This window comes from Poecilia mexicana, unplaced genomic scaffold, assembly GCF_051168715.1.
Source record: "Poecilia mexicana isolate PSO_F unplaced genomic scaffold, ASM5116871v1 scaffold_16, whole genome shotgun sequence".
NCBI lineage: Eukaryota > Metazoa > Chordata > Actinopteri > Cyprinodontiformes > Poeciliidae > Poecilia > Poecilia mexicana.
In genome coordinates this window covers 24206006-24350184 of record NW_028263385.1, presented here as the reverse complement: position 1 = coordinate 24350184, position 144179 = coordinate 24206006, and the positions used below count along the sequence as shown (strand labels likewise).

General features: G+C 40.7%; 5 protein-coding genes and 1 pseudogene across 9 annotated transcripts; 5 read left to right on the top strand and 1 right to left on the bottom strand.

The window, feature by feature from the left end:
* Positions 1–53840: 53840 nt before the first annotated feature.
* cmtm8b (CKLF-like MARVEL transmembrane domain containing 8b) lies at positions 53841–57528 on the top strand. 2 transcript variants are annotated; one of them, XM_014989207.2, is made up of 4 exons: positions 53841–54110; positions 55180–55353; positions 55477–55596; positions 56691–57528. In XM_014989207.2, the coding sequence occupies exons 1-4, from the start codon at positions 53979–53981 to the stop codon at positions 56838–56840; spliced, it is 576 nt and encodes a 191-aa protein (XP_014844693.2). In that variant the 5' UTR covers positions 53841–53978; the 3' UTR covers positions 56841–57528. The 2 variants fall into 2 exon arrangements, with proteins under 2 accessions (XP_014844693.2, XP_014844694.2); XM_014989208.2 differs by having other exon boundaries at positions 53950–54110; positions 56657–57528.
* Positions 57529–68292: 10764 nt separating this feature from the next.
* On the top strand, positions 68293–72410 carry LOC106919059 (TLD domain-containing protein 2-like). Its single transcript, XM_014989206.2, has 7 exons — positions 68293–68429; positions 69406–69583; positions 70267–70416; positions 70567–70719; positions 70837–70932; positions 71058–71131; positions 71284–72410. The coding sequence occupies exons 1-7, from the start codon at positions 68308–68310 to the stop codon at positions 71420–71422; spliced, it is 912 nt and encodes a 303-aa protein (XP_014844692.2). The 5' UTR covers positions 68293–68307; the 3' UTR covers positions 71423–72410.
* Positions 72411–82839: 10429 nt separating this feature from the next.
* On the top strand, positions 82840–84579 carry LOC106919052 (nuclear receptor coactivator 7-like; annotated as a pseudogene). Its single transcript, XR_015765700.1, has 4 exons — positions 82840–82993; positions 83066–83161; positions 83409–83483; positions 83592–84579. The product of XR_015765700.1 is annotated as a nuclear receptor coactivator 7-like (transcript).
* Positions 84580–87642: 3063 nt separating this feature from the next.
* Positions 87643–90908, top strand: hint3 (histidine triad nucleotide binding protein 3). 2 transcript variants are annotated; one of them, XM_088013721.1, is made up of 5 exons: positions 87643–87938; positions 88902–89019; positions 89093–89162; positions 89285–89411; positions 89888–90908. In XM_088013721.1, the coding sequence occupies exons 1-5, from the start codon at positions 87870–87872 to the stop codon at positions 89933–89935; spliced, it is 432 nt and encodes a 143-aa protein (XP_087869847.1). In that variant the 5' UTR covers positions 87643–87869; the 3' UTR covers positions 89936–90908. The 2 variants fall into 2 exon arrangements, with proteins under 2 accessions (XP_087869847.1, XP_014844691.2); XM_014989205.2 differs by having other exon boundaries at positions 87643–88010.
* A 948-nt stretch (positions 90909–91856) lies between these two features.
* LOC106919056 (actin-binding Rho-activating protein) lies at positions 91857–93451 on the bottom strand. Its single transcript, XM_014989204.2, has one exon. The coding sequence runs from the start codon at positions 93347–93349 to the stop codon at positions 92822–92824; it is 528 nt and encodes a 175-aa protein (XP_014844690.2). The 5' UTR covers positions 93350–93451; the 3' UTR covers positions 91857–92821.
* Positions 93452–94643: 1192 nt separating this feature from the next.
* trmt11 (tRNA methyltransferase 11) lies at positions 94644–107526 on the top strand. 2 transcript variants are annotated; one of them, XM_014989203.2, is made up of 13 exons: positions 94644–94786; positions 95384–95449; positions 95592–95665; positions 95748–95829; positions 95913–96005; positions 96103–96237; positions 96593–96749; positions 96833–96913; positions 96990–97154; positions 97808–97880; positions 98019–98153; positions 101520–101640; positions 105379–107526. In XM_014989203.2, exons 1-13 carry the CDS (start codon positions 94709–94711, stop codon positions 105517–105519), a joined length of 1401 nt encoding a protein of 466 aa, XP_014844689.2. In that variant the 5' UTR covers positions 94644–94708; the 3' UTR covers positions 105520–107526. The 2 variants fall into 2 exon arrangements, with proteins under 2 accessions (XP_014844689.2, XP_087869845.1); XM_088013719.1 differs by having other exon boundaries at positions 94716–94779.
* The last annotated feature ends 36653 nt before the right edge of the window (positions 107527–144179 follow it).

The window sequence follows — 144179 nt, the reverse complement described above, 5'->3', positions numbered from 1 at the left end:
CCAGCTCTGCTGCATTATTTTTAATTTATACACCAGCAGACAACACCCTCACATCCAAAACCTGAAAAATAATATAGGCACAGACAGACAGACAGACAGACAGATAGATAGATAGACAGATAGACAGATAGATAGATATTTCTTTTAGTGCTCTGTTGGACAGGAATTAACTTTGTGAATATTTTAGGCTTGGCGGACTGAAAGAGAGGAAAGAAACACAAAGAATGTGACTACAGGACCACTCAATAATCCTATCAGCCCAGTCCATGGTACGACTGTGTGAGTGAAGAGCAGAAGCCACAGTGGAATCAAACCCCAAAACGTCTCTTTGTTTATCACTTGCAACAAATTAGAATCGTTATTTCACAGTTCTCCTGGCTTCGTCTTCATCGTTTTTTGTATTCGCCGTAGACTTCGGCGAAGACTTTAATTTCTCATGTCGTCGGTGTTGTGGATTTGCTTGAGCGTTTTTTGGGGTCTGTCTTTTGTGAATCTCGATCAGCTGGGCTGAAAATGGGGGTGGTGGAGTGAGAATAAGGTTAGTCTGTCCCAAACGGTCGAAGGCGTGGCACTGAAAATAACAGAATGCTGCTGATGCACACAGGCAAACAGTTTGCTGAAAAAAACCCTCTACTTTAGACAAATACTCTCTTTTTTTACTGAGAGAAGCTGCAACAAAAACGGGATATGACCGGAGAAGAACTGAAACAAATTATTACTCTTCTTCTCTTTGTGTTGTCTGTGTGTTTATGAGACGTCGAGCACAGCTGAACAAAAGGTCGCCATATATCACGATTCAAATTTTACACCGTTACACTGCGTTTATGGCTGCCCAGTTCACGTGGAAACACAAAGATGGCTTTAATTTCCCTCTTCATGCCTATTGTAAAATTCAGTGGATCTTATAATCCACAGGATGTTCTGTACACACACACACACACACACACACACACACACACACACAAGGACAAACAATTAAATTTATCTGTGTAAATATTCGGTGAAACACACTTCAGATAAAAAAAAGAGAGAAAACTGAAACACCAAACAACTAATCATCGTGACACCGATCAATATTTGAACTAAGGTGCATCGAAATAAACCAAAAGAAAAAAAAATCCACAAAGCTGTATTTTTGTCTAAGACATCTTGCGCCCTCCGTCTTACAGCTGGCTATCCGACAAGCAGACAAAGAGACAGTACCGCAGTGTGAAAAGGTAGTGACGTAACTGGCTTCTCTGCAGCTGAGAATTAGCTTGGGGTATGTATCGGTTCGTTTTACGCTCTGAGGGTCAAAGTGAGCCTTCATGCCGCTGATAGTATTTTGAAAGTTAGCTGCTTCTCAGTTAGCCTATTGTATCTGCAATTATGCCTTGCCTTGTTTCCTGGTGCTCCAGCACATAGACACGCAATGGGGATGGGCTGGGTCTGGCTGTGGTAAACTGAATTATCAGCATCTCACTCTTTGCTCGTCTTTGCTTCTTCCTTTCTCGAACTGTACCTCACCCATCCCCCTCCGCTCCTGTCCTCTCCTCTCTTCGTCTTTCCTCGCCTCCAAGATTTTTCCACAGTGAAGGAGGTAAATAAAACTGCAGTGCTAGAATTTTAATAAGGGGCTTTTTTTTATTATTATTATTTTTCTGGTTTATGCCAGGATAGACAAGCGGCAAAAGGAAAAGTATGACAAAAAAAAAGACAACACACTCTTCCAACCTACTAATTGCAAAAATACTTTGAAATTCACATTTTGAGACAGAAGATGCCAAGGCTGACTTTAGCATGGCATTAATAACTCAGAGGGGGGAATCAAGCAGTGTTGTTTTTGCTAGCTATGTCAATACTAACCTTGAATTTCTATTGAGAGAAACCTTAAAAATGCCAACGTGGGGTTTTAAATCTCCTTAAAGCAGAGGCTCACCTGGTTGAGGTAGCTGCTAGCCGCTAGCCGCATGTGTCACAGAGGCCTAAAAAGGCTGAAGTCTGCTCCTTGTAAAATTCAGTCCCAGTCATCCTAGGGTGAAACAACAACAAAAAAACTGCAGAAAAAATGGCAAAAATAATAACCCATCTTTTGAGTTGAAAGAATAAAAAGTGGCAGAAAAGAGGGAAAGGGTGAGCAGATGTCATCAGAAAAGAGGAGAGAAGCTAGCTAATGAGGAGAGGAGAGGGATGCTAGTTCTTCACCGAGCAACTTTAAACTTTGAGGACAGACGCAACAGATGCAGCAGTGGTGTATTGTGGAGGGTATTAGGGCAAAGGGAGACCCCAAAAATCTCCCCCACTGTGCCCGCACATTTGTTTGTGTGTGTGTGTGAGACAGCAGGGAGCAGCTCAACGCAGGACGCTGCACGCAGCAAGGGGCCATTAGACATGGTGGGGTGACCCACATAAAAGATGCACACACACACACACAGGCATGAAACTTTCTTTTCTGCATTCAATGTGTCATGATAACCATAAAGCTGGGATTCTTTAGCATTTGGGTTTAGCACGGCCATTGTCATCTGGTTCTCACAGTGTGGGATTTGGTGAGCTGGTCGAAGAAGCCTTTTACAACCAGGCATGTTCTTCCTGGTCAGTTCTCTAAAGTAAAGGATTTGAAATTAAGTGTGGTTTGGGCATTTTTCCCCACACATTCATCTGTGTTGACGGTGCTGACACAGAGAGTAGTAGTACATTTCTGTACCTGTGACTTAGTGAGAAGCGGTGCAAGTTTTACATGACATTTGCTGCCTTATTCTCAGTATGAGAATACATCAAACCCCCATTTGGCCGCTCGCACTCAGTCGGGTTATGCTGTCCACTGTCGCCACATACTTGCTCAGTATGAGGGATTGCTGCGAACTCAATACAGTCGGCTGGGTTTCCTTACATTAACAAAAAAAAACATTTTTCCAATTGGCATAATAAATTGAACTCGACTTCAATGTTTTATAAAATGTATGATTTGATCATCCTTTATCACAATATCCAGATATATTATAAAGTCCTTCATAATGATGTGCGCACCAATTAAAGGTGTGTAAAAAAATCGACTGGTTGTTATGGAGACTTGGTGCTTTATTATTGCTGACTGTAAAGAAAGGCAAGCGCAGCTGTTTTCTTCTAACCAATTCCTAACTTAGTTGAATGTCATGTTTGTTTTTTTTTGTCTTAATCTTAGAAGTGGTTGAGTTTAAACGGCTTCTGTGTCGGGTCACAGAAGGAAAACTTGAAATCAGGGACGCGAATTAAAACTTCCTAAACACTCTGACCAATATAAATGAAAACATAAATTTAATTGAAGAAACGATCTTGAAGCGAAAGCTCGTTTAAAATATGCTGAAGAAGATTACTGGGAGAAAACAGTCTGGTTCGATGATGGTACAGCTGAAATCTTTGAGTATCGTTTATTTTATTTATTTCGAACATGACAAGTATAAAATCACACACATGAACAAGGAATGCAAAAGACATATTTTTTTGTACTACAATAATCTTAACACGTTCGAAAAGGACTAGGAAGAAGTAAGAAACGTATGAACTCCTACCTCATGAACTCACTACATTTTCAGGTGGGCCCTCATTATTAAATCAAATAAAAAAAATTTAAAAAACAAACATAGGTTAATTAATGTTCCAATTTATCTGGGTTTACATGTCTTGATATATACATCCAGAGCCGCACACACTCATATGCATTAGCCTCATTTGGAGGAAGAATGCTTGTCCACTTCAGCCCAAAACTGACATACAGAAAGTGAAGGTTGCAGGTGTGAACATCATGCTGTGGGCTGTCTTACATCATGTGATACTGGCAAACTTCATGCAACTGAAGGAAGGATGAATGGAGAAATGTACTGGAGCCTTCTCTCTGAGAACCTGAAGTTTAATTAGATAGAATGTGGCTCATTCTATCTAATTAAACTTCTAAATGGTTTTAAAAAAAGCTAGAGTGGTCCAGTCTGGATAACTCACTTGTTTCCAATTCAAAGACAATAGAAAGAACTGAAGATTCGAGTTCATAGGAAGTATCTTTAAAATCTTTAAGCTTTGTGCCGAAGAAAAGGTTACAATCGCAATTTTTCCATATGCGAGAATTTGAAGTTCTCATCATCACAACAGCCTTTTCTGCAAAGTATTTAACACATTTCTGTAAGTGTTTTCAATACTTGGTCAATGTTCCATTCCAGTTTTGTAATGGAACATTGATTGGTTGCCCAATTTGCCATGATTCGTTTTTATTTATGGATTACTAGAGTCGGTGCCGATTTTACGTCAATGACCCCGAAATATTTAGATGAAATATTTACATCGAGAAAAACATTTTAAATACTTTTTTACTTGCTTTTTTTTTTTTTTTTTTTAGCAGTTTCGATACTCAGAGCTGCTTCACTGTATTCTCTGACCAAACATAAAAATAACCAAAAAAACAAAAAAAAAAAAACAACAGACAGGCAGATCCTGCGTCGACATGTCTGCTAGACCAACAGGCCAAAAGGTCTGGTTGAACACAAAACTGCTGCTTCACTGTGACCCATTAACACAACTATGCTTTCTAATAGGTGCCCCAGCTCAACGTTGGCTGTTTATTTAATGGACCAAGCTACATCAGCTTTCTCAGTAACTCCATCACAATGTGGTGCTCATTAATAAGTCCTAAAATGTGCCTTTTTATTTTTTTTTCTCGTCCATAATTACAGTTTGGCCGCACCGCTCCACTTGCACATAGAGCTTCGCTGCAGACAGATTGTTGAGTTGGCCTGCAGTTCTGAAACTCTCCTTCTTTCATTATCCTTATCTCTCCATATCTCCTCCACTCCCTCCCCACACACACACACACACACACACACACACACACGCACGCGCACACACACGCTCACGCATACATTGCCAGAGGGATTTGCAGCAGCTAGAAAGAACAGGAGTGTATGCATGTGTGTGTGTAAATGTGTGTGAATGCGTGTGTGTGCGCAGGCACAGCAGGGAGTTGCCAATTACAGCAGTGATTAAAACCTAGCGGTGTGGAAAGAGGGAGCAAGAGAAAGAAGGAGAGGAGAGTAGGAAGGAAGAAAAGAAAAGAAAGGACGGATCTGGACGGACAGAGAGACGGTGAGGGATAATAATGGTGAAGAATACAAATGCATCTCGCAACATACAGCCTCTCTATTCCCCCCCCCCCCCCCCCCTCCACCACACCTTTTCTTATCAATGTCCTGAATTGGAGCTGCGACATTTATGGAGAGCGAAAACTCCTGCAAATAGGCTCCGGCAATTTGCCGTGCGGCGCTCAAGGAGAGGCTCCGTAAACAGGAGTGCATCAGTGTCAAAATGAGCAACATCGTTATTGAAGGTTGGAGAAAGTCGGGATAATAATAATCAGAGTGCAGCGATCTACTGAAGGCTGCCGCTTCTGAACAAGGCTTCGGTCCTGATTTACCTGCAGACTGTAATGTCATAATTAGTGTCAAGAGACACGAATGACGAATAAATAGATTTATGGGGGAGGGGGGAACTTTTTGCTGCAGACGGAAAGTAAGGTACGAGATACTTTGCAGGAAGTTAAACTTTAGCCTTCAACAGCAAAGATAGTACAATAGGAAAATTACATTAAATCTACTTAATAGAGAATATTTCACAATGAAAGTAAGAAAAGACAATGAATCATCAATTAATAGACTTTCTCAGCTCTGTGTGTAAACTGTCAGATTATATTTAGTTAGTGAGAAGCATCTAATTATTAACGTTGGGCTAACGAAGGCCAAAAAGGCAAGGGGCGGCCATGATTGTCTTCCTGTTGGTGGACCACATCGTGACATGGTTGATCTTAGAGGACCCTTCCCCTCTCCGGCTCAGTGCCCTTCATGTGTCCCTCTGTTAACAACAAAAGCTTCATATCACGTTATAGATGAGAGCAGGATGGCCACACAGTTTACAGCCCAACGTTCATAACGTCTGCACCTGCAAGGCACGAAGGGTGATTTACCAATTCACATAGAAAATTGAAATATTGTGTTTTTTTTCCTGTGTATTATTAACCATATGGGGACAGCTTTGTTTTTTTTTTAATTTGCTTTACTTTCACTCTATGCAGAACAGCAGCTTCTAGTTTGCGACGAACACAGACGATGCCATCGCAAGCAGGATGTTTGGTGAGTTTACCGTATAGCACTTAGCAGAAGAATTCATACGCCCATCGCATTACGACCACAAACTTCAACATTTTTGTGGGTATTTTTTAAATTGTGTTTTCTCTGTGAGAAATTTTATGAATTAACCCTGCATGAAAAACTTCTCCACAGCTTCATTCCTGGCGTATAACTGGTGTTCCTTCGCAGAGCAGATGTATTCGCCGATTGTTGTACTCTTTACCAAGTTATTGAGCTCAAAAGGAAGTGGGGGGGGGGTCAAGCCCAAATGCACGCCTCACTTTTTAATTTTTTTTTTTTTTAATAAATTTGTAAAGCGAATTATAAAACAATCTGTGATTTTGCTTCCACAAAAGGCTTTCGCTTTCATTTCAAACAGGACGTGGTCATTGCATGTTCTTAAGTCATGAAAACGTACAAAGGACGTTCATTAGGTCCAATTTCAACACGGCTCAACTCGTGTCAGCCGTAAAAGCGGGAAAGTTGGGCTCACAAACGAAGACGCTCGTCACGTGACTGTCTATTTCTACGACTCATGTATGGAAGAGCTGAAAACGTCTGCATACTTTTATTTATCTGCCTTCCTGTTTGTTCTTATTGAGCGAACACCAGGCTATTGAAACCGTAGCAGAATGACTGTAATATGTTTAAGAACCAACACACAAATCTGGTTTTTACTATATCAAAGACGTACCTGTTGAGAAGACATGCTCTTCATCGTTCAGCCGTTTTCAGCTCACTGTCTCTCATGTCGACCACAAACAGGAAAACTCCACTCAGCTCTGGACTCTGCAGGGATGACTCCCAAAACAAATGTTGGGTAAGCTAATCTCTGAGTTACAAGACTGGAGGCTTTTATTCAGTCTTTTAGTCATATCTTTAACAGAAGTGTCACTCATTAAAAAAAAAAACCTTTGCATTCTCAAATCTGCCAATTTAAGCTGTAAAAAGTAACATTTTTTGGGGGGGGGATTGATGAGGTTAAATGTACTTTTTTTTTCTTTTTTGGAAGAATGTACCTGTCAAACACTGAAACGCTGAAGAGAGAACAAAAACAAAAGACAGCAGAACATATTTTCAATGCAAACCTGATATTGCACCCCTCAAAGCTGAATTAAAATTCCTTGATTTATTTTATTCATCATATCGAAAGCCAGCCAGGCTCTTTCTAATGAAGCCAGCGGCTAGTTTGATGTTTGTGTATGGCTGCGTGTGTGTGTGTGTGTGTGTGTGTGTGTGTGTGTGTGTGTGTGTGCAGAGTGGCAGGTGAGTGAGCTATCTGCAGCGCTCACACTCTCACCCCCTGCTGTGTTTAATCAATACCATTCTGTATTCCAGCCTTCACACATGGTCATGCGCACACACACTCGCACGCACACGCATATACACACACACACACACTTTGCAATATCTTTCTGTGAGACATCTTGGGAATACTAAGCATGAGTAACTTCACACTTCTCCTCAGTGAATAAACACTGCACAAATACATACAGAGGGAATGTGTGTTTATATGTGCTTATTTTGTGGATGTCTGATTGTGTGTGTGTGTGTGTGTGTGTGTGTGTGTGTCCGTCCAAAGTGGGCGGAGAGAATTAATTCTAGTCTGTTGTGGCCACAAAACGTGAGCAATATCTAGATTACATGATACATATACTTATCCCACTAAGCGTGCGCATGTGTGCGCTAGTGAGGGTTTGGATGTTAGGGGAAAACTTCTCAAGAGCAGCGGCCGGATCGATTTCAGTTCATCTGGGATGGAAAGAACGAAGCGCAGGAAACAAAAGGCAACAGAGCGAGAAAAATGTTCTTGTAAAATTTTGATAAAAACAATGCACACTTCATTTTTATTTATTTACTCTTTTTTTCTTTTTTTTTTCTTTTTTTTAAACTTTTTTAAACTGGATCAGCTAAATACCCAAAGCTGCATTTTATCTGGATAAAAACACCAAAATGATCAGCACTCTCGATGAAAAAAAGTCTAAAACGTGTTAAAAAGCTTTTTCTTTTTTGCTACAGCAGAGGAACACAAATATTATCTTAACCAAAAAGTATCGTAACCCCATGCGATGAATTAACAGGAGTGATTTTTGTTTTTTTTGTGTATTTATGCAAGTTAGGTTTCTAGATTAATCAGATCACCTATAGGAACTTTGACTTAGTAATCCATGAAATCCTGTTTCACTTGGGGATAAATATGATGTAACACAGAGCCATTCTCAAAGCAACTCTTCAAAATGGGTAAAACATAGAAACATGAGTATCAAGCAAAACAGACACGCATTCATTTTTATAAGTAAGAAAATTGTCTTATCGTAACGTAACTTGTCCGTATCTACAGTGGCTGAAAAGTTTCAAACTACTGGAAATGCGAGAAGGCTGGTCCAGTTCTCTGTGGCTCTAACCCTGCATGTGTTTACCTGTAAACTATTCAGAAACATCTTCATCCCAATCCATCTGTCTATGTGCAAATAATAATACAGAGATGTGACAGTATTCCCTTTTTAACACAAAGGCAAATTGAATCAAAAGGCAGGTCGGTGTTTAGATATTTTCTGTTTTTCTCACTCGTGGCCAAATGTTGTTTCTCTACACGCCCACTCAGTTGTACCTCTGTAGCAGAGCCTTTCTCCAGAAATAGCTTGGAACGCTGCTGGGTTTTCCTCAACATTTCCACACCACTATGACCTAATCCCAACCTGAGCCGCTTCCTCATTCCCAAACACATCACGTTACCTCGTGGGAATCATCTCTTCAGTAGAAAATGAGTTTCCCACGTTGCGACTCTGTAAACCAACTCGAGCAACGCCTGCGTCGCTCGCGTTCCCCACTAAAAACCAAGCAGCCCCCCCTGCAGGGAGAGCAAACACATGATCGCCATGACGATATGAAATATGAATTATGCATAAAGACAGCCTCGCCTGGGCCGTGGCTACAAAGCCATGCGGGTTATATTCTCTCCTCTCAGATGACACGGGAAACGTCCCCTCAGTATTAATAATATAATAATCTATTCCACCGCGTCGCCGTCTGGCCCGATGCCGACTGGGCTTCGTAATTAGTTTGGTGTTGTCGTAACGCAACACAATAATGAACTATTGTGAGATGTGTTCAGAAAATATATAATTAATACGCATTTGCATACGGGGTGAAACTGTGCATTTATGTTAGCGTGACGTTTTAGCACAGGTGATCTGAAAAACCTACTGGCAGGAAATTATTTTAACCTTATAAACCAATTAAAAAGTATTAATACCCCTTAAGCTGATTTAAAAAAAATAAAAATCACATTACAGCCACAAACATTGGTGTAATTTATATTTAGAGAAACACAAAATATGCCTCAACTTTGAAGCGCTAAGAAAACATGCTGGTTTAAATTTTTTTTTTAATGTTCTCTAACGTGTCTCTGAGGCCTCAACTGAACAGCTGCATTTACGACTGACTTTAAATCTCACTAAATTCTGTTTAGACATTTTATTACACTGGATTCTATTTAGGGGTGTCAGATTAAAAGGGGGACTGAGTACATGTGCAGTACTCTCGGTTTTGAGATTTCCTTTTGTGGCGTCTCGAACTCTGGTGATTGTTTTTCTTCTAACACAAATTTATGTCACACAGTTTTGGTCTCTCTGTGATATAAAACCCAGTAAAATATACCAAAGTTTGCATCACAAAATGTAAAAATAGGTCAAGAGATACAAATGCTTTTGCTAGGATTTCTGACAAGAGGACAATTTTGCATTTATTTTATTTTTTTATTCCTCACTTTCCTCCAAGGTTACTCCGCAGCACAGCACGGATACAGGGAGAATTTATATCAGGCACGCCGGAGTGGGACGGGACGTCGACGCTGTTTATTGGACTCATTTGCGATTATATTTTTGGGATCTACTTTATTATCTCAGCATTCAAGGCTTTTTTTTATTTTTCGACAGCGTGACAGAACGGAACACTTCATTGTGTCTGAGCTCCAGGAAGAACCACCTATCTTAACAGCCTGGCTATTATTAGATATTTGTCTAGTACAAAATTACCACTGAGATTATTGAAGTAGCAGCAGATTCCATGTTGACAGGCAGACAAAAAAAAAAAAAAAGTGTCGATGGTGGCTATATTTACCAAGACAAAAAAAAAAAAAAAAAAAGCTGCTGCTGGAAGTGAGGAGAAGACAGGAACGGGGCCGAGAGCAGCCGGGAGGAGCGGCGAAGAACTGAATCCTCCAAGAACTTTGGCTTAAATGTGATTAAATTAATTGGACGTCACCTTGTGAGGCCGGACCGCGCAGTTAGCGCTGTTGATAGCAGAGTTTGATGCAACAACGCTTAATAATGGCGCATCAATCCGCTGGAATGAGATCAGAATCAGTCTTTGTTCCATTCATTGGCTCTGATCTGCAGCAGGCAGGTCTACTTAATAAAACAGTGTGTACTTTGATTAAATATTTTAGTTTATTAACTATCCAGTAAGGTTGGTAGACACTTGTCGTTGGCAGCATCAAGCATTGTTATAATGGGACATTTAGGTGATTTTGTTTTTCTCTCTGGTACTCTCTGATGGTCAAGGAAGAAAAATGACAATTACATAAGAAACCAAAGTTTTTAAACAACTAACTGCAGCTGATTTCTCTATTAATTACAGTTGATTGGCTTGTTTTTATGCTCACTGTTTTCTGCAAAGAGATAATCCAAAGTTTCAGAATATAAAAATGTCATTTTCCTTACCATCATTATTACCACAGTTATTATTTCGTGTCCTCTCCTCTCATTCTTGTTTCTGCTGTGTGTTCTCCCTCTTTCCTGTGGCCTTTTCTGAATGTGTCTCTCACACGTTCAGTCCTCAGACGATGTCTGGGTTACAGGTTCTCACTCAAAACTTGAGGAAAAACTTAACAGAGCTTTTCAAAAACATTAGAGCCAAATATGGCGACGGCTCAAATAGCATCTTGTAACATATCAAATTTGCTGTTTGAAAATATAAACTACATCCTACTAGTGGTGTTTATTTTTAAAAAAAAAAAAGTCCATAAAATCAAGTTTTTATTTTCATCCCTGATTAGAAACCTACATGTAATTCCCGAACTTTTCTTTTCTTTTTTGTGCCTCCCCTGGTTTAATGGTGCCCTTCGTTTGGCCTCCCAGCATCCCTGCTATTTAAACCTGCAGACTTTAATTTTATTTGTAAATTTACAATCTGTTTTTGATGGTAAAATACACATATATATTTTAAATTTAACATCACCAATCTTAATCACGAAGCAAAATGCACGTCTCACAATGAAACGTTGAGCACCTTCAGATGATCGCGCGGCGCTGTCACGCTGGATTTTAATGCGACGTCAAATTATTTTTTGACGCTCCAGCCATGTTGTCTTTGTGCATGAATCCACGGCACTACCACATGACGCCGTACGCCGCCGTTAGGAGCCCGTCTAATTATTTCCACGGCGCAGGCAGACTTTAGCTACGCACTAAGCAGACTTGACAGCCATGTGCACAGGTGTGGGTGTGCGCTCATGCGTGTTTGTCATCCGGGTATAGGTGCAGAGACGCTGACACCTCCTCGGCGAGAGAAGGACCGTCCCTCCTGCTGAATTATTTAAAGGTGGAATCATGAGAAGGGGGAGTGAAGGATTCAGGTTCCCTTCTGCAAATGACTCAAAACCTCGGCACGCAACTTTGCTAATTATACTCCTTCTCTTTCGCCTCTTGTCATGCGTTTTCCACATCGGCCCCCTCCCCACTACCCCCAATCGCATCCCCTTCTTCTTCTTCTTCTCCTCTCCCGCCACCCGCCTCCGCTTGCTCCTGCCAGAGTTAACAACTTGCCAGGAGAAATACGATTAACGCAGCAGAGAGCCACAGTTTGCTTAAGAGGCGACACACACGGGCGATATTTCCCCCGACTGCGCTTTGACAGACAGAAATTGGTGGGAGAGGAAAGGTGAAGCAGGGAGACGGGGTGTGCCTGGGAATAATAACAAGGCAGCGCTGCAGCCCACCTATAATTTAGTAGGTTTCTGCGCAGTTTGCAGCGACACCCCCTGCCTCAAACACACACACAGGTCAGGAGAACTGAGTCTTTGAGCATGAGACTCAATTTTTTTTTTTTTTTTTTTTACACCTCTCTCCTTCTCAACATGCACTGGAGACTTGCTTAGCATTATTGTCTCTATATACCCAAAGCAGCAAGTGGCACATCAACACCTGCTCTCATGTACAGGTGCATCTTAATACATCATTAAAAAAATTATTAAATTCAATAATTCAATTTAAATGGTGAAACCTGTATCTCAAACAGGGGGGGTGATATATTTCAAGCATTTTTTGTTTAATTATGATGATTATGGCTTAAAGTTGATGGAAAAAAATGAAAATTCATTCATCACTACGATTATATACGGTTCATTGAAATAAAAATAATCTTTTATTTAAAAAAAAAAAAATGTCAGCCATCGTTGGCTCTGGCGTCTCTTCTTCTGCGTAGTTTAGGTCGGGACAGTTTTCTGGCCAATTAAGCACAGTAAAATCACGGCCGTTAAAGCCGGACCTGGTACCGTTAGCAGTGTGGGCCGGTGCCAAGGCCTGCTGGAAAATCAACTCTGCATCTCCATAAAGCGTGAGGGAAGTATAAGGCTGACTTTAATCTGGATAAAAACACTACAACGCTGTGAATCCCCAGATTATCACTAACTGTGGAAACATCACACTGGACCTTCAACCACATCTCAAAATTTACTTTAATCTGAAAGGAGAACTTTATCCAGTCTTCTTTCTTACTTCTGCCGTGGTCTGTGGTTCATGGATGGCCTGATGTTTCTCCTGGTTAATCTCCCCAAACTCTTCAATTAGCTTTTCCAGCTCTCAATCCTGCTGCTTGTGCACACACGTTTTTCCTTCCACTCAACTTTTCTCTAATATGTTTCTATCAGCCCTCCCTATGAACAACAGGGCTGTTGGAGAATCGATTTTTGATGTTTGTGTTATTCAATCTGAATAATTAACAGAAATAAATGGTTGAAATGTTTCACTCTCCGTGTACCTGATGGAAATGAGCTTCACTTTTTGAATCGATGCACTGCAATAAAATGACTTATAGGTAATATGAAAAAAATGAAAATACACAAAAATAGACTCGCCTGTAATATTTACTTCCGTTGTGCAAAACTTTATGTAATGTTACATTTTATGAGCCGCGCTGTCGAAGATAAGGAGCCACAAGAAACATGGATGTGGCATGAAATCCAAAGAAAATCAAAACCCTTATGGGCTAAAGCACTGCATTATGTTATAAGAAATGCATTTATCCAGAAACATTCATATTGTTGTAAAAGAAGCACTAATTAATGTCACTAAAGGCTATTACAACGCACGCTTCGCCTCGTTTACTCCTAGTTTTGTTTTTGTTTGTTAGCAGTTCTCATTCACAATTAGAAATCCATTGATTTCAAAGGAAATACAATGCTTAAAAAAACTACATTAAAAAATGATTGTGTAAGATCTGAAATTGACGAAAAAGGTGAATATGTATTTAAAGCGATGGTGTTATATGTTTATTATGTGTATAAAACTGCTGTGAAATATGTTGCATCAGTTCATAAATGTGTCATGAACTAAAATGAGAACATGCTTGTCAAAATTTCTCAAATATTTAAGCCGTAAATATTTCTTACTAATATTGATCGTTTCAGTGGACGGGATTATATGAATGAATCTCACTGAAGCCAGGAAAATGCATAAAAAACAATAAAAATTGCAAGGTAAAATAAACAAAACGAATCCAAACAGAGACCAGATGAGATAATAACTCAAAAACAAACAGCAGCAGCTGTGTGGAAATACCCACAGTAAATGAATTCGATCTAGAAATATTAACTCTGTTCATTAACAAATAAATTCCAAAGTAAGCTACAAATTTGTGTTTTTCTGGTTGTGGATGCATGGAAGAAAAAAAAAAAAAAAAAAAGACCGGTAGCGATCGAGGCAGGGACGTGTTGAGGGGGGGGGGGGGGGGCGAGGGAATGCAGGAGAACAGGGAGGGGGAGGGAGAGACGGAGGGCGGCAGGACGGCGGGGCAGCGGAGTGGTTTTAGGCCGACTGAAGGCCAGCAGGTCACAGAGGTTCCCTTTAAATTTAGAACCAACCGCGAACGCTCGCTGCCTCCTCCAAAAGGCTGAATGACTGATTATAATGGCTGCCTGTTTCCATCTCGTCCCGTCAGCCTCTCTCCGTGCTGCTCTCTGAAGCGGCGCTGTGACCGGCAAGCTAACATGTGGGCAGGCCTACAATTTACAATTACAATTTAGGCATTTAGCGGCGGCCCCGTAACAAAGTGACTGACAAAGAGGCTCAGAAGAGGGAGAAAGAGAGAGAGAGAGAGAAAAAAAAAGAGGCCTGTGCTTCCTGTTATCCTCTGCATCGTGATAAAAACACAACTCCAAGAACTTCTGAAGACGACCAGGGGCCGAGTGGGGGGAAACGATTACTGCTCAGACCATAAACACTGTTGATTTATTCTCAGGTATGCCACATTTACCTAATAAAAAATAAATAAATTGTATAACTAAAAGAACTGAACCCCACACACAATTACAAATAGATACATTGTAGTTGCGTCTCCTGAGAGCCACTCAAACTTTTCTACACGTTACAATTAGGACGCTGTTTGACGTATATCACTCTAAAACAAGTTTCATCCATTCTACCTGCTCTAAACGCAGTCAGCTCTGCCAGTCAGACTTCAGCAGAGATGCACTGATCTACCTTTTCCTGGCTGATTTTTTTTATTTTTTAAGAATTTTAATATGTAAACACACACAAACTATCTTCTTTGATAGTGATATTAGTTTTAAAGCCAGCGGAAAATAAAAATAATTCCAAGAGTATTAATTCATTAAAGCATATCCGATAACCTTCATCGGATTTTGACTGAATTCAGAAAAGTGCATCCATTGGTTGATCTGTTCGTAGACAGAAAATTGAGGGAGTTCACTGTTTTTACGCATTTAAATGAATTTGGAAAACAAAATTCAGATTTTTCGGTATTTTAACTGCCGACCACCGACCAGATCGGACGATCAAGGAAAGATTGTCCGATTGGTAATAGTAGTTTATTTACATTTGTAAATTTCTGATTTTCCTTTAGCTCTTTTTTTTTTTACCTTTAGATGGAAAACCTTTTTAATTTAGACCTTAAAATGCAATTTTGTTTTCTTTTTTTTTCTTCTTTCAAAGAAAAAGCCCAACCAGGGACTGAGTGTGCAAATTACCCAGAGTCTACAGAAGAGCAACATGTAGGGCAACAGTTCCTTTGACTGTGTGCTCTCTCTGATCAAACCAACCCGAATGAGCGAGTTGGATCTGCACACTTCAGCAAAATGCAACATAATAGCAAAACAAAAAAAAAAACAACAAAAAAAACAATCAAACAGACTCATAATCTCATTTTCTGCTCAGGTTCAGCTCTGCTGCTGATGCCACTGTTGTGGCACACAGACTCTGCAACACAATGCTCTCAGCAGCAAACACGTTGGACACCGACAACAGCAACGACGCCACGAAATCTCCAACATGAACGCGCACACGCAAGTCAACACTAGTGTGAAATGTTGGAAATGACACTTTACAATTCGTTAAACTTGCTAATTTATTTTAGAAATGTGGTCAAATTCAGCAGCTCCTTCACAAAATGACAGAGAAACAATCGTAAAGTCCAAAGAACGTGAAGAGGAGCGTCTCCCGTTACTGCAATTAATGAAAGTTTTGTTAGTGATTATACAGTTAAGCTACCGTACTTTACATCACTTTGCTGTGACGTTACAGTGTACTTCATAACTACATTTGTAAAAAGAACTACGGTATTCATTTAGAGCAGCTTATGCTGTGTTAAATACTGCTTAGCAACAGTAACTAAGCAAGTTACTTGCAAGGTGCCTGCAAGTTACTTTTATTTTACCAACATGTACATTACAAGCATCAGCACCTGGATTTTACCTGTCCACCTCCGAGAGACACAGTGTCAAAATGTCCTACGTGAATCCTGCATTCATTGGCCAGAGGAGGTTTGGATCTCCTCCCTTTTTTTTTTTTTTTGTTATGGTATACAGCAGAGAAACCTGTTGTGTTTGTTTTCGTGTCAGTTCATCATTTCGAAATCTCGGATCTGAGGCGTGAGAGGTAAAAATAATAAAAAAAAAAAAAAAAAAGCAGGGACAGGGGAAAAAGTCACGACCCGAAGGCACGATTAAACGTTAATGCGCTGCATCACAATCCGGACCACCATCACAGAGATTCGCAAGTTTTACAGAGCAGCAATAAAACCGCAGCGTTGAATAATAGTGACTTGTTCTCAGCACATATCTAACAGGCTTTTGAAGTCCAACATTTGCTCAATGTAAGATCAGTGCGATCCACAGCGCGGAAAATTCCTACTGATATTTATGAAGTGTATCTGAAAAGAAACTCAAAGACGGTTTTGTTCTTTAAAACGAAGAAACAGCCAGTTCCCTGCACTTTTAATTTTAGTTCACTATATATATATATATATATATATATATATATATATATATATATATATTACAGACAGTGCATGTATTAAATAATAATGCAATAAGACAATTAGGGGTTGAAAGTGTGAAACTACTCCTAGATGAATAGCTTCGAGATGATGTCTAGTGCAAGCAGCCTCATGGTAAATGTCTTGTAAAGCACAGGCAGCATTTCAAAGATGAGGACAGTATGGAGGAGAAGAGAGAAGGGAAAAAAAAGAGAAAAAAAAAAACCTCAAAGCAAAGAAGGCAAATAAAATGAAGACAGAGCAGGTACTCACTCGGACAGATGCAGGAACAGCCCCCCAAAACACATCAGTGAAATGCACCGGTTCGCCTTTACCATCCTGTCAGGGTGCAAGCTATAGTTGCCTTGGCCCTGGCTGGGCGTTATTTGTGAGCCAAATCCTTAAAGAACAAGAAGCTTTCTCTGCGCCTAAAACCTGCCGACAGACAGGGGGCTTTGAAGGCCCCCAACTGAGCTCGGCACAGAGCTTTGAAGCCAACTGAAAACTGCGCTTTATGGGACTAAATGAAAGCGAGAGGAAAGGAGGAAAGTTGGAGAAAAAGCCGAGAAACACAGAGGACTGTTGCTGGTTTTTCTTCTTCTTCTTCTTGTTTTGTGATTGTGAATGTGTCTGCAGTTTGATACGCAGCAGCAGAGTTATCCAAACTTTGTCTTAACAATGAAAGCAATGTCAGTGTGTTTCAACATGTCAGCTTCTGTGAGTGTAAACACGACTGATGCGTAGAAATCCTCTCACCAAACTATTTTACTTATCGTCAAAAGAAACCAATATGTATTTGCTGCATGTGTTCGGCTTCTGGCACATGTTACTGTAACAGACGGTTTTGTTTTAAGCTTAAATTACAAACACAAACATTTGCAGTATTTTTATCTGTTTACAATAGTTTTTGTGATTTCAACGTCATGTCCATGTGAATAATATTTGTTTGCTTTAATGCTATATAAAACTGGATAAAAGGGACAAAACATTGCGTAAAAAGCTAATTGAAATTAGTTTTTTTTTATCCATTGAAAAATGTTTTGGTAAAACATATATTTTCTCTGCAGACTTTAAAAAAGGCCCCCTTCGTCTTTAACGTAATGTCTTGGACATTTGCTATAAATGTCTCTTTTTGTCTGCTTAGTTCCAACATTTATTTTATTTTATTTTATTTTTTTACACTTCTTGCTTTTATGCATGATTTGTTTTACAAACACATAAACACATTTTCCAAAAAATAAAATATAAGAGTTTGTCTTAAAAAAAAAAAAAAACTATATTTACATTCGTGTTTTCGAGTCAGTGCAGCAATGAATGTGTGCGAAACCATTCTGATCTTTGTTTCCCTTCACTTTTCATTTCAAAGGCTGCAATTTTTCAGTGCTTATGCACAACCCATTATCAGATTTATCCACATTAATCCCAAAGATAGTCATGGGTAGAAAAATAAAAGCTTTCTTAGATAAAAAAAAAGGCGCATATTTTCATGGTAATAAAAGTGTTTGTCACATAAACAGTTTCCAATGAGGTGCAATGCTTCTTTTTTTCTCTCTCTCTTCTCTTCTGTCACCTCGTTGTTTGAACTGCGGTTATGGAAAAAAAACAAAAAAAACAAATCTAATGGCGCGAGTTCTCCATGACACATCATTTCCACGCCGCTTTTCATGTTCCTCTGTCGAACTAATTATCGGAGGGGAAAACAAACAGCCCTTCTCTCCAGGCCCGGAGCCCGCGCATCCTACAGACGCCCGGGACGCTCTCTCTCTCTCTGTGGAGACGCATCTGCAGTCAGATCGCTCGCTCTGGACACACTGAGGCCCATTTATCACTTTTCTCCCCTCGCTCTTTCAACGGGCCCTTTAGAGACACACACACCATCTCGAGCGGGACAAAACAGCGGACGAGCCTCTGTGATGTCCTGACTCGCTCCACTCCTCTCCTCTCTTCCAAAGCTCCGGCTCCGGCTCGCTGGGACCCAAAACCAACACGCACACAATGGAGGCTTGTTGGAGTCGCCCTAATGTTTCTAATGTCATGTAAATGAGACGGGAAGAGGGCAGGGAAGAAGAAGAAGGAGCCGCGGGAGGAGGAGGCGGTGGGAGTGTTTGTGTGTCCGAGAAGGCCGCTAAGCTCCCATTACCAAAGGATTAGGCAAATGCTGCCGTTGTATCGACGCTGGTTCGACAGCGAACCGCCAACCCTAATCTCCTCCTCTCTTCTCTCTTCGACAACGCCTCGTCAACGCCTCCTCTCCTCCCTCCCTCGCTCCCTATATAGTCCCTTCCACCACCTCCTCGATCGTTTGTCGAAAAATATTCACAGAAACTTTCTGGATCCGACTCCTCAACTCCAGCTTGCTCCCTTTTTTATTTTTTTTTTCCTTTTTTTTTTCTTCCCAGTCTTGAATATCCACCCGAGCTCCAAACTAAAACAAACAAAAAAAAAAACACACACACAAATACCGCTAGACTTACTTGGTTTGCAGCCAGAATAAATTTGTCTGTTCATTGATTTCTCTGACATGAGATGTGTGTGTGTGTGTGTGTGTGTGTGAATGTGCAAGAGGTGATCAATATTGAAAGCCAGAGTGCTTCTCTGGGTTTGTTTTTTTTGCCTGTGATGTGTTTGCCTGGAGCCTCTCGGTGAAACGGTGACCTGCTGGCTCCTCAGTTCGCTGCTCCTCGGAGCGCGGGCAGGGGGACCAGGGGCCGGTCCCTGGGTGCTGCTCGCTGTGTCCCTGAGCGCACTGGTGGCTCCTGCAGAAGGCTTCACTTCTGTTTTATCCGCCTGCAGAGTGAGAAGGAAAGAGCATGTGTTGTCATCCATTTGTCAGGACGGGGGTCTGCATCCAAACTGTATCTGTACGAGAGCCTTACGACGAGCTGATAACTTTTGAGTCGGAGTTGCACAGATTTACTCCATCCTGGTATTTACCCAACATTAGAAACACAAAACAAGTGTCTAAGATGATGCCATTAATCTTATATTCTAAGATGAGAATTTTGTGGTTGGAACTACTTCTAAAGAATGTCTAAATACTCCTCAGATGTTTAGGCTAAAATCAGTACTTATTCGCTCTAAAAATGTTAACGTGATTTTAAATGTCTGTTAGATGTAAATGCAGACGTATCATAGCCCAGAATAACGAGCATGAAAACAAATGTGCGAGGAAAGCTGGGTTTAAACTCAGAACTAATGATTTTCTAACACAGAGCTACACAATAACACAGTTTTCTCAATATGCACAAGTCCAGAAGATTTTATGTTCGCCTGCAAAGGAATGTTGAAGAGTTATGGCTGGAAATCGTTATGTCTTGATGTCAAAATATTCATACTAAATACCAGCTAAGTATATTTTTGCCCAGAATATTGTAACGTTGTTATTCTGCTCGTAACAAAGCAGCGTTGGAAATCCACAAACCTCACATTAGATCGGAGGCATCAAATTTATTTTCTTTTCGGTCCATATCCAAATTACGAATGTCAACAGTTTAACAAAACGCTACACTATCAATGAATAGCTGTCTCTGCATTTGATGAGAACTTCTATAAATTAAATATTATCTAGCATCTTTTCACATTGATGTAATTTGGCAATACAGATAAAAATGCTTTGATTTGATCAATAAAATAATATTTAAGCTCACAAATGTAATCTTGAAAGTTTTACTTCTGTGTCCTTCTAGACTAGAGGGCCACATAAAAACTTATGGCGGGCCCGATTTGGCCCCCGGGCCTTGAGTTTGGCATATGTGCATTCAGTGAATAAAAAGTCAGTATTTCTGCTCTGGTTCCGCCAACCTGCAGCTTTACTGCTGCAGTTTTACAATGTTACTTAAGTCGGAGCGATGAGTTATGATCATTTACTTTTCACACCCTGACTGCCCGTCATAAATGGAAAATATGTCCGAACAGACAATGTAAAGAAGGGAGCAGCTGCCTTTAAGTCAGCTGAATGGCAGTGTGCAGCCACGAGAAGGAGAAATGCGACAGCATCTGTGCTCATGAAACTCAAATGACTAAAATATCTCCCGTCATCTAGTTGCCTTTCTTACACCACTTGCAGAAGCAGTGTGTTGCTTTAAATGTGCAAAATATGCACTCACACACAAAAAAAGAGCAACATATGTATCCTATGTAACATATGTGAATGCAAAAACAAAGACATGCTTAATCTCTGCAGGAGTTCACAGTAACTATTCAAAACAGCTCAGGCTGAAGAATGTTGTCGAGAAAGGATGCAGCTATTCTGAGACAAACCGGCTGTGTGATGTTTGTCTGTGCGTGTGTGTGTGCGCGCGCGCGAGCCTGCGCTCGTGCATGTCGGGCAGCACGGTGACACAGTTGCAGGCGGAACTTGGAATACTCAATTATCACATTAGCACATCCAGAGAGCAGCCCGAAGAGGCGTGCACGTCAGATGGATACAGAGAGTTCGCTCGTATCTGTGGCGCTGCCTGCAGGCCCCCCGCTGAGGAGCTCAAACACACCAGCTGAGGGGCGGCGGCGGCGGCGGCGGTGTTGTGGAAGGGAGGGCGGGAGGGAGAGGAGGGCGGCTGGTTGAAGAAAAACACGAGGCTTGTGAGTGACATTGAGACCAAGGTTAAACGCGAACCAGCAGCTCTGCTATAGGCTGCGTTGGGAACAGTAGAAGAAGAAAAGCGGCAGAAAATGCTGCAGCCTCGCCCGTCGCTTCTGGAGCCGCGGCAAGGTAACGACTCCAGATACTGAAGGAGCTACCCATCACTTTTTTTTTTCTTTTATCTACGAATATCATTAACAGTTTGTTTGCTGGTTTTCACTTCAATAAGCCACAAATAGAAGGAAATGACCTTTGCATCTGGAGTCAAAAACGGCAGAAACTTGGGTAACAAAGCAAGGCATACATAGTTTTAGAGGTCAGAAAAGTACCGACAGCGCCATAAATAAGCTACAAGTGAAACAATTGTCCAAGACGAGGAACATCAAAGAGGACAGAGAAACTGTCTGACTTTTTTGCATTTAAAGCAAAGTTCCCCAGTGGATTCATAGCAGTTTTAAAAGATTTGCAGTCACGCTGCTCTTATGGTGAGCAGTGAGATGCCAGAGAACGCACCACAGGTCGCAGAGAAGAGCAGACCAATGCTCCATCTCTCTTCCACCTGCTGCTGCACACCGCTGGACAGCTGGCTGAAAGAAGGTTCCAAAACTTTTCCCTCGCTGATAAAAAACAAAAAAGAGACAAATTTGGCTGCTTGGAAATACAGCAAAATGAGAAATATCATTAACGATCCAAACAGTTATGATGTGGGAACTAAAAGATTTGCATTAAACACTCTTACATGATAACATGATAATCAAATGTCAGCTTGTGAACATCATAAGAAACTTATTTGTTTTTGCTTAACTCTGAGTGTCAATGTCAAAGTAAAAATAATGAAATGTTATGGATCTGTTTGTACTGAGTTGATGTACTGTATTGCAAATACTGTTGTGTTTTTTTTATTTTAGTACACATTCACATCATTACGTACATATAAAAAAAAAATAATCGTACCAGATTTCCCCTCTGTGGGACAGTGAAAGCTTTTTCTGTTCAATTAGCATTAAACACACAATAAAGAACATATTACTTCAGCAGATGTAGAGAAATATTGATAGCCTCATTTTTACAATTCATTTTAAACACAGTGAAATCCACCTCACAAAGATCCATACTTGTTTAAATGAATTGTTGAGCAGGGTAAGGTTTATCAAAGTTAAAGACAACATGAAAACATTCACAGCTTTTTAAGGACATCGCATTGTTTGCAAATTCACCTCTACTAATCATAACTATCCAACTTTTTATAGAAAATGTAGAAAACATCTATTTTATTTAGATACCACCTGAAATATGCTCCGTAACACCAAGCTGTTTGTTGAAGACAAGTAAGCATCAAGAATTATCTCAGACGCTAATACATTTTTTTTTTCCAACCACTTTCATTTGCAAATATGTTTAACTGAGCACATGTTTGAAAGAATACACTTTTTAATTTATTCATCCACTGTAGACAAAAGACCAGACAGTTATCCTGGCTTTTTCTGTTGTAGTCAAACTTGTACAGAAACAAAACAAAAGCAAAAAAAAATCTAAATCAAAAGAAAAACCGCTCCGAAAGCACAAACACCTGGAATGTTCAGCAGCTAGCATAGCATTAAAACAGATTAATTCACATAAAGCATCTCATGTAAGTCATGAATAACAAATCTTTATCTTTTAGATGTATAACAGAGTTGGGATAAGACGAGATCAAAAGCTCTCACGCATCAAAGCGGTATTTCTCTGGGATTGTACCCTTCTCTTGTAATTACCCTCTGTGATAAAAAAAAACTAATATAACTAATTTATTACTTTAGCTGCATTTAATTCATTCAACCACTCCCACACATCTTACAGAAGGGATTATTTTTTTTATGTTTTATTTTTTGCCTAAGCGTTGTAGATTTTCAAAGTTTTCATACGCGGCGTTCTTTCCGACTCCGCGGTTAGACAAAGAAGCAGGGGGTCAAGGTTCACGTGGCAAATAGCTGCTCAGTGTCAGCGGATACCAATCAGGTGATACGGCCTGAGTGGCGAGGCTATTTAAAGTGTAACGGGTCGAATGTTGGACCGCAGAGATGTGGGGGGGAAAAAAACGTGTTGCACGTGTGCATGCGTTGATGTGTGTGTGGCATGTAGTGTGTGGGACTCCACTGGTATGCTGTCGCCAGCAGAGGAAGGGAGAGAGAATGTGTAAGTTTAGCTTTGTTTCTTAATGTTTACAGTAAGACCGCCTTGTTATGCCATGGAGATTCCTGGAAACATTTTCAGAGTATTGGGAGTTTTTTTTTTTCTACACAACAATGTTCCAAAATCAGGAACATGACCAGTGTCACAAAATAACGGCATCATCAGTGACAACAACAACTGTGCGGCTTTGAAAGATGGGTCAAAGGGGATTTCTGACAAACATTTGCATAAGGAGACACGACTGCAACATGCAGTCTGTTTCAGTGACAGGAGGCGAGACGCCTTGGACAGATCAGCAGTCCATTAAAGGCCAACACAGAGACATTGGAGGACGAACAATGAGACACAGCCCAATGCTCAGGAGCTCTTGTTTTATTTCTGCTTTTTGTTTGCAGATAATTTAATCAAAAAGGATAGTTGTATTAATCCTTGGGTAGCAAAATAGATAAATGCGTAAAAGTGTTATGGAATAAAAGAGCAGAACCCTGCCAACGATCCAGCAGAGTGAGGATTTGATGTGCGGAGAAGCAAACCCAGGCCAAGATAAACGCGCGAAAGCAACGTCTGCAACTCCAATGTGAGTTCATAAAGGGACGGTTTGCACCTAAAACATTTTTTTATTTTTGTAAAAGTTAGAAAGCTAGTTACCACCCACCTGATTTCTAGAGGTGGTTCCTAACTAACTTTGAAAGAGTCATTTGAATTCACTGTTCTTTTTACTTTTACTTGAGTAATAATACTATTCTCTAAAATACTAGAATTTGCACATATTTTTACCATTTGGTTTGTCTCATCAGATCATTTTCACAAATTAAATCAGATGTTATGATCAAACAGCTACCAGGACGAAAGCAGGACTACTTTTTGTCAAGTAGGGTTTTTTTTCTTTTTCTTGAGTAATTTTTTTAGGACAATGATTTTTATTTGAGTAAAAATGTATCTGATATGAGTGACAAAGCATATGAACTTTTTCACAGTATGAATTTTTTTTTACTTTTACAGCCTGTTGCTGGTTAATTTTTCAGAAATAGTGGTTAGAGATCAGCTAAATGATCATTTCTGGAGCTTGACGTGGTGATGAGAGAACGTTTAGTTTCACAATAAAATGTACATTTTTTTGTGTTTTTTTTTCCTCTTCTAAGGGTTTTTACTAAACAAGATTTTTCTAAATATTTATGATTACTTGAATATATGAAAGAAGATCAATTGGTATTTATTTTTGCTACACAACAGTGTGCATTTAACTGAGCAAAAAAAAAAAAAAAAAAAAAAAAATATATATATATATATATGTATATATATATATATATATATATATATATATATATATATATATATATATATATATATATGTATATATATATACAAAAAAAATCCACAGTTGGACTTTGTTGTTACGTGTAATAGTACTGCATCAAAAGTTTCACATCAATTATCAAACACTGGCAAAATACTGCTGGAGAGGAAATTTTCCCATCGCTACCTGCAGGATATATGAGAAATTATTTAGATTTTAATGAGGAGGAGAAAAATCTGCCAAGTCGAGTACATCATCACTGCTCCAGATATTTAATTTGGTATCTATATTTCAGCTTGCAAACCTGCATACAAATGTACGTATAAATATTCATCTTCAGACGAAGATGAAATTCTGCGCTTGGTGAGCGTGGAGCCCATTTCAAAGAGACGCGGGTCTCCGCACAACGAGATCAAGAGGTGGTCGAGGCTCAAGTCCTCACCTGGGAAGCCGAGTCAGGAAGTGAGTGAATGAATTAGCGGCGCTTTCGGTAGGCCTGTTTCTCTTCTGCCGTTTTGTTCTTAGTACTGTTTGCGTTAGGAATTGCTTTTAAGAACGCGAAGCAACTCTGATAGCCAGTATTTCTATGCAACTCTGATTTTATTTACTACTTTTTTACTTACAATATTTGTAGACATCTCTGCACATCTTCCTAGGTGCACTGCAGGAAGAGAATGAAACACAGTGCAATGATTTGCAAGTCACTGTAACGCGTTATTATTTCCCCCCCCCAGTGTTAAAGCCGGCACTTTTGTTTTTGTAACTTTTAAGCTGGCAGCACTTTATTAAAAAGTGGGACAGGAGTATGTTTACTGTTGAGTTGCATCATTTTTCCCTCTGATGGCTGAGGAGGCCACTTACTCATTGTTAGGTGTGAGTGTATGCGCTCTCGTTTGTCCTGTTGTGTTGGCGACCTGCCCAAGGTCTCCTCTGCCTCTCGCCCAATGGCTGCTGGACATGGATGGACGGATAGTGCCTCTGAAAAGTATTCATACCTCATTAATTTATTTTTCACAGTATGGACAGATACTTTCATCCATTTCATTGGGATTTTCTTTGACAGGCCGTCGTAAAGTGGCACATAAACTCAAAGATTACTAAAAACTATGTGCTGTCCTTACAATACAGAAAAGCCATACTAAATCCCATATTCTCAGCATCCCACTCACTGTGTAATTCTACAGTCAACTATACTTTTTGCCCTACAAAAGTAACACTGCACAGGAAACATGGTGGTAGCGGTAACATGCTGTGGGACTCAATATTGGGAAGCTGTCCAGTTAGGGTGGGGTAGAGGACGATCACCCTAGACATATGGTCAGGACTCCAATGGAAATGTCTGGATCAATGTATATTTGTGTATTAGGATGGCCTAGTTAAAGCCCAAACCTAAGTCCATGTGACATCCTTAAAATGCTGTCCATCAAATCTTGTGCCAAGACTCATGAGAGGTCAAAACTTCTGTCTCTAGCCAACAATCTTACTGATAATTGCCTAATTTGAGTTTAGCTGCTTCTTTTTAGTGTTCTTTGGTAGAACACAACCGTCACCGTTTAAATTGAAATACGTCTATGGTTGTATAGAAAAAGAGAATAAATATTTAAAGGAACAAAATAGGCCTTTCCAATGGTGTGGCTAGTTATATATTTAGGGCTTAATTGCTGATCTTTAAATACTAATTTGTGTGGATTATTTTTCCCAAACTTGTAGAAAATGATTCTGTTCATAATGTTATTCACTCTCATTATTATTAATGCTGTTTCAGAATGAAATCACTGAATCCAGCCAAAGTTTGTGGCTCATAATCACAAATTTGTATCTTAGAATTTTTAAGATGAATGAAACTAAAAAAAAAAAAAAAATTAAAAATCCCCATGAAGTGGTAAAACAGAAAATAATCATAACAGCTGAAGATACACCGAAGGAAAACATGGAAGTTGAATTCGGGTGTCCATTGTCATTCTAAACACACAGCTGTGTTTTGTTTGCGCTCATGGAAGTAAGCGGGGGGATTGACAGCCAAAGCTGATCTCAGCATTTTGTCGATTTGGAGCTGCGTCCGTGTTTAAAGAGCAGGCGATTTGTTTGTGAGTCTTTGTTGCTCTTTCCCATCACTCGCTTTCACTTTTTCCACGTAAAAAAGTGCATCCCAAAGACACTTTCCTTCTCTTTTAGGATTCTGTTTTCTGCTTTTCCTCCTGCTGAAGGGGATTTCCACACTGTACAGCAGTCCACCTGGACAAACATCAGCCTCAGCAGCGGAGGGGCTTGATAGTACGTAGCAAGTGGTGTGTGCAGGCTTTTCATCTGTACCGAGGTGACTAAACTGTAGTATTTATAGGACTTAGTGAGTAAAACCCGCCACAAAGGGGAGATCTGCCTTTTTGTAGTAGCTGATTCACAAACCTTTGGTTACGTCTGTGTAAGTCACCAAGGTGCAGTCAGGAAATTATAATCTGAATTTAAAACATGCTTCTGTAAATGTTATGTCTTTCAGATCAACAGAACAGCAGAATAAAGCTGTAGCATAGAAAAAAATGTCTGTTTAGATTATTTTAGTGATTCCTCTCTTTGGTTTTTAGTGAAGTTTTTTTCAACGGCGTGCATTTTACACCCATGTGAAACAGAAACAGGTACGGGTCATCCCTGCCACACCCTATCAGAAGGGTTTTCTTGCTGGTTTAAATCAGTAAGCTGATAATTTTGCATCCTTTAAAATGCAATTAGGTCACTTTGTTGACTAAAAGAAACAGAACTCAATCAGTCAAGACTGGATTAAACTTACTATTAATTTGTTCTTTGTGGACATATTCTGTTGTACATCTGATGAAATAAAAAGTAGCTTTTGCACCCCGTGAACATACTGATTAGTTCTATGCTTTTCATTTAAAGACAAGACAAATATGTGACTGTTTAGTATCAATATAAGCAATTTACATCTTTTTTGCATTAGCGATACACAATATTTTTTCCTGATAATTTACAAGAGAGAAAGTCATTCCCGTCTCATAACCACTGCCTGTTGAGAGTTACCGGGGTAAATTGTGGTCATCTGTGAAGCTCATCTGTCACTTGTTAACTTGTTTATCTCTTGGCCGTCATTCTCTCTGGCCTGAATCCATCTTACATTTAGTCTTCTCACCCAGCAGCTGATCCAACAAACTCTCCGATGATTGCTCCGGCCAACTGTGACTGAAGCAGGCACACCTGAGCGAGTGAGTGAGTGAGTGAGTGAGTGAGTGTCAGGTGTGGTTGTGTGAGCTTACTGCTAAACTGCCCTGCTTACTTCAGACTGAATGAGAGAGCGAAATGAAAATGTGTGTGTATGTGTGATCAAGCGCATAAAGTGTGGCAACCTTTCATTTTGGCACTGCGTGGGGAAACATCAGCGTGGGGTCAGGTGTGCTGCGTCCTGCCTCGCCAGCTAACCTGAATGAGAACGCGTGTGTGTGGGTGAGTGTGTGTGTGTGTGTGTGTGGGGAGGTCAGTTGTGGTAAAGGACCTGAGGATTTGGGGGATTATCTTGGATTTATTTGGGACGTTCGCTGCTTTTCTCAGGGCAGCTATGAATTATGACGAAATGGCAGCTGAGGGTTTGTCACTGTGGATGAGATTGACGTTATTAATCACAGTTTTTTTTTTTCTCTCTCGTTGCGAACGCTCGGGGCAGATGAATCATGTTTCCACTGAAGATCGACCACAATCCTGCTGCATAATGCAGAGTTTGTTCAACCACTCTGTGGCTGAACAAAAGTGTAGCCTGCAGAAACTCTTTGCAGGACCTGTAGATAAGAGTCTTTTTGTTCCTCTTTCTGTTTACCTGCCCAGTTTGCACGCAACCTGCAGCCTTGTTGCTTTATCTTCTTCTCTCCCTTTAATTTTTTCCTCCCTGTAACACATACACACACACACACAAACACACACTCAAATCTCTTCCTATCCCTTTTATGCTGAACTTGATCCAAAAGCAAACTACACTTTCAAGCAGCGGGGTTCTTTTCCCAAAACAGGACTTGACTTACAAACACAAAGTTTTCACAGCAACGCTCCACATCATTTATATGGAAAAGCTGGGCTGTTTGGAGCTAGCGTCATAATGTAGCCCCGCACAATGTGTGCATTTGGCAACCCGTCAATATTGATGTGGCGTTGTTCAGAGCTGTCGAGACGTGTGCTTACTAAATCCTGCATAATCCGATTTCTGTCTCGCTGTAATGTTAGCAGCACATCTGGACCGTCGCACCAGACGCAGCCAAAAGGCCTGTGTCTGATGCTGGAGAAATTTACATTTCGAATTATGTTGTTTTTATTTGAGCTCTGCTTTAATTTGAATCATAAAAGAGAAAAACACAACACAACTGGTTAGATTGGCTGTTTTGTTGGGGGGTTTTTTTGTCCTGAAAGCTGGTGACTTCAGCAGGTCTTCTAGGTGTCTTAACTCTAATCCACCACTAAACACAACTTCCTCTTGAATGCTTCTTCTAGTAGTTCAACCTCTAGCAGAGCATCTGTTATAATAATAATGGAGCATAACTGCTGACAACCCAATAACCTTTTGAATGCTTCATAGATAAGAAGCACTTAAAGTTGGCCTTCACGTTGGATTAGTGCATTTTTTGATTTACGCATTCAGAAAAATGAAGCACAAAGACATTGGGAAGTTTTTAAAAAATTAATGTATCTCAAGGTTCATTAAAAATAATCACATAGAAAAATTAAAAGCTGCAGAGACAATACTTCATCTTATTAGGAAGTAAAGCTTAAATGAGCAGCAAACAGGTCAATTTAATCCACTTAAAAAGTTTCTTCTGAATTAAAAAGAGTAAGCCTCATCTGTCAGCAAATAAATAAATACATGAATAAGTAAAATGTTATCATTGCTATTACAGGGAGAACCGTAAGTTTCCATACATAGGAGAATGTAAAATGTATATTTGTTTCATATTTCAGATATCCAAGAAGAAGCGTTAGACAGAAGAGCAAAGAATTTAAATTTTACTGATGCAGCCGTCAGTATAATTTCAATTCTTTGAATAAATAAATCGGGAAGCAGTCGCATGGTTGCACGAAACTTTAACAGAAAACATAGAACAAGCATCACACACACAACACTGGCAAAACTGGAAATGTTGCAGGTGAACCACAAAGTGGTCCAAGACGTGCACAGAGTCCCACAAAAATAAAAACGGTTGTCCGATATAAAATGTTTATTTTTTTCTACGTATGGAAACTTATGGCCGACCCTGCAGAATGATATAAATAAAACACATATAAATCGCCAAATAAATTAATGCACGGTGAACAGATCATGCTAAAATGTGCCTAAAATCAAAATGCAAAACCACCTTACATATATATATAGTGCAAATAGGACAAAATCAAACCTCTCACTTGGGATCTTATAAGGTAACTTAAAAAAAACAGCATCAGCTAGGCCAGTGAACTGATTAGGAGGACGACGTGATGCCTATGTTTGCCTTTTCCAGCTCTCTCTCCCACGGCAGACACAGGTGCAGACAGAGAGCTAGTGTTGGGGGGCTGGGAGGGGGGGCGCTGCGGTGGGAACGAGTGGCACAGGTGGCACGGAGCCCCAGCCGTGCCGAGGGCATCAGCTCGGCATGTGGCGCACAGCCAACCACGCACGGCATATGCCAAGGGGGCGAGTGGGGGAGAAAGAGGGAGGAAAGGGGTTTTTCTAACTACCACATGGGTCCGCAGGTCTCCTGTCTCGCACCATATGCTGTCAGCATGTCTGTCTACCTGCATGCCTGTCTGTATGCCTGCCTCTCTGCCAGCTGAACAAAGTGCTGTCTGTCAGTGGTCAAACTGTCAGGGCCAAGATGACGATTCGACAGAGGTTTCATCTACCTTACACCTAAAAGAAAAAATCCCGTGTATACTCAGACCTACATCTGTGCACTCGCACAAATGCCCACAAGTACAGTGCCAGCTTGTGTCATTATCATATTCATCAATTATGTAAACAGTTATGTGAACACGAGTGTAGCGCGCGCACACACACACACACACACACGCACTCACACACGCACACACACTCACACAGATTCTCCAAAACTACATGCATTTTAATGAAGTGCCGTGGGGCTAGACATGACCTCCGCATTGCCTCTGTACACGCATACACACCAACACACACAGGTGTTTGACATTGCATAGCTGAGGGCAGAAACCATGTCTGCATCAGGATGAAAAACGGGTAATATTTATGATAAAGACATATGAATTTGGGAGAATTATCTCAGAATAAATGCACTGAAGTCTTCAGGAGATCATGAAATTATGCAGAAATGCATAAAGCCATTCAACAAAAACAAGCAGAACGTATCCCATAATATGCAAATAAGTATTTGTTCATTAAATACTAATTATTCACCTATCTATATATCCTTCCCATGTTTAACATAGAGTATAGTCAGGATAGTACCAATTTATTCATGCCCCATGACAGTCTGACAGAAACACCTTGAGGGCTGAAAAGTTTGTCATTGGTGTGTTTCAGGCAGAGTGCAGTGTTAGTGAAATTTTGTTGTCAGATTTAGTCAAACTGGTTACTGTAACCCGGTTCAGCTGCAGGCCATCAAAGTTTAGAGCTCTAACTTAGGTAGACACTGAAGTTTCAGCACAACTGGATCGTTCAGGTAAGAGCTAACATTTGAAGTCTTGCATGTTGTCACGGTTATGTTTTACTTTCTAAAATGACTAACCTCAATACTAAAATAATTCCCAACATCAGTTTAAATGCTGTGGATTTTTTTTGTCTTTACATAACAAACAAAAGAAGAACATCCAAGAATACAATCAATCACTGTAGTGTAGAAACCAAACCAGTGTGAAGTGAGCAGTTTAGCAGCCTTGTAGTACAACAACTACAAGCCTGAAAGTGCAGCTTTCTTTTAGCACAACAGTGAACAACGTGCATACTTTGGATTCAGTTTGAGCAAGTAGGAAAATACATTCCCAAACATATGTGGTTAGCAACAGTCCTGCACAGTTTCTGTGTTTATGGTCATTTTACTTCATATTTTCTCCAAAGATCAACTGGAGTCTGTATTTGTAGATGTGTGTACCAAACCAAAGTAGGAAGATGGATAAACTACTATAGATGAAATGAATGAATGAAGATATTATTTTTTGACAACTTTACTGTCAGTCAGTCGTTGCTGCTGGATCTGTTGGTGTTTGACTTTTCCCCTTTTGATTTGTTAATTTTTGGATCCTTAGCTCAACCTGTTTCTTCTCTGTCTCAGCTGTGACTCCCTCACCTGCAGCCCATGCCACCATTCACCTCCTCCTCTGTGTGTTATTGTTCTCTGGTTTCATTGTGCCTCACCAGCTCTTCCTGTGAAACGACCCATTTTCCCTGGTTGCTTCTCTGCTATAATATCTGCAAGATTTCAGTATTTATTTATCAAAGTAATACGTCATAATCGTCCCAAACTCCAGCCTGCATTTTTTTTATTACTTTTTAAATTGTTGTCAGGTTTAGTATTAACCAATGAAATAATAAAATGAAAATAGAATAATGAATCAGTGTTATAGAAAGTCTGCAACCCAAACAGATGATCGGTTGAGTCTTTAGAACTAGCGATGCTTTTAATGATAATTTTACTGCCCAAGGTATCACCGACGTCCCTTTTTGTTCCCATTAGTAGTTCCTTTGCTGCTGAAGTCAGTCATTTCCATCTAAGCTCCTTTGGAAAGCTGCTGTTAAATAAATAAATAAATAAAACCTGATATTTGTTTCCTCTCCAGTTTTTTCCGGAAAAGGAAACAAATGATTAGCAGCGTCAGTCTGCATTTTCAGCTTGGCTTTGCCACCCCAATGTTCATTACCATTTTGACATTTACAATCAAAGACTTTCCTGAGACACAGAGTTGCTCAAATCCATCTCAAAATGCCAGAATATATAAGAACAATGGTCACGAATGTCTACGCGGTGACAGAGTAATGAGGAGACAAAGAGAGACGGGGCTTTCAGTGGCCTCTCCTATTTGCTGACTAATGAGGGAATAATTGAGTGCAGTCGTCCCCGCGTCTCCCTGATTAGAGACAGGCTGGGCCTCGAAAAGACAGAAAGACGGGAGTCAGGTCTTTCTTTCTCTTTGCTTTATCTTTCAATCTCCTCTCCTCTCCACCCTCTACTGGACAGATACTTATCGCGCCAGATACTAATTTCTACTCATGCGCGTTATCCCATACGCATGCTGTCATACACTGGTACTGATTGCTGAAACAATATGTAGCTCCGTCTGACAATAGCAGCAGCATAATTGGCCCAGAGGACACAGGCAATGACATTAGCAGCACAGAGCTCAGGGGGAAAGAGAAACGGCGGAGCAGACTCGTGATTTGGTTAGGAAAATTAAAGAAAATCTCGTTTTGTCAGCAAACATCCTCCCAGGCTGATGTGTCCCTAAAGAGGAACGTGTGAATCCAAAAGTTTGGACTTTTATCGGAAAAAAAGCGTGCACACCGAAATGACTTAAGAGTTACATGCAGAAAGAGGTGAACAACTGTGATGCAAAACATCCTTTCATATAAGAATAGAAAGGAGAAATAAACAAAAAAATAATAATTAAAAACTAATTTGCATTAGCTGTTGAGGTGGGACTCACAACATACATATTCTAATTTATTTTTGATTGAACAATTTATACATATTTGTAGGCATTTAAAATGTTAATTGGTTTCCATACGGTGCTAGGTCCAAAGAAGGTGAAGATCGATTATCAAGGGAGGTGGATAGCAGAGTGATTATACACACCTCTCACTGTTGCTTTAGGTCAGAGGTTGAGACCTCTCATATGTTCACATGGGGACTGGAGCTTGTGGAAAATTAATGCATTTTAGAGGCAAACATGAGCTTGGTTTAATTTGGTTACACAAATCTGCAACCATCCAGCTGCAGAAATCATCCAATGAAAAAGAGAGAATAGTCAACAGAAAAGCCAAAGTTCAAGCATTCAACATCAACAAAAATACAATAACTCCAAATGCTCATTTTTAAGTCATTGAGCAAAACAGTAGCCATTGTTGAGAAGGAAACTACGTCTCTTGGTCTTCACAGCTGACATTTTATACCGACGACCAGAAGGAAGCAACAGAAACTCTCCATAGAGACGATGGTCTCAGCGTAACCTGACAGAATGTGCCTCTCAACAGCCACTTAATCCAGATTATCCAAAATGGTTTTGTTAATCAGAGACAGATTTCTGTACCACGCAATAACACAAAACAAGAAAAGAAGTGCATTAAGACTTTTGTTATCATGTGTGAAATGATGACCCATTAAAACTCTCAGTTTCCTTAAGAATTACAGCTGTTGTTTAACCTTTTTTTCTGCGCAAACAAAATGTAGCTCAAAATGAGTAATATTTGAACAAACCCCAAATAACAGTCATTTTCCACCAATTCAACGATGCCTCCATTTACTACTGTTGGTGCAGCTTGGTGTGGCGACTTCTAAAAGTCAATTATCTTTTTTTTTTTTTTTTTTTTTAGTTTTCAGAGTACTGATTTTCCAAAGTGACCCATCACACCAGAAAGTCTACACCTGGAATGCCGTGGTAGGTATTAAAACAAATGTCCACAAACCTCAAGGAAGAGAACAGGATGTCTTCTAAACATTTCTCATTTTTTTGACTTGAGAGCCTGGTAAGTCATGGAGAAAACAAGTGCATGAAGTCATGGCTGCAAACAGTTGGTCTGACAAGCTGTTGGAACATGAGGTGGACTGTAGTTACCCCTAAGCATCCTGTAGGTGCCCCTGTGGGCAGCTGTCAGGTACCCTGTACTGGACCACTGATGATTGGCATCAGCTACCCCTAGACTCGTGGCACACACTTGCCTTTAGGCGAAATTCATTAAGCCATAATCTTGTAATCAGTGTGTGATGTTGACTATGAATAAAGTACACACTGCTTGACACTTTGTATTAAACATAATGGCCTGAAAGTCTTGCTGAATGCTGATGTATCTGTTTTTGACAACACAAATGGTTTCACCATGAGAAAACGAGCGGAAAGGCAGTGGAAGCCGTAAAAGAATCAAAACACAGATCTGTCACGAGTTTGCCAAACTACAGAAAAGGCCGGAGAAATTCTTGATGGCTGAGCAGGATATACAGATATTCCAGGCCCACATCCAGAAGGAACAAGATCTCCCGAGGAGAGGAAGGTGGAAGTGAAAGGTTTAACATTTATCATCGTGTTCCCGTCAACCGGGAACCGCATTTTCTCACGCGGTACCGTTCTGAAATGACAACGAGCCTCTTCTCCGTCCCGACACATTCGTTGAGACAGATAATTATTCAGCTGCTAAATAATTTGTAAAAAAAAAAAAAAAAAAAGTCTGCGAGGCAGAGAGTGTCAGAATGGAGACGCTCTTTTCCCATGTCATTAATTCCTAACATCCCAGGTTCTCCCGCCACGGACGGCGGGATGAGGGAAAATAACAGGAGCCGCTCGCGCTGGAACGGATACGTGAACCGCAGCCGTAGTTTCGCGAAAGCTGATTGCTGCTCTTTCCTCTCTCCGCCTGTGCGAAGGGCTGCGGTGTCTTTCACACGTTCCCCTCAGCGTTTGTCTCTTGTGATCCGCGAAAGTGGAGAAAAGTGGAAGCGCGCACACGTAAACAAACACGCACAGAGAGCCCCGGTGGTGCGGCGCCTGGAGCCACGGTGCAGTTCGCGAGCGAAGGTGTGGGTGAGTGTGTGCGTGTGTGTTTGTGGGACGGGTGCCAACCTTGGCATGGCTGGATGCCGGACTGAGGGCCTCCTGAGAGGGGACCAGGGGCACAACAAATTGGCACACTACACTTCGCAGTCCCACCTGCGTGTGTTTTTCTGCGCCCGTGTGTCTGCGCGGAGAGCAAACCGATATTAATGTGTGTATCTTGTGTGTGTGTGTGTGTGTGTGCCATTTCCGTGGCGAAGGCGCCGTTGTGTTTTTGTGGAAACCTTCTGGCTGAGAGCAGCATCAGCTGTGGATGCGGTGAGGGCTCCTCTCCCTCCGTCTTGTTTTGATCAATCTTTCTCCACCGTTTTTCACTCTCCTCGGCTCACCTCTCCCTCTCAGCCTTCACCCCGCCAGACTTGTTCTTGGCTTACTTTGAGCCCTTTCACATGTTTATTTTTCATAAACGCATAATTTGCACATTTCATCCGAAGCAGAAGCCTCTCTACCTCATAAACAAGCCCCCCCGCCCCCCTCAAGGAAAATGTATTTATACTTCAATATCTGCATTTAAGAAAAAAAAAATCCTAGAGAAAGAAAGAGGGGGTGGGTGGGGGGGTGGAATCAATCAGGTGTTTGTTTTCCAGTTCTTTGAGTATTCCTGAGTCTCTTTATGGCTCTCTAGATACTGTTTATTCCAAGTGAAGATGCAAATATTTTTTAAACAAGTAAGAAATATTCACCAGCAAGGTGTAAACAGCTAAACTAGTTTCAATAACATTTTCACAGGAGCAAAAATCTTACTTTTGTATTTTATCTATTGGCTAATCTTGGTCATGGTGTTACTCACGCACATTATTTTGCATTTTGACACATTTCAGCCTTGAACTTTAATAGAACTTTGTATGGATTTTATGTGGTAGACCAAGACAAGATTTGCATACTGTTGAAGTCTACAAAAGATAACGTTTGGCTTACAGGTAATCCCAAATTATGAAATTTGGTGAGCTTTAATATTTTCTCCAATTCAAGCAAAACTTTGTAGAATCTCTTTTTGCTGCAATGAAACCTGCAAGCACTTAAAAATACCTTCTCTTTTACTGCCATAAAGTATCTAATGGGTTTTGATCATTACGTTGACTGGGCCATTCTGGACCTTGTTGTCAGTAGTTCAAAGAGTAAAAGAACAATGTTAGTTTTACTCTAACATATAAAGAGTAAAATCAGAGAAACTGATGACTGAAAGCGGTCTCTTCATTTCTTCCAGAGTTGTATGTTTGCTGGCAGGTCAACTTTCTTCCCTGTCCAATGAGTTTTCCAGCCTCTGACACATTTTCTTGTCCAGACTTTATCTCATCCATCTTTTCCACCATCCACTAGCAGCTCACTGTGGACCTGGTGTGTTCAGGGGAGCTTAGAGAACAGGATCTGATCAGACCTTCAGTGTATTTTCCCACCCAGTAGTGATGACACTCTCCTCTCTTAAGACTTTATTTAGGACCAAGTGGACCTAAATGGTCCTCTCTATCGATAATCTCCTGGGCTGAAGAATTTCCCATTATCTTCTGCTGTCCACAACATGCAATCCAAAACATTCTTACTGGTTCTCATACAACATCTACTCTGTACAGATTTCCACTATTGGACAAAGATATTAGCTTAGAAAAAACTCCTGTGGCCCAAGGACTTCATCATGTCTCACAAAGCAAAATCTTCATTATAAAGCATCATTAGGCTTCATTATTTGGGCAGCGAGAAGCTGTTCCTTATTATCATTTTATAAACCAATGAGTTTGAGTGTTTAATTATCAAAACATGTTTTGTTTTTACCTCCCGACTTCTTACTGTCAGAGAAGCCACTCACTACGTCGCCATCTTAATCGCTTTGTTTTTCTTCTCCAAATTAAATAATTAAAGAATGACCTTTATAAAAGGACATTCCCTTTTTCTTATTTTCAAAAGATGAAAGTTGAAAATATTGTTTTTTTTTTCTGTTGTACACTGCTCTTTATTACTTACGGAAACATAAGTTCATTCAGCTGCAAAAACTCCTCTGTCTTCTTCAAACCCGAAGGTGGCTGGAGTCCAGTTAAAGTCTTTGGACTGTGGGAAGAAACCTACATATTTGGGAAACACCCAAGTTTTCATGGCGAGGGCATGCAAAACCTGCAGAGAACGACTTTTAAGCTGGAAACTTTTTGTTTTGAGGCAAAATCCTAACTCTTAACCCCCACTGCCACCCCATCTCACTAAATGACTAACGATCCTTGAAGACTGAGAGAGTCCTCAACTCCAGATATACCTCCACTCCTGGTGTTTTTGTCTTTTCCATGAGACCTTTCCATTGTCCATTACAGTGGTTTAAATGTAATTTATTCTTTAATAACTGAATTATTCTCTAAACTACATCCGTCCAGAATGGCATCGTCCTCGTTGCTTTCCACCCACATTCTGCCCACAGTGTTTAAAAAAGAAATCAATGTGCCTCTGAACCGACCGAATTTCTTAGACGTTGCACACCAGAGATGTGCAACGTTGCCACATAATAATGATCTGCAGAGCTGTGGAAAGGTATCTGGCACGTCACAGAATTTCATGTTTTCACTTCTAAGTCACTTTTACATTTTTTTTCCCAGCTCATCAGAAATTATATTATAAGCTCTCTTGGTGAAAAATATTTGTATTCAAGACATGAGTATTTGCTACAGACCAGACTTTGCAATCAAATTACTTCCTTCAGGTTGTCCAGGTCCTGAAGCAGCACTACGTCTCCATGACGATCACATTAAATGATCATCAAACTGATTTTTGGTCAACGTGAAACGGACCTTTCTGGTTAGATGCTGGTTTTACCTTGGAGTTCTTCCGTCAATGCAGCGTTGCCCAGTCCCTTTCTTATTGTCCAAAGAGCATCCATAAAAGATCCAACCTTCTGTATTAGTTGTGTTTGTCCTCTTGGAATAAACGTGGCAGGCAAGCAAATCTGTGGAAAATTCCTCACTGTTTGATATTTTCTCCATTTGTGAAAAAATTACTTTGTTAAACTTAACTTCAGTTCCTAATTGCTTTATTTTTTTATTAGGACATCATGTGTTGCTTTTTTAAAGGTCCTATTTAAGTAAATAAGTAATTTCTTGATTCTACAGGTGTGGCGGTGTTCAGGCCTGGGTTTGGCTTGTGGAACTGATGTCAACACTTAAAATATGGCTATACACAGAATTAATTAACAGACACATTTCTGGGTGTGATTTTTTTTTCCCCGTACAAAATCAAACTACACTGTAAAGGTGTAGTTTCTTCTTTGGAGTTGTATCCTGGGGAAACAAAACTATATCTTTAGTTATCTGGATGGAACTCCATGTAAGATATCATATAAAAAACACAACATAGCTACTCTGCAGGGTTTTCATGAAACAAATAGTAGACATCTGAACCTTTATTTTTTCTTTTGCTTGACAAGGTGTTAAAAATATGGATGCTTAAAACAAAACTCCCTTAACAGAGAGTTTCTTAATAAAGAAGAGAAAGAGCAGAGGGCCAAGACATGAAAGATTTAATCTCTGAGGCAGAAAGAAGAAGCGTGCACTTGGAGTCAAAACTCTTCTTCTGCAGCTTAGCTTCCATGTCAGCAACAGTTACAATCATTTATTAAGTCTGAGCCAGAAAACACACACAAACACAAGAAATAAAACTGATCTTGATCATCTGTTATTGTTTGGCCGGTAAGGGAGCGAATTGTACGATTTTTGGAATCGTGTTTCGATAAATATTCCCCAAAACTCACTTTATATGTCGCCAGGCCAGCAGAAGGTGTTTTATCTTGTATCCAAGGACAAAAGTTTTTCATTCCGGATTAGTCGACGTCGGACGCGTTGAGCCCAAGAACAGCTGAACTTTATTCGGATCCACACTTTCGCTATAAAGATTTAAAGTCCTGCTGTTTTTCTAAATCTCAAAATGCTAAAAATATAGAGGATGCAAAGACGAAGACCGACGCCGAGAGCCGAGTGAAGGACAGAGGGCAGGGAGATCAAGAGAGAGGGGAGATCTTCAAGCAATGAGGCGCGCCGATAATCTGCGGGTTCAAAAGAGGGGAATGTCATTGATCTCCCTGAGGACAATGCCATGCAGAGCCCCGTGTTCAATGCTAGCTACAAGCCCAGAAAATAACCCTTCAACCCTGCACCCACTCACACAAAGCCAAGCCTTTTGGTTGTGACTGTGAAAAGAATGGAGTTCCTACTCGGTCAGCTTGAAGCTCTGTGAGTTTACCAGTTACAAAAAATACACCAGCAGCCTGCAGCATTCAAATTTATTCCTGACTAATAACATAAATGGAGATACTGATACAGGATTGTCAAGGTATTATCCTTATAATCCTTATCGCCCACCCTTTGATAATTTTGATCATTTGTGTCATTTATTTCAATAAGGTTCTTTTACATGCATCTATTAGGAGCCTAGCAAACTCAAAGACGGCTCTAAAAATCCAACCTACTCATTATTATCAGATAAACTGCTTCAGCACACCGCTTACTAAAAGCGCTATGCAGTAAACAATAATGGCACTGAGTAGTAACGCAGTGCCTCGCAAAAGTGACATTTTCGCATATGGTCACATTACAATCTTAAACTCCAGTCTATTTTGTTGGGATTTTAGTACATGAATGTAAAGCTTAGCCAAAGAGAGACGCATATACATTTCAAAATGCTTTCGAAACAAAAATCTAAATAGTGTAGTTTACATTTGTATTCATTACCTCTAAGTTAATGCTAAGTAGAAACATCTTTTGCCGTCACTGAACTATTAAAATCTTCAAATCTTGCTTCAGATTCTCAAATGGATTTAGGTCTGGACTTTGATTGGGCCATTCTGGGATTTGAATACGCCTTGATATCCACCTTTAGGTTTATTATCTTGTTGGAAGATAAATCTCTCTCCCAGTCGACACCAGACACAGAAATACATGCGGGTTTCTACATGTTGCTGTGCACACAAATATTTACACCCTGTCCTGCCATTCCCAATACACAGGCGAGGGGAAAGGAGGAATTTTTAAGGACGAAGAAAAAGACAAAAGGAGGAACACATTGAGACGTACACATGCACAACCAAACTGTGATAATGGTGACATTTTCAGTGCGCCCGTGTCTGAGTGCGGCTGGCTGATGGCCCACAGAGATGGCCTTTAGAAGAGTGACAGGCCAAAATTACCATCAAGAGCCAGCAGTATTAACTCTGCGTTTTACATACGCGGCACACACTCTCAAACGCACACAGTCCTCGCCTTTTATTACAGCTCTATGTTGAGTTCAATAGCCTCATAACCTCTGTGCTAGAGAGATGAGATTGCTCTCTCCTCCTCAGCTCACCTATCTTTCCCGCTCTCATCTTCCCTTGCCTCCATTTTCCGCTCCACTCCACTGGACAACCCCATCTCCGTCTGCCCCGCTCCTATCGGCTTTTACGACTCTTCTTCTCTTATCTGTTTCTCCGGCCACATCTCTCCAAATTCCATTCTGCCGTTTCTCCTGTTTTGTATCTCAGAAGTAACTTTACTAAAAACGAAATGAAGTGCATCTAAATTTGCACAAAGCCAGTTACCCAAAGGTTTTCAGCAGTAAAAACATGGACCGTACAACTGCATTCCTTTTTGAAAGAAGACTCATTATTGGGCGATTTTCTAAACCACTCAAGGTCAAAATTATGCATACAGGGGCAAACACACACACACACATGGCCACTGGTGTTTGATTAAATATCCCTCAGTAAGTGGCATCCTGAACACAGACGTTTTGTAGACATCAACAAGCTTCCTGTACAGTTCTGGTTTGAACTCTTCTGAAGGAATTGGTAAAGTTGATGTTAATTTCGGGTTTTCTTGGAACAATTCAACTGGACTGAGTTGAGGGTCTTTCCAGAAACTCGATGCTTGTCAGCTCTTTGCATCCTTAAATCAGTTCAAAATGTGTATTTTGGATCATTTCCCTGCTAACTGTGTACAAAAGTGTACAAATATCAAGACGTTGCAACCACAAACCGGGGGGGGTTTATGGGATAGACCAACACAAAGTAGCACACATACTTCCTCTTCTGAAGAAAAGCAACATGTTGGGATGCTTTAACAGTGGAGACAGTGTGTTCAGGAGGGTTTCCAGCTACGATTAGCGTTTTGTCAAAAATGTTTCGTTTTGCTGTCGTCTGACCAGAGCACCTCTGTTCACATCTTCGTTGCGTTCCTGGGGCGATTGTGACGCAGTGGGAAGAGTTTTGGGTTCTGTGAGGTGGTTGGGGTTAACTTCCTCCCGCCAGATGTGTAGATCTGCGTACTGGTGAAATTAATGCGTCCACGTTTGCGAGTACAACTGGCTGAGCGCGGCTCCAGCGTAAAAACACTTTGATGCATGACTGGAAAAGTGCTGTATAGTTTCAGTCAATTTACAATGCCATATATAACTTAAGGCCAACGAAGGACAGGAAGTTTAGGATTTCCTTTCGACAAGAAAAGCCAAATTCGTGGCGTGCAGACCTTGATAGCTGCCCTGTTGACACATTCACGAGCGAAACCCATAAAGAGTTTTTGCAGACCTTCATTCTCCCTCCCTGCTCAATGTTTACCTCCCAGTTTGAGAAGAGTTTGGGTTGGACAAAGCTTTTCATAACCTAATCTTACCTTAAAATTCTCTGCAACTTTATCCCTGACTAGTCTGTACGAAGTTCTCGACCATCGCAAGGCGGTTTGTTTACTAATGTTGTCCAACAAAGATCAATTAATGCTGAGAATAAATTAGACATAGGTTTACTCTTTTTATAGGCTATGTGATTTCTGAAGGGAACTGGTTACACTCGGTTTTATTTAGGTGTATCAGAGTAAAATGGGCTAGATTCAAATGTATGCAATACGCTTTATATTTTTTATGTTTTTCAAGCTATCTTTTTTTTCACTTTATAGCCATGCCACACTTTGTGACATTCTATCACATTAAATCCCAAGTTTGTGGCTTTAAGCCTAGCGAAATGCGGAAAGGTTTCAGGCCTAAGAAGAATTTCGCTGATAGATTTTGTGGCATTTTTTTGTGATGTTGTCTAAAGACTGAATGTTGAAAACGGCTTGTGCAGAGCAGAACACCTTCCGCCGAATAAGAGCAGGTGAGCTTTGTTTCAGCCTTCACAGAGCTTCACAGACGTACAAGCTTTTACAAACAAAACCGACCTTGCCAGCAGGGGAGATGAACATCGACAGCCGTGAGTACATGGACCTGCTGGTAGTCAACAGGCTGCAGTATTTATTGGTCTGGAAAGTCAGTGTGGGAAGCTGAGTTTTTTTTTGTGTGTGTGTGAGGGAGAAAAACGCAGCTTGTGCATGCGTTGCGCGGGTGCACGTCTGCGTTATCAGGCCTGTGCAGACTCTGCTGTCCAGCGGTTTTGCGAGATGAGACAGAACGAGCGATTTGCCACCATGAAACACTGAGCAGACTATTAAACGCACACATGCATGCACGCACATACACGAACACACTTTTAAGCAGCCAGATGTGGCCATCTTTTCCACCCACAGACATTCACTCTTATCTGTTGTAGCCCCACACCTACTCACACACACACCTCGTTTGGCCTTATGCTGCAGCACTATCAGAGTATGCTATTAGTTCATATCTTGGCCTGTGGCAAGCACTTGGACCCGTATGATGACAGGCATATCTGTTGATGGAAAACTAACCAGCCGCTGGCCCAAAACTCGGCGTCAAGCAGCACACACTCAAACAGTGCTGGGATTGAAACCTCTTTCTTTTTTCTGTTTTTTTTAGATTTTATCTCACAACAATTCAGGTAGAGAGTAAAAACAAGGCAGCGGACGTTAAGGCAGATAAAGAGATAAATAGTGAGTTTATTGGTTTTCAACTCCATTTTGCCCAGCTCCGACATTCGTTATTGTTTCTCAGAGATGTCGGCGGCGGCCTTGATCAAAACTTAATTACTGCCTTTGCAATAATTATTGGAAACGTTTGAGCCTGTGCGGCGCGGCGGCAGCAGATTCCTTTGAATGTTTTGGTTCACTATTAATGCGCGCGCCGCGATGTGTGAGCCTTTTCATTTTGCACGACGGGAAATTCAACACGGTATTAACAATGAATCAGAGAGCGGCGAGCGTGAGGGGTCTGAATCCTGATGATTAAAACTGGCAGGGAAAAAGTCTGAGCCCGGACGCAAAACCACAACAAACTGTTGCGCTGCTAAACTCTGACGCATTTTTGCTTTCATGTCGCTGAAAGTGAACAAATGTGGAAATTAGTACTTTGCGTTTAGTGGTCTTTTTTTTTTTTTTTTTTTTTTTTGGAAAAATGCAGCATTTAAATTCACGTGTGATTGGAGCAAAGAAGATCAGACAACTGATCTGCAACAGATTTTCATGGCTCTGCTTTCGTACTGGAGGATTTCACTACATGGATGGATGGATGGATTTCTAATTCATTTTTTGTCTGTGGCCAATTGAAGCATTCGTTCACATTCTGTTTGTGGAAAGACACTCTGCAACCGCAACATTTAATATCATGATCTTTCTCTTTAGATTCTAATTGGGATGGTTTTCCTTTAATCAGAATACAGCTGTACAACATTTTCTTTATCAAGTGTTCAAAAAACTAATTAACACCCACATCATATTCTTAAAGATGTGAATTTTCACCTTAGGAAACGACTGTGTGTCATTACAACAGCAGCGATCGGGATCAAAAAGAGCACAAGCGAAACTAAAAGTTTCTGACTCTGGTAAAGCAATTGGACTCTGATCTTATTTGTTTACTCGAGTAATTTTAACCTGATCTGATGTATTATACGGTAGAAAAAGGTTCAAGCAAAGTTCTAATCCATAAACCACAAAATATGTGTCTGCATGCGTGCTAAGGCCGAATGAGGACAAAAAAACAAACAAACAAACAAAAAAAACGTCAATCCACCAAGAATATCAACAGGTGGCCAAGAATGATATGAAAGTTATCAGACAATCACAATGAAACATGTAAAATCCTGTCATTCTGGCACAAACACATTACACAGTGTTGACCACAGTTATTGGCATTCCTAGTAAAGATTTGCAAAACAACCCAATCTGTTCTTCAAAAAAAAAAAAAAAAAAAAAATCCAAAAGTGAAATGTTTTTAATATGATGATCTTATACAATGGTGGGAAAACATGTTAAAAAACATCTGTTATGGACAAAATTTAAATTGTCAAAATGTTGTTGAACTTCGTACAATTTCCGTTAGCCAGTTAAGCTAATCTCTCGACACCATCCAGAGTGCCGGTCCTCTCTGCAGCTCCTGATCTCTGCAGGTTTTCTGTAGGTTGGAGGACTCAGATGACCGTGGAAGAGGGCTGGTTTTCTGTCCGATTAACCTTTTCACTGTCGACTTGGCAATACGTTTTGGATCATTGGTGAAATCGAAATTATCTGACCCAACTGGAAATGGTTTCTTTTACTGAAAAGAAGTATTTTCCACTATATTGGCAGAGCGCACCTGGTATTTATTTAAAAATACCCTGGTATTCTGAAACCATGCGGTGACGTGGTACCAACAGGCTTTACCACAGAAACTGAAAGTAGGAATGAGGTGCTTCATTTGTACTTTAAAATTGACATCATGCATCACTGGTTATATTTTTCATTCAACGGAGTGAATATATATATATATATATATATATATATATATATATATATATATATATATATATATAATATATATATATATATTAGGGATGTGCCGATCAGGTTTTTTTCCTGCCGATACCGATACCGATCACCCATGAGGGCCGATACACCGATACCTATCACCGATACCAATCACATAATTATTTTTTTTTTTTTTTTTTTTTATCATAAACACTACCGGTTACATTATGTGGAAAAAGGAACCATGAATTCACCTTAATTTAGACAAAAACTTGTTTTTAATAACTTTTTTCAAGAAAAAAACTAAACAAAACAGGCATTGTGCAAATTGTACTGCTATTGATACTATCTTTAACAGACTGATAACATATGAAGGCTCTGAAGAGGCTAAATAATGCTAAGAGCCAAAATAAAACCTCTCAACATTGCCAAAAAAATTCAAGTATAAAAACAGGTTCCATTACAATAAACAATCCAGAGTTACTGAATGAAAACTTCCTGATAGCAAGGCGGCTAGCTGATTACTGCTAGCTCTGATTGGCTGTTTCTGACTCAGCGGAGTAATTATGCAGATCAGGGAGGAGATCGATTTTTTTTTTTTTTTTAGAGATTATCTGTCTCATGTTAGGACAGCGAAAGTTTTAATACGTTTGTAGAATTTATTTTTTTAGGTTAGACGCTGCAGCTTTAAGCAGGTTCGGTGTGAGAGTCACTACCAGGTGGAGCAGAAGCGAAGCTCCGTCTGTGAAATATTACACAGACGGAGGCAGTTCAACAGCGAGAGCAGAACCAGCGTCTTACATCGCAGCTCGAAGACTTAAATAATTTTGCGGTTTATTTGTTCAGCTTTCTGACCGTCATGCTAATCCGGGTGAGTGTTTGTAGCTGTGTGCTGCTTTATTTGCTGTCTGATCCTCCGTATGTCTTTTTTACTGCAGTGAGCCTCGATGTAGCCAAACTCCGTCAACTATGGCATTGTTTTTATGTCGTATTAGCTTCGTTGTGTTGATGCATTTTGACGTGCTTCAATTTTCCGCCGCAACATGCAAACTTCCCCATTCACTCAGCGCGTTATAGTTCCACATCGCTTAGGATTTGTTGCTGCGAGTTTGCGCAGAGTGAAGGAAAGAGGAGACCAGCTGCACAGGCAGGCTGCGAAATGAGATGATCGGTATCGGCAACAAGAGACAATGATCGCCGATCACCGATCATGCACTTTTTCACGAAAATCGGCCCGATTATGATCGGTGACCGATCGATCGGCACACCTCTAATAAATATATATATATATCTATATATATATATAGATATATATATAGATATATATATATATTAGGTTGGTTCAATTGCGTGATAAGTTCCACGAGTGACAGAAAGTTCTACAAGTTGCAGTACTGAACCTTATATTTTAGGCAAATGAGTATGATGTCAGGAATCAAATCTTAATTCATGCATGAAAGTGATCAGCTGAAAGAATAAATCATTTCCTAAATGGAATAAACAAGACACACCAATTCCCCCTGTTCCCCGAAAGTTTGCTCTGGCAAACTCCCCATAACCCCGGGGTTCTGTTTATTTTGGTTGTGATAATAAAAATATACGAACCAGAAGCCGCTGCCACGTATCAAGTCGGAATATTATTCAAATAAAATCTGCTGGTCTCTGGTGACTTGTTTTACTCGCGCTTAAAGCGCATGCACTTTCTAGACAAAATTGAAGCAGTACTTTATTTTCATTTCTTGCGTAGAAAACAAGCGCAGATCACAGAGGCTGCACCTTCAGGCATCAGCTTACCTTTTACAGCTGGTTGTGCATGTAAATGCTGCACTGTAGCTGAATGCATGTCATTTATAGGCAACGCATAGCACCGGTGCTTCATCGGTGTTTTTCACCCAGCCCGACACACGGACCGGCTCCGAGGACCCACGTTTACGTCCACGGTGACTAAGTTGAAACGATAAGAACTTTTCTAAAAATAAGCTGCATAAATGTGGAGGATGCTGTTAAATTATTGAAAAAAAAAAAAAAAAAGTTGCGTCAGCAAACAGTTTAAATCTATTCAGCTCTCCAGAGAAGACCCCTGCTTGCTTATATTTGTTTTCTCCATTTATTCTGCTTTCATTGTCTAACTACCCCGGGCGAAACCATCACAAATGCCTAGTGGGGAGGAGGTGGGAAGGTGGGGCGATGGGGTGGAGTTGGTGGGAGGGGGTGGGGGGGGTTCAGTAAAGCAGCCAAGTTGAAGCAACACTCTGCCGCCGCCTTCCCAGATTTACATTCGGGAGCCATTTTCTCCGCTACCCAGAATTCAGTCCGAAGAGGTCTCTTCTCGGTCTCCCGCTCTCCATCTCCATCCCTCCCTTGATTATCACAGTCCACTCTATGAGGAGACAGTAAAGGGGCAGGGAGGCTGAGGGTGTGAGGAGGGGGCGCAGGACGAGGAGGAGGTGGGGGTGGTTTGGAGGGTTAAGAGGGAGGGAAGTGGAAAGAAGGAAAAGATGAGAGACAGAGAGCGCGAGACTGACAGACAGGGAGACGGGGTGCGGGGGGTAGTACAGAGAGCTGCAGCTATCTGCTGAAATATTCATGTTGGTGCCAGCAGCTTTTCCATTCCCCGCTCAGCAGGGGGCTGCTGTTTGATACATCCATCGCTCTCTCCCTCGCTGCTCCCCGCAACCCCTTTCCCTTTCCTCCCCACCTCCCTCAGTCTCTCTTAACTAGTGAGGCTGGTAGATGGTAAATGCTCTTCAAGAGAGGGAAGGTCTCTTTCCGTGCCAACCTGGACAAACGCATCCCTGCCCCTCGGACATTCACCCATCTGCAGTGGCAGAACGACTTTTATCAGGTTTTTATTTTTATTTTTTTCTGAAAAACAACCTCTCATGACTTTTTGAATGACAAAACTTAATCAGAACAGGAAACATTACGACATATTTTGAGTTTTGTGTTTTAAACTAAACGAACAATGTAACACACGGAGTGACTGTGTCAATGTACGACTGCTGCAGTAAAGCTAATCTGACCTGGTAGTTTTTGTTCATGAAAAGTATTTAAAAACACCAATGTAAATAAGAACGACAGTGTCGACTGCTTTCTACTGCCTCACTTTGAGATATTTCGACATATTACATTTTTACTTACAATTTCAACTAAATTGAACTTGCTGGCTGTTTGCTTAAGGCCCCAATAAAACATTTTGTTGTTATATTTTGGGAAAGATCGCAGTTGGGTTTCATTTTCACACTCTTCCTACATTTGCCACATTAGAAGGAACTTCTTTCAAGGCTCAGTAGATCAACAGATTCCTTTCTACATTTCTTATAAATATTAGTCAGTATAATTTCACGTGAACACAGCCATCCATCGATCTATGTAAAGTTCAGTGTCAGCTCACAGAGACAACAGGTAAAGAGACCTGATCTCATTCTGCTCTACAGCAAAGTTCTTTGGGTTCTTCTGGAGGATCCGGAGGGCTTCTAGGTCAAGAGAGTTCTGGGTGTGCATTGTGTTAGGATGGTCATTTCCACATTCTAGTCAGAATCTTGTTCTTTGGGTCATAATGCTTTAGTCACAACTAGGAATGCACCGGTCTACTTTTTTCACTTCCAATACTGATGCAGATTTGTGAGGTTTAGTATCGGCCGATACCGATACAAAAAAACATCGGTGTATAGAACCGATACAGAAAAACATTGGTATACAGAACCGGTACAGAAAAAGAGTACTGAATTGACTTAAAATGTATCTTTTTTTTAAAAAAGAAGTTTAATCGGTTAACTCTGCACCAGTATAGCACACTTAAATACACCAATTGCTCCGCAAACTTAGTCAAACATGTAAAAACAGTACAACTTTAATTTACTGAGTCCGGCCAAATAGTATAAAAGCCAATAAAACTTTTAAAAGTATAAAAGTTAAATAAACAATAGAGACTGTGACCGTCAACTAGGCTCCAATCAGTCTATCACCTACAGCTCCTCTCTACAAATCATTGTGACAATGAGAAAATCACTGAATTCTGATCCAAAGGGAGAAGTCCAACTGTTTCTGGTTAATAACGGCATAAGAACTGGTTTAGCCGACTCTCCCTACGCCACTTCACACTCAGCTGCAGATCCCTAAACTAATGGTTATGGTTCCAAGACACCAACATCATCGCCAACCAGGAAGCTTCCTCTCTGCAACCATACCATCACATCCTAATCATGGGTCTCCTCCAATAATTTTGGCCTGATGCACCACAATTCTGACTCTCAGCATGTCATTGCAGGTAAACATCAATTGCTCACTGACCAGATGGTGGACAAACACACAAATACAAATTTAATAGAAAGAGTGAAGAGTGCATCAAATGTAGTGTTACAACTTTATGGCTTTCTTAGTAAAACTATGTTGTCTTTGTGAGTTAAACCAATGTTGCAAGTACCTTTTCCTTTGGTCAAAACCAACTTTTTCAGGACTACGTCAGGGTTGTACTGGTTTAGTTTGCTTTACTTTTTAGACTTTGACAGAAACTTTACTGAACTGGTGATGATTATGATGTCACAGCAGTAAAAAAAATACAGAACTGGACAAAACAACATTTCCGTCCAACTATTACTTCGTTATGCTTCATAGCAATCCAATTTAGAAAAACACAGCATAAAATAAAAGAGAGCAATATCAATATCCAGAGGCGACTAAAAATCAAAAAGCTAAAAAGAAGTCTCGCTTTTTCTCTTGTTGTAATTTCACTGCACGCAAACTTCAAATGGCTCCGGGGAAGTTTTACTATCACATCATCATCGTTTATCGAAGAAAAGCTGTCACCTTGTGTTTGCTAGACAAATGTGGGAAACAACTTTCTCTTTTTGTCTGAAACGACGAGCGCTTCTTTTCAACTTAGACCGTATAAGATGTGAAAAAAGGAGCAGGTCCGGATGGAAAAACAAAACTCGGAATTTTCAAGAAATCTAATTTATTCGCCAAAAGTTTGATCAAACAAATGCGGGCTCACGGGATTCGAACTTTGCTTCAGAGGCCTTGCCACCGTGCGGAGAAAACAGTCCAAGGGAAACACAGCTGCATGGAGTCGAGTCTCGTAGGACGAGGTTCTTCTACCTTTCAGTGAAACCCCCACATCATTTTATTTAGATCAGATGTCAGGACTGGTGGTTAAACAGGGAGGGGCTGCCCTCACGGTTCCTGTGTGTGTGTGTGTGTGTGTGTGTGTGGTTGCACTTAGCCAGCACATGCATTTGAGGGATGTGGCAGATGTTGCAGAGGCAAGGATTAGTGTGTGTGTGTGTGTGTGTGTGTGTGTGTGTGTGTGTGTGTGTGTGTGTCTTTAAGCGTGTGTTAAAAATATCTTTGCCACAGCGGGAAGCCATGGAGGCCAATTACAGTGCAGCATCTGGGCTAGCACACATTTATTAGCGTGTGCGTCTGCGTGTGTGTAAATGTGTGCGCGAGGAGGTTCAGGCTGAGTTCAGGTTACTCACATCTTAGCATGCAGAGTTTGAGAAAGAGCTGCAGCATGTGTTCAACAGCGACCAGGCTTTGTGTCGGCGCGGCGCAACCTAAACTCACGCACCACGAAAACGACACCAGGGCTGGGGCCGATTACAGGAAGCCAGAAGTGGCTACATATGAAAAGGCAATGAAGACAATAGGGAGAATGGAGAAAAAAAAGGAGTCTAAAGAAGGGAGAGCAGAGGAAGAAACTTCAGGGAAACCAATTGTTTCTTGGAGATATGTTATGGGTTCTTCACTACACTCTCAGGAGAGAAGATTTAAAGATTTTTTTTTTTTTGATATTCGCTTCATATCTAAACATTGACTTTTTAAGAGCCACATGTTATTGTGGCGTCAGACTAGGCTACCCATAATTTAACTTGGATAACAAAGAAATCTCTATTTCCTTTTAAAAAAATATCGCAAAATTGTTAGTCTTAATAGTTTTTTCCTTCTCGCAAAGTTTACAATTACTCATTATTCAGCTACAGTAGACTTAATCACGGCACATCTGTGAGTGACAATGACGCAAATTGGCATTTTCTACCTCAGTTCCTCTCCTAGCTGTATTAAATGTGATGAGAACTATGTGAGGCCACGGTGGCGTGCAATCATGCACTATAAAAGAAGGGAAATAACCATTAATAACCTGTGCACCTCAAAGCCTTCTCTGGTATTTCATGGCATTAAAGGGAAGAAAAAAAACCCCCCAATTTTACTTGGACTGCCGAGATTAAAACCGAGCTTTGTTTTAATTACTTTAAGGAATGCCAGAAAGAGGCTGCTGCAGGAGGTGCAAGGCCACTGATGAGGAGTAAAAACTGCTCTATTGTTATTAATTATGATAGGCACACAAGAGCAAGCCGGCCTCCTATGAGGTGTTCAGAGACTTTATGTGACCCACAAATCCCATTTATGTGCCGGGATTGATTGTAAAACACTATTTCATTCCGCTTTTTGTCTTATGGCGTCTGTATGCTAGCTGCGTAGCGTCTTACAAAAGTACTGGAACAATTGGACGTTTTCAAACTTTGTTTTCACAGGGATTGTATATGCTATACCAAAATAATGTGATTCATTTCAAAGCAGACGGAAATGTATATCCAATTTTCAACAGGTTTCATTTAATCTGATGTTCTCCAATGAACCTCTGTGGCCTTCACAGAACAAAGATGTCCCTACTGAGATTTAATCGCAAAAATATGAACCCTATTTCCAAATCTGGTAGGTAATTAGCTTAGAATATAGAATATAAACTTTTCAGACCTGCTAAAAGTGTGGAAAAAGCCGACATCCTCTTTGCGCTCGATCATTTCAAATCACAGTTTTTATGTTTCCAACCAAGCATCAGGAACACTTGCTCAAATCACCAAAAGATTCAAACAAATGTCATAAATCAACAATACACACAAAAAAGTGCTTTCAGGTCATCTTTTTGAGGTATTCAGGCTCCACACAGAGAAAGGCTACTTTGATGCTTCATAACATTGGAGAGAAGAAAAAACACAGACCGCTGCAGTGGATATATTGTCGTACAATGCAGAAAATGCCCAGTAGGGTAGAATTAGTGGATCAGCATAAAGATAAAGCATGTAGAGTCAGATAATGGTCCATGCATTGGCCCCCTAACCTCCAAGCCAAAGCATCTTAATCTGAATGCCTATTGCAGCAGGGAGTGTGAGTCCCTGCATCAGGATCTGATTAATTTGTTTATGATTCTTAGTTCACTTTAATAGTCGCTTTGATATCTTGTAGTGGAATCACAGGTAAACTGAAGCTGCCTTCATGCTATTCCCATCTAGCACTAAAAAACAAACCAAAAGAAAACCAACAAAAAAAACACACGCACAAGTCTGTTGCCCAAAAGCCAAACTGTAACAAAAAGATACATGGTCATGCATTTCACAGATATATAAAGTTGACAGTTATTGAACTTTCTTCCAAAGTGCAGCGAGGCCTTAGAGGCAAAACCACCTCTGTGGGTGGGAGGATAAAGTCAGGAAGGAAATCACTTTTTTTCCTTTGACTAAGTCACGACAAAAGAATAAAAGAGTGAAAACACTAATCTACATTCTCACCATGAAGATAATTAAGCATTGCTGAACGCTTCCTTGGCTCCGACCTTGTGTCCTTTGTCCCCGAGTTCTGCTGTTTCTTCTGACATCAGGTTTACCGCTGTCCGCGTACAACTACTGCCCCCATGTGGCGAAAGCTAGTCATTGTTTTCAGCACTGCACTGCAGCAATGCCTGGTTCTCCTCGATAACAGTTTATAATGCCAGGTCTCTTGTATGTGAGCTCACCAACTTAAAGCCACACTGAACTTTTAGTTTTTATGTCCAGCTGCAGCTTTTCTGCTTATGTCGGCATCTGTAAGATTGCTTACAATGCAGTTCAATGCAACTTTGATATGTGACTAATTTTATGTAACACCTTTCTGATATTGCTTGTTATTAAAAACAAACAATTGGACGGTTTTGAAATAATCTAGTAGGAAGAACCCGGGTGATTCAGACAGATATTTCTACCTCAGACATTTTAAAAGTTTATTTTTAAATTATTTCTTTTCAATATCTGAATAACCTTGAATAACTTTGTATTGCCTTGTTACTAATGTGGAAGTAAGATTTTTTACTCTTGTTGCTAAAAATGTGCTACATAAATAAAATTACCTTTACCTTTACTTAAGACAAATCAGTTCAAAATTAGTTGTTCACCTCTAAGCTAACAAGACTGAAATCCATCAAAGACGTTTGAGTGATTCCAACATACTTTTGATCGACTGCGTGAGCAGCTATGTCACATACGACAGGAGACGGAACTGGTGAGTTTCTCTGCTTCAAGGAAAGCAAGTTTGGCAATGTCAGAAAAGAGGAAAGAACAGCTTTAACAAGGAAGGGTCAAGAAGTATAGTCTCTCAAAGGTCTCTGAGTCTTTGAGAGACTGAGTCTTTCAGAGACTCAGAGACCATTTAAAGCACTGGTACAAATTCTTGTGTAAGGACTAGTAACATGTTTTTCTATGTATGTTTTTATAAAATGTAATGGTTATGATTTGTGATCTTATTATAGCTTTGTTGTTGCTTGGTAGACTTTTTTTTTGTCTACCAAGCCAAAAAAAAGTCTGTGACAAATGAACCCGGTTAATTAAACAACACGAATATAAATGTCTCCATGTTGTGGACAAACATGGTCTGAGCAAAACTTTGAAGCCTTTTCTGGACTGTCTTGACTTGGGGCTTTTCAAACGTAGGCAGATGAAACTGGTTCATTTGTGCTGCCGTTTCATCGGCGGGTGTCCTCGCTGGATTCCGGGGCAGGAACAGCACTTCCTGTGCTGCGGCGACACTCTTGGGAAAAGTTCACAGTCCCTCTGCGTCCCTGCATCATGGACAGGATGGCTGCGGCGCCGACCCGCAGGGTTTCCCCTCTGCCGCAGTTCAACATCTCGACCTCCACGTTGGCCTTCGACCAGCATTTCACCACAAACGCCAAAGGGATACTTCTTCTGGCGGAGATAGTAAGTGTGACTTTTTAGGACTAAATCCAGATCAGTGAAGGCAGAAGGATATGACATGTTGGGATTTGCCAGTAATTTTAATCTTCATACAGTCAGATCAGTAAATTATTTTCCAATCTGAACTATCATATAAGCTTATGCTCAGATTGATACTGCAGTTAGCATGCAAGCTACATAAACTTATACAAATGATGTTAAATTGAAAGAATAAAGTGAAGATCTCAGTGAAGATTGAATTTAAAGGGGCAGTATTGTGTTTTTTCCAGCCTCATAGAGCTGTTTTATAGCACAATAATGTAACTATATTACCTCCAGTTTTTATAAAAAATGCTACATATATCAAATATGACTTAAAAAAAATTGACTTTGTAATTTCACGCCTTGAAATTGGGCCTCTGTCTCTTTAAGAAGCTTTTGGTATCTTTAGCACTCAATTAGAAAAACACAGAATTCAAAGGGAAACTTTTTTGCACATTAACCCTGGTGTGAGAAAAGTCATAAAAAACCAGAAGCAGCGTTTCTATGAAAATAGGAAGTGAACCAAAAACAACAAAGCAAATCAAGTCTCCGTCCTTTCTTTCCCTCATTGTCTCTCTTCCTCTTCAATTCAGCCGGAGAGAAAAAAAATAAAAAATCCTGGGCAGCTTTTCTCCAAATACAGTCTGGCTGGCTGCCACAGACCGGATGGGCATTCCACACATGATGCAATACGAGATGAAATTCTATCAAAAGCAGGAATTTAAAAAAAATAAATATTTTTTTTACATTAAGTAATTAAATTCCCAACGGAGGCATCTGTGTTTGTGATTTCACTTTAAAATAAAACCCACAGTCAGACTGAATCTTCCGGTGATATGAAACATCCTGCAGGAACTTTTTGTTGGGAAAAGGGAAGGGTGTGGTTTGTTTCATGGGGGAAAAAAACAATTAATCACTTACTGCCACCATTAAAATGATTTGATAGGGGGACGGGGAGAGTCGGCAGAATGCTGTTTAGACATTAATAAATAAGACAGAATATCTGTGATGAGTCCCTGTTGTGGTTTCATCTGTCCTCTCCTCTCTGCAGCTGAGTGGCATGTTGGTCTGGATCCTGATTGGCGGCACCGATTACTTCCGCCTGTCGGCTCTTTGCTGGGTGATGTTTGTGTCCGTCCTGCTTTGGATTCTGACCATTTGCCTGTTCATAATTTATCTCACCGGAGTCCACAGCAGGATACCGCAGATCCCCTGGACAACGCTGGTAACCCTCACACAACACACACGCACACGCACACACACACGGTCTGGCTCAGTAAATCAACTGAATCGGTTCCACTTTGGCGTTTCATTTGTGAACAGACGTTTCTCTGCTTGCCTCCTTCAGTCGCTGTGTTTCAACTGCGCTGCTGCTGCTCTGTATCTGGTGACAGCCGTGGTCGAGGCTGTCTGTGTGGGCCAGGCCACCAGGGGGCGACACAACTACAACTGTTGGACAGCATCAGCAGTAAGCACACAAATGTCAATGTAAACTCTTTTAGTCTTTGCTAGGTTGTTACATAGTTTAAGACGTGGCTGCTCTTGTTCTCTCCCTAAAGTCGATAAGATGATTTTGACCGAGGCCGAGCTCGACCAACTTACTGCTTCCTGGATGATGAAAAACACCATTATTAAATTATTAAACACCATTATTAAATCCATTATTCAACTGGGTGACATTTTCCCTCGTTGCTGTGGGAATTTCCTGCAATGCTTAATTTACAAAAAACAGATAATAACCATTCTCATAACAAGTTAGGGCTTTGTGTAATTATTAGAAACAGCAAGTTAGAGAAATCTTCCCCAAATCACAAACACAAGGGGGCGCCCACTCCCCACTGATTCAAACTCCACATTTAAACATCTGTTTTTGGCCTCCAGTGTGGTTTTGCAGACTTAAAAAACAAAACAAAACAAAAAAGCAGCTGAAGACATCTTTTAAGATTGATATGTCAGCAGCAGCTACAATGGTGTTATTTATGTTACTATCTTTTATTTATGTTTTACCTTCTGCACTTCTATCATCGTCTTTAATTTAATAGTTTGCTGGAAGAAACTGACTTCTTTTTATCTTTAAAGATGCTATAAAGAAAGTATTTATTAACCCACTGAGATTGTCATTGACATTTTCTTTGCTTGCCTCATTTTGCCCTGCAAGCCACATGCCACCCTACGCAGAAAGTCAACTCGCTCAAACCAAAAATGATCTCTACCACTATGGCTACCAGTGCCGACCTAATGGAAAAGACATTTAGGCTGTAAAAAACTTCATGAAAGCCGAAGCCACAGAAAAATGTTCTAGAAAGTTAATGGATCTGATTATCTCCTATACAGCGAGAACCTGAGTGAAAATAAACCAAACATTGGTCAGAGAACTGCTCTTTTCTGGAAAAGTGAACATTCTATTGATTCTTTGATTGTGGACTCATTTTTCTTCTTGCTAAGAAAGTGTTTGTACTTTTCAGAATTTACTTAAAACCTTGTTTGTCTTTTCGTCTTCAAATCCTTTCTGCTTGCGCCACTTTCAGTTCTTTGCATTTCTGGCCACACTGTGCTACGCAGGAAGTGGCTACCTCAGTTACCGTTTGTGGAAAACCACAGAGGAAGAACATTAAGGCCTCTTCAGACTATCAGGCTTCCTGGTGCATCAGCAGACGCTCAGAGAGGAGGAGTGGACAGTTTCTTTATCAACCGACGTCGCCGACACCGTAGTTGAAGAAGTTCACTGGTAAACTAAATCGACATGAAGAAAAAAACCCCCCAAAAAACCCAAGATTTATGGAGGAAGACTGGATTTTCAGTATGTTTGCCGGTTTATGCTTCACAAAATGTTGTAGTAAAAAAAATAAAAAAATCATAAGTTTCCATTTGTCTTGTTTACTTCTATCCAAGTCACTTTGCGCCTCGTTATCATCTAGTTATTCTGGTAAACAATAACAACTAAATACATGACTAACACACAAAACAACTTAGAGTTAAGTTGAAAGCATAATTTTCAAATTGGTTATTTTTCCTGCAATGTCTGCTTATTTCATCCAGTAGATTTGAATACAAATACAACGAATCATGCAGATGTGAACAATGACTCTTTTCACTTCCTCATCTAATAAAGAAACACAAAACGATTATACCTTGAAATATTTGGAGTCATTTATGCAGCATGCTAAAATACATTATTCATCAGCGTCACTCATATTCTTGTAGCTATTTCATAAAGTTTGCGTTTCTGCCTTGTGTTGCAGCAGCCTGGGCTCTGCGCTGTGGGTAGAAGTTGAATGGAAACCCAGAAAAATGAGGATTAGTTTCATTTAGATGGTGCAATGTGTGAGCTTTTTTGTTGTTGTTGTTTTTTTGGTTGATCTATCAGATGCAGTTCCAATAAAAATATATTCAAGTTCGTGATCGTAGTCTGAAGGAATTGTTAGAAGTTGAGTGGGGTGTGTATGCTGTTGCTAGGTAAATTTAAACAGGCTGTCGAGCTGCTGGTCCAGACCAAAGAGTGGAAGCAGGACAGAAAACAATCTAAAACCCTTCAAACAGAACTCAATGAAATATTATTAAAAACCTGTCACTAATCCAATTAAAGTCACACCTTGGCAATTCTTTGCATAATTTAAAGATGATGTAAAAAAAAAAAAAAAAAAAAAACAAGTTCACCTTCTGACATGTTCTTTGATTGTATTGCATTAAAGATATTTATGAATATTTGACAGTCCAGCTATTAGGATAACGGCTTCAAGAGTAAATTGACACTTTACGTCTGACGTTTGATCAAATCTTGTACAGTGATAATAATTGACGTAAACATAAGCACAGTTTCAGCTCAAAGTGCAAACCTGAGCTGGAAGGTAAAGTGTTACATTTCACCAGTAGATGTCACTGTTGGGCTTGAGCTGTTATTGGGTTTCCTGCTTTTCTTTGCCAGTCGGGGAAAATTGGTCGATTGGTTTTATTATTTTATTTTCCCAATTAGGTTCCATTCATTCATTCATGCATTCATTCATGCATTCATTCATTCATGAGTCAACATTTTAATTGTCAACAAATAATAATGGGTCAAAGAAATATGATCAGGAATGCTTTAGATAGTTGAAAAAAAGACTTTTTCAATCTAAATGTGTGTCCATTGAAATGAGTTTGAAAGTATTTTAAATGCTTCGTCGCTGATGAACAAGACACCGAGACACTTGAAGACTCAGGGAGCAGTGCGCCTCTTTTAGGCTGCGAACTGCGACCTCGGAGAGGAACGCGCTCTCATCCTGGTCGCTTCACACAGAAACAGAAGGGACAGAAACACGTGGAAAAAGCAAAACAAAAATAAGTTTCTTTGTGCAGGTTTCTGCTGCTCCTAGGGATTTTTGCCACTATTTCAACAGCAGAAAGGATTTTAAATTTCAGTGTTCATCATGGTCACTGAGACATAAATTTAGGAAATAGGGGGGGAAAAAAGAGTATTTTCAGTTTTTTTATTTTTTATGTTTAAATTAATTTTCCTTTTATTGGTGTTTACACATTCCCTCTGTTTTCCTGGAGAACAGGACTCCTTCTTTGGAGCCCGGCTGAGTTTTACTCAACAGGAAATAAAGAAGAGTCAAATGTTGACCTGTGAACAAACTTTCGCAAAGATTTTTACTTTAAAACCGATGATAAACACCAAGAATGTTCCAGTTTCAATTAAAATTTCCGGTCTGTTACCCACACATATTCCCGTGATGATATTTAACGCCTCCGTTTTAATGTTGCATTAAAATCTGGATTTTTTTTCTTGTTAGAAATGTATAACAAGAACGAAAAGATGCAATATAGACATCCCCACTTCTTAAACAAACAAAATAGACATTCTGCTTAATCTGATGGGGTTTTGTTTCAAGATTAGGTGATTGTTCCCACACCAGGCCACAAAGCGCTCCACCAGATCTCTGTATTCGGCCTCTTGTCTTTCTCTGATACAACTGCAGAGTCGTCTCAATATTTCCATAGATGACAGAAGTCAGACTTGTGCTGGAAGTCTGAAGTGTAGAGAGTGAAAAGGAATGGTGAGAGTACAGAGCCCTGTGGTCTTCCTGTGCTGCTGACCGCCTGGTTTGACACTCAGTCCTTCAGTCTCTTTTTCACAGACGCAGGTGATTGTTGAGGCCTCCACCTTCGTCTTCTGGAGTTTCTAACAGAACAGATCAGGCTGAATTGTGTTCAATGCACCTGATAATCAAAGAACCTGATCCTCACTGTGCTGCCTGCTTCGTCCAGATGACACTGGGTTTGTTGAAGCAGGTGTCTGATGACATCATCAACTCCACGACGATGAGCAAACTGCAGAGGGTCCTGATATGAGCTGGTCTGCTTACTCAAATGGGCCTCCAGGAGTCTCTCCAGGACCTTCATGATGTGGGTTGTCAGGGCAACAGGTCTACAGTCGTTATGTCTGATGGGTGACTTTTCTTCGGCACCAGAACCAGGCAGGATGTCTTCCACAACAACAGAACCTCCTCTTGGGTCAGGCTAAGGTTGAAGAGACGCTGCCGAGTCCCACAGAGGGACTCTGGGACTGACACCATCTGGACCTGCAGCCTTGTTCAGGTTCAGCCTCTGCAGCTGCTTCTTCACTGCTAGACAAGGAAAAGTTGGAGGTGGAGGCAAAGGGAGCAGCAGCGTCTCCTAATGTGGTTGAAGACAAACTTGTGGAAGCAGAAGAGTCCATGACTGAGGAGGAAGATGGAACATCTGAGGTTTGACAGGAAAGCTGTGGGTGGATCGTCTGTTTGGATGGGGATTCTCTAAGCACACAATTTACACAATTTACTATCTGTACTTCAATATGTCTATAATAGCTGCATCTTCTTGATGATGTCCCTTTAACATATATGTATTTTTACCGCAATTCAAAATAGCCAGTTGAAATAGAACAGTTACATAGCCCAGCCTTTTTTTTCTGACTTCTGAGTAAATGTGATGAGTGATGGAGAAAAACCGTGGAGAACCTGGGAAAGGGAGAGAGAGGAAATGACTCACTGACCCTGTAAACACACCGTACCTGGATGTGATTTTTACTCTTACAACAAAACTGTTTCTTAAATTGCTCACAGCTGTCCTGAAATAAAAAGAAATGCAGAAGATAAACCAGCAACTGTGTGAGCAAAAGACTCATGAAGCATCCAGAAACGGAGCTCTGAGAGCTGACAGAGTCTGGAGCTGACTCAGAGAAAGACAACAGAATCTGACTCAACAGGAGCTATTTTCCCCCATCATGATAAGACTTATGATAAGGCTGTGACATGGCACTCGACCTCCAGGATTTCGCTCCTGTTGGCAATCCACTCATGAATAGTAATTCCACATTTTCCCTCAGATTCCAGACATTTAGAAATCCAAAATACACACAAGACAGTGTGAAGACAAAGTTTAGCCGATCATGTCTTTATCAACTTGAAATTCTTTCAGAATGTCCTTGAAGTGGTTCGATTTAGATTAGTTGCGTTTTACATGTTTTATGTTCATAAGCATGAGTGAGATATTACCTCTGTCCTGCAACCTGCAGACAGTAATGACGATGTATTTACTCACGTTACATAGTAAAAGTGTTTCACATGTAAACATTTAAAATGCATTTCTCAGACTTTAACTCGCGCTTTTACTCTGTTCAAGTTTCCTATTAAGACTTAAACAGGAAGCCTTAGATTTATGGATGTGAATCTGACTCAACTTAACTAAATAAAAACTTGCCAAAATTTCCCAATAGCAGCACGCAAAGCCCTGCAATGCTGCTGCTGCTCTGGCCTCTTTTCTCGCAGCTTCGCAGTTTCTCCGGCGATTAAATCTTCTTATCAAACTTGCTGACACCCCGAATGTTTGCTGCATCGTTACGAAACAGCCCTTCTCAGTGGGTCTTTGGGTAAGTAAGTATGCTTTGTTCTTAAGAAGTCTTTCATAACTACAAAAAAAAAAGAGAGCAAGAAATCAGCTGCTTACATCACATTTTTAAGAGGGATTACTTCAATGTTACTAATAGTAAACGTGTTGCTCTTCTGAAAACAGCACACCTGAGGAAAAATGACGGCAATTATTTGTGGTCACGTCATAACCTTTCATAGAAAGTCCATAAGCATGAGTGTAATAAATGCAACTCTTAACTCTATGGTTAGAAGATCTAACATTTTCACATGTAATGCAGCACATGCTAATAAAAGAGAGTTTGACAGTGTGACTACAGCATGAGCCTTTGCTGGCACGTCTATTAAATTGTGCAAAGAAATCCAGGAATGCTTCCTCAGCGATACAGCGACTTCACTGAAGGACCTCGGCCCGTGTTTCTGGGTTGGTTTTACTCTTATAAACATTGTTAATCTTCAACCGACATTTGTAGGTTTCAGCTAAAATATCCCTCACCTCCGCAAAAAAATACGTGTCACCTCTGTCTGATCTGGCCCAGTTTCAGGCGGGTCGGTACGTGAAACACACGAGGCGAGAGCAGAACACGCAGAACCCAGCGACGCAGCGCGACGCCATCAAAGCCAAGAGGAAAACAAAGAGTGAAATTTGTTTGCACTGGCTCCTGCAAGTGTGGCTACATAAATGAGTAGGATGTACTTCCCACACACACACAAGCTGCTGGTGATTCACATCATGAAATATCTTGTGTTTTTTTTTTTTTTTTCTGGGTGGCTGCGTGTTAACAGCAGAGGTCATGACCACTCCTGCACTGCGTCACATACCATAGACCGTTTAGAAAAACTGCTCTGATAAACACGAATCTGTATTAGGGATTTTTTTTTTCTTTTCAAACCTCTGGATTGTGGAGGGTTTTGTAAACTAAGTCACCTTCAACACTTTTTCCCTTCGCACAAAAAAAAAAAAAAAAAAATCCACACCTACAATGGAAAGCAATCCACCTTCTTTCTGAAACAAGGTATAGACTGATTTATGTATGGAAATCCTCTGCCCACCTGACCCACCAGTGGTGCAGGTGTTGGAAAGTATGAGAGCAGCTTTACATTTGTAAAAAAAAAAAAAACAATCTTTGGTGGCTGCAAAGCAGTGGGATCCCGATTGACACGTCGAGTTAAAGAGAGTCCATGTACATGTGCTACATGCCAGCAGCAAATATAGAAGCAGAGCAGAACGCTGGCCTAGAGGTTCTCAAAGTAAAGTCCAGAGCGGTCTAAAGTCCAGAAGTTATTCAGCGTGCCCGCGGTTGATTTTGGCAGGGCACCAGAACTTGGAACTGATACGCTCGTAAAGGTTAAACTCAAACCCAAAGTAGGCTGAGGAGCAGGGAGCAGACATCACGTTTTAAACGGGGCCAGTTATCGCTGCAGATAAAACAATAAAACAGAAATGTGCTGCGAGCGTGGAACGTGTTGAACGTAACGGGACAGAGGGACTCTCTTAGGACAAAAAAATAAAAAAATAATCCAAAAAGTTGTAGAGGAAAAACCAAAAGTCTTTGGGTCTTTGAAAAGAATGTCGTTTTGCTGACGATGAAGTCAGGACTGCGAATGGGCCGCCACAAAATACCAGTTATGTTGGTCAAATTAAAATGTTAAGTCATATTATGCCATCAGTACGGATAATTATCACATTTAATGTGCTCCGGTCAGATGAGGCCAAATCTTTGACCAGATTTTAATCAGAGGAAAAACCCATGGTAAGACTTAAACATTTCTCTCTGTGCTCTTCATCTACATCTGCAATTCAACCTTTCTGCAAAGAATTTCAGTCTATAGATGTCGAAATCTGGCAGAGACTTTTTTCTGCAGCTGATATAGTGACTTAAATATCGTCAGAATATTCAAACTATCTCTTCGTAATATCAGCAAAATCGATGTTTTCTTTCTGGCTTTTCACTATCGCTCATGTTTGTGGTGAGAGGCCCACTTCAAGATTTCCAAAGTGATAAACAACCCAACACTCTGCTATCTTTTTACTGATATATGTAAAAAGTTACTCAGAAGGCTTGCTGGATATTAAATCATAAATGCATCACAATTATAAATTAATTCAAATAAATAACCTCTAAGGCTACATTCAGGTAAATGTCTCAACATTGGCAAAGAAATACTTGACAGACAGAAAAAAAAAACCCTAAAGATCCTGTTGTGGTCTCTTTTTTGATCTCAGTAAAACAGAAAAGCTAGCAGTCGATTGTGGATTTATTCAGAATCTGAAAGTTTTTTTCTCTTTTTATTACTTCGAGTGAAAAGTGACGAGAACTGCTGCGGTTTGACACTCGCTTTCATCTCGCACCCATAAGAATTTCCCATGTTCTGCGTGTGCCGAGAGCCAGGATGCCACAAGACTTGGTTTCCTCCCTCTACAGTAGAGCTCACTTACTGGCAGCCTAATGTGAAGATGCACCGTCTAACCTGCCGCCCAGTAAAGCTGCCGGCCTCGCAGAGGTGTAACTAATTAACCCCGACTGACCCGGTCAGAGCCGTTATGCTGCCGTTGCATCTAAATCAGTTGTCCGCTGCGTGCTGCTGGGACGATTATGTCACTAAGTGGTGTGAAGTTTAGTAGTTTTGTTACTCAAAAGATGCTGAGTGAGAGTTGGAACAGGGTACATGAGTCAGACGGTGATAAAAAGTGTGACGGAGAACATTAAAGCCACTCGTTTTGTTTTTTTTTTTTTTGCATTATAACTCCAAAATCCAGAATGTACTGGAAGCTAAACCTTTATGGTGGGAAACAAAAATCCAGCGTTTAACAAAAGCTTATGAGAAGAAAAAAAAAACCTGCAGAGCAGCAGTTCCTGATCCAGTACAAACCAGTTTCTGAGCCCAGAGATTTGCTTCAGCGATTTAACCTGCACTACTTTTTCATCAGGTTGAAGAAAGAAAGAGAGAGAGAGAAAAAACCCCCCATCTATCTGCTTATTAACAAACAAAACGGAGGAGAATCTGAACCAAACTCACTAATCTGCACATAATTTGGATTTATTTCAATTTTGAACTTAATAAGATTAAAAATGAGTCTTTGGATTGAAAACAAGAAAAGAAGTGAAACAACAAGCATCGAACCTCGCAGCAGATTTGACAAATTAACTCCTCACAGTCTGCACATGCAGGGAGGCCTGTGAGTTTTGGCAGCAAACCTCTCACGGACTTTCGTACAGCTGAAAATCGATGTTGGCTCAGTTCAGCTTCTGGTCAGTGCAGGGCATTGATTCTGGCATCTTTTCTGAATTAAAAAGCGTCACAGCGACATTTGACAGTTTATGCTGCTAAAAGCAACAACTGACTCTGCAGAATATAATTCATGTTTAGGAGTCAGTCTGTTGAAATAAAGCACATGTTTTTGCTATGTTGCATTGCAGCAAAAACACATTTAAACCAGAAACTTAATAGAAAGCAAGGGTTAACTTGTGCATGAAATTCAAGGAGTATGAAGTCATTAGACTGACTTACTTCTTTTTTTTTTCCATCTGCAGCCTGAGAGATTAGATGTGGACTTTTTCCTAAAACAAACAAAATGAGGACTTGACCATCAAAGATATGTTGTGAAACTGTGCTACAGTCCAAATGTTGAGTTTTTTTTTTTTGGCCTTGTTTTTCACTGGCTCTTCCCGTCTCTAATCTCTTTTTGATTCTTCATAAAATGGGAAGAAGGCAATTTTCTGTTTTTCTTTTGCTTTGGTATCCTAGTCGACTTTTTTTTTTTCCCCCTGGCTTTCCATTTCAAGACTGTGGGCCGTTGATAACGCACGTCACAACCACAAACTGCGACGTGTTGCATTGGGATCTCATGAGACAAACTACAACAAATTAACACATGTTCTGTATTTATCCAGCTTTACTCGGATGCCCTTAAATATAACTCTGTTCAACCAATCACCTACAGTAGGCTCACAGTCAGATGTGTGTAGTTTAATATCAGTATGATTACAGCCGTTCTGGGAAGCCCTCAGAGGTTTGTTAGAGAAAAGTGAACAAACGGCATCATGAAGGACGGAGAACGCAGTGGTCGGGTCGGGGAGAGAGATGGTGGGAATGTTTCGCAGAGTTACGTTATAAAAATAAAAAATCTCACAAACTTTGAACGCCTCACAGATTTCAGACGTCTAAACTGTCCGACTGGACGAGGAGAACATTGATCAGAGAGACATGTGGTATCTCTGCTGCTGGGACAATCTGGTAACAAAACATCTAATATTTGTGAACTCAATAATTTGAGCCCTTACGGAAGAGTGGGCAAGCGAAAGAAAACCAGAGTCCCATTTTAACACAGAGGGTTCATGGGAAAAGTTGAGACGAACATTTACGTTTTGGTCAATGCAAGACGCAAAACCGTGGAGCAGTTTAGACGAAAGCACGTTGATGTGCTAGAATGGCCTAGTCAAAGTCCAGAACTAAATGGAGTCAAGAAGCTGTGGCAAAGCCTAAAGATTTATTTTCACAAACACTCTCACTCCAACCTGAGTGAACTTGAGATATTTTAGAATAATAGGCAAGAAAATTCTCCAAACTTCCCTCCCCAGAGAATATCATTTACCTTCCACTTCACAATTGGAAGGTTATGCACAAATTATGAATGTCAGTTACGTGAAATTCATGGCCATTTAACATTTACAACAACCTTCAGGTGCAGAGGCACACATTTTGATCCTGGAGATTTTATTACACTGTAAAAAAAAAAAAGACCATCTCTAAAATACTGGTTGCCAGAATTTTATCTGATTATACGATAAAATTCATGGCATTTTACAGTAAATTAGAGATGTTTCGTTTTTCTTTTTTTACAGTGTAGAGATTCTGGGAAAATGTGTGGTAAAACCACACATTGTAAGTATGTCGTAACTAGGCCATAGTTACAACATAGTTACAAATGTTGTAGCTATGACCTGTTATGTTAACTCCTCAGTCTTTAATGATCTTGAATAGTAGAAATATATATATAAAAAAATCCATCTAAATTCAAATTAGATAAGATGCTTGAGAAGTGTACCTTTGTGACCCACATGACGACATTTTGTCAAAACTGGGAGCCATAAAAGAAACAAGTGAAGCGCTCTAAGAACAGGATAACTCCATGCATTTTCATTCTAGACTATCAAACTAGAATGTGTGCATAGGATGGAATAATAATAACAGGTGGTGGACGGTCAGTTTCACGTAGAGCCTGTAGTGGGGAAGCTGCTCCACAACTCTCCACGTGTTGCTGCTGCAAGTGTAAGAAAGAGCGGATTTCCAGGATCTGGGGGAGAGGTCAGTCATCCAGCCAAGGAAATGACAAATATTCATTGTGTAACCACATCAGCTTTACTTACAGAGAAATGACCTACACACAGAAATGACCTACACACAGTTCATAGCCCCGTTTCACAGAAACACACTGACTTAAAGAAATCCCCCAAAATAGTTTTCTATCAAAAGAAACAAGCGTCACGTGAAAAAGCAGTTTTAATCAAGGCTTTTGGTGCACCACGATGTCGTGGCTGGACAGATATCTCACAGATTTCTGTTCAGCCCATCTTGGCAACACAGACGTCCAAGCTGTCCGCCTGGACGAGGAGAGCGTTGAGAGGCAGGTGATGGGCTGGGAGAATCTGGTAACAAAACATCTAATATTTGTGAACTCAATAATTTGAACCTTTATGGAAAAGTGGACAAAAAGAAAAAAGAAAAGGCAATCGAAAGAAAACCAGAGTTCAATTTTAACACAGGAAGTTCATGGAAAACTTTGAGAACAAAATTTACGTTTTTGGTCTACATGCAAAACGCTGCGTGTGGCTCAAAAGTAACACATCACTATAAATGCAACTATTTTAGAAGATTTTTTAAAGTGTGCTCGTGTGTGTGTGTGTGTTATCGATCTTGTTATCGACCAACGCGAGGCCTTACCTTGCATTGATCTTCCTCACTGTTTCTCTTGTGTAAGGATGTCATGGCTGATTCGTGACCCCAGACTTATCAGAAGACCAACAAAACTGTATGCTTAAGCACTGCTGTCACTGCCCCAAATCCTGATACAGTGCTGGCTGTCACTGGGAATAAAAACGCCCTTATCTACACTCCGTGCTACTGTATTGATTGATTGATTCAGAAGGACTCAAAATCCTTAATCCACTCAAATAGAAGTCTCTGGAAATTCGCGGGGCCAAACTCGTTGACAGCTTCAAAGTTGCCTTTGTAGGTTTACAGATCAAACGTCTCTGGATGCCGATCTTCAAAATGCTTTATCTACCTCTCTTGAGACACCAGTTTAGTCTGGACACCAGCGTCGCAATACTTAACAACTCATTACGTCTGAATGGCAGAGTATTGAATAATGGATTGCTGACAAATTATCGACGCTACACTCGCCCTTTTGCTGATCTGATTAAATCTCAAAGGTAAACACCGAGAGTGAGACAATGGACAGGGTGGAGCGTGCTCGGATGTCACGGGCCCCCCGTGTTTTTCAAACCCTCCCGTCTGAAAAAAACAAATGATCAATGATCTGAAACAGAATAAACAAAACGACTGAAATGGTTTTGACCTCAAAGCCTCCGAGATGCGATGAAAATGTATTTCCAGGCACAATCTCTGTCCGACAATGTCAACAAGGGACGTTTCTAATGTTTTAGGAAAATCACAGGGAAATAACTTCTGATAATCATGATAATCAAGCAGTGATGTAATGTCTTTATACATTCGTGTAACCACCTGAAAAATGAAAAAGGGCAAACTCCTTCTTCAGTCGAGTAGAAACAATTTCAAAGAAAATGCACACCATTAATTGACACATCTTAAATGAACTCTAGAATGAAAATGAGGGAAAACATGAAGTGCACAAATAATTATTTTAAATTTTTTTTATAAAAATTGTGTTGTAATGCAAAGGAATCTTCCATATCTGCACTCCTAATGGGACGATAAGGTCTATCAGGGGCCCAAGGAGCCAGAAAGACACAATAAAAAAGGATAATCAATCTGAACGACACACTTTCAGGCCCGCTATCTCTCTGTCAACTCACCATTTTCTTTAAGTGAGCCTTAATTTGACACAATAACTGCATGAACTCCCACCAAACGTCAGGACGGACACCCGGGGCAGGTCAGGTTAATGTTTCACCAGCGTTGGTTTTCAAGGCACAGGTTCGCACGGCCCACAGAGTTACGTGCAGGCCGTGTTGAGAGACGGAGGGAGGGTTTATGGTCAAAGGGGCTTATCTCAGCGAACTGATCCGCTCCTATAAATCGTGGGGATGGCAGGGCCGAGGTGGAAACGCTACTTCGGATGTGAGCCTTCAGGTTATCAACTTGTCTTCTGCTCTTTAGCATCTACGGCGTCGTCTTCAGTTATGGGAATTACCTACAGCGTTGGAGAGTAAGTAGCTCTGACAGTGGTGAATGTGCTGCTCTGTATGGTTTTCCATATGCGCTGACAGGACAGCATGTTTGTAAAAGTAAGACAAAAGTGTTTCTCTTTCGTAGAACAAGAGCTTATTGTCCTGCAAAATAAACAGCTTCTACGCTTTGTTTTGAGTATTTTATTATTATTTTTTTTTGATGACAGATGTAGTTATTTTTTTATTACATTAGTGAATCTGTGATTTTTGCAGTGCGGTTTTCTAGTCCATTATGTTTTTTAATTTTTTTTTAATTTTTTAGATTTTTGACATTTGACAAAGTAAGACTCTGAGGAAATTAAAATAAATCATGTTTAATATTAACGTTTAATTCCCCAACATTTGTTTTGCAGGGCTGAATTAATAATTAATAGTTCATCCCTGCAAAGCTGTAACTGGGTAGAATGTCTCAGTTTCCAGCTATTTGTGCACATTAACAACTTTATCAATTTAATTCACAAATTAAAATAACATTTTGCTTCTTTTTTTCATTCTCACCATTGCACACACACCAGTCTGTGGGAAACCACAAATGTAAACCATGTAAAAATGTAAACTACGTTTACTCTAAAAGAATCATTTATATTTATTTGACAACAGTTCTCTCTCATTTCTAAATAAAAATATTCTTATCTCCGGCATTTATTTGCAGAAAATGACAAATTTTCTACGCAGCATGAAGCAATGCAACAAAAACAAGTTCCTATTCACTTGACATAATGCTAACACTAAGTAGTTAGTAGAAGCTTATAAATCATCGCCCTGATTTTATGTGTCTTGGCATGTTCTCTGCAAGTCTGACATCACTATTGAGTTTAGATAATCAGCCAATCATGCAGGGCCTCGTTGAGCAGCGTGTCAAAAACTGGATGGGGTTTCTCAACGTGTCTCCAGTTTTGCAATGCTGCACTTTATTCGAAATTAAACCCTCTTCGCTCCCCTTTTGCCCTGCAGGGTTGATCACCTCTACACCTTCTTCGTGCAGTGGTCTCCAGACATCTACAGCAAAGGCGAGAAGAAGCGCTGCAAGCCCTCCAACAACGTCAGGATGAAATGCCACAAGGACACGAACGGAATCAGCAAGGCCTTCAGAAAACCCGCCGGCAAGCCCCAGGCTGCAAAGAAGTGGGAGGTGAGTTTTTGCTCAGGCAAAGAAAGAAAAATAAGATAAGTCGGAGATTGTTGAGCTCCGCTCTCAACAGAGAGCACATTCTTCAGGAGGGTTTCAGGAGAACATCGCCCCTCCTCTGTTACAGTAATAGCAAGCCGAGGGCAATGCATGCAAAAAACAAAAGAAAAAAACCCGAAACCCACCTTCCTTATATGGACATCCTTTCTCCTCCTCCTCTGTAGCTCGGGGCAAGGTTTCCGTTTCCATGTATGAAGGAAAGTAAAACTCTAGTGGCAACGGTTAACCAATAAGCAGCCGCGCGGTTGGGTTTCCGACTAATGAAAGTGAAAGCGCCGCACACGGTATAAAAAGGGAGAGAGTTTCCCTCCAGAGAAAGCAGACATGTGGAAGAGCAGAGCGCAGAGGTTGACAGACAGCTCAGCAGCTATGAAGAAAATGCAGAAAAATATCCGAGTGCTTTATTTCGCCAGTGACTGTGCGGAGCCGTACGTTGAGGTGAGATTATGAGCTGGAAGCAGGCGAAGGGGGGATTATTTGCTGTCAAGCTCTCAGGGGTTTTACTTACAGCTGCGTATCTGTAGGACAAGTCTGTGTGTGAAAAAAGACGAATGTCAGAGGGGGAAAAAAATGTGTGTGGGGAAGGCAACAGTTTTCTCATGGCTTTGTTGGCATCTTCTGTCCAGATCATCACGGTGAAGGACTCAAAGCGCCGCCTGAGTCTCTGTGACTCGGTGGAGTCTGAGGTAGATGAGACCGAGTTCCAGGAGGTTGAGGATGACTTTCCTGTCCTGAGCCATGCGAGCCAGCTGCTGGATGACTTTCACCTGCAGAAGGTGAGTTTTACTCCTCAAATCCGGCCAGTTCTAATGGAAAAGTTACTTCTGTGTTGTTATTTTTGGACTTGAAAAAGCTAGCATTAGATGTACAAGAGCATCATTTGATCCAAGACTTACTTTTTTTTTTCTTTTCTTTCCCGCAAACAGATTGCAGCTAACTTGCCTCCAAGGACCCAGGGGTATCCGTGGCATCTAGTTTACAGCACCATCAACCACGGGAGCAGCCTAAAGACGCTCTACAGGAACATGGCTGACCTGGACAGCCCCGTGCTGCTGGTCATCAGAGACATGCACAAAAAGGTTTGCATCTTGACTGTTGGCTTCAACACAGATTTTAAAATGAGGGGGGAGAAAAAAACCAAAAAAAAAACAAAAATGGACATTGACTAACGAGCTGCTAACTTATGTTCCTTCCAGGTGTTTGGAGCTTTTTGTTCGGATCCATTCAGAGTCAGTAAATACTGCTACGGAACGGGCGAGACCTTCTTGTTCAGCTTCAATCCTGACTTCCAGGTAGGAGTGGACTCCATTTTTATTATCATTGGGAAAGCTGTTATTATACATTTAATATCAGCAAAAAAAAAAACAAAAAAAAAACAAGTACAACTGACTAACATTTTGTGTTTAATTCTCATTAGCAATACAGGTGGAGCGGGGAGAACTCCTACTTTGTGAGCGGCAACTGGGAATCTCTGCAGATTGGTGGAGGAGGGTAAGTTCTCCTTTCCTTCACTCATGACTAATATGAAAGAGGCAGTTTATGATAAGGCAATAATAATAAGAAAGATTTAATTAAAGATTTAAAGATTAATTAAAGATTTAATTTCTAATTTTCTAAATGTTTTCTCTTTTCTTTTTTTGTAGGGCTGGCTTTGCTCTCTGGCTGGATGCTGACTTGTACCACGGCGCCAGCTTTTCCTGCCCCACCTTCCGCAACGCTCCTCTTTCCACCAATGAAGACTTCATTGTGCAAGACGTTGAAGTCTGGACTGTGCAGAACTGAATGGGGGAAGCACTAAGAAGACAAGATTTCCCATCTGAAGCTATGACACTTCAAGGTCAGCCAACCCGTGTGCTGCACCCCAGACGGCGCATCCGCCGTCAGAGCCGCGTCTGGACCGGAGCGACCCGCGCAGCACGGAGACGTACGCGACGTGGTTCCCACGGTGGGCTTCCTGCTCGGTGAGCTGGAACTGTTAGAAGCAAGTGGCAACTTGAAATCCCACAAATCATGCTTCCTGTGTCTGCAAGCCCCCTCTGGCTGTTCGCCGCAGTCCGCCCCGCCGGTGGCCTTCTGCGATCCTGAAAAGCATCTTGGGCACAATGTTCACACTGAAAGACGTGTTTGTTTACAGTTCTAAAATTGTATGCATGCCTTGTGATACGTGTGTGTGTTTTTTTACACCTGCTTGTGCGTTATTTGCTTGATGGTAAACCCCCCCCCCCCCAAAAAAAAAAAAAAAACACTGTAAAAGGATAGGAGATGCAGTTGCCTGTCTGAGCTGGTTTGGTTTCAGTGTTTCTCCGTTTGAGTAGACCAAATCTGATGAGGTGAGGTAAAGCACTGCTTTGCACTACAAACATCTAACTGTACTGTGTACATGTGGTGTGTGAGGAGGAAGTGAAAACTAACCGTTAACCGTCTTATGTACTGCTGCTATGTTCCTCTTTGGAGTATGTAGCTTGTAAGATAGTAATGATTAATGTTTGAAATCTTTGGCTTATTTTTGTATGCAATTATTTAAAGATAAATCTTTTTGTTTTTATATGCAGAAAATTTGAAACGAGAAACTAAAGCACATGTTTGCTTGTATGTCTGTTTGGTTTATTTGTTTGTGCACAAATCTGATTCTGCCGGGTGGTGCTGGCACCGCCACAGGTCTTTTTTCCTGGAAAAGATGTGTGTTTGAGTAAAATGGCATATAAATGAGCTTTTTCTTTGGAATTGATTAAGCTTAATAAAAAAAAATAGAGATGTTGTCAAATATAAACTGTGTGATGTGTTTAATTGAAAGAGTGAACTGGGTTAAAGTGTCTAACAGCTCAAACAAAAATATTCACACTTAATATCTATTTTACACCAAGTTACAAGAAACCACGCCTTTTATCAATAGCAGAAAAAAACACTCTGCTCAAGGATCTGAATTGAAGACTTTAGTTAAACTTTAACTAGGACAATTGAAGTCAAAAGAACTCAGTTGGTTTTCTATTAAGTATTTACAACACGTTATAGAAGCGATTTGAGACCGGACGGTTATAAAAGTGATACGTGTGCACGTTGTCGGCTGCTGAGAGCATTTAGACAGAGAACCGGTGAATTGACCTGATCAGGGTCGTGGTTTTCTGAACACTTCTGTTCTAAACTCAGTTTTCCTGGCAAGCTTGATGTCTACCTGCAGCTGTCACGAACAGCGGCTGGACAGAGGAGCAGACGCACGCGTCCTTCAACAAGTCCTCCACATTTACAGGAGCCGTCAGCTCAGCATTCAGACCACTGACATAAATATCTATTTACTTCTGTGATTCATCATTCCTATGATCATCATCATAGGAATCATTCCTATGATGAATCCTATGGCAGGTAAACTGTATGTCAGGGTGTCATTTCAGCTGATAAAAATGAAGCATAAGGTGAGCATGAGGTGTTTGGCCTGATTGTCCAACGCACCTGAACGCAACACATCATCAGAAGATGTAATCTTAAACTGAACCACCAATTTATCTCATGGCTCTGAGCCATCATTATGTCATTATGTCATTATGTCATTTCACAGAAGCCTCATCTCTGATGTTGCAGGGTTAGTTTTTTTTTTCCTTCTTGCAGCTCTATTTTGTCTCTAGTTTCATCATTTCTATCAGGGAAGCAGAAAGTGGTTGCTCCGGATACATTTCTTGGGATTCCCAACCGTTATTTTAAGAGATCCCTTCAGCAAACCTGAATATCTTATTACGTGTGCCGCCACCTCGACCTGGACTCCGCAGCATGTTGTACTGATTAAAGAAACGGTCATAAATTATTTACTGAATTTACTGTTGAAGCTGTTAAAGCAGTTTCTAAATGTTGGGTCATGCTGGTGACGTTATTCTTTCATGTTTGAATGCCATGTTAGAGAGCTGACACCAATCAGTGCAGTGGTTTCTGTTTCTGCAGAATGTTTGCACTGAAACTTTTTTATTATCAAGCAAAAAAAAAAAAAAAGCTAAGCTGTTCGAAGCGTGGGCTGCCACACCTGCAAAGCGCTTAATGTCAAACTGCCAAATGTGTGACTTGAGTCATGTATGACAGAGGATTTTTTGAGAGATGCTTGGATTCTGCATGCTGATTTTAATTTACCTCATACATGTTATGATTCAATATGCTCCTTTCTTTCTGTTTTTCTTTTTCTTCACACGCACATCCCAAAGTTAAGATAGAGTCGATTGCAAACCCTTCTAGAAGGATAACAATGCCAAGTCTAAACTTGTAGGTCGCTGATATAAACTGAACTTTGGGATGTGGAATGCAGAGTTATGCATGAATCAGTGAAAGTGTGCGTACGCCAACAAACTCCTGGAGTTCTTTTTATTCCAAAATTTCATTTACCAATCGGCATGAAAATATGACTGTGTTTGCTCCCACACAGATTTCTTCTGTTAAAATGTTTCAGATCATCGAAGGTAAGAACATCCATCCATTTTCTTTACACCCTGGTCCCTTGATGGGTGCTGGTGCCTCTCCAGCTAACATTCTGGGCAAGAGGTGGGGTTCACCCTGGACAGGTTGCCAGTCTGTTGCAGAGCAACACAGAGACAAACAACCATGGACATACTCACACCTACAGGCAATTTGGAGAGGCCAATTAACCTAACAGTCATGTTTTTGGATTGTGGGAGGAAACCAGAGAAAACCCACACATGCACAGGGAGAACATGCAAACTCCATGCAGAAAGACCAGGGCCGGGAATCGAACCCAGAACCTTCTTACTGCAAGGCAACAGCTCTACCAACTGCACCACTGTGCAGCCCGAAGGTATGGACAGTAAATTCAAAAAGAGAAGGTGAAAACTAACCCCGCTGCATTGTAAATTAAAGAATTGGGAAGCTGAGGGAAGCTGAGTTCAGCTAGCCACAGCCTGGCCTGATAACTGTCAGACCCGTAAAATCAAGAAATAACATAAGTAGAATCTGTATGGCAACTTTAAGCAGGGCAGTAGATCTTCTGTTCTGGGCAGCTTGCCATTGATAGAACCACAAACTCTGGCAGAAAGAAATCCTGGAGGAGAATGTCTGACCCTGGTTTTGCTGAATTTATGCAACAGGGCTATGATGCAGCGGACATGAGCAATTTCTCTGAAAAATCAGAATTTTGCATTTCCTCTGGTCGTCTTCGTCTTATATCAGAGTATGTTTGACTATCTGAACCTTTTAGGTGTGACAAACAAAGCAAAACACAATAATCTGAACAGAACTGGACATATTTATCTTATGGGTTTATACTTCATCTAGTTACTTCAGCAGCAGTTTGTGTAACATGTAGGACGGAGGAACTTTCCTGCCGGTGGTCTGTGGTTTGGTCTGTAACTCTGTGAGTAAGTAGGTTAAATACATGAAGCGAAGCTGGGAGGACTTTAAACCGCAGGTGTTTCTACCTCAACAACAGTGACATTTGTTTAGGAAATTGTTTTGCATGTGTGGGGAATTAAATGTCGAAGGTCAGTAGAATATGTTTCCCACATCACGGCACTGACTCTGACGTGGTGGATACTTATTTCCAGTGGACTTTCTGTTTGGAGTTGTTTGTCCGACGCCTTTGTATTTTTCTTTTGCGGTACCTCTGGGTTTTTGTTTTTCCTCCTAGGGCCTCCATGTTTTCAGCCGTTTGGTTCCCGGTGCTCTCCTCTCCTTGTTCTTTTTTCTTACCTCCTAACCGTTTTCTGTCATCTTCAACTTCTGCTCCACGACCGTTTGGATCATGTCGCCACAAAAAGCAACCTTCGGGTTCCTCTGTCATCCGCTCCAAGCTGTCCGGCGTCTGCACTTTGTTCTCAGCAGCTGCAGCTCCAGCTCCATGACACACACCCAAACCAAGACCCCAAATTTATGAGCACTTATGTAGTGAAAAATCCTCTGTGTTTTAAATTTAGGCAAAAATATATTCCATTAATTCTGGTCACTTTGTGTATGAGTTGCTCACGGGGCTTTCTGTCTTCAAATTCAGGTGGTTTTACTGGGGTATTTTTTTTCTCCAGCATGTTCCTCACAAAAATGCACCGTCTCTAGTTTGTTAAACATTTTCTCTGTGTTTGCCGCACTAGTGACCGTTTTCCCATTGGTAGCTGCTGCACGGTGCTCTACCGCAGAGCCACACGATTTCCCCCCCAACCCTCCCTTAAAAGAAACCTACAAAGAGGAACAAACAGACTAAAAGAAAACTAAATTCAAGAAGAAAAATCTCTTGGACATTTGGTTTTGGAATCGAAAACCGGGGGGGAAAAAAAATAGTTTCAGTACCCAATCACCAACGTTCTGTTATCTTTTGATCTGCTTTTGTCTAGAATTTTCACACATTTTTTTAAGAGAAAAAAGATGAACATTGTCGTGGTTAGAGTCTAACCACAACAACGTTCTGCTCATGAAAAGTTCCCATGCAAGGTGTTCCAGTAAAAGCAGAGGAAGCCACATTTAGTTTTTTTTTTTTTTTTTTTATTCTCACCCCTCTACTAAGCTTATGGTTAGAATTAGACCAGCCACCTGTGTTTGACTTGATTTGTGTTTCATAAATACAGCAGTGATCTTACCATCCCAGATACATCACTGGTTAACTTCAACACACACATTTAACCGTGTGCTAATGAACAAAAAGATTTAGCTTTAACTTTAGACAAAAGATGAGCAATCAAAAAAATTGAACATTACATTAAATATTTCAAAAAGCAGATTCAGTCATTAACTACTATTGTCTTCCCTCCATTTATGCAGTCCTTTTCTCTGGTCTAATAAAATATGCCAATCAACTACCCTGAAGTTTTTGTTTTAATCTGACAAAAGGTTGAGGGATATAAATACTTTTGTCATTTAGAGTCCAGTTGCGTGTGTATTCTGTCTTTTTTTAGTGAAAGTGAACCAGATCCCCTCGTAGTAACATTTCCCACGTCTGAAAAAGGCCGGGGCATCCAGCGTCATGGAAAGAATTTACCCGATTTGATAAGAGATAAACAAGCTGCTTAATATCCTGGAAAGGAAATGACGACAGTGTGCGTTTGCATGCTTGTGCAGAGGATTGTTTTTCTTCTGTTAACATGAACTCTTAATCTGACTCAAAATAAAAACGTCACCTTTCTAAAACTGAAAACACCTACAGCAACGGTTGCATTTTTTTTTTAATATTAGTTTTCCTGTTTAAAAGTTTCAAATTGGTCAGAAGCTTCATTTCTCAGATCCAGCACGAACAATCAGCCACTACAGGTGTATAATCCCACAAGATTCAGGACTCGCATGAGCTAAGTTTACGTACGAAAACCTGCATGTCTAACTTGCGAGCTTTACGGCTGATTGTTTTTTTCAAGTTTGCGCTATGATCTAGTCTGTCTGGCAGAACTGGCCCTAACTCTCCAGTGGATTGTCTCACTGTTTCTCTTGTGCAAGAATATCAGGGGCTGATTGTTGGCCCCTGTTGTGGAAATTTTCCTTTAACAAAGAGTGAGGGAAAACTGTGTCAAGAACCGGAGAAAGGATATATTCTCGATCAGTATTTATTCGAAGTCTCGGCTCACTGATCCCAGCCAGGAGAAAGAGCCCTGTGCAGAACGGAGCTCACACTTTTATAGGGAGAGTTTCATTCCAGTCACGTAGTTTGATAATCTACCTGATTACAGAACAGGCAGCAGACAGCGAGCACACGTCTTCTTTCACTCGGAGCCACGAGAGATAAAGAAACAATTCAGTGACTTCATTGTAATGCTAAGGCCAGAGAAACTAAACTCCTTCAGAAGACTTTTTCATGAGCTCATGCATCACACAAGAATCACAATACTGCCATGCATAGATTCAGCTAATAATCATAGCAACCTTAAAATGTTCCCATTACATCCCAGATTGTCTTTCTTGAAGTCTCTGATTTCAAAAGATAAAGAAATGTATACCTGAGCACTATTACCAATATTATAAGTTTTTATAAGTTTCCAAAGTGCCAATCTAATGGCTCTGTACCAAGTAGAGTTCAGTTTAAACCAGTTGAGCTCACTACTCTATAATTCAAATGTCATATTTAGTACAGCCAGTACAGCATCACAGTCAAAATCAATCAATCAATCAATCAATCAATCAATCAATCAATCAATCAATCAATCAATCAATCAATCAATCAATCAATCAATCAATCAATCAATCAATCAATCTCACCAAGAAAAATTCACCCAGCCGTTAACATTCAGTCACTGACTTAGAGGTTATCCATCATGGATGCAGATGGTGACAGTGGAAAGGAAGCAGAAAGAAACCTGCAGCATAAACAGTCTTAGGCTGAGTGGCTTGTAGCTGAGAGAAAGACAAGTAGTCATAGAAAATAAATGCATTGGCTTTGGGGCAAAAGAGCTTTCCTTTGTGAAATGGATAAAGAGTACACAGTCAGTAGCAGCAACAGCACTAGCAATTGGCTCTACCCAGAGTAGAGACAAAGCTAAGTGTTAGAGATTTTTTGGTATTATCATTTTGTTATTACTTTAGTTCATATTCAGTCTAATGTTAATCAACATTCAGTCTATAGATTATTAAAGTGTTCTCTTCCTTCTGTGTGCATAAATTGACCTGGAGGCCTCATATTTTGTTTGTCTTCATGTGAAACAGTTAACTGTGTTTCCCAGATCTTAAATTATGTTTCCACAGGTGCCTCCTTATCAACCAGAATACTCCCTACCTTAGGAACTGCCTGTGTGCAGTAATATTTTGTCTCTGTTGTCTTCCTTACCTATCCTCCCTCTTTTTGTTTGATAATAAAAGACAAGCTGTAACCAAAGGTCTTTAGGACGCTCGGTGAACGGCTTGGAGGAGCAGTTTGCTGAGTCTTTTCCTTTTGCAAAAGCTTGGTCAGAAAACTCATATATGTTGTCTGTGGTTCTTTTATGTAGGTTCGAGAAAAATACCTATCACTAAGTATGGAGCCACTCAGCCAGATATGTTACCTATGGCGAAGAAAAACAAAGAAAACACATTTTATTAGATTTCTCGTTGACTCTGTCCAGGAAAAATACGCAGAAAGCACAGAGAGCCTGACGGAGGTACAATTTCTATGGGAAAGAAATACCAATGTTAACAACAACAATAATGATGATGATGATGATGGTAGCTTTTACTGCTTCAAATTTTTAACACGGTCTATGTATTTTTAGTTGACTTGGTTGAAAAATAAAAGCAAAATGTGTTTGCAAGTGGAATCTATGGACACATTTGCTTTTGTTTCCATCATCTCATGGTGCAGACGCTAATAGGACATGATCTAAATCTGTGTGTCTGCTTCTGGAAGAGCAGGAAGTGAGAACCAAATAAAACAGGTGAAGACACACACCTAGACACACACACACACACGCGATTAAACTGTAGCGATGAGAACCCGAGGCACTTTTGAGGAAGCAAAACTCAGGTGTTAACTGTCGTCTCTGCTCCATTTCCCTAAATATCCTTTGTTCTTTGAAATTTTTTTTTTTTTAGGAAAAACGTATTTTGTGCATTTTTTGTAGTGTTTAAAATTATATTAATGTATTTCCATGCATCTCTTTATTTCCTTTGAAAATGGACATAAATAAGCTAACTCTTTTCAGCGTATTACTGGTCTGTTTCCTTCACACGTGGCACTTTCGCTGTTTTATTTTCTGAAAACTAATGAGACGCATTCTGTTGACTGCTAAAACTGACAAGATGCGTCAAAGATAATGGATGGACAAAGCAAACTAAAATGGGACCAAAGTACAGGAGGATGAAGACGTGTTCACACTGAGCGCTGCATAAAACAGGACAGAGAGAGGAAACTGAGCCAGTGGTGTTTGTGTCAAGGTTATTCAGGTTGTTGTAGTTCATTGGTAATTTAGGCGTCATACAGTTGACATCATTGCACCTTTCAAAGCGTTCCGACACACTTCTCAATTACAACATAACTAACGGCTTCTATATGTCTGTGATTTCATTTAAAAGGGCTAAGGGCTGTTCCTGCTTCCAGTGATTCCTGGAATCATTGGGTATTCTCACAGAACGGGGAAGCAGTCTTGGTTTAACGGTCGGATAGCATTTTGTCGCTAAGGGTTGAGTTTATAGGATGAAATAGACCCTGGAGGAATTGATGCTTTTAAGATGTGTCAAATGTTTCTGAGTCATTCCCATTTGGAAAACCAAATTTATGCTCTCAGGAATATGGAAGAGAACAAGTGAAAAATATTGAAGTAATGTAACTTCAGAAATCCCCAACAATTACGGCTGCCAATCCCCAGTGACGAGTGTAATAGAAAAATTATAACCACTACAGGGCAGACGCACAAGTGGATTCGTGGGTGATAAATGTTTCCAAAAATGAGCAGCATGAGATTCTCGTGCTGAAAATAGATGGAGTGACAGATCTGCGCCAAACCTTGGTCCCCTAAGCAACCGGTTTCTTTCTGCACTGTGTTTTGCTCTCAATTAAAAAAAGAAAAACAATTAGATAGATAGATAGATAGATAGATAGATAGATAGATAGATAGATAGATAGATAGATAGATAGATAGATAGATAGATAGATAGATAGATAGATAGATAGATAGATAGATAGATAGATAGATAGATAGATATACTGATGAGATGATGAGGTGCAGCAGAGAAGACAAGTAGAGCACCTTTGCTGCAGCCAAACTTAAGGACAGACAGACAGACAGACAGCTGCCTTTGGTGCAGGCCGTGTGGCCTGCACGCACTCTGTGAGCCGCTTGGAGATGTCAGCTGATAAAAGTGAGGGCTTTTGGTCTTTGCAAATTGATTTTGCAAAGATAAGACACAGACAGAGTGAAGTCACGGTGGAACCATTTCGTCAGAACTCAGCTCTCAAAGCAACCAGTTCTCCTCAGTTAGACCATGTAGTGCTCCGGTCGTCATGTGGGTGACCTACAGCGTCGGAGAGTGAGTACAGAGAAACATCACAAAGCTGTGACAAATGTGATCGTTTTTTTTGCGCTTCACTTTGAATAACGAGGTTCTGTTTTCTTTAGATTGTGAGAAATTTACATGTGTCCAAACTGAACCTCGTCACAGAGACAGTGGAGCCTTTTAGGAGTTGCTCATGTTTATGTTTGACATGCGGACAAATGACATAAGTTTGTCTCTGACAGCCAAAACAAAAAGTCCCGATTCAAATTTAGGCGTCAGTGCTGGTTGATGTCAAACACAACAAGCATTTCACTCTTCCCAGGTTTTAACGAAGACTCAGTAAGTTGCAAAGGAATTCTGATCTTTGGTTCTTTGATTCGTTTCTTTTTAATTGTTACAAAAAACATAATAAAATAGATGCCTTAAGGAGAAAAATGCCATTTTCTTGAAGTGAACTCAGAGGATCCTTTTTACTGCAGTGTGTACTTGCATTCAGCTTTACTTCGATGCCTTGACATATAATCCTGCACGATCATTTGCTTTCAGAACTCCCAAGAAAGTAGAATCAACATGTGATTTTTTTTTTCTTTTTGAATATATGCAACTATCAACACAGAGGCAGCATCATAGTGTGGGAAGCTGTTTCATTTTTCTTTTATCAGGGACAGGGTAGCAGGCTAGCATTATTAGGAAAATGAATTCAGCCAAATAAAGGGGAAAAACTTTGAAAAAGTTGTCCAGAACTTCAGGCTCATCCAGGGTTTCACCTTTGGGCAAGATCACAACCCTAAACATGTAGCTGGAGCTGCAGCAGAATGGTTTATGTCAAAGTTTGTTCATGTGCTGATCTGATCTGACTGGCCTTGAGTTATTTTGCAAGGAAGAAGTCAGGAAAATGTGAGAAGCTCTATAGAGACACAGACCTGCAGCTGAAATTGTAGCGAACGTTTCCAGAAACTGATGGCTGAGGGTGGCTGAGCATAAAGACGCAATACTTTAAAGAATTTCATTTGTAGAAAAGTAAATCTCGAAAACCATGCAAGTTTTCCTTTCACTCAAAGTGTTACTCTAATGCATGCAACATATTACAACATTGACAAAATGCAAAAAGGCCAATGGCTGTAAAAACAGGAAAAGCGCCGTGTTATTTGTTTAAGCCTCACAAACAAACACTGTCTTTGTAGCGACAGAACAAATATGCCCTTTTCCTCGAGTAATTTTCATTATGTTTGCATTTTTGCACGCAGGTTGAGCCACCTCTACACCTTCTTTGTGGAATGGTCACCAGAAAACCACCTAACTGGCAGCAGGAAGACCTACACCCGGAAAGAGCAGCAGGACAGCCGTCGTCCTGCGGCGGACAACATCTTTGCTGTCATCAGTAAACTCTTCAGGGACTCCGTCAACAAGCTCAAAACCGCAAAACTCTGGAAGGTACGATCTAATCTAGGCTCGGTGTACTTCTCCAAAATCCTCATGCGTTTCTTGAGAAAACCTGACCTCCCCTCCCTTTTACTGTAACTTGAAGAAGCCTGGAGCACTGGGTGTTGTTCCTGGCATTGTGGGAAATTCCTCATTCCTTATATGGACATCCCATGTATTCCCTCTCTCCAAATCCCAGAAGCAGGCGTAGCCTTCCCGTCAGGACTAAAATCAACGAGCATTTGCAGAACACACCAGGGAGCTTGAGTTCCCCACTAATGAAAGTGAAAGGGTCCCTTTTTTTTTTTAAAGAAATTGTTGACAGGTGCTTTTAGAAGGCATACAGCACATGCGGAGCGACAGAGTTCAGGATAACACAGAGGAATAAAGAGTTATCAGGAAAAGGAAGGGAAATATATGCATGCTTTACGCTGTCAGTGACTGTGTGGAGCTGCATGTGGAAGTGAGATTAACTTTATTTGCTCAAGGGAGTGGGAATCATTACGAAACAGACTTTGCACAGTTCGCTTCAAAGACATAGAGATGACATTTCAAAAGCAAAATGAGCGCATACAAGAACAGACACAAGTAAGACGGAAAAAAAGAAAAGAAAAAGAAGTTACATTTATTTTTAGCAACTTGTTGCATCCTTCTGCATCCCCGTCGCAGATCATCACAGCGGTGGGATCAAAGCGAAGCTTGAGTTTGTGCAGCTCGGTGCGGCCCGAGCTGGAGAGCGATGAGGCCCTGGAGCCTGAACACACACGGCCTGTCCTGAAACACCACAGCCAGCTGCTGGGTGGATGAATGTCACCTGCTCAAGGTAAACCCGGTGCTCCTGTTAGAGAGGCGGGCCCCCAGTGAGACGTCCAAGGGTGTTGTCTTGTCAGGAACTGATGGTTTCCCCACAGCTTGCTTCTCACATGCCCCCAAAGACCCAGGGGGTATCCATGGCAACTGGTGCACAGCACCGCCATCCACGGGACAAGCCTGCAGACGCTCTACAGGAACACGGCTAACCTGGACAGCCCCGTCCTGCTGCTCGTCAAAGACATGTTCAAAAAGGTTTGCGTCTGGGTCTCGCAGGTTCCCAACAAGCCAAAACGTTGACTAACAAACTGATGTTGTTGTTTTCAGGTGTTTGGGGCTTTTTGTTCAGATCCGTTCAGAGTCAGTAAATATTTCTACGACGCAGGAGAGACCTTCTTGTTCAGCTTCGGTCCTGATTTCCAGGTGGGAGGTTGTGGGGGGATTTTATTTTCAGAGACGTCTCTGAATGTAGCATTAGTAATGATTAAAGTTCACACTTTGAACAGTCATTCTTAACACGAACCTGTTAGAGAAACAGAAATACATGAGGCTAATACTACTAATTGGATTGACACAGATTATTTTATCGATGTAAGCCAAAGGTTGAAGAAGGACATAAAAACAGTTCAAAGCTAAAAATTTTAATATCTTTTATTTGTGTTTTCTTCAGCAATACAGGTGTAACGGAGAGGACTCCTACTTTGTGAGCAGCAGCTGGGAATCTCTGCAGATTGGTGGAGGAGGGGTAGGCTCAGTTCCTGTTTGGGTCTCCAGCTGGCAAATCTTAATAAATGTGTGGCAATATATTTCAAAAATTCTTCTTCTAAATGTTTATGTTTTCTCTCTTTTTTAGAGGCGGATTTGCCCTCTGGTTGGATGCAGATTTGTACCGTGGTGCAAGCATCTCCTGTCACACCGTCCACAACGCTCCTCTGTCCACGCACGAGGACTTCACTGTTCTGGACGTCGAAGTTTGGACCGTGCACAACTGAATTGCAACGTCAAGCAAACGAGGTTTCTTCTCTGAGGCTGCGACGCCTCGAAACCCAACCAGAGTGGAGCATCAGCTCTCTCCACTGCACCTGCATGAGAGCATCCCACATGCTGCACAACGCCTATGAGACGGGTTCTGCAGACTGGTTCTGCGAGTTTTGCATTCTGGTCGGTTGAAATGCGACTCCTGGAGACAAGAGGGAACACGAAGAGCTCATTGTGAAGCTGGTGAAGGAGCCGTTAAAAGCTTTGTCCTGCCAGCTTTGATTGTGTCGAGATGTCTTATGAAAAAGTCTTTCAGTGTTTTATATTCATTTTTACTTTATGGGAATGACTTCATTACTCGTAGGTTTAAAATGCACTTACAGGGGGAACAGTTGCCCGTATTTGCTTGTGTTCGTAAGTGAAATAAATTATTTTATGGTGCAGACACTGTAATAGGAGAAGACCTTAATCTGTGCATCTTAAGCAACTGCAGAGGCTGGGGAACCAGAAAAAAAAACACACACACACACGCAATCAAACTGTAATGATAAGAGCCTGCGGCATTTATGAGAAAACAAAACTTACGAGTTAACGGCCACTGCTCTTCTCTTAAACGCTCTTTGTTCATGCAAGGATTCCATTAAGGGAAATATGTATTTTGCACATTTTTGCAATGTTTTAATATTTAAATATATGAATATATCAATTTTTTTTAAATGCTCTTAAGCACGCAAGTTCTTTTGAGTGTGTTTCTGGTTGGTTTTACTTGAATGTTTGCATGTCTGATGAGGTGGTGCTCACACTGTCACTGTTAAATTTTAAATAAATGAAAAATCTTCTATTTACTGTTAAGGCTAAGTGAATCATTGGCTTTTTTTTTACCATCATACCTCAACTAAAACAATACAACATAGAAGTTGTGATGCGCATCACTGCAGCTTTGAACTGCCAAAGTGTAATGGACAGAGGAAGCAAATTAAAATGGAACCAAAAGACAGAATGTCACTTATATTTGCAAGTTTGCACTGCAGATTTTATAAAGCAGGACAGAAACCTGTAGCAGGATGTGTGTTTGTGTCCCGTTGAGCTCAGATGTTTGGGCAGGAGAACTCTGCATCTGGAATCAACTTTGGGGTCTGAATATGAAAGAAATGTAGTGATAAAAACTTATTTTTTACATTTTTTTCAGCCAATTATTATGCAAAAAGGATCTGTTTCTCAAAGCTAATTTGCTTGTACATAAGCCTCCCCTGCTGGTCAAAGGCGGTTTAGCATCACAATTTCTTTGTAAAACTCTCCTTTTTTCTAAAATAAATCATTCCACTCAGAAATGTTTGCAACATTTCAGCCAAGGAAATAATAATAATAATAATAATAATAATAATAATAATAATAATAATAATAATAATAATAACAGCTCAGTTAAGGAAATCATATCATATTTCAGAATGCACCGCATGCTTTCTTTTCACATTTTAAACTTATAGTTTCTATTTTTCTGTGTAACATGAGTATGTAACATGACCAACCAATAATATCCGGCAAATAAATTTCAAATTTTATTTTATTTTTTTGAAAAAAGACATTAGGGTTAGTTCTATGTAAAAACATAACATTGTTTTGGTTGTGCTCTATTGGGAAAGATCATAGGGTTTCTGATAGTTTCAGTGAGTAACATTCAAGAATCTTTAAGGCAATTAAAGATTGTAGACTTAGATAAATTATACAAGATAAATGAAGGAGTCTCTGTTAAGCTTTTAAAAAGCTATTGGGTTTTAGTTTGCCTCTAAAACCAATGGATGAGCAAATGTAACACAATGCAAGAAATAAATTGAAGTGCCCGATCACTCATACAGTAGTTATTGGTTTATTTAAGACTTTTACTTTTACAGCCCTAAATGGAGATAATTAAAATATACTTTTATTTGTTTTAAGACCATGCAGAAAAACCCTGAACCACATCAAAATGTTACCACTGAGACAATTAACTTCCCAAAATGCACCTATGATCAAGTTTTCCACTCTGACCCCCTGCTTTTGTGAGCGAATCCACAATATACAACTGTCTGTTCATAAATCACGCCAGAACTCGAACATCTCCATGAATCAAGCGAGGTTAATGTTAAGTCATCAATGATGTTGCCCTCAGAAAATGAAAGACAAGACTTGACAGATGCATCATTTATTGCTTTCAAGGAGTGTCCCTCTATTTTTTCTCTCTCTCTCTTTGCCTTCTTGTCTGTTCTGGCAGGAACACTCCGGGGTTTGTTCATCCATCCTTTGTCTATTCCCGGTTGTCCAGGTTGCCAGTTCATCACAAGGAAACTCTGGACAAAACAGTGGATGCACAGAGTAACCAGCTGATCTAACAGTCATGTTTTTGTAGTGTATGAGGAAACTGGATGAGAAGCTAGAAATACACAGAGGAACGTGCAACTTCATGAAGAAGTTGCATGTTCTTCATGAGTGAAGGATTTGAACCCAGAAGCTTCCGGCTGCAAGGCAACACTGTGACCAACCCGTCCACCGTGGAGCAACTTCGGGGTTTTATTTCTCCCGTTAAACACTAAATATACAACAACGCAACAATGTGGGAAAGCAGTGATATCCTGTTTCAGTCCTCGAGCCTACTTACGGGAAAACAAAATGATTAGAAGAAGTATCTCAATGGCCTCGCCCTTCCCTATCTGTCTGAGCTGTTACATTCTTACACAGCCTCCCGTTCCCTCAGGCCAGCTGATCAGTTGCTTCTGAAGGTGCCAAAGACAACGTGCAAGCTCAGAGGGGACCGTGCTTTCTCTGTGGCGGCTCCCAAGCTATGGAATCATCTTCGCTTGGGCGTAAGCCAGGCTTCTTCACTCGCTGTTTTTAAGTCCCTTCTTAAGACCCATCTTTTTTTTCTTGACTTTTGGCACAATCTGAGATATTTCACTTTGTTTTATTGTGTCTGTATATTAATATGTATTTGATATTTGATCTTTTATATTTTAATAATTGCATTGTATTTAATGAATGTGTACAGCACACTCATAAAATACAATAAAATCCTGTCGGTGTATAAAGTGCTTTATAAATAAAGTTGGTATGGAATTGAGTCTCTCTACAGCAGAACAAGGGCTATTCATAACCCCAGGCAGATTTAGATGTGAGGGTTTTTTTTGTTTTTTTTACCTGGTGAAGAAATTAGTTGCAGACAGAAAAAGAAACAGACATATCTCAAACAATAGTAAGATAAAATAAAGAGAAAACAAAGAGTCATTTTGTATCGTGAGCATTTTGATTTTGATAGCTTTAGCCATGTATCTGGCTGTTAAACCGTCTGTGGCCACCTGGGGGACGTATGTGCGCAGGAACCGCAGGGAAATGAAGCGTTTTGAGAATGTCTAAATATTTTCAAGACGTCATAAAGTCATGCCACCAGTGGAGGGTTAGTTATAATAGATTTATGAAGTAGTAAATTGTATGTTAACATCAAAGTTGTAGCGACAAAGTGCAACTAAATAATTTTCCAGCATCATTGATTTTAACTTCAAACATATTTCTGATTTCCAAAATAAGTAATGCCATTTGCCTCTTTTGAGACTAAGATCTAATATCAAAAGGAACCGCTGTTGATTGTCCCAGTTTAAATGTGCTTATTATATATATATATATATATATATATATATATATATATATATATATATATATATATATATATATATATATATATATATATATATATATATATATATATATATATATATATATATATATATATATTTACTTCTTTTATAGACAAGGATATAAAAATAGAGAGGCAAGGGCCAACATTAAACAATATTTTAGAGGTTTGCTTTGTAATAGTTTAATTATTCAGGTCTATACGTAGACCTATAAAATCACTTTCCCCGTTCAGTTTTCCCAGTCGCGCATGCGCAGCGGAAATCCTGTCAACGTTCTGTTCCTGTTCACATCTGGGGAGAGGATAAAAATATACATAATTCAATTATTTGTCATTCTTGTTAAACTTTTAGGTTACGGTTAAGTTAAGACGCTATTGCGCTAGAATAAGTATATTTACATGTACATAAAAAACGGAGGCTGAATCCAGAATCGAACATCTGGGATCGACTTTCCTGGTCTTGGTATTGACAATTCATGTTGCCCAGCAATGGCCGAGGGTCAGACTTCTTCGCAACCTGTTCCAACTGGCACAGACAAAGACAGCAGTGTACCAGCGGTGGGTTACGACAAGAAGTGTATTTTCTGCAGGATTGTAAACAATGAAATGGACACAGAGCTTCTCCACAGAGTGAGAATCTTTTTCTTCTTGTCTTATTTGTGGATGTCAGTCAGCTAGCTTTAGCTTGTTTTTGTTAGACTCTCATAGCAACAGATTTAGCTCTATCAGACTTGGGCAGGGAAGACGTGGCTGATATTTAAGCTTCCTTTTAGATATTATAGTCGAATATATCTTGCAGAGCAGTGAGCCTATAGTGCTGTAGTTGTTGTGCTAATGGTCCGTCATGTGGGTAAGGTGTGTCTCGCATCTCCTCTGGTCAAATCAGGGTTCCTGCACTTGTTTCATGTCGAAATTTCACGCAGTGAAAGGCTGTAGTGAAATTTCACTATTTTCTTGACTCAAATGTTCAGAATTCTCAGGATCTTTTAGACTGAGTACACAAAGACAGAGTCACTGTTAGTTTTAAGCAGAAGATGAACGATGGATGGGTGGATAATGGATGAACAGGGATACAGATTGCTGGATAATGGACTAATGGATTGAATAATGGATGCAGTGATGATTATCTGACTGCAGATGGATAGATAAGGGATCGTATTATTGTAAAGCTGAATTCTAGGTTAATGAATTGATGATCATGTGGAGGAACAATAGAAGAGAATATCATTCATTGATCTCTAAGGCTGAAATTGCTTAAAGCGATGATAAATAAGTAGAATGATGAAGGATGAATACACATTGAACATTTAAAAGCTTTAGGAAATTACATTTTCCACGCTGGATTTTCTTTTTTTAAAATTCTTATCCAGACATGTAAATGTACTTCCATCGAAATCTGTACATTTGCGAATATTTCTAGCCTTCAAAGCAACCAGCCTCATGTGGACACGGAGCTGCATGTGGCTGATTATAAACCACAGAGCGGTAATTTCAGGTTTTTGTGAAATAAATATGTTGCAGGATGAAGATATTTGCTGCTTCAGGGACATTAAACCCGGAGCTCCACATCATTACCTGGTTGTCCCAACCAAACATGTTGGAAACTGTAAATCACTCAACATACAACATGTGCCTTTAGGTAAGGCCACTCATTCATGTTTTTTATCTGTATATACTTTCAACAAGCTAAATTCTTCTCCTGTTGTTTCTAGTGAAGCAAATGGTTGACGTCGGGAAGGATGTTTTGCAAAAACACAATGTGACCGATCTCACTGATGTCAGGTTAGCAACATTCAGTATGGCGCGCCAGTAAATTTAGAGGATTGTCTTTTGAAGCGTGACGTATATTGATGTATTACGTGCAGCAGATGCAGCAGTAAATACTTCACGTGTTTCCTGTGCAGGTTCGGCTTCCATTGGCCACCGTTCTGTTCCGTCACACATTTACACCTTCATGTTCTGGCACCAGTCAGTCAAATGGGCTTCATGTCGCGCCTCGTCTACAGACTCAACTCCTACTGGTTTGTCACGGTAAGTTTTAGAAAAACTTTGAATTTAGGTTTGTGAAAAATAAGTGGTTTACCCAGGGCTTCTGTCATCAGAGATATCGAATATGTATTTGTTGCTGTTTTTATTTTAAATGGAAACAAGAATAATCCCAACTCTTTTCTCTCTCTTTGGTATGTTAATTTTCTTCTGTCAAATCCTCGATATCTTATTTAATTACTGATGGTACCCTATAGATTTAGAGTAGGTAGCCTAACTTTTTTAGCATTACAATTATAGGAAGACAATCTGGTCATTAGTTGTTTTTTTTATTTGCATATATTGCATCACAGAGTTATTTGCATTTAGAGTGTATGAGTGTGTAGTAGGTGAGGTGCAGCATTTGTTGGTATCTGGAGTGTAGCTGTCACTATTCTTTATACATGATGGGTAAGAACAAAGAAGAAGAAAAAAACCTCCTGAATAGCTAACATCTTTTTTCATTGTCAAATGTTTTGCAGGCAGATCAGCTGGTTGAGCTTCTCAACTCTAAAGAAGAGACACATTGAACTCCGGATCCATTTATTTTCTTCAGTGAATTTTCATAAAGTGGCCTCAGTCGTCCTTCCTGTAAGCTGCCATGTTGGATGATACGGGATCTGTTGTTCTTTCTTGTTTGACAAAAGTTAAGGACGGTGTTTTATTTTAAACATGTGTGATGTCCTGTAGGACAAAGTATTTCTTGGTTTCTTCACAATGTGCCAGAAAGATGTCGCAGGAAGAGTGGGGTATCGAAGCTCTCATCTTAGAAAAAAACCAATGGCTAGGGACCAATTAGCATTTATCTGATTTGATCAAAACTGAAAGATGGTTTGATTTTAAAACGCAGCCGTAGAACAAAACTGATCAAAGTCCACGGAATTTGTTTGTTTTTCTGTCATTTCAGAGGGCCTGCAATGTAAAGCTGAGGTTATGCATGTGAAAAAAAATAAATTAATTGAACATTTATCCACTGAATATATGAGCTATACCGCCTGATTTACATGTGTAATCCTCAAAACATTACTTTGATTGTTGAGGTACTGTACAACATGATCATAACAAGCACTGCAACACAGTTGATGTACTGAAAATACTTAAATGATTGCAATGTGTAATATATATATATATATATATATATATATATATATATATATATATATATATATATTGCTTAGTATACACAAAAGATGTACATCAATACTGGCTACCAGTTCGTAAAAGTCTGCTTTACCTCAAACAAAACCATATTTACAGAATACACATAATTCAAAATTAAAAAGCAACAACACTAATTTTATGGCAGACTTTTTTTTTGTAAGTGTGTGATTCTATCCACCTGATAGAATCAGTTTTGAAGCATTTAATTCAGGAGCCATCCATCTTTAATCAGTTTTATCAAATGTCAGGGCATTGTCATCATTTTCTGCTGTGTATGAACTGAATGTGAACAACCAATATGCACTTTTAATTATTAATTTAGAATAAACAATGTTGCTTCTAGCGGGTTGTTTGTGGTCTTCATTAGTCCTCCTTCTTTCTTGTAACTCAACCCAATCAGCCAGTCGGAGCTTTGAGGATCTGAAGTCATCTAACTCATCATCCTATGGCCTCTATTGTCAAACGTTTCCCTGATGTGTACATACTGGTTGATCATGTCTTGAAAATGTTTATTGAATTGCATGATTTTATAACTTAAAAGTGCGTCCAATTGTGGCCAAAAGTTTTGAGATGGATAATTTATTTTTTATTTTATTTATTTTTTTCACAAACGTTATTGCGTGAGTCTTTACGGGAACACTTTGCATTGATTTTACGTTGCCGTGAGGAATGATCACTCAACTCAGTACAAAATGAATTATGTTTAACTTAATTCATAAAAGCCTGTTTTACTCTATGATGTAGCCCTGATACAAACTGACATTCCAACATCAATTTAGATGTTTGCGCTATGTGGACAGGATGGAAAATATGTGTTCTCAAATCGCTTTGCATCACAAAAAGGCAAGGATAGTGCTGCTAATAAGATTCCACCCAAATTGTTAAAAGTCTAAGGGATCAAGTTGCCACCAGAGCACAACTCGTTTCAGGAACGGAAGTGGACAGCAGTTTGGCTGCTGCTCTGATGTAAAGTAGGACAGGAATGACCAAGTTACGTTCTGCAGGGAATACAAGGATTAAGCTACAGAAGATTGGGGCGTAAGGTTAACTTTGGCACACAAAGTCCTCCTACTTTTATCTCAGTGTGAATCTATTGGCGCTTTATAAACTTGATGTATTTCTTGATGAAAGCCTTTAAAAGTTCTGAATTTCATATCGATATAGAGATACAGTAGCTGGCAGAAAAGTTCTAGACGACGATGAATCAGTATTGATTTACATTTCAGTCAGTCTCGGAACATTTGACCATATTTGTACGGTTTCTTAAATAAAGTCAAATTCGCTGGTGTCACATTTTTAAAGTAGTGCTTTTATTTCACTGTACATCTTAGTGTGGTTAAGGTACCAAAAAAAACCCAACAAAACTAATCATCATGACAAAGCAACTACAAAGCACCTCTGTTATAAACGCGTAGTGCGAGGCTCTGGTCCAAGTCGGATCAGGTTCATCTTATAGCACCAGATTGTCTGTCAGCGGCAGGCTTTGTGTTCTCCTTTGGTTCAGGCCCATCTACCCCTCTGACTTTAGATACTCGCTCATGTACTTTCAGTGCATCATAAAGCCGTGGACTTCAGTGTGGCCGGGTTTGTGTGGTTCTTTTCATACATTTATAGGCTTACAGCAGCAAGCAACATCTTGAAGAGTGGATTATTTAACAACAAAGTTGTTTTCAATCGCCAAATGTAGTACAGTAGAATACAGTAATGGGGACTCGGTTCTTTTAGAGAGGAAATCTCATTCTAATTGTCAAGCCCTGTGGCAGACGGGTGACAAGTTGGGCCTTTTCTGGAGGCCAATGCACCCTTACACTGAATTGGCCATGAATTCACATCTACGTTGTAGTAATATAGAGTCAAATGTAAGATTAGATTTCTAACAAAGTTTGGCTCAAACTGAGTATTTAACAGGACTATGCAGTAAATCTACAACCGGATGGCTGGAAGAGAAGAAAAAAAACAAAACATCAAGACTTTTGAATAGCCTAGTCCAAGTCCAGACCCAACTAGACCAAACTGCTGTTGAGACTAGTAATCCTTTATGGATGTGAACAGAAATACTGTCTTGTTCTCTTGAAATTATGTTGGAAATGTTGATGATAATTCTCCCTGCTTGTGTTTTCACTCTGTGCTGATCTAAAACAACTTTTTAATAAAAATCAGGGGTAGTAAAGGATTTGATTTTGTGGTTGTATTTTTTTTTTGAAGTCATTCTTTCTCAACATGAATCAAGGCATCAGCAAAATCCCATTATGTGCTTATTCCAACAAAGTGATTACTACATGGTCGTCCTTTCCTTGCCACAGCATCTCTCCCTCGAAGTCCACCAGTCCCTGTTTTCTGGCCCGTAAAAGAATTCCCACCAGCGTATTGGAGATGGCCACATAATGCTCAAAAAGCTTCCCGAATTCAACCGTGATCCCTTTCCTGTGGCCCTCACGTCGGTCCCCGTCGTGCTGCCCGATGTCCCTTATCACCTCGCACAGCTTCTGGACCTCCCTGCCGATGTGTGTGTGAGCCTCCTTCCCACGTTTCTCAGTCAGGGACCCCTGTTGGGGTCTCCCGTAATCATCCTGTCCCCTGTGAAGGGCCACCACAGTCTGCCTGGTGTCATGGCTGAAGGGGTTGAGCTTCTGGCTCTCCTGGTGCTCACTGGACCACTTCTGCCAGTTTTCCTTGAGGCCTTTGACAGAAACGTTGGGCGTCGCTCTGTCATCGTCACTCCGAGCGGGAGCGTTGAGGTCGACCTCGGGTTTAAAGTTGCTCCCCTGGCTGTTGGTCCCCATTATTCACTCCCCTCATTTCTGAATACAAGAAGAAAAGGACTTTGCAATGCATAGTGAAACTAAGTACAAAGTGGCTTAGGAAGAAGAGAGGCAATATTTTGATGTTTCCATCACAAAGCTCTGATCTCAAGAAAATTTGTGGACAGTGTTGAAAAGTGTGTGTGTGATAATAGCTGTGATAATAGCTGGTGTAACCTGACTCAGCTACACCAGTTGTGTCAAAATGAATGGGTGCAGCAAACTATTGTGAGAAGGTTGTGGAAGGATAAACATGGCATAAGGTCTATGCAATGCTACCAAGTACTAAATAAATGTATGTATAATAAAAGTATGAAGACATCTGAATTTGTGCGTGCATATTAAAATCTAGAGTATAAATCTGCAATTATCCTGCTATTATCTATTTATACATTGGCCGTATAAATAGATGATATCTATTTGTCTTCTATCCAAATAGAAGGCAAAAAAAATCTTTAAGCTAAAATTATGGGAATCTGGTTAAATGACATTCATTGAGAGAAAAATGAGTCTTTTATTATTAATATTTTTCGTATCAAAATTTTAATGCTAATTACCACCGAAGTAGCAATCTGTCCAGTTTCACGGGACACAGTAATAAAATGTAATGCAAGATAATCTAGTAGAAGAAAATCTACAACGCATTATAATCATTGACTGATCGTACTTCCCCCTTTTTTTAACCAATAATTGCTTTGTTAACCTTTCAAAACTTCAGAGAGTTGATTATCCAACTTTCAGATGACACATTCAGACCTCACCTGACCGGCTGAAACCTTTCTACATGCAGCCGAACTTCGGTACTTCCCGGTTCTTCATCTGATGTGGTTTATTAGGTCTGCAGTTTTGCTGACAGCCGCAGCACAGCGGATGCATCAGATCCACACGCAAGCCCATCTGATGGACATCTGTCCCCGCCAGTGGGGACGAGGACACTTCCCTGCAGCCAATCACAGACCGCCGTGAAAAGCGTCTTATCTGTTGGTCATGAAATAGCTTAAAGCTTATTTAAAGTACAGTGAAGAGGAGGGAATCTTTCCCGCCCCGTAAAGCAAGTAAAAGTTGCGTATATTTGATTTATAAGGTTCTTTTAAAAAAAAATAAATTAATTATTGTAGATTAATAAATGTTCCGAATTAGGTACACGGTTTATAATGGTACAAAAGACTACAACCATTAAAATGTAGAAACTAATTCAGTAACTTCTACATATTAGAGAGAATATATTTAAAAACCGAGTGCACATAACTCTGCCTTTTATGGTTACATTGTCACCTCCAAGCGGCACCTTTTGTGCATGTTTCTGTTTCTAACCGGACTTATTTTGAACCCGCACTAGCCATGGCCGCCTCCGGTAGCAAATCATGCCTCCAATATCTCTTCCATCTGGCCCATGACCATCTGGATTTTAGGTTACCGGTAACGATAAAACTATTTCCTTATTGTTTGTTTAGCTTCCGGTATCTTTTACAGGTTGTTGGTATATGACCCGCTCCACTCTATTATATTGTGGTATTATAATATGGTAGCTTAATGCTAATGTAACAGGAATGTTAGTATGTCTTGGAATGAATCGATAAAAGTTATTCAGTGTGAGCTTTGGAACAGTTTAACAGAGCAATGCGGAAAAGTTCCCTGAAAGTTTTCTTCAACTTGTTTGATTTAAACTTTATAGAACATTTCCTGACAGTTGAACTTAATCTGTAGCCTTTAGAGAAACCTTAGCAAACCGTAAGCATTTCTTGAAGGCTATGTGCAACTTTTTCTAAAGTTTCAAGTTGTTTTATGTCAGAGTGGAGGAATCTGGCAGACTGTAAAAGGGGGAAGGTTGGTGTGTTAAAGACAGAGGGTCACTTGCCAGATTTTGGCCAGATTTTACAAACTACAGGGAATTTATTTGGTGTCTTTTTCTATCGTCTATGTTGTTCTCTGATTTGAATCAGAAATCTGATTCATGATCTCTGTTAAATTAATGACCCCTTGACATATTCTTCATTTATGCCCTGATTCTAATAGGAGATTAAGTCTCTGCTGGCTCTCCGATTGAAACCATTCCATCCATGCGGAGACTTCAAAGAGCAGGTCAGAGGTCACCATGTTTGCACTTTTTTTTTTTTTTTTTTGGCTAACGTTTTGCAGGTCAACAGATGGTTGGATGGGATTTAAATTAGAGCATCTTTTCATCGTCCTCACAGTCGGTATGTTTATTTCCTGTCGTTTTTAGTCTCCTTTCTGGTGCTTGGACTGCTTGTCGGAGGAAGACGTTTGCACCGTGATGGCCAGATCTGTTTGTGCAAAGTAAGTGTGTTATTTCTGCTTGCATAGATCTTTAGTGAGGAAAAAAAATTGTGACTCCCCGCCCCCCATCTTGTCCTCCCAGGTCTGCTTTTGAGCTCTGGGGCCATGGACGAACGCACAGTGAACTCAGGACATCCCTGTTAAACTACCCACCAGAGAAAATGGTGAGTTACCTTTGGTATAAAGCACAGTTTACCCTTAGCAACTCTACTTCTGATCTCCTTTATCCTCCTTGATTTCGCTACAGAGTCCGTACATGCAGAAAGGCTCTTCGTACAGAATAAACGTCTACACTTTCAATAAAACATTGTTGTTTGAGGACAGAATTAAAAGGATTGATGTGAGTATTTGTCTGAGAGTGGAGATGGATGGTTTACTTTCACATTCAGAGGTCGCATATCGTATTAATGCCGTGTTTATCCTGCTCTGTTCGTTAGGCCCTGGACTATCTTCCCTTTGAAGGCACCGTGAGCCTGAAGAACCCTCAGCACATCTTCTGTTTGTTGGAGGACTATGGCACCGACCCCAACAACATCCCTGAGCATCCCAACTACATCTACTTCGGCAGATGGGTGAGAAATAGAAACTTTGCAAAAATATTAGCTCTTCAACTGTTGTCTCATCACAACCGCAAACTTCAATGAAGGATTGTTTAGTGGAAGGGAAAGATAAATAGGTTTTTCACATTTTTACAGATGTAAAAGGTACGACGTATGTTGGTGTTGAGCCAAGACGTTCTGTCTTTCGCTGCAATTACAGTAAAATATATTCAAGTTTGTGGTTGCAAAAAAAAAAAAAAAAAAAAAAAAACTCAAGAGGAATGAATACTTTTGGAAGGTGCTGTGGATTAATCTACCCTTTTTTTTTTTTTTTGCATTGAACTACGATAAGTGTTAATGTGATTTCATTTCCATACCTGTGCCTCAGATAGCAGACGGTCAGCGGGAACTGATTCGCTCCTACAGTGTGAAGAACAGACATTTCATCGGGAACACCAGCATGGACGCTGGCCTGTCGTTCATCATGGCCAACCACGCAAAGGCCAAAGACAACGATCTTGTTTTTGACCCATTCGTAGGCACAGGTAAGATCCTCTCTGAAGCATGCAGCTTTGGACAGAGACTGGGTGAGGAAATGCCCTTCACAGCCTCCCTCATTCGGTCGCAGGGAGCCTTTTGGTTGCGTGTTCTCATTTTGGAGCGTACGTGTGTGGAACAGACATCGATTACAACACTATTCACGGAAAAGGTACGGCTCTTCCCTCAGCTGCAGTTAGCGCATCTTCTCTCTGTGCATCGACAGCGTCTTTTGTCTTGCACTCCAGGCCGGTCCAGTCGTAAAAACCAGAAGTGGCGAGGTCCCGATGAGAACATCCGAGCCAACCTCCGGCAGTACGGAAAAGAGGACATGTACGTGGACGTGATGGTGTCTGACGCGTCCAAGCCGGTGTGGAGGAAGGCGGCTCTGTTTGACGCCATCGTCACTGACCGTAGGTTCTCTGTTCATTCGTTCAAAGGTTGCAGAATTTTAGAAGTCGCTTAGTCCAGGTCAGAAAGAATAAGATTAAACACAACAAGTAGGAGGAAACGTTTGATATCGCTGCTTATAACTTGTTTACTTGGCATTGCCTTTAATTCATTGTGTTTCAGCTTTTAACAAAACAAATACTTCTGTATTTTTACTTATTTATTAATTTTTTTGAGAGGCTTGGCCTGTACCACAACATTTCTGCTGTAACTATATTGTGTCTGAATCCTTTTAATATGCAAGCGGCCATTTAAACACCTTGGAAATTTTTTTTTTTCTAATTTGACGATAAACACTCGAAAAAAAAGGATTAAAGTGGAAAATTCTTCAGACTCACAGTTAAGCACGTCGGACCATGTGTGATGCTGCGGGGCTGATGTTTTTGCAGTGGTATGTTGAGCGTTTCAATTAAAAACAAAAATCTCGCAACTTCCTACCGGAATCTGCGAATCGGTCGTGTTCTTCTTTTCTAACAGGAAGATATTGAGCTGTTTTAGAAGATCTTTCTTGATCTTCTAAAAATATATATATTTATTAATTTATGTAACTTTTTGCTTTCTTGTTGCTTACTATGTCCCTTTTCATATGTTTTTTTTTTTTTTTTTTTTTTTCCAGCTCCATATGGGATTAGAGAGTCAACCAGAAGGACTGGCTCCCATAAGGACATTATTAAATCCCCTGATGGGCTGTAAGTTGCACTAAAATGCTATTATACAAGAAATAAATTGACTTTAACTTATTAGTTTTATGTACAAATAAATACATTTCTTTTTAAAGTTTTCTGCATCAAGACTTGAACCCTCGTTCTCGCGAATCTCTTCCACAGATACTCGGAGTCCCACGTACCTGTCTCACAGGCGTACCACCTGAGTGACATCTTTACGGATCTGTTGAGCTTCGCTGCCCACCATCTTGTCTTGGGTGGGAGGCTTGTCTATTGGCTGCCTGTACACAGGCCAGAGTGAGTAACACACACGGTCTCATCCGCTAATAACGACGCACAGCCAGTTCAGCTCCCAGGACGTCCACAGCTCCAACTCTTCGGTCAAGAGAGATCGTACTGCTTGTTATGTGAAAGTCAGTGGTTAACAGATGGAAGTAGAGCGTCCATGAAAATGCAACCACGTAAAAGCAAAATCTGTTAAGCCGTCTTTATTCATAGAACATCATTTATACACAATGAGGGCAACAGAAACCTTTACAAAAAAAATAAAAAATTAAGCACAGCAGGCATTGAAAAATTCAAACAACAAAAGCTTATGAGCTAATCCTGACCGGGGGGAAACGACTTATCAACTTTTTCAAGTGATAATATGAAGGAACTATTAGTAGATGAAGACAAGTTTATAACATGTAGCATTATCAAACAGAAAGAGAAACAGGTCACATTTAGCTTATCAGGTAAAGTGTGACAGATTTTTTTTTTTACGATCAAATCATCTGTGCACTTTAAACTATTTTGAGTATTTCTTCTTTAAGCCAACTTGAATTAATATTTGAGCTTTACAAGCTCGTAAAAATGAAAATGTATCTCAAATGTTGTTTTGAAAAACAATAAAACTTGTTACCAGTAGGGGGCAGCCTCGTATCATAAACCCAGACTGCTTGATTCTCGCTCGCTTTGCGCACAAAGTTTACACGAGCTCTTCACTTTTCCCGTTATGATAAAGTAGATGTCACACAAGCACTAAAAATAAAGCCGTGTATCACAAAGGACTTTCCGTAGGCTTTCTCTGTAGTTTTCCCATCATGCCCTTCAGTGGAGTCACGATCACTCTCCAGTCACACGTGTAAATAAATGACAGTGTCTGCGCAAAAATAATGTACAGGTGTGTCGAGGTGTTTCCAGCAGTACAGCTGGGCCTCGGCAAACCACAACTGACACCGCCGAGCCGCTTTATAGGCTGTCTGAGCAAGATGGCTCCTCTGAAACAAAGTCCATCATTGTTAGAAGCGCCGTGCGACGCAGCAAAGGGAAGGAGTGCAGGTGTTCAGCTGTAAAGGTGCGAACCACAACAGGCTGCAGCATCAACGGCCCTTCTGGGCAGGAAAAGCCCAAAGGGCCTGCAGTTTTTTTTTTTTTTTTTTTTGAGCGCTGATTATAAGGTTTCGGAGGAGATGAGATAATCGCGCATCGTGCAGCTTCGGAAGAGGCAGGGAGAACATTCAGCATAAAAGGTAATAGCAGTTTGCATGTATGGATTTTTATACATGCGTGAGCGTGTGTGGTCTTGCACTTGAGCTAATGTTTGTGCCATCATGTTCACACGTCATCCCATCAGTCCTCGGCAACCGGGCCTGTGCCAAAATAAACACGCGAGGCCGAGTAGGCAGGACAGATATATGAATTATCTGTCTCTACGGTCTGCAGGCTGACCTTTGTGTTTTGAGAATGTTTGTGTCTGCGTGCGCGCGCGCACGCGTGTGTGTGTGTGTAAGGCCAGACGTAGCCTGTCTCCTGGGCCCTATCTGGAGGCTCTACGGGGAACCCTATCAGGTTTCAATCGCCCCCTCCAACCAACATATGCAAGCATGAATCTGTGGCCATGATAGAACCACGTCTGGCCGCTTCATGACAATAAAGAGCTGTAAGTGTGTATGTGTGTGTGTGTGTGTGATGACAGGTGACATGAAGTCCTTTCACCAAGACAGCGTCTAGACTTTGTTGAACTGCTTCGACTTTCCTCCATTTTTGCCCCTGAAAAATAATAAATGAAGTAGAGAAAAGGATAAAGATGGATGATGTTGCATCCGTCATCTCTGCCATAAAGTTACCCAGCTGCAACATAAATACGCAAAGCCAAGATGTAAATGGTGCATTGTTAGGAAAAAAACTTGTGTAAAGAATGATGTTTGAGGATTTTTTTTTTTCTATTTTGATTAACCGGTTCTTGGTCCTGGAAGTCACGCATAGCAAATCCTTTAAGAAACATTTAGTGAAATTGTGAAACAGATCAAGGACTTAAGTCGCCTTCACACTGGATGAACACCGCCACACAGTCTCCAGGACTTCGAAAGGCTGTTCAGACGTGGCTAGAAAACAACAACTCTGTAAAGCCTAATGCCAGTTTAAAGATAATCATGGCCATGCTGCACTCTTAGTACTTAGTAAGGAACTTTTTCTTCTGCTCCTCCCAGCCGTCCTGCCGTAGCGCTACTGAAATGGGCTTCAGGTCTGCATCGAGTTGTTTCCTTATTCCAAAATTGCTCCAATCTCAAAAAGCGCTGGGGGTTTCTGCTCCTTCATCAGCAGTTTCAGCCTCGCTGTAGGGGAGGAAACGCCATCTGGACTTTAATAAGTTAATGAGAAGATGCAGGTGAAGGGGGTTTTCCAAACAGAGTGCATCCAGCGTGCCCTCCTGCACAATGATTCGAACATAGTGCAACGCTCTCAGTGCCTATAATTACAAATAATAATATTGAACCACCAAGAACTCACCACAAACTTTTGTTTGTGCTCAAAGCTGTAAAGGAGCAAAAGATTGTTCTGATGATATTTATTGGCATGTCTCAGTGCAGTGTGAAGGAGCATTTTAATGCATGAGGAAGCAAAAGTTAACAACGAAACTTTAAATAGGCAATCATTCTTACGCTCCTTTGGTTAACTCAGGATGCTAATAAATGAGTTTGACTGGAGAAGAACCTCTGAGAGCAGAACTGTTTTTAACGACTTTGTTATTTACACAAACCCAGAAGCCTGATTGGGGGGGTGAAAAAAAAAGTAGGTCGGACTCCTCTCTCCGCATTGACTCTTTCTGATAGGCAGCGCAGGTTTATCCTTTGGCTGCATCACCAGCCGTTCCCATAGCAACCAAACATCCCCATCAGTGGCGAGTCCCACGTGCGGCCAAGGAAACGGGGCGAAACGGTGACGTCGAAATCTGGCTTATGAGTTGTCGGGACTGTCGCTACGCCGGTGGCGGTGTGGAGAAAGTCCTACTTGACACAAACGCGCAAACGCATACATCATGCTCGGTTAATAGGCCTTAGCGTGGACTGGCCTGGTGATGATGGAGCGAGCAGTCAACCTGTCAGCTCAGATTCACTTTTTCCACCTTCTTCTTTGCACCCAACAAAACCTTCACAAGCTTACAAGCTGTGATCTCACTGCACTGCCGGAGCAGATGGTGTTTATTAGAGAAAGAGAGCAACACAGAGAAAATAAGGCCTTTGCTGTAAATCCTTCCTTAGTCCAGTAACTCAAATGTTTCCAGTCATTCAGTTTTTCTTTTCATAACTTAAATGTACTCTGAATCAGTCCACTCCTTTGTGTCTCTGCTCGGAGGACGAGCACCTTGCTGAATGTGTCCTGTTGTCCGTTTCCCAGGTACTGCGAGGAGATGGTTCCTCTTCATCCTTGCCTTCTCCTCATCAGTAACTGCGAGCAGACGCTCTCCAGCCACACGTCACGGCGACTAATCACCATGGAAAAAATTAAGGAGCCAGAGGTAAGTGCTGGCGGAAAATGTCAGCCCGAAAGCTGGAAATCCGAAGTGTTTATGGGAATTAAAATTCCGATGTTTTTCTAGTTGGAATACGAGGAGTTGCTGGTCCGATGCTTTTTGTAAATCTTTTTGTTGGATAAAGCAAAAAAAAAAAAAAAAAAAAAAAAAAGGAACGGATGAATAAGACCCAGCGTGTTCCAGCGCAGTCAAACCGCAGCGGGTCGATTTGCCCTTGCTCATGTTGTTAAATATTTTTATGGCTTCTGATCGTGCGCATAATTCAGTTTGGTACGCCAGTATAATTTGAAATACTTATTTAGATTTCTATCCCTGGTTTGGGTCAGTTTAATCTCACAGAATGAGACAAACGACGAGTCCTGTAATGCTGAAATGACTCCAAATGACCTCCATCTGGTAAATATCATTTACGGGAGTCATAAAACTACCTTACATTTTAATTCAACAAACCTGGTGCAGAATATAGAAAAGGATGTTAAATTGTTTGTGATCTCAAAACAACTTTTTATTTTTAGGTCCTTTCTGCAAAGATTACGGGCTGTCACCTCTGATTCACAGTTGTCAAATGGAGAAGGGCTGATATGATGAGCCCCAGTCAAGTCAAATGATTCATTAATAAGATAGAAACACTTTATTTAACAGGGTGTGACTGACATGACATGAATACAAAAGAGTCTTTATGAATGTTTACAACTGTTGTCATGAAGTGTCATTTGGTAAATAATGACACTTTTAATGCAAAGTTGACTCTTTTAACGGACTTTTAATCCAACTTTGCATTAAAAGTGTCATTGTTTACCAAATGACACTTCATGACAACAGTCGTAAACATTCATGAAAACGCCCTCAGCTTCATGGCGGTTGATATGTCAGGTAAAGTGTCACTGAGATAATCAAGTAAATCCGTTCCTTTGCTGTACCTGCTTGGTTCTAACTTTGCTTTTTTTCCTGTTCTGGAAGTGCAGCCGTGTTATATCTATGTCTTTGCTTTACAGATGATCATATTATTACTTATTAACATCGTGTGAGCAGCAGAAATGTTTGATGTTTGTGTGTGTGTATGTATATAGGTGTGTGTGCTCGATCAGAAACATGTATGCGAAGTGAAAACACGTGTGTGCCACCCCCTCCGTTCCTTAATGCAGTCATTGTATTTTACAGAAGTGCTCCGTTTGTGTAACCGTGTGAGCATGTTCCGGACGAGCGTATGCAGCACGCGTGTTTGTTTTCACATGACATCCCGCTGGAAGTGACGGTGTCTGTATTTCTGTCTGCAGCAAATCCTCGCCATCTGGCTGTGATTGGCTCATTTCTTTTATACTGGAACCCTAAATGGCTTAATCACACGTCGTATGGAAAACAATCCGTCTTTGGATCTGACATCCAGTCCACTTCAAAACCCACAAAATTGCTCCCATGAACGGCGCTGTATAACATGCGCACACAAACACAGAGTTGTGTGATGTTATCTGAGCGGTATCTGTCTCAGGTTGCGTTTTTCTTTTCTTTCCAAATGGCTTTCAGAGTGCTCCTATCTGCACGCTTTAATCAGGCTTCCCAGCTTGATGTTTCCCAAGCAAATGTTTGCTTCACTTTGACGTGTGTGCGTGCGTGTGTGTTCACGCTCTTTCTGTGTTTCTGTGGTAAATGACATGGCCTTATTCCTTTCAACATTTGATTTCTAGTCGGAAAAAGATTCGTTTGATTTAGAAATGTCAGTTTCCAGCCCGCTCTCTGTAAATGAATTTAAATATCCGCCAATACTGACATTTTCCATCCAGTAGCTGAAACGGGCTTCTTCTGCTAAGCTTGTAGCTTTTTTCAGTAGTAGCATATTGATAAAAAAAAAAAAAAAGTCTGAATTTGCTTCGTCCAGTGACAAAAACACTCAACTGTGATTTACATTTTCAGCTGCTGGTTTTCTGCAAATTCAGAAATGAACTGTTAACCATTATTTCAGCTCAGTTTAATAAAAACAACAACAACCAAATACTACCAAATTTAAGAGCGGAAGTGATGTCACGCTCCTCGAGAGATTGAGAGAAGTAACGCTGAAAAGCTTGGTAAAATAGGGTTTTATTCTTTGGAGAAATAAAGTAAAATATACCTTACACTAAAGTTATTTCTAACTTGGCAGCCATCTCCAGGAGGGTACGATGTTTGAAAACCATGTGATGGCATTATTGTTGGTTTAAAATTACAGTGATGACATAAGTTTTGATAAAAACAACATTTTCCTTACTTTTTGCATTTTGTGCATCGTAATCGGTGTCTGCAGAAGCGAGACTCCATCCAAATGCCTGAATATGTTTATGGATCTGCAGAATGTAAACTCGAGCAATTATTTCTTTTCAAACTGTTCTTGGTAATTTTATAAATGTGCGCACTGTTTTTGGGATGGCGATGCTGTTCTTTCCCACAAGACAAGATGGCGTCATCGTTACTTTCGCCATCTTTTGCATTGAATCCAAGCTTTTCTTCTGTGACTTGTCTAAATCTATAGCAACAGTCGTTTTTTTTTCTTTCTTTACAAAAAACGAGTGTTTTTTTGTTTGTTTTTGGAAAGGGTTTCATAATTCCTGCTGATTTCTAGTTTTACTCACCATGAAACAGGAAGCTTTGCTCCACGTCATTTCATTTTACTGGCTGTACTTGATAATGCTGCCGCAGCCATAATGCTGCTGCTCTTTTACACACTGAGTGTGACTGCAGGATGCCGTGAATCACCAGCAATAGGAAACCACCGGTGAACGCTGAATGAACTAAATTAATTTGGACTAACAATTACCATCTCTTCTTGCTGATGCCATTTCCTTTCCAAACTACCTGACTCATCTTTAGCATTTCAGCTTCCTTTAGAGTCAGGTCTGAGTCTGCTTATGCGTTGAAGACGGCAATATTATCGAGATTGTTACGATAACACCTTTTCGAGATATTGTCCTGCCATTGAATTTTATTGTTTGCACTTTTAAGAAAATGCAAACAATAACACAATAGTGAATATTAAACACAACAAGGTTGTGACTGTGCTCTTTATCATACAGTTGTTTTTTTTTTTGTTTTTTTTTTTACCATTAATAATGTTAGGGAGGCAAATTATGTTTTTTTTTGGCCTTTAGGAACAAAGAATGTTATTAATTGGTGAGAAGATGTGCAACAGCAAAACCGCTTTATTTTTATTTCCTCCCCGCCCCCCCAAACATTAAAGGAGGTAAACTCTCTCTGTGGACTGCCAAAATAACACTGCACACTGTAAATTGAGCATAATATGGGCTCTTTAATTTGGGTTCATGGTGAGGTTGTTTCCTCTGAATGATCATGGAAAATGTTTCCAGGTTGCTTGGCAGCGTCTGCGAGCAAACGAGAGGTGGTACAAACATATTACAGCACTTCCAGCTCAACTCACCTCATTATTCCTCTTCCCAGCATCCCTCTTCCTCCCCCGATGGCTCCGCAGATCAGCAGCTAGCTTCCAGCCAACACAAACGTCTTTATAAGGAGGAAACAGTTGATATAATTTAGTCATGCATTTAGAATGTAAACACGGGAAACTACACATTGTTTCTCTTTTTTTTTTTCTTAAGAGGAAAAACAAAATTACCACCTGTTATACACCTCTTTGTCCTTTTTCATACAGATTTGTGAAATAGTTGCTTGAACTTAGGCTTGACGGTTACATGTTAAGCACAATAATAGCCCAGATATTGTTGTTTTTTTCTACAGGAACTGGACAGCCTGGCTCATCTCTCAGACCCCCGCTTCATCCCCTACCAGGGACACAACGCCTTCAGAGAGAAGTATTTCAGCGGACTAAACAAAAGGTCTGCCAAGGACGACACAAAATCAGACGTCAGTGGAAAGTGAAGACACAAAGGCCCTAAAATAGCAAGGAATCTTTTTTGAGTTTAAAAAAAAAAAACTTTTTTAATTTTGGTTATCTTTGATCTTAATAATGTTGCTATTATTTGTACTACTTTGCTAATAAAAGGACAAAAAAATGTCAATAAAGTGACAAAAAAAATCATTTTTTAATATAATGACTAGCTTATAATTATAAATTGAATTCTAAGATCTTGCAAATGATCTAACATAAATAAATACAGTATCTCTTATCGCTTTGTTAGAGATGTACAGAGAAATCAGAAACTCAGAAACCTGATCTTTTTTTTTGATGTGTACACTAATCATATCGCGGCGCTCCCAGGATGTGGTAAGAACAACACTCAGTCTGGATGCTGCTAGTTAGGTGATTAAGAAGTTGGACGAAGTACCGAGATATAATAAGTTAATCGAAAGGAAACAAACGTTTTCTATGTCATGTCATTCAGGCTGTGTGGGAACGAGAGAGAGCAGGACTTTAAACAAACAACAGGAAGACTGAACTAAAAGTTGCTGTTTCTTAGTCTTGTCTTTTTGAGATTTCAGCCTTTGCAAGCCATTAAACAGGCTGCGTCTGGAAATGTTGGCAGCTTTTTGGAAATCTCACAGTTAAGTCTCTGTGCTCTCGAGTTGGTTCCGCCAGGGATCGCTTTTTAAGTAAAGCAAGCCACGCTAATACTAATGCTAAGCTATTAGTGAGAACTTGCCCATACATTTGGTGAGCAGCTCCTGTTGTTTTCCTGCCACGGTTCATACGCTGCCCAACGCCCTGTTCCTGTTGGCACGGCGACTGGGCACGCCTTCGACAACATTACCCCGTCTGTCTGTTTATCGGCTGGGTCTCTGCATTTCCGCTGCGCTTCCTTCTTCTCCCGACTTCATGGGGAGAGTTCAAAGCGCCATCACATGATACTCAGCTCCCCTTCATTTGTGGTGAACACTGCTTATAGTTCCCACAGCGGCCTTTTGTTATCCGTCATCATCATCATCATTATCATCATCATCATCATCATCATGTAAAATCAAATGTTACATTAAAAAAAGCCTCCTCTTATGCTCTTCTTATCGGTCGTGTCGTTGTAGATTTCATGTTGCAGAAAGTCGTCCTGTCACTGTGGCTGAGCGGCGCTGCGTTTGTGCTGCCGCCACATTAGTGATAAAACGAGTCCTTGAAAGCGCTCGGTCTCCAATGATGCAGACGATAATTAGGGCGAGGGGATGTGTGGAGGGAGGCGGGGGCGGGGTCCTCTCCACACACCACGTAATGCTGTCCAGACGTTGAGGAAATTCTGTTTGTGAATGTGTTTATACTCGCGCAAGATCTGGTTTTGTTTTACGCTGGACACTCGCTGCAGTAGAGCAGTTTCTTGATGTCTTTCAGTGACAATCCAGAAGCTTGAAGCCAGAATTGTTCACAATAGTCACACACCGTAACCATTTGTTTGGCTGATAATTACCAATGTCGGCTTTAATTATTTTCTTTTTCTATTTATATAGTGTTCATAGTGGGCAAACATTCTGCTGTAGAAGTGACAATAGTTGGACATTAAGCTCATTAAATATGTTTTAGAATAAAATATGAACTTTTTAAGTTTTCTTAAGTTTCATTGGGTTTTTAACCCAATGGACCCTTTAGAAATCTACGAAAAGTTACAGTAAGACAATTATTTAAAACATTTTTATTTACAGTCTTCATTAACAATTTGACAAGACTAAAATAGAAAGCAGTGATTTATTTCAAAGAATATTTTATATTTACTTCCAAACTGTGAATTTAAGTGGCATTGTGTATGCAGGACTCAGCTGCCTGCGTTTGCTCTGAATTATTACGTTCTTCATCTCACTGGGCGTTTTGGGTTTAACCCACCTGCCCAGTGAGAATTCAACAGGTGGTGGAAATGCTCTCCTGAATGTGGCGGACCATAAACTAGCCGAACCTCACTGACCGTTCCGCTCAGTGGAATCGAGGCATTAAAGTCCTTTTCAAAACCAGTTTTTATGTGTTTGAGATCATTGTTTCAAACGTCTTGTTACCAAGGTTCACATAAACATGAGCTGAATCGGTACCAACCAAAAAAGACGTCCTTTCTCTGAAATTGACACCTTCATGCATGGGTGGATTTATCTTTTACAGAAATGCTTATATTACAGAACGATAAGAGGAATGTTTCCATGACTTCAGATGGGACATTCAAAGCTTGGGATCAAAGTATGACCTGGTAAACATGGTAACAGTAGCTCAATGCTCTTTGCTTGTTTCTCGCCCATTTGTACTGTTCATAGCAGTAAGTGGTTTGAGTAAATAAAAGATAGATGCCACCTTCAAATTCTTTACAACTTCACCTCAAATGAACAGCTAAACGGCTGAAGCTTTGGCACAAAGAGCAAAGTGATCCAAACACATGTCAGAACTGGTTTGGAATGGATAAAATATTGAGGTCCTCAACCCTATGGATGATTTGTGGACTTCACTTAAAAGCCAGGAAACCACTAGTTTCAATTAGCTCCACCGTTTCTAACAGGAGTGGTCAGATATCCAGCCGTACTTCTGCTCGGACTTTGTTTACGGCCACAAAAATCCACTGGTTTCTGTGGAACCTTCTTTGGTGCTATTAGTCAGAGTTTATGTGTACCATCTACTTGAGCCTGTGTGTATCATTTGGACCTTTTTGGATTAGAGAAAATACACAATAAATTCAAATCTGTACACCCATTGGTTGTTTTTAAAAATCAGTGAGGATGTTTGTCTTAGAACCATTCCGCCATGTAAAATGGGTGGAATAAACCATAGTGGTTTGGAGAAAATCCACAATAAAGCCAAACTTATGCGTTGCTCTTAAGCATCACCGGAGTTGTGTATGGTATTGCTTTTTAGAACAAAATGAGGAAAAAAAAGAGTGGGACCTCAAAAGCTTAAAATTAATAGAGCATCGATGTTAGTGATGAGTTTGTGTGAACGTCTTACGGGAACTGGGTTCAGTTCTCGTTTTCTAAGCAGCCCTGCATTACTCTGCACCGTCCCACCTCCAGGTTTCTCCTTCACCTCTGATCTCTCCTCCTTTTCTCAAAGGGGAACTCCCCATAGGAGGAGACGGCCACTGTTATGGAACGATGATTTCTGATTAAACTCCCCTCGGTCTGACAGTCACCCTTAATGTGCTGAGTCGGCTGGTGCACCATAAAGTGAATATAAAATGTTTATATTACGAGAACTTTTTGCACTGAAGAGAAATTGAGGCCAAAATATATCATTTTATGATTTTTGCCACCTTTATTGCGATGTAAATTCTATATATTCAGAAAACAAAACAGGAAAACACCCTAATCAGATTAAAGTTTGGACTTTGACTGGGACGTTATGACACATAGATATGTGTAAGCTGTTCCGTCGCAGGTCTGGCCGTATGCTAAGTGTCATTGTGTCAACATCTGCTGATGTTTCAAGTCTTTTGCAGCTTCTAACAAGTTTCCTTTCAGATTCTTCCATACATGTAGCCCCAGGTTGCTTTCATAAGATTAAACTTTAATTTTCCTTCATTGGAAATTCAGGTTTGGCAGCGATTCTTTCCCAACTGTGTGTCAAGTCAAGTCAAGTTTATTCGTATAGCACATTTCAGCAACAAGCCAGTTCAAAGTGCTTCACATTATCAAAACAAGCAGCAACCATTACATTTTACCATGAAAATGATCAAACAAAAACACAACGGGTCTGTTGATTAATGTTCCACTCAAAGGCCACTCAAAACACAGCAGTGCATCTATCACAGTGTTCTTATTAGATCTAATGGGAGTCATGCTGAACACATCTGTTTGCCAATGATCCACAGCGCTTGATGAGTCACCTTTTGACCGGTAACATTAGCCAAGGCTTTGCGTGTAATCTGACAGAAGTGTGTGCTGTGCCTGTTAGGAAGGGGAGCATTGATGTGCTTCGGGAGGCCGAGGTGATAAGTGTGCGAGGGTGAGAGGGAAAAACTTCAGAGAGCACAGCTGGCAGTCAGAGCTCTGCAGTCCTTGGAAATACACAGGAGCACATGTTACACAGGTGCTGTGCACCTGCCTGCAGCCGGGGGAGCTTTGGACACCTGCTTGTCCTCCACCCATTCACGCCTCGCCTCCTCCACCTTTAGGTCAACTCTGTGCCCCCCATCGACACGGGCAAACCCCTGCTTAGCCTCTGCTGCCGATGATCAACGTAAGATGAGAACTGTTATCTCATAGTCTGGGAGGAGAGGTGAGGAGGAGGAAGAGCCATTATAGCGCTACAAATCATCACAGGTCTCTTCGCATGCAGCTGTGTGAAACTCAAACCAGGAACAAAGACAGGCGGAGAATCTGCTGTTTAAATCTTTTTTTTTTTTTTAGTTGTTTGCATCTTTTCTGTCGAACCGTTGCGTTTAAGGCCACTAGATGACACCCTTGAGCAAAGAAAGCAATTAAGCAACAGCCAAAGAAGGTAGTGCGAGCATCGAGCGCCATTCCGGCGAACAAATGGTTTTGCCGTACAATCAGTGCTGCGCGGCCCATAAATAAACAGTTCAGTGGCTAAGCTTTTGAAGTGATATAGCTGTGGTTGAGAAAGTGCAGAGCAGTTTGGAACACACAACATCCTCTTTAGGATGCTCGCCTGGAAGTGGTGAGGGTTGTTGGCCCAGGAAGTAAAGGGGGGTGACTGAACGCCTTGTCGCCCAACTTCCTCATCTTTCCGGCACCTATCCACAGCCCTCTCTCTGCGACCACATTCGGTCGTTTAATCACCGTTGCCCATGCCTCACGGCGTCTACAGTGCAACTGCGCACGCTTTGCTTTAAATAAACCGAGAAAAGAAATCCACTTTGTGGTTTTCACATCTCGTTGTTCGCTCTAGCGTGTGACCCTAAGGCGTCACACATGCGCCGATGTTTCTGTACAGTGGAGCTTTTGATTGCGTGTGTTCACGGGGTCATCATACTTAGTCCAACAGGAAAGGCTGTTTCGCAGGCAGGAAGCAAAACACCAAAGATAAACCGTATTTGGATGGGCGCATATGTGTATCGTTTGGTGTTTACGCTGTTGGTGTGTATGAATGGGCTCTTGCGGTCGTCAGTGCTGTTCTTCATTAGAGTCACGAAGCCATTCGATGTCTTCCTCTCGCCCTTATTTTAATGATTCTTAACTGCCAAGCGGGTACACACACTCACACACTGCCAAGATGGCAAAACCCGGTGGTGTCTGTGACACATTTCCTCTTCTGTTCTTGTTAGGGCCATAAAGCGCTAATGTTTCTCTGCAACCCTATTACAAGCCACCTGTGAGGATGTATTATAGGAGCGTTTTTTCGTCCAGTTCTGTGTTTTCCATGGATACCTCCAGGACACCAGGACCCAGTCTCAGAAACACAGTGTTCTCGAAGTGGGGGGAAAACAACCTGGACACGAAGGCGAACCTGCCGCAGAGCAGACGCAGACACACACCCTCACACCGCGCTAATGAGGAATACTGCAAAGTGAGAGGAAAGCCGAGCTGCCAAAGGAAATATCCGCAAATATTGGAGGAAAACCGTGGAGAGGGAGAAATATTAAAACTGTCTGCTCCGCATGATATATGTTCAGGGATTTTGAGATGGGATTTCTTCAACAACAGTAGTTGCTGATTTAAACCTATTGGGATTGGCAATACTAGTCAGCTCCTTTTTTATCTATTAAACGTTAACCCCCGCTTCACATGGTTTCTGCATCCTCCAGATCAACCAGATTTTCCATGAGAAATTGCCTCTTTCAGGATGAGATGCCATTGTCTCTCAGTGAGAAAAGCTGCTGTCTATGCGGGGTTTGAATTTCAGTTATGCACCTCAGTGCTTCTTTGGGAGGATTCGATTGAGACGCGTTCTTTATGTGTGAGCGGTTTGAGCGTTTTGTGTGCCTGTTTGCATCCCAGGCTGCACATATTACTTTTAGTGATCACAAACCCTCAGCTCTCATGGCTGTTTAGCTGAGTGGAATGTGTTATCCATGAGGGTGTGCTTTAGCAAGGGCCACAGTGCACGCATGGGGCTCTAATGTTTTTCTCCCCTGGGACATGCAGAGACTATTGCACCCCTATTGCCGCTCATTTGATCTGTGAGGTGACTTCTAGCTGCTAACATACGCACACCTGTCCTTTCTGCACAGGTGAAGCCACTTAAAATTGGCTGAGCTACACCGCATGCCGGCCTGTCAGGCTGCGTTTCCACTTGAGTCAGCTAATCTTCGGAAAAGATGTGGAAAGTTGGAAAATTATTCGAACACTGCAGAGTTTGGAAGAGTCGTGTTTTGACAGTGATGGAGAACACCTTAGTGATTATGTAACTTTAAGCTTTAAGCTGATTTATTGTCATCTTCAACAACTTAAGAAGTAGGAATTTCCGACGCCTGTAAAAACATTGTTTGCAGCAACTCTGGCAAAAATCATTTCAAGTTTGACTTTCCATAAGCAAACACCGCTTTTGATTTGTTCTGTTTAGAGTTGCAGTTTAATTTCCATTTTGCCTCAATAAAGATTTTTTTATTTTGAATGTTTAAATTTTAATGTAACATTGATTTTAGACGATTTTAGAAACATGTGTGCCCTGTAAAACACATGTTTCCACAACACCTTCCCATTGATGCAGGGGCGGCCATATTGAAACGCGAAGTCCTCCTTACTAACTAGACTAACTAGAGTTGCTCCCAGTTTTTGAGCCGTACTCACTGCATCCATTCATAACCACTTTGAAGAATATACTTAGTGTATTACCCAATCATAAATATAAAAAATATACTTATATATATTCTATTTCTGCCCTGAATAAGTTTGCTATTGCTTTCATGCATTTTCACTCCTGGAACTTGAGAAGCACAAATGGCCACGGTGAATGATAATGATTTTTTAAAACGATTTTAATTTTATTTTTTTAAAGTCAGTAGCTGTGTTTTGCTTGACCACAAGTCAACACAAACGCTTTCAGTCAGAGTTGTGGGTAACTGTGGTCATTCTTAAACAAAAACTAACCAACACCGGTACACCTAAATCTGGCATTCATAACTGGAAAAAACATTGGCTGCCAGGGAATGGAAAGTTCTGACACTTGACTTCACCAAGCACAAAACAAACACCAGAAACTTTGCAAGGACTACCCATAAAACATGTGCACCTCTAAATGAGCGTAATGTTACACTTTATATTTGCAGCATGTATTTTATATCGCGGCAGACGCAAAGGCTAAACGGTTCTGCCAATGACTGCCAGATGCGCCGACTAAATTAATTACGTGCAAAACGAACCTTTTCTCCGAATAATATTTTGAATGCTAATTCTCCAATCAGCCATCTTTACTGAGAAATCAGAGGGCCAACATACAAAGGAGCCTGAAAGAAAGTTTATTTAATTTTCTTCTCTGCTCTGCTGCACAGCCACAGCTTCTTCGCCAGAACCTGACAGTGTGGAACTCAAATCAAATAAACCTTGCAGATTTGAGTTAGTGCTTCTTCTTGTTTTTACAGCTTTTTGGCCTGGCGCTGGCCAGGACCAACACTGACTTTCATCCACACAGCAAGAAGAGCGGCCCAGGGCTGCTACAACTCAGTTTTATAATTCTGCTCAGCGAGAAAGACGATAATGCTACGAAATATCTCCAAGTTGTCTTATTAGAAGAGTGATTTAATCCATTCTTTTATCTGTTCATATTTCTCATGTCGACCTGCAGTGCTTTCAGACATGAGGTGGTGTGCAAAAAAAAATAAATTACAGCTTTTCTCTCTTTTTTTTTTCTCTCTTTTTTTCCCCACACACATATTTCAGATTACAAAAAGACAGCTGACATCAATAAAAAGTCCACTTTTTAGCAAGGATTTTATCGACTTAAAAAGAAAATACTGTCTACACCAACTTAGTCCAATGTGTAAATGTAATGTAATGATTAACCAAATTTCTTGAGTTCAGTTTCATCAGCCAGATCCGAGCTGGGCTGTCTAACATGAGGTAGACTAAAACCGACACATCATGCGCGATCCAGAGAAATTCAGGAACAAATGAGAAACAAAGTTGCCGACATCGATAATCAACGTGCAACCTGGAAACTTTCTTTCCAGACTGATAGGAAATATTAATCCTTTCGATCTGGATAAGATTGAAATTTCTTTTCGAAAGTTTTGTGGGTCCAGTAAAAACATCAGCAGCGAACAGAGTGGTGCATCTACCAACATTACTCAAGGAGTCCGAGGCTGACTCATCCAGGAGGTCACGAAAACATCCAAGGACAACATCTGTGGCGCTGCAGACCTCGTTTACTTTAGCTAAGGTCAGTGTTCATGATTCACACAATAAGCAACAGACGGGGCCAAAAGTAGCATTGAATATAGAGTTTAAAGCCAATACACCCTGCTGACCAAAAGCAAAGGTCCTGCCTCACATTTGCAAGGGAAAAAAAACCTTGCAGATTAAGGGTGCCACAACAACTTACTAGTTTAGGGGGAAGTTGCACTTTCAGAAAAGGACATATGACTTGTTTTCTCTGAATAAACCACATGATCATTTTGGAAAGTGCCTTTTGTCTAATATTTAGATTCGTTTGATGATCTAAAAGAAATCGAAGCGTGACAAAAAAAAGGATAAACAAGAGCAATCTGTTAAGGGCCAAATACTTCTTTACAGTTCTGTATCGATTTATTTTTTGGCTTTCGTTGAGAGAAGAAGAAAAAAGCATTTGAAACAGTTTCAGGCCATTCTACAGCAGTACGTCTGATTAACTCAACACCGAGCCTAAGATGCCTCAAAAGTGCTTTTTATTATTGTGCAGAGTTGCTGCCTCCCCCAAAACCCTGAGCATTGTGCGGGTGGGATCCTTCAGGTTGCGTCGACATCCAGCATGTGAAGAATGACCCCCACCTTCCAGCACTACCCTGTGCGCTCTGGTGTTTCTGATTCTGTGGTGCAACACATGCAACTTGCTTCTTTTTTTTTTTTTTTGTCGTGAAAACATATTACGAGCCGTGGTGTGTACGGGAAGGTGGTTTAAAGCTGGGTTTATTTGTTTACTGGCTGTTTAGATATTGCATGATGAAAAGTTTGTTGTTTTTTTTATATTTCAATCTTGCATAGCTTTTGTTGAACATTTTGAGGTTTTATGAATCCAAATAAATAAAATGTGTGTTTGTGTAAGCTTCAGCGTGCGCAAGCAGGAGCTTGTTAGTGTGTGTAGGTGTCTACACGGCCAAGGTACCGGTTAAGCACCTCTGTGTGTGTGTGTGTGTGTGTGTGTGTGTGTGCGCGTGTGTGTTTGTGTGATTGGATTGTGCAGTTTGTATCATGGGGGTTTCCAGAAAATCTTTTTTTTTCTTTTTGCTTGCGCATTTTCCTTACAGTTTGTGCCTTGATGAAATGCAAACTCTGCACACTGATACATTTTAACCCCCCACCTATCAGAGTCTTGGTCCTGGAGAGCCTGGAACCAGAACATGGTTCTAGGTCCAGTTCACAAAGGTTAGAAAGAAATGATTCATATTCAAAAATGTTCACTTATGAAAACTAAATTGCTTGCTTCAGTATGAAGCAGTTGATGTTCATCATTCAAATTTTTATTTAATAAATATTTGAAAAAAGTATAGAGATTTACACAGTTGATTGAATTACAAATATGCCATCAATTAACCCTTCAGAAATTAATTTGTCTCACTTTAAAAAAATACTGCAACTATTTTGACCATTTGAATATTATTAATAATAATGTTAGAAAAAAATAGTATTAAAATGAAATAATAAACTAACAGCTCACCTGTGCAGAAACACGACCTGCACCGTCTTTGTTTGACTGCCTGACTATGTAACCCTCAGTTGTTCTAAAAACATGAAAAAAAAAGTTACATTTCTTTCCAGTCTTGTTTAACGTTGGGAGTGAGGGAGAGTGGCTTAGACTCAGCCGCTGCTCCGCTGGATTCAGTGATGGATGATGGTGAGTGTTTTACAACTTTAAGCACATTTTAAGTTGTCGGTGGTGAGCAGACTTTGAGCAAACAAAGGGAACGCTGACGCTATTGCACCCTCGATGACGACTGGGACGTTATTTGGTGTTACTGTATTTGGTAAGAGGCAACAATCATGTTTAATACTGCTTTTTTTTTTTTTTTCCAAATGTGGGAACAACTTATTTTCCTTTTGTTCAAAATACAGAGAAAGTGACAAGGCTGCTCACATAGTAACACATATTTCTTTTACCATCATCTAATTATGCGTGTCTCCAATTCCCTGCTGAGGAACAACAAAGGTTATTTGTATTTCCATTTCTAACCTTTAAGTGAAATACTTAAGGTTCGTACTGCTAAATGTACTGCAAGCATAATATCCAGGTGCCATCAGAAGTGCATACTGAAGTGTTTGTCTTCAAATGTCATAATATACTGAGCAGATTAACAAGAATATCAGAGCAACAAAAAGTCTCACTTTAACATAAACTATGTGTCTGTGTGCGGTGCATTTCTGGTTAAAACATCATCGCCCATTCTTCTGTGAAGTGAGTCACAGTGGGTCGAGTATTCAGGTAGTAAGAGTGGTGATGCTTCGTATTATTACTACACCTACCAGTGCTGCTACTGCTGTGTTTCTGAGGTCAACCTTAGTGTGTCCCATCAGTGGACCGTGTCCAAAAAGCCACCCAGAAAGCTTCCTGATCAGACACCCGAGTCGATTTGGCTGACACCTCTTAATGGGGAGGGACACCCACGCCCCTAGAGAACAGAGCTCACCTTTTCACTCGCACTGAACGCAGCGACCTGCGAGAGACGGCTGCCTCCAGCCCGCTTCTATCTGGGAACTCTTTTTTTTTTTTTTTTCCCCAGCCGTGATTGAAATCTCATGATCACAAGCAAGAGCTGGAACGAGAACGGACGAGTAAATCGAGAGCTTTCTGCGCCTACATTACAGTCGATGAGGCTCCGTCCCGTCTGCCGGTCGCTCAATAAATTCCAGTATCACTCGTCAACAAAACACCCCGAGACACTTGAACTCTTCAGCTCGAGCCAGAGACTGACCACCGGCCTGGAGCCGTCCTGCTTTTTCCAATCGAGAGCCGTAGCCTCAGACTTCCAGGAGCTGGGTCTCATCCCGGTCGCATTGCAGTCAGCTCAAAGGTTTGAAGATCCAAGTCCTGTCCAGAAAAAGAAAAGAAGCGAGATTTGAACAAAGGGCGCCGGATGGGTCCAACGTTTTCTTATCGATCAGTTACTGTAAGCGTGTGACTCGTTTCCACGCCATGACGACACTGGTCGTCACACAACATGTGTGAGATGTTGCAGTGAAACGTTAGGGTAGCGTAACCCTAACCCATTCTTTAATGCAACGTTTCAGAGGTGTTTTTATCAATAAAATATGAAATGTACCAGCTATGTGGTGTGGCTATGAAAAGCCACTCTAATTAATATGTTTACAGCTAAATCTGTTGTTTTTAAGATCTGAAGACGGTAATCTGTGTGTTTTTCTTCTATCTGCTTCAGTTTTTTTTTCTCTTCAAACAATGATTGTTCTGATGCCAGTCGGTCTTTTGAGGACATCTGGTCTATATATATTTGCATGATTGCTCCCTTTTTTCCCCTGATTGGGAAAAGAAAAACGAGCTCCTGCCTCACACTCAGTAAAGTCCTAACCGCTCATTTTTGAGGTTTTTAAGTGAGCGTTCAGTGAATTGAATCAACACTGTGAAAAAATAAAGTCTTGGCTAATGAATGAAATCTTTCCTCATACTGTACCGCAAGCACATTTATTGTACTTTGGAGCTGTAAAAACAATGGAAAACAAATGGATTTCTTAGGCCTTTTTTTCCCCCCTTTTCTTTATTAAACAATGCTGGTCGTGTACTTTAGCAAGTCCTCAGTGAAAAGCTCAGACTTAACATGTGAAATGAATCTGCTGCTAATAGCCTCTGCAAATATTACAGAGATCGCCAAGGAGGATAAAGAAAGCCGTGTCCAGACTTTAAAAGTGTTATTTCAAACTTTTATTATATACTTAGCACCTCATCAGAATTTTCCAGATACATTTGGAGGATGTTTGGACGCGTGCCAACCAGCAGCAATGGGGAGCGTGACTAGCAGGTGTTGCTGGGTATTTCTCCTGGTGGCATTTCCCGGCAAGGTCCAAACCATATTAGGAATATTCAACGTCTGCTAAAACCCCACCGAGCTTCATGTTTGGGGCCATCGCAAACATTTTAGGGAAACATGCGATCATTTAAAGGTCGTCTTATACGGCATGATGAGGTCTAGCTGCATTCATATTCTCATGACTTTTCCTCACTTTGTAGCATCACAACAAGACGCCGCATTTGGTTAAATCCTATTAGACATGTGTTTAATGGGATTTAATCTGACGGGCTATCATGAGGCAGTGCATAACTCTGAAATAACAATAAAAAAAGTTATTTTTTTAAAGAATAAGCATGTGGGGTGCAGGGGTTAACCACAACCCTCATAAGGAGTCCTTAGTCCTCGTAGCAGGCTCGATTCCCGGCCTGGTTGACCTGTGCTGCATGTCTCATTACCCACTTTCCTGCCAATTCACTATCAAATAAAGGCCACTAGAGGCAATAAAACCTTTAAATAAAAAGAATCTGAAAAGTGTGGCATAGTTGGACACCTCCACTCGTTCTTTTTTCCATTGTTCTTTGCTGAAGTGCGGTAGGTTTTGATTGAGAACAAGAGCGAACATCAATTTTCAATCATTGCTGAAAATTCCTAAAGCAATGCAAGTGTGGACTTTGACTGGGCCATGTTAAGATATGGGTGTGCTTCCATCTGATTGACTCCATTATTGCTCTGACTCTTTGCTAGCTGCATCTAACAAAAATCTGTCGAAACCATGTTTCACCATGAGGATGAATCGGTTCAGGCAGCCATCTCATGTTGGGTTGGTTACTTTTTTCATTCTTAGATGACGGATTGAACAGCTCTCTATTGGATGTTTAAAGCTCAGGATATTGTTTTAAAACCCAGACCTTCTTTTTGCCTCTCCACATATTTATCCCCAGCCTGTCCACTGTGTTCCTTGGCCTTTATGTTGTTGTTTGTTCATAAATGTTCTCTAACAAACCTCTCCGACCTTCACAAACCATGTCGATCTCTCTGAGATTAAATTACACACAGAATAAGTCGTGTACGCCACACTTTTCATCCTTTTGATTTGCATGGATTTTGAGGACGATATTTTTTTCTTGCACCTCACAATCATGCAACATTTTGTGTTGGATTCTTAACCTAAAATGGCAAAAAAAAAAAAAAGTGAAAAAAATTCAAGATGTTCTGTGTTCTTAATTTTTGGTTGTGTGGTTGGACAGTTGCACAATTCACTTAAAAACACAGCATATGTTTTCTTAACACCACAAACCTCTGTTTCCTACTTTCAGTGCAGTTTTACTTTTTTTTTTCTTTTTTTTTAGCGGAGAGTTGTGTGAGAAATTGTTCTGACTGTGTTCTTTTTTAGAGCTGTTTTTTATTCAGTCAAATAAACTGAGCAATTTTCAGTTACATGAGTAACTCAAAATCTCTACAGGGGGGGAGGGTTTATTTGTCACTGACAAAACAGTTGGAACTCCTTTTCCTCCTTACCAGGATCAGCCTGTTCTCTGTCCGTTCCTCATCAAATGCCATCACTACCCGCAGTATAACAGAGAGTGCATTTCCAACACTCATTTATCATATCGAACTTATTTCCAAAACGAACTTCAGAGACAGAGAGAGAGAGAGAGACAGAGAGAGAAAGAGAGGAAAAACAAAAGAATGAAAAACGGAGGAAAAGAAAAAAAAAATTCAACCTGTAATAAAAACCAGGCACGCCATTTTGGAGGCTAGAAAGTGACGTCTCATTTGCTGCCAAGACTGCCAAAGGTGCTGCTGGTGGAGGGGGAAATCTTACATTATAAGGAATGAATTAAATCTTGGATCCAGACTGGGAGCTTAGATGCTCACTGCTTTCATGAGACTTCAAGCAGAACCAAACACACCTTTGTTAGATTGGCTCCAACGGTAAAAGCCCATGCGAAATCGGCATCACTGCCAGCTGCCATGTTCCATAAACTGAGGCACATTTTTCCAGTGTTAAGGTGTCACCAAACAAATATTGAGGCCGTATGCTCAGCAGAAGGCACACGTGTCTGGGAGTAACATTAAGCAAGCAAGAAAGAAAAAAAAAAGAGTGTTAAAGGGATAACGCGTGCTGAGCGTATTTGCGACGTACAGTTGAATTGTTTACAGTTGCGTGAAAAAGCACCACCGCCATTACAGACGTCTTCTGTTTTTTGTTGCTACTTCTTATGTTTCCAAACGAAATCTTTAGTTGATATCAGAATATGTCTGATTTTTGAACATTTTACTGTAACGCTAAAGAAGAATAGTGAGTTTTTCACACTCCTAAATATTGGTGCACGCATGTTAAGTACCACATAGGCACGAAAACGAAACACTTTATTAATATTAGCAAAGGGAAATGAATGACTAGAAGTGAATAAACATTTGTTTACAGCAGCACAATGCAACACTGAACTAAATAGGAAATGTGGGAAATAGATCACAGAATAAATAGTTTTGACATATTGTTTCTCTTACAGTAGTCTTTTGGAGTTATTGTCAACAAAACGCACAGTGGACTAATAATATGCATTTTGTTAGAAATGTTTTTAGCCCTTATAGAGGCTATTTCAAATGATCTTTTCATTCAGAACCTGTGAAATAAAAAACATTCCTGCTGAATCAATATTAGCTGATTTACTGACAGCTTACAAAAAGGCTAAAAAGCCCCAATAAATGAGCTGAATTTATTTGATTTCCTTATTTTAAAAAAAGAAACATTTTAGAACCATAATATGAAATACATATATCTCTAGATAAATGTAAACATCTGTGTGAAGAAGAAGAGATGCTTTCTTTTATTCTGGAGGAGAATAGATGCTTCATATCCTAACTGGTTCCTTTTTATGCGCTTCTGCAAATTTTCTCGGAAAGAGATGAATCTGCAACTTGGAAATGGTTCATGTCATTCCAGATGCATATTTTGGAAATGACCATATCGCAGATAGTGTCTCAAAAACCAAAGCAGACATTGGATCAGATGAGAGCCTGACTTCAAAAGTCGCCTAATGTGCCAAATATGTCACGACCAACTCGGATCTCCAACCAAGTGGAAAACATGACCTCAGTTAACGTAGCGGTTTCACAACATGCTGAGCAGAAATACTTCATACTTAAAAAGGACAAACCACTAATGCAATGTTGGGTAAATGAACTTTGCAAGGTGAAATGGGATAAAGTTTTTTATCTTACTCTTTATTCTGATTTGGCTGAACTCGTTCAGTGGAACAGCAAATGTTCACCTCTCATTTCAAATGACTGAAAGTTTCGACTAGAGTTTTAGCTTTGTGTGCAAACCTGAAGAAGACCAAGTTGGAGTTAATGCCGACTAATCTTGGAAAACCGTCTGTTGTCTTGGTTTAGTTTCATTTTTAGTCTCTGGTGTAAAGGGTTACAGTAAAAAACAAAAAATGGACATATTGACCTGTTTACAGAAGAACTATCGTTATGGTTCTTGATCTTCATTTGTTATTCAAAGTGGACTAAAGTGAGTGTTTTTGTAGACTTTCACCTGCTTAACTCACTATCAGATAGAAATTACAAGAATTTAGCACAGTCGTCTGCTCCTTTGAACTTTTTTTTTTGTGACTGTTAGCTTTAAGAAAGTAGTTTTGCAATTCTTCTCTGCATGTGGAAATTATTTTTTATTTCATATCACCCCACACAGGCTACAAAACTTGCTTATATGGTACAACTGACAAGTTATTTTTTGTAAGGTGCTTGTGCACCTCCCCCTTTTCAATGTCGCTCTGGGCAACTGCCCATATGGCCAATATACAAAATGCAGCTGCACCCAGAAAATCCTCACACAGAATTTCATGGCAAATCATTATTGTTTTTCTTCAGCTCTTTGCATAAATAATTAAAAAAAACAACAACATTTTTTCAAGTTCTTGATCATCAGTGAAGATGGTGGGACTCAATTCAAAGTAAAGAAATTACTTTTTTTTACACGCACACACATTTCTGCTCTGGCTGTGTCACACCTCGTAATGTCAATATTTACCAGGATGCGTGTGCGTTTGCTACATGTCCTTGCGTTTGTGTCATGTTCTTTGTGAGCCTGTGTTTTGCACTTTTCAAGTGGCCCCTCTTTGATATGCCCTCCCGCAGCTGAAAGAGTAACTCTAGAGCTCAGCGCCCACAATGCCGCTCTCACCTGTGTGCTTTGATGTTACAACAGAGGCTAAGTAGACCAAGTCACGGATATCGCTGTCAGGCAGCACACGTGAAGAGATATTCCCCGTGACCTTTTATTGTGGTGAGTTCTCGGCTCACACCGGTCCAGCTGTCTTTGTTGGTTGCGGCTCCGATGCGCTCCTGTTACAAAGGCGGATGGATGGGTGTCAGGCAGGGGTAAAAAGCAACGCTCTTCTCTGATCGTCGCTCCGGCTGGACTATCAGACGACTTCTGTGTTACTGGTCCTTGTCTGTGTACAGTCTGTCCTTTTGTTTACTTCACGTTCCCTTTCACTGCATACCTGTCTGGTCCAGAGCTTTAATAAGCGTCTGCTATTTCAATCTGGAAAGACTCAGACGAAGAAAAAGGAACAATTAAAAGATTTAATGACAGCAATGAATAATAGTTCTTTGGCGCTCGGGCCCCGGCAGCTGATCTGAGCCGAGATTTGATGTGAACTCGATGAACATCCCGATAACCGATTAGGGATGCTCTCCCCCGGGGCCCGACACTGGTGGTGGAGGTCTGGAAAGAGTGCCATCCTGGAGCCAAAGGATGAGGGTGGAGAAGGGGAGGTGGTGGGTTGAACGCAGCTGGGAAGCGGCCGATGACTTGGGTGTGGATCCTTTTATGCTGAACTTGATTGATGATTGGACACGTCAGGTGAGGTCCAGCGCTGAGGTCGGAGATGAGCATGACGCCAATGGACGAACGGAGGGGATGGAGTCTTCCAGTTTGAATTTTCGCTATTAGCTCCATTTCAATCTGGAAAGACTCAGACGAAGAAAAAGGAACAATTAAAAGATTTAATGACAGCAATGAATAATAGTTCTTTGGCGCTCGGGCCCCGGCAGCTGATCTGAGCCGAGATTTGATGTGAACTCGATGAACATCCCGATAACCGATTAGGGATGCTCTCCCCCCAAAAAGGGGCTGAGGCCGGGGCCGAGGCCCGAAGAAAAGGGGGACCTAAAACTTGTGAGCTGCCTTGAGGGTGCGGAGAGAAACATCACAGTACTGGTAGTCGCCAAACGAGTGCAGAAGTCTAGAAGGTGTTAAGGAAGAAAATATCTAAATTGGATAACTTTGGAAAAAGTTTGGCTCCCTCTTCCTCTGGATCCCAGGTCCTCTCGGCAGGCCATGTGTAGCCACAAGGAAAACAATGCGTGTTGACGTCACAGAATTACAGAGTTTAATCCAATATAAGACAATGCACAGAAACTACCGAACAACGGAGACATACATTCATTTACCTGACATAAATGGAAAGAAGAAGAAAAGCAAAGACATCTTTGGAGAGTTGCCAGAGCAAATCTAATGTGTTACTTCTGTGTAGAAAGTTTTATCTCCTTTAATTTATTCAAATAAGGCGTATCTTGCTCATCCAATCCAGGAGCTATCTCTGGCCCCTTATCTGAAGCCTAAAACCCCTGCAGTTTACGGCCTTTCACAAATGGGCGCGAAAAGCCGGGACCTCCCCTGTACTGCTCTCCACACAGACAAAAGGCAGTTCAAACGATCCTAGCAAACCATCCGCTGCAGCCACAGGCAAAACAAAGGTCAACAGGCCAGAATAAGTCACTGATTTAAAACCACAATTTAGGCCATTTGAGTCAAGACATGCTCAGTTTTAAAATTAGCTTATTTTAAATTTATTCTCTTAACAAAGGTGAGAAGCTGGTAGGAGGAATCAAATTTGATTGCTAGAGGGGTTTTCATGATATCATGAAGCCCATTCAAAGAATGAAGGCATTCTAAGAGAAAGGCTGAAAAATACCAGGCAAGAAAGTGAAGGATAGTTGAAGGCGCGGAGCCAGGCAGGAGATGGGATCAGTTTCGGGGGACACGATCATCTGGAGACAGGCTGGAGGATAGGTGCCTGCTATATGGGAGCCCTGCTGAAAATATGAGCGAAGAACAACTGAGACATGGGCCAACAATGAGAGGAAGGCTAGGACATGGGCCAGCCGTAGGGCAGGCCATGCTGGGACATGCCGAAAAACTCGGACGTAGAAATGAATGATTGAAGATTTAAAGACAAAATTAATAACGGTTCTTAGGAAATGAATGACAGTTCTTTGGCGCTCGAGCCCCGGCGGAATATTTGAACTGTGATCTCGGGTGAACGCCCCCGACTCTGATTAGGGATGCTCTCCCCCCCAAAAGGGGCTGAGGCCGGGGCCGAGGCCCTAAGGTGAGAGGAGGGAAAGGGCAACTAATCCACCTGTACATACTGCTGTAAACACCGTCTTATCTGAGCTCTTCATAAGAAACATGCAAAGGTAATAAAGCGAAATAACACAGACATGAAGCAACATGGTTACATTTCTCTAAAGCAGCAACTTTGAACCTGAACGGTCAGCTGAAGCAGATCTCTGACACCAGAGCTGGGCTACTGTTAAGCTATGAGGCTTGTTGAGCTTCGTCAGGCTTCGGAAGCTAAAGCCCGAACCGTAACCTCCCCCGTTAATCTCTGACACTAACGACTTGAAAATAGAATAAATACATGTCCGTTAGAATGTTTAGATACTTAATTAGCACATTTTTACAAGAACAATGGCAGAGAATATTGCCTACTAGCATAAGCTAAAGTTAATGTTAGCCACAAGTTTAAGTAAAACTCACTGTCGTGTCAGTGAATGTATAACTAGGCGTGCATCTTAAACATTTCTCCAGCTGACTTGTTGGGGCTTCGGATCGATGTACAACCTTGGCCAAGCACTGCAAGCACCCAGTGCAAATGATAATTGTAATGGATCGGAAACAATCGAGCCGCTCCGCCCGGAACGCGGAAACTGAGGTGCAAAGAGTCCATAGTGGGACTCTGAACCTGTGAGTTGATTTGGGGGACAGGAGGAGGAGAATGCTGAGAGGAAAGAAAAGGCACAGCATACAAGTGGTCAGCCAATAGGGATGTTGATCACGAGAAAAGGTGAGGCACTGATGGAAGGAACAGATATGAGGTGACAGATGCCACGAGGAACTTGGTGGAAGAAGGCCAGCAGTGATAAACCATAACATGATGCCAGGCTGGAGACAGAGTCAGCGGAGGAATACTCTGCGAGAGTGAGACCAGGCAGGAGGAAGCAGGACAGCTTGGTGGTTAATGTGATGGCGGGGCCAGGCAGGTGAGCATGAACAGCTTGGGGGCTACTGGGATGGAGCGGAGCCGGGCAGGTGAATGGGGGCCAGCCATGGGGATACGGGGCGGCGCGGAGCCGGGCTGGAGGGTACGGGTCAGCTTGTGGGGATGCAGAATAGCCTGAAGAAAGGCTGAACGACAGGTGCGGGCTGGAGAGGCGCCTCGCTGGACAGACAGAGGGAACAGCTGGGACATGGGCCAGCTGAGGCGGCGCGGAGCCGGCCTGGGGGGTACGGGACAGCAGAATAGCCTGGAGAAAGGCTGAACGACAGGTGCGGGCTGGAGAGGCGCCTCGCTGGATAGACAGAGGGAACAGCTGGGACATGGGCCAGCTGAGGCGGGGCGGGGCCGGGCTGGGGGGTACGGGACAGCAGAATAGCCTGGAGAAAGGCTGAATGACAGGTGCAGGCTGGAGAGGCGCCTCGCTGGATAGACAGAGGGAACAGCTGGGACATGGGCCAGCTGAGGCGGCGCGGAGCCAGCCTGGGGGGCACGGGACAGCAGAATAGCCTGGAGAAAGGCTGAATGACAGGTGCGGGCTGGAGAGGCGCCTCGCTGGATAGACAGAGGGAACAGCTGGGACATGGGCCAGCTGAGGCGGGGCGGGGCCGGGCTGGGGGGTACGGGACAGCAGAATAGCCTGGAGAAAGGCTGAATGACAGGTGCGGGCTGGAGAGGCGCCTCGCTGGATAGACAGAGGGAACAGCTGGGACATGGGCCAGCTGAGGCGGCGCGGAGCCGGCCTGGGGGGTATGGGGCAGCAGAATAGCCTGGAGAAAGGCTGAATGACAGGTGCGGGCTGGAGAGGCGCCTCGCTGGACAGACAGAAGGAACAGCTGGGACATGGGCCAGCTGAGGCGGCGCGGAGCCAGCCTGGGGGTACGGGTCAGCTTGAGGGAGTGACTGAGAAGGCACAGAGCTAGTCAGGAGGGTGAAGGCCAGCTGGGTGTTACAGACTGGAAAGAAACCTTAAATTAAGGGTGTAAAGGACAGAGGGGAAAGATATGCGAAATATTGACAGGATAACATTCACTTGCATGAGTTTGACCAACCACCACCAGAGAATTGCGCAGTGCTCGTCTGGCACTGGATGTTAGCGTAAGGCCAAGAGAGTACCTCGAGACTGGTGAACGTAGTCGAACATAGACTTTTTTTTTTTTTTTTTTTTTTTCTCCCCTCAAGGTTGCATGCATGCAGGGCTTGGAACTACGATGAAACAGGTTAGACAGTGAAACGAGTTAGAAAATGCTGAGGACTTGAGCTGCTGAAATGGATGATGCAAGCGAGAATTCATGGCTTGTTTAATTGATAAGGTCTGGAACGATTGTACCGAGATTGTCATGGAGGGATTTAAGTCAATTTCACGATCTGTGGCCAGCAACTGAACAGCGTGTGATGCCTCACAACTGAGGCAAAACTCCTAATTACTGGATGATTAATACGTACTCGTGCAGAGACAATTGGCAATATGACTTGAATTATGACACAGTCAAAGACAGCATAGTCTTCGGTTGACAAGTTGGCTGATAATGGAGCTGAAATAAAAAATGCGGTAGCCGACACACCCGAGACAATGGGCTGCATGGCTCTCAGTAGCTGAGTGCGCATACGAGTGCTGATATATGAATGAGTAATCCCTCTAGGCTGCCCCGACTCCAGACGAGTTTAACATGAGGGCATTGGCTTATGGGGGCAGAAGGTACACTGCAGTAAAACTACCCATACGAGGACATTTCCAAAGCGTTCAATAACGAGGGTCCTACACTCTTTAGAACATATCAGCGGGCTACAGGCCACTAGTCGACGAGCTGAAGGTGCTACATTGTATAAACTTTCATTATTATTTAACGTTGCCTGCCTCCAACGCTTGCTCGACTCAGTCGGTTAATTGAGGAAACTGTGCAAAGCTCTGCGAATTGCTGGTTGCTGCCATAATTCGAACACACACGGAGCTGAGACAGCAGCAGCAGGTCTCTTTAGCTGTCGCACGGGAGTAAACCCGGTGAAGAATCTTAGAGCTCGAATGGCGTTTTAAAGCGCCTCCCCAAACACGACAAATCGATTCTTCAACATGCAGTTAAAAGCTCTCGAGAATATTGGGCGCAGCCTGAGTGGCCTACGAGTTCGGGAGAGAATAGGCTAATTGAAACGCAGTTCGTAATAATGCGAATGAGACATGAGAATGCTACGTCTTACCCCGACAGCCCGAGATGGGCGTAGAGAGGGAAATCCGGAAAGGTGCTGACCATGGCGGCATGCGGAAGAGAGAGAAGCTGTTGACGTGGCTGACCCATCGCGTGGCAACGGTGTGAAGACGATGCGAGAGCGGCGGTGGAGAAATGGAGGGAGAATGGATGGTGAGCTGGGAGAAAAAGGTGACGTGGATCGGTGCAGCGAGACCTTGGCGGGCGAAGGAAGACGGCCTTGCTGCTTCCGTCGGATCCTCTCTTCGTTTCTGTCGTCTTTTACGTGGCATATTTTAACAGGCTGTCTCCTCCACGTAGAGCTCCGCAGTTAGCTAGCTGGACTCACTGACTGTGCGGGAAGCAATTGCGTCGTGCGTCATGGCAAAAGTTAAAAGGTAACGAGGTGACGGGGCTTATTATGACGTTTTTCGAAGGTGGGACGAGGAGTACGGGAAACCCCAGATAGGTGAGAGATAGGCGGGTGAGCCTGCTTGAAATAATCGAGGCTGAGGTCGGGAGAAACATCTCTTGCAACAGAGGAGCGTCTGAGGGGAAAAGAAAAGGCCAACGCAGGATGAGAGGTAGAAGGACAGAGAATCACGAAGCTGTGGAGAAGATGAGACGTGCTGGCTGAGGAGCTGTGGCGAGCAGATGAACGGATTGAACGCAGCTGGGAAGCGGCCGATGACTTGGGTGTGGATCCTTTTATGCTGAACTTGATTGATGATTGGACACGTCAGGTGAGGTCCAGCGCTGAGGTCGGAGATGAGCATGACGCCAATGGACGAACGGAGGGGATGGAGTCTTCCAGTTTGAATTTTCGCTATTAGCTCCATATTTACTTGGTGTTTTGCCTTTAAATAAATAAAAAAATAAAAATAATAATAATAAAAAACAGCTCAGGTTAATGCATTATTGAGAAATGAAATGATTAAATAAATCAATGTTTTATATATTTTTTTATTTTATTTACAAATAAAAATCTGAACAGTGTTGTGAATTTTCATTCAATCCCCTTTCAAATGTACACCACACTTTTCAGATTTTGTTATCCTTTTTGTTCCATTTCACAATTGCGCAGTGAATTGAGTTTGTCTGTCACATCGAAGGCTCAGCAAATGCATTGAGATGTCAAGAATAAACATTTTGATGGATTTTCTGTTTTACATTTATTTGAATATATATCGGGCTCATTTCTTTTAGTGTTGATCACAAATCATTTGTTCTTTGATTATTAATTTAATTTCAATCCAGTTTGACGTGAATTCCTTAAACACCTCATCAATAATTCCTCTCCTCTTTGCGTTCTCATGTGAGATTGAAAATAGCTCCCGCTCCGGTCCGGTCCGGTCCAGCGACGCCCAGCAGCTGGACAGAGAGTGATGAGTAGAAACCAGAGGGAGGAGACCCCTGTGGACAGGTGAACCAGATACTGGCTCAGGTCAGCACAAGGTCAGAACACAGCTGAGAGATAGTGTGTGTGTGTGTGTGGGGGTGTGTGTGTGTGGGGGTGTGTGTGTGTGTGTGTGTGTGTGTGTGTGTGGGGGGGGGGGTGTGTGTGTGCGTGTGTGTGTGTGTGTGTGTGGTGGTGGGGGGCTTTGTACTTTCATGATGTAAGAAATCGTCCACACTCCTGTCCCCCCAGTCTCTCCTCTCACACACACAGGCCCACTGTTCAGCTGGGCAGAAACAGCTCTTTGTCAAGCCAAGCAGGCAATGAAGGCTCCTGTCCTCCACCCGCTTCACCCAACCCGTCATCCTTCCCTCCTTCCTTTAGAGGGGGTGACAATGACCTCTGGCTGAAATAACATAGGAGCTCCACCTGTGGATAGAAGAGGCCCTGTACAGAAACACTCGATTGGCCTCCCTTGCTCTCCCCTTGGTGTCGGTGTCATGCAGAACCGGGTCTCGGATACAGGAGGGAGGATTATTCTGCACGGTTCAGTTTGTTTCATGTTCCGAATCAAACCCAAACAGGAGCATTGCATTCAAATTTTGAAATTCATGTGGCACAAAAATGTTTTTGTGCCACATGATAACTCCTAATGCAAAGAGGTGAGAAGAAGAAGATTTGGGAAATCATATAATGTTTCAAGGTAAAAGTCTATGGTCCGATGGTCCTGCCGTTTCCTCATCAGCCCCTCGTTATAATCTCTTCACCCTCTTCTCTTCCCTCCAAATGTTCTGCTTACCCTCATATGGTCCTGCTCCCACCGCCTCACGCTCTTCTTGCTGTCTCGATGCAAAGCTCCAGTCTGTCTCCGACGACCCGGCCTGAACCAACACAGCTTTAATCCCGGGATCACTTGGCGCGGTGCGGAGGGCAGAGAGAATGACAGAGATAAACACCGACACTCTTGATGTTTATTCAATTAGAAAGAAAGTGCTATTTATTGGCACAGCTAATCCCGTGGGAATTGCAGGTCCGGGCTGTCGGGATACAAGGTGAACAATGCTTGTGTCGACTTTTTTTTTCTCCCCCTCCCTCACAGACGGTGTGATGCCAGAACCGTCTCTATGCTTGTTCAGTCGGCAAAAGCAGACACAGGCTTAGATGAGTCTGATCAAACAATAAAGCTAAGTTTAAATATTCAGCTTTATCATTTAAGCAGAGTTTACATTTTTTATGACCTTACGATGACAAAAAGCATTGATCCAGTGAAACTAAAACTACAATAATCAGATCTTGGAGCGTATTAGTCACTGCTTTTGTAGAGCTTGTATTCTTTCTTTTTTTTTTTTTTTTGTCTTATGCACCTGAAAATGTAATGTGCACTGTTTGTGGAAACATTTTACAAAACAAAAAAGAAAAATAGCTGCGTCCAACTTCAAGTTTAATATTTGAGAGGACAAAAGCTCTGATTTGCTTTTATGCTACAAATTGTTAATTTACTGTAACCATGCAGGAGTTGTCAGAACCTTTTCTGTCATGACTGCTGTTCATCGCTTGAATGAAGAGATGAAGTTTTTACCCAGCTCTACAGTTTAGCAGGATTTTATTTTCCAATTAAAAGTAATCACAGAGTTAACATTTTAGCATCTCATATTTTAGCACGGTTAGCATAATGAGCACGATGAGCGCATTTAGCACAGTCAGCTGTACACACTCATTTGTGTTTGTATTCCCTGTGGTTAGTTGACCCTTATCCTAGTGATGTCATTTTCCAAAAGGCGGCCAACAATTTGTAATCAGGCATTTTCTAGTAGAGGAAATGGATGTGATATTAGGTGATGATGTAAGCATCACAGTGGAGGTGGAAATTGGCACCTGCCATTGGCCAAATTCTTGTTGTGTGTGTGTGTGTGTGTGTGTGTGTGTGTGTGTGTGTGGGTGGGGGGGGGGGCTTAAGAAAGACACAAGTCTTGGCTCTTCACCAATGTACTTTAGTGAAGAAAGTGTTTAATTTCCCTGTATCAAATTTGTTTGGGCTCCCTTCTTTGGCCCTCTATTTTTATTACTTATTATGTATTAAAGCTTATTAGGTATACAAAATAAAATAAAATAAAAATACATACAAGCAAAACGCCCACATATCAATCTACCAAAGATTGTGTAGAAGAGTCCCATCTTTTCCAGCTTGTTTCTCCCTTCGTGCTGTTGTAGGCAGAAGGTGTAGGTCATAAATTTCATTGCTCTTATGTGTTCGACAATTTGTGTCAAGAGAGCCATTGAGGGTGTGTCTCTTCTGAGCCAACATCTTGCGATGACTTTTTTCACAACAACAAGGATAATTCTGATTAAGTATACGTCACTTCAGTATGGTCCCCTTGAGGGTACACTAAGTAACAAGGTAACAATTCCAGATGAACACCGAACGCCGAGCAGATTAAAATTGATCGAGTTTTTCCAGAGGTCAGCTCTGCCTGGGCATGAGAAGAATACATGAACTTGATCTGCCTGGTTAAAGTTACTGGTCAGGTTTTGATTCTTCCATCCCTCCAGCCACAGTTCCTCTGGTATTTAAATTTGTAGATTTTTATCCCCTTATTTTTTCAAGTTAAGGGGAATTCTATCATCAACTACAATTTTTTTTGTACATCCGGCTTTGTAGATATCCACAAATATCTGAACCAGACAGGAGAGATTTCAACCGAGCCACCTTGTATTTCCTGTACAAAACAGTGAAAAAGTTGTTTCCCACGTTACTGATTGTGATCATTGTCTAAATCAGGGGTGCCCAAAGTCTCGACTTTGGGCACCCCTGATTTAGACACACCTGGTTTAACACACCTGGACCAAATGATGGCTCATTAGAAGGCCTAAGAGGAACACTGACAAGGTGAAAAGGTTGTTACTACCACCAGGAAGAGAACTAAAACATGCATGTTGTCGGCCCTTGAGGACCGACTTTGGACACCCCTGGTCTAAATCTATAACCATGTACTGCTGTTTGAAAATGTGGATCGCACACAGGCCATCTCTATGATTTATAGTCATATTTTTTATGGATGTGCATAAAAGTTCCCAAGCTGCAGAATAAACGCTATGACCACAATGGAGTACTGCCTGTAACAGCTGCTTGGTCCTCGTGAAGGGGAGAAAAACATCAGAAAGCACATTTCTCAAGAACCTTTGGCCTACTTCATGCTGTCAGACAGGCTCTATTTGAATCTTTTCTTTATTCTGCTGGTCATATATGTGGATCATAAAATCAATTTGGGTTTATCGTAGTTCATGACTTCACAAGAGGGGCGACAATATTTTCACAAATAGATGACGAGTTTGGTTTGGAAGCTCTTTTTCCTGAATAGATGATTATGTTCACTTAAAAAGTGCATTTTGTATTTTCTCAGCTCGTCTTTGATACTGAAATATTTTCAGTGAGCCGAAACTTTTAGGTGTGACAAATAAGCAAATCCTTAAGTGGACAAACAAAAGTAAACCTGAGACTTTCTTCATAAAAATCCTGGAGTTGCTGTGACAGATTTAATACATTAAATCACTTACTGGAATAATATAAGTAAGATGTGACTCTAGGCTTTAACAAAGTTAAGAGATAACTCAGAAGTTAATTATTTAGCATTTCCCGAAAGTGGCACCCATCTTGAATTTTCTGTTTGTAATGTTTTGTGTTTTTTTGTTTTGTTTCTCCAAAGAGAGGCTTGACTGAACCTTCATGTCAAACTTGGTCCTTGTATCACAATAAGAGTGATTATTACATTCATATTCCATGCTATTCTACAGGAAATTGAACTGGACGCTTCGAAATGGTAAAAACAGAAACCGTTGCTGTAATAATTTCAGGTTCCTGTCTGCTGACATCTAACTCTCTGTTGTTTCAGTGCGAATGGACAGCCGACATTCCTCTGCAGAAATCATATTTTCTTTCCTAGACGCTGCTTGCCTTTATTGCTTCCCTTGTGCCTTAATTAAAAGCATCACTGATACCGAAATTTACTGAATGTTTTTTTTTCTCTAAGTAAACCAACTTACAACACTGCAGACTTCTCGATGGCGGTCCTCGCGTACGATGCCTTCACTAGGCGGAAAATGTCCAGTCCTGACTGGGCGATCATCACCAATCAGAGCCAGCTGACCAGCTGATTTCTCTGGGTCAGATAAAGTTAATAATGGGCCCATTCATCGAGTGTATTGCAGGACAGCTGGTGGTAATCAGCTGTTAGCAACTGTCAGTGTCGCGACTGGCTGAATAACGGGGCATCAGACAGGCAGACGTGTTCCTAAAAATGGAGAGTTGACTGTAGCTGCTGTCTAGCTCGGCAAGATAAGACCCAGAACATCTGCTCAGTCTCAACTCTGTAACTTCGCCACTGAACTTGCAGTTCAAAATGCTAAAAGGTTACAGGTTCTCATAGAGCAGATGATATGAGTAATCCAAGACATCAAATTGTTTCAATAATATTTTTGCAACTGTAGTTCTTTAAGTAGAGGATTTTCTTTTAGATCATTTAGGTTTCGCATACACAGATAATAGGATTTCTACTACTCTGTAGTTAAAAGGAGTCGCTAAAATAAGCATCTGTTCATTGTCAGCTTGTTTCGTCATCATATTATTAGCCGTTCAACAAACACAATCTCGCAGCTAACGAGAGATCAACTCGCTCTGAAACACCCATTCAGATTGAACCCCTGAGCTCCGCGCTGTTCCTTCGGTAGCTCTGTGTCAAGACGAGATAAAGCAAAGCAGGTCTGCTTTGTGTCAGCGATCCACACAGCTGCGGAGCTGGACGGATGAGAAGGGCAATGGGAGTGTGTGGCAGCGGTGGGTGATTTAAACTCATGAGTTTGAGGTTCTGCTTTTCCTCTTTCAGAAAAAGGGAGAACGAGTAAAAGATGGCAGATTTACGCCACACCTCCTTACAGTATTGTTAGAAAACAGGTTTTCAGGATAGGAGCTGAGCTAGAGCCTACAGGTTACAGTGACATGTTGGTGACGGCCAATTTGGTTTATGAGCAAGTTGCGAATAACTGCTGTTTTTAGTTCATCTTAAATTTCTGAACAGCATTTTGCTGTCCAGTTAGTGTCAGGATGACTCGCTCTGGCGATATAATCTTGCTTCAAGTCTGAAATGCTGTTGTAGCCACTATTTATTTTCAACCATGACAGGAACGCTTTGTGTTCACAAAGTTTCAAGTAATAAAAAAGGAGGAATGAGCTGGCTCACTTACGTGTTGGGAGCATTTTGGTGTTTTGTACATAACAAAAAATATGGCATAAGCCTAATGGACAAGCTAAGACTGGACTAATTCAAGAGCAGTTGAGACGCAAAGTTATGGACAATTAGCAGTGTGGAAAGGGTTACAAATACATTCCTTCAGGCTCTGGTACTGCAGTGAACCACAGTCAGGAACATTGTCCACAAAAATCAAAAACATGGAACAGTGGTGAGCAAGCTTGCCCAACCAACAAAATGTAGCTGCAGGGATTCACTGACGACTCATCCAGAAGGTCACAAAGGAAACCAGAACAATATCTGAATCACTACAGACCTCAGTAGTCAGTGTTCATGACTCAACAATAAGACAGAGGCTGGGAAATGAAAGTGGGACAGTTTCAAAACAAAACCACAGCCGACAAAAAAAAAAAAAAAAAAATTCTCATCCCAGATTTTTTATCATATTGATGCAATATTGTTGTTCAAGTGTACTTCCTTTAATGCTTAAGCGAACATAAAAAAAGTGTCACGTCAAAATAGTTAATAAAATTGAAAGTTTTGGAGTGGCACATTTACACCAGAGAAGTAAATCTGATACAAATACTGTGGCGTGGCTTTAAGCAAGGTGTTTATCCTTAAGTACCCTCCAGTTTTGGTTGAATTAAAAACAATTCTGCAAAATGTAGCAGCAAAATTAAACCCCAGTGATGTGAAACACTCCAGAACTGGGATCGTTATTCATTTTTTCAAGAAAGCAGTTTTATTAGGCTTTTTAGATTGTAAAATGTCAGTTTCACATGTAAACCCGGCTACCTTTCCCTCTCGTTTTGTTTTTGGAAGAGGCTCACATCAGAGCTGGCCAAGATTGAAGGCTCTTACAAACTTATAGTTTGCGCAGTGTGTGCATTATACATGATGCAAATCTGATTGCATTTGGAGTATTTTGTTGTTGTTAAAAACACTCAAATTATGTTATTGTTTTTAGTTTAACTCAGATGTGGATTGCTGAAGTTAATTTTGACTTAGCAGATGTTAAAAGAAATCAAACCGATCTGGATTCCTGAGGAATGTTATAGAATATTATTTGTACAGTTGTAAATCTGATTTGTGTGATTTTTCTAGTGCTCTTGGGGACCCCCTGCTGATGTGAGGGACCTAGGCAACTGCTTAGTTTGCTTGTGCCAAGGGCTGGCTCTGCACTGAAGCTATGCTCTACAGGACAGATGGATGTGGAAGCCCACATGCAGGACACTTTCTTAGACGTTGTTTTGCTGCAATCCCTGCCCTTGTGAAATCTTTTCATATTAAATCTTTTATTAACAATGTTCAACAACTTTAAAATATACAAAGACATTAGGAAAAGGCCTCTGTCTGCCAGGATATTGTGTTGTTTTAGGTTTGGGGTTGCTGTCTATGTTTACCTTAGTTATTCTTAGTGTTAGATCCTGAGTTTCCAGTTGTTCTGGTGTGTTGGTATTATTCTGTGTTGCTTAGTTTCTTTCTTTGATTACATCAGCCTGACTTCTGTTTGACCTTATTCCAGTCATTAGTTAGTGATTCTAGTTTGTTTATTTCTGGTACCTAGTTATTCCTTGCCCTTTAGTTTAACTATGTTCCTTATGTCTACTTATTCTTTAGCGTTAGATTTATTTCCTGGTCCCATGTGTATTCTCCCTCCCCTCCTTGTGCCATTCTCTCTCTCTCTCTCTCTCTCTCTCCCTCTCTCTCTCTCTCTCTCTCTCTCCCCTCACACCTGCAACCTGTTAGCCAATCAGGCCTGGGCCATTGTTCCATATTTGCTCTCCCTGTGTTTAAAACACTTCTGCTCCTCTTTGCTGGTTCCTCCTGTGTGATCCCGTTTCATCCCATTAACTCCCTGCTGTCATTTTACCCTGGTTTCCTGTTTTTGTTCTGCCTCTGACTCCCTTTGTTCCCTGTGGTCTATTTTGTTAGTTTATCATTTTTTTTTCATTACAACATTCAACATGATCCGTGCTCCCAGTGCCGCTCTGCATTTTGGGTCCACCAGCAAACACCTCACCTCACGACTCTTAGTTTTTATTACATCGGCCTTGTTTCTGTTTTACTTTTGTTCAGGCATTTCTACTTATTTTAACTTGGAATCTCTTTAATTATTTCTTGTGTTGTTGATTTTGTCCTTAGATTTGATTCATAGTTCCCCTGTTTGTTTTACTCTCCCTCACCGCTGGTGCTATTCACTCTCTCTCTCCCCCCTCACACCTGCAAGCCCTTAGCTAATCAGCCTCCATTGTCTCGCTACACCTCCTCTCCTCTTTCTCCCTCCTGGATTCTCCGGTTATTCTGTTCCTCGAGTGTCCTTATTGTTTCGTAAGTTCTTGTTTTTCTTATATTTTATTAAATTACCCACTCCTCTACTCATCGACTTCAGCCACTCTGCAATTATTTCACACTCGCCACCACCGTCAGCAGTAAGGACAATGTGTCGTGGTTTCTGGGCGGTGCCAAGATGCTTGTGATTATCTTATCGTTTTGAGTGTCCGTCTTCTTCATTCCCCTTAAAAGGTACGCTTTGTTGCTTTCTCCACGTCTCGGAGTGAAGGCGTCATCATACGACGGTGAGTCGTACTCGCGTGTGTGAATTTCCACCCATCTTTCAGTGCGAGCGCTCACGCACCACACGCACGGGCCGGAGTCTCCGTCTCTGTGTTTAAATGTGCCAATGTGCCTATGAGTGTGTCTGCATGCGTTACCTGGGGTCATAACTTTGCTCAGGACAGTTTTATAAAGTGCGGCGCAGCCAGCGGAGCGGCAGTAAATCAGTTTTATCCTCTGTGTGCTGGAGGTCAGCTCTCTTGACACTCCTGGACTCTGACACCACAGGAATGGACTGGCTGCTCTTTGCTATTGCAGCTGTGTTGTTGTATGTGCTGGTAGTAAAGGGGAATTCGTTCGTGCGTGGACGTAGTTCACCTGAGGAAAAAGGGAGGTTGCTATTGCTTTCTGCAGTTTTCAGTTTGGTTTGGAGAGAAAACAACTTCTCTGCTTAGAGTAACGGTTAGAAAGCGAGTGAGAAAATACACTTTTCTCTCACTGACGTGTGTGTGTGTGTGAGAGAGAGATAGATGAGAACATGGATTCCATTCGCGAGTCCATTCAACACAAAAGCTGCATGAAGTTTACTTTACCACAGAGATTGGAAATTGTAAAACTGCTTGTTTTAAGTCTGACTAGGCCAAAAAGAAAGAAAAGCCAAAGCAGTAAAATGTGACTCCAGAAACGTTTCACAAGGTTCGACCTTACAGAGGGAGGTTCCCTTTGACCTGTCTCTCCTCATGGTCCAGACTCCTGGGCTTCTCTAATTCTCCTCTGCTTCAGCCCGATGCTTTTCTAAATGGCTGAGGCCTGGAATCTGACTTGGTCATGAAAGAAGGTTGAGTTTTGTGTTCCTGAGCTATTTCTGTGGTGAGCTGGCCATGTGTTTTGCATCATTATAAGACACAGTGATGATGCATTTTGAGTTGTCGGATTCGTATTTAAAATGTTGTGGTATTTTAAAGAGTTCATGATGCCGTGCTCGCTAACAAGGATCCCAGGGCTTTGGAAGAGGAACAACTTCAGAGATTTGTGCACAATATTTTACAGTGGAGATTTGGAGTTTTCCATATATTTGTCCAAAGATTTGGGACCACCTCTGTCTTAATTTCCTTTCTCGTCTTGCTCCATGTGTGTGCGCGCGTGTGTGTGTGTTGGCGTGGTAAATATTCACCTTCTGACGCAGTATTCTTCCATGTCACCAACAATTTCTCCGAGCGTTTATATATAACCTTATTTACTAATTTCATCGCAGCACTTCAAACGTTTTAAGAACCACATAATGTCATCCAGCCAATCAGAAATCAGGCTCTATCATGGTATTTGCCACCACAACAGGAATCCATGATGCTCCAAACCTCGGCGTACGTTCAGGATTTCGAAAAATGCAGTTTTCCTGCTTTTGTTTTCTCAAAAACCAATTATGGTAAATTTATGAAACTCCCATATTATAATACTGATAACTATTAAGCCTTTGTACTGGACTCTTTGAAACTTGTGGCATTATTATATGAAAAGAAAAAAATCTCGTATATGACCAATACACCCTGATCAAGAAAAAAACTTACTTATTCTGACCAAATATCTAATTAGCAATATGGCTTTTTCAACAAAAGACTCATAATTTGAGATGTTTTATCACAACCTTGCCAAACATTTGTACTGATTATGAGAGAAGTTCAACCCATATAGCATCATAAAGATGTAGTAGTGAACATGAGGGATTTTAAGGTTTTATCAGCAATTTAGGTTCCTATGTACCTAAATAAAACATGTTTAAGCTGCTGACGAATAAAAAAATAACTTAGGACTTGCCTGAATAACCATTGATTACGTATTAGTTCTGTAAAGGGAAAAGAGATGAGCGCCATCAGTTGCTGTTAGTTATTTCACAAAATAGAATATTTTGCTATACGTTGCGTACGTAAATATAGTGATTAACAAAAACTGTTTGACAGTAAAACGACAAATAGCCCTCACAAAGATGGATGTTAAAACTGTTTAATACTTATTCACATCAATCATGAACGCTTTTAAGTAAAAGCTAATTTTATGTTGATGCTAAAAAAAGAAGGTGAGGATTAAGTTAACTACGTACATTAAACCAGAACGCTGATTAATTCCATGCTCAACCATTATTTAAGGCTACCAGCTAAATGTCAAATTTTATGTCAAGAAGAACAACTTTTGCTTATGAATCTTTTTCTTGCAGTTAAAATAAATGACTCCAAAACATGAACATCCAAAGAAAAGCCAGACTAAATGAGTAAAGTATGTTATGTTGGGACTGCTGGCTGATGTTTTCCATCCCGGCGCAGCAGAAGTTTGTTGTTAGGAACCTCAAATTGTATCAGATTTTGTGAATGAAACGACTCGGTCCACATCTTGTTAGGGCTAATGGTTTCACTTTGCTGTCAAATACCAGATCTTAGAAGAGATGATTCATGATTTGCGCGTGCGCACGCACACACACCGCATACATCCGCGCACACACACACGCATGCACGTGCTTCCTTACAGAAACACTTGCAGTCCAACAGAGCATGATTGCACTACATGGTATACTGTTTATATAAACAGTATGTGGGAATGCAAACAAACTGACTGGCTGGGTCTGTCTTCCTCTCTCTGCAAACAGGGTTTAGGGAACCGATATTCTCTTGAGTGCGTTTCCCGAAGCTCTCGGTTTCAAAGTTACTGCTCTTAACAAAAACTTCTCAATTCAACACCCTTCTCTAATGAGCACGCTTATGATTAACTGAACGCATGACACAGAAAATGTTTTACGTTTGCCGATTACTACAGAAGCAGACTGGTTTATAATTCAACTTGAAACGAGCCATGGCTGAAGTACATGTACTTTGACAACGGAGTTGAAAGGCGCAGTTAAAGTCCGTTTAAAAACATGATGTCGGATGTTTCAAGTGTGGGTTACAGTTCCTCAGTGACTCCTGATGTCTGTAGAAATGACCTCCCCTCACTTTTCTGACCAGTAGTAAGTTAACAGTGTGAATGTAAACATGATCTGACATCACAACTATAGAGTTGTTCATAACGTCGATGCCCGTTGGCTCTAGACGAGGTCACTGCTCTTACTGTCATGAAAAAAATAGGATGTCTTTTAAATGCCTGTTTTGTTTTACGTTCAGATTTTTTATTCAGTTAAATGTTATTATTATTTACAAAATTGGACAGAAGGATAATTACCAACAATTTAAAATAATAATAAAAATCCTGCAGAATAACATAACTGTTATTCAGCTTCACATTTAATAGAAAGATGTGTACAATGAGCAAACATCTGTCTGGGTTAGGTTACCATGGCTACAGCCTGGAGCTCTGTTTCCATATGTGACCCGTTATGTAACTTTGACCCAAAGGATAAAATGACTGAGCAGTGTTTTTAACACTTAAGCAACAAACACAGTGCAGTTTTAGCAGTTGTCTACGTTTTTGTTTTATTCTGCTCCTGTATGCAACTGCAATATTAATGGAGGAATAATGTTTTGTTCAGTTCTTGACTTTCAGTTCAACGACTTTCCCCCTTCATTTACCATAAATATGACATTTAAGAAAACAGTTTTTTTATCTTTGATGTTTTTTATTCTAATAGCTAAATATTCAAACAAAACACAGAATTTTGAAAGCAAATCGATCTGTTGTCATTTAACTGTACAAAAGTCTGGAAAAATGTCTTTCTTGATTCTGAACATTAAGTTGCTAAAACAAATGGATAAAACATGTGAATTAACTCTAATGGCATCAGGCACATGATCTTACAGGCAGGTGACTTTTGATTTTGCAAAACTAATTTAAAGATTCACAGAGTCGTTGCAGAGTTGGACAATGTTGTTCAGCGCAACCAAGAACAGAAATCACCTTTATTGTTAAGGATATGACCTAACCTCTTTATCAACATTATTTTATTTTTGCCAAATGTTATGAAGTTATTAATTTTTTGTTCTTACAGCAGAAGCTACACAGACTGACGTCATCAGTGACCTTATAGCAACACTTGTAGACTGTGTCAGATTATGGAAATGCGGGGGTCAAGTGATGCTGCCATCTGTGTTTTAGTGCAAAAAAAAAGATGTCAGCAGTGAAAAAATCTTCTGCTTCACACATTCAGTAAAGATCTGAATGTGTGGTGGATGATTTTGTAGGACACAAGTCCGATTTCTTCCACAGGGTATAAAGCGACTCTTCAAAGTCAGGGTGTGTTTGCAAGCAATAGTGTTGTTACTGTAGCTTTCCTGGTATCCATGCAGAGTTTGGATTACATTTAACCCCAGCTCTCAAGTCTAAAAGGATGGAGGGGAAAATGACACTCAGACTTCCATCCAAACCAGCAATGTTTAAAGTAACCTTAGAGTGAAATGCCAGTGTTGGGTTTCTGTCCCCTGTTTGTTTATGAGCACATGCTGTGATTTGCATTATAAGACTTTATTGCAGAGCTGTTTCAGAGTCTGCAGATCTGCCTGGGTACGCGCTTCAGACACCCTTTTTTTTTTTTTTTTACTGGATTCTTGTTTTATCGTTCAACATTTTTTCTTTTACTATTCTTTTACTTACTCTGACTGCCCAAGTGGATGTAAAATGTCCTGAAAATGGGTTTCAACTGATGCGTCACTGGCGTGAATCGTCCGGTAGAAAATGGCTCCTTTTAATACCTGAAACTATCTGGAACAAAAAAATAAATAAATCACTAAATGGGATAAAACTGTGAAGAAGCAAAATAAACACTAACAGATTATATCAACTTAATATTAATGTTAAGAATAATGCAATTAATTCTACTACATGAAATCAGCATATTTAAATTGAGCAGACAAAGAAATGCATGTCGTTTACACACTTCCACTCTTTTCTTTATGTATTTGGGTTTTTATGCATGGATTAAAACAAACACACATGAACATGGAAGCACACTGCTAATAGACAAATAATTTCACAAATTATTTACAGGAATGTTTAGTTCCTGCAAATAATTTTTGGATTTAAAACATTGGAAAACACCAGTTTTGAACCAGAAATTGTGAATACCACAAGGGTGCTCAGTTTATCAAATTAACATTCCTTTCAGAATAAAGTGTCACTAATTTTAGTTTTATAATTACACTGAGATTAGGGAGTTAGAGAAATGTTCTGAGTATCAAATCCAACATTAATCTGTCACTTCTGTCAAAGAAATCTCCTTGTATTGTTAAGAAACTGATTCATTATTTGGTGAATTATAAATATGAATATATTTCCTACTAATTAAATGCATAAAAATGACTTTTGGTATGTTATCAACCTACATCATGTGGTCCATGATGCACTTTTTGAGTTTAGCAAATCCTAGATTAAATTATAATCTGACATCTTACCTTGAGGAATAAGTAAAGGGATATATTCCTATAATTGTCACTGTTGCATATAATACTATCTAAATGATCTTTTATGTCTGTAGAAATATGGAATACTGGAATCTGATAAAGTATGAATCTATAAGTCAGACTTTAAAGAAGAATACAAATTGGTTCTGGCCTCATCATAAATCTCCGTTTTAACAAAGTGAACAAATAACCTCAAACTCAGTAATCGCTGTAACGCCACTGCAAATGAGCAGTTAAAGCATGTTGCCCAAAATTACAACATAAATAATTAAGGCATCACCTCGACTTGGTATACGCAAGAACTTTTGATTGTTCTGGAAAATCTGTAAAAACAAATACTCCAACACACTCACACGACAACAACAATAAAAGAACGATTTGTTTATTACAGGTGGTAGTTATAAAAAACCATGTTTATCTGAATTCTGGGGGAGTAAAAAAAAAAAAATGCTGGAAAGTTTGTGAGGGGTGTCAAAACTGGCAACAGCTTTCTGTTATTGCAGCACTTCCTTGTTAATGGTGTATGAAGAGACTTTGATCCCCATTCAGAGCCTCAAGCCACCATCACTGCGAAGCAGGAAGTCCAGAAATATGTTGCGGCCAGCAAATGACTTGCTAATTATCAAAAACACTCTTTTTGTATTGTGGTTATCTACAAAATGGGTTGGAATTAGCCCCTGTGGTCTGCCCAAGCACATTCGCTGTGAATAAATTAAACATTAAGGACATAGGAGACTGACCAAGTGTTTTGATCTTTTTTTTTTCTTGTTTTTTGGGTAGGGGAGAGGATAATTTCTTTTATTTTTCTGCGTTGGAACTTACTGTTAGAGCTTTTGAATCACAATTTGATTTACGTCGCTGATAAAACACCAACAGCAGCTGTGAGCAAGCTGCTCCTTTCTGAGAAACTCCAAAACGGAGAAAGCCTTTACAACTCCTTCCATTACCTTTTAGCTGGAATACGGCATGAGACGCCATCTGTGGCGCATAATGTCTTTTTAAAAAGCGCGTTCCTTCTTCGACTGCTTAAAAGCAGCATCCACATGAAAGTGGAAAGAAGACGAAACTCTGTAAAACCAAAGTAGACAAACTAATTAGATGCATTTCAATCAGTAAAGGTTTTTGGAGATACTTAGTGGCATATATATATATATATATATATATATATATATATATATATATATATATATATATAAAACCTGCCTTAAATGTGAATAGATTGAATTCAAATTAATTTCACACCACTGGCATGACTGACTTTGAGTATCAGTGGATCTAAGCAACTGTTGCAAGTTTGACTTTTCATGCTTAAGCTATTTTTCCATAAGAGCATTAATGCCTTATCAAGCTGCTTATCATTTGCTGTCGGTATGCGCAGCTGGAACATTATAGTCACACTTAAATTAACCTCTTGACAAGCACGGACGCATTTGCACTTCAAACTCTGTGGTTTCCAATGGAAAAACTGAGGTGGAATAAAAACACATCAGCTCCAATGTACAATATTTTTTCAATAGTAAATATGATGTGTCTTGCCCAGGGCTCAGGCTCTTTCATTTCAGCCTGCTGCCAAACGACAAAAGCCAGGGTAAATGAACACAAACCGTAAAACCATGTGCCATTTAACTGGACTCTACATCCTGGCCAAGAACCAGGCGTCCATTATTATTTATTAATTTAGTTTTAATTCGACAAATGCCTTGCAGATGTTTTGCATGCCTCATGCGTCGGTGGTGATGCCTAACGCGCTGAACTCCGCCACCCCGCTCTCTTCCACTTAGCAGCGGTAGGGAAGAATGCTGCCGCGGCGTTGCCTGTTTCAGTTTATTTTCAGGTGCATGTCCGTCTGAAATTCCTTCGACATCTGCAGTCGTGTGACTCAGAATTTGTAACAACCGTGATTAATTCTGTGGAGTTTTTTTTAATTTTTTTTATTTCATTGTGTATTTCACTTTTAATTCAGACTAGGAAGAAAAGGTTAAACAGATAAACAAATAAGCCACAGTGCTCTGCAAAGAATAATGATACATTTTCAATGTTTTCACATTTTGTTCTGGTACACGCTAATGGTGAGATATAAAGTTGTTAAAGCCAGTGAAACTGGGAAAAACGTTGCATATATTTGTATTCATCCCCTTCTGCCTGATACCCCTTAAGAAAGTCCAGCTCAACACATTTCCTTGTTGGGTGAACTAACAGAGTCCACATGGGCGTGACTCTGGCTCGGTACTTAACTCAGTGTTTTGTTAAGAAACATTACAGAGTCAACATAACTAAGAGCAAGAAACAGAAAGTTGGAAGGAAGATGAGGAAAAAAACGCAAAAAAAAAGAACATAAATTCATTTTTAACTATATATTCTTTTAGTCATTTGTTATGATAAAATGTAATCTGTTACATTACAAAATATAAGCTAGAAGCTAGAAAAATTATGTATATATTTAGACATGTAAGCTCAGAT

What these genes read in the sequence shown, in the direction of transcription:
- cmtm8b (XM_014989207.2), top strand. Translation starts at nt 53,979, where the DNA reads ATGGACAGGATGGCTGCGGCGCCGACCCGCAGGGTTTCCCCTCTGCCG. An exon ending in AGATCCCCTGGACAACGCTG is followed by an intron (nt 55,354 to 55,476) that starts GTAACCCTCACA and finishes TGCCTCCTTCAG; the next exon opens with TCGCTGTGTTTCAACTGCGC. An exon ending in ACTGTTGGACAGCATCAGCA is followed by an intron (nt 55,597 to 56,690) that starts GTAAGCACACAA and finishes TGTGCTACGCAG; the next exon opens with GAAGTGGCTACCTCAGTTAC.
- LOC106919059 (XM_014989206.2), top strand. Translation starts at nt 68,308, where the DNA reads ATGGCAGGGCCGAGGTGGAAACGCTACTTCGGATGTGAGCCTTCAGGT. An exon ending in AGGCTGCAAAGAAGTGGGAG is followed by an intron (nt 69,584 to 70,266) that starts GTGAGTTTTTGC and finishes TCTTCTGTCCAG; the next exon opens with ATCATCACGGTGAAGGACTC. An exon ending in ATGACTTTCACCTGCAGAAG is followed by an intron (nt 70,417 to 70,566) that starts GTGAGTTTTACT and finishes TCCCGCAAACAG; the next exon opens with ATTGCAGCTAACTTGCCTCC.
- hint3 (XM_014989205.2), top strand. Translation starts at nt 87,870, where the DNA reads ATGGCCGAGGGTCAGACTTCTTCGCAACCTGTTCCAACTGGCACAGAC. An exon ending in ACCGATCTCACTGATGTCAG is followed by an intron (nt 89,163 to 89,284) that starts GTTAGCAACATT and finishes TTTCCTGTGCAG; the next exon opens with GTTCGGCTTCCATTGGCCAC. An exon ending in ACTCCTACTGGTTTGTCACG is followed by an intron (nt 89,412 to 89,887) that starts GTAAGTTTTAGA and finishes AATGTTTTGCAG; the next exon opens with GCAGATCAGCTGGTTGAGCT.
- LOC106919056 (XM_014989204.2), bottom strand. Translation starts at nt 93,349, where the DNA reads ATGGGGACCAACAGCCAGGGGAGCAACTTTAAACCCGAGGTCGACCTC.
- trmt11 (XM_014989203.2), top strand. Translation starts at nt 94,709, where the DNA reads ATGGCCGCCTCCGGTAGCAAATCATGCCTCCAATATCTCTTCCATCTG. An exon ending in GCCAGATCTGTTTGTGCAAA is followed by an intron (nt 95,666 to 95,747) that starts GTAAGTGTGTTA and finishes TTGTCCTCCCAG; the next exon opens with GTCTGCTTTTGAGCTCTGGG. An exon ending in ACTACCCACCAGAGAAAATG is followed by an intron (nt 95,830 to 95,912) that starts GTGAGTTACCTT and finishes ATTTCGCTACAG; the next exon opens with AGTCCGTACATGCAGAAAGG.